Genomic DNA, 116,787 nt, shown 5'->3' with positions numbered 1-116,787 from the left:
GTTGTGTATACATTTGACTCTCTGTATTTATGTTTTGAAAAGTGCTATTTTCAGCCTGCATGCTGAAATTGTAGTTTATTGAAAATAGTTGTGAATTGTACGTTTAAATTTTTCACTTCTTAATGAAGTCCTTCGAAGGTTGTGTTCTAAAAATGGTTTCACCCAAAAATTAAAATCCATGGGGTGCTCGCTAATGCTGTTAGCCTAGCAGCTACAGTGAAGATTTTGGCGTACAAAAGGGTGTAAATAACATCTTTTAAAATCAATTTATGCTGTGTAAGCTGTATGGAGCCATTTTTACGTTTTTCTATGTTGGATTTTTTAGGTTATAAAACAAGTCCTCATCTACTTCAGTTCATCTTCATTCAGCCTCTGTCCAAAGCACCTCAAATACACAGCACGTGATTACAACTTTCACCTGGATCAACCCAGCTACCTTCTTAAAAGGAATCATCTCAGGCACTTGTGGGCTAGAAAAGAGGGTGCATTACCCTAACATCACAGTGGAGGGCGACTGTGACACACTGTGGCTGTTGGGCAGTATGGTGTGTCCACTGGCAGAAACATTATTATTATGTTGTCTGTGTGGATGAAGTTGTGTAGCTGAAACTGAGGAAGTCAACTCTGCACCCTGTTCCAACTCCCAATCTCATAAACAGTCATGTTGAGGGACTTACTGCACCACGTCTGAACCTGCTTCTCTACTTCTTCTCTGTTGTCCATCATTGAATTTATGACTTTGAATGTCAGTCAGTGCAGGGCTAGTAATTTCTGCACCAACTGCTGTTCAATTGTCAGTAATACACAGATAAACAGGGCTCTAGGGTGCGTTTACATTTTCATTAGTTGCACCAGTGCACCTGGTATTCAGCAGGTCAGATTAAAACAATCTATACATTTTTGTTTCTGAAATTTCCTTTCACATGTGCAGTGATTTAAAAGGATGAAAAACATCTGTCTGCACCTTTATTCATGTTTTCAACCACTCACATAATTTGTTAAATCAATATGCGTTGTTGGGTTCACCTAAATCATGTCCTGGTGCACCTAAATGAAAAAGGTAGGTTCACCAGTGCAATTGGCATAAAAAGTAAGCCTGGAGCCCTTGTTAATTTAAAGTTGAGTCAGACTTTTATCATCTTTAACTGCTTTTCTCACACTAAAAAGTTCACAGCATTCACACAAAAGTTCCAACAGAGCAGGGGGGACATGTTTTTCTTGTTAAATTATCAGCCCTCAGCTCACAAAGATTACCCAATTAGGGCATTTGTGCATGCATTATCTCTCTATTAATGACAGGGCAATTAAAGGCCACATCTTGAAAGTTAAGTGCTGCATATTCATTGGGGTGTAAAGATATTCAAATATCGCTATATCAGCTGATATTCATATAAACATTGAGTATGTACATAAATATGCTGATACTATCTGTGATAGGCCACATATTGGTCGATAATATTGGCCAACTGATATATCCATCGGGCTCTAAACCTCAGTATAAACCCATGCTTGGTCTTCATTTAGTTAATAGACAAAGAAGCTCCACGTCATTGTAAATCGACGCTTTAACAGATTTCCAGCTTACTACAGTATTTCTGGATTGTCTCAGCTGGATGCAAGATGCATGCTCGTGCACATGTGTGGAGAAAGAGATGGGGACATTAAATCAGTGCTCAAGAACGCCAGATGTTCCTTCAGAGTGTCAGCTCAAATCAGTGTGTGTGAGTTTGTGTGTGTGCGTGTCTGCAGTCGATTTATCCTCAATGACCTGGGAAACCTGTCCTTGAGAAACTCATAAAGGCCTCCTTGTGATCATACACACACCCTGGGCTTTATCTGTGATTTCTGCTCCATTCAATCATGGCGAAGGAAGTTAGTGACGTCTTTGGGAGAAGAGAAGTTTGATCTGAGACTCCTCATATTGCAGATTTAATATACAGCTCACACCTGCACATTGTCATGGGAGTGCAAAGCAATATCATGCAACCAAATGTCCTCAAACTCACCATTTAGGTGCAGACAAAAAGGAGGTACTTTAACTCTTTCCCCCTCATTCCTTCTCCCCACTGCTGTTACATGACGTCCCCCTACCTCCCTCCTCTCCCTCCTCCAGCCCCCCTCCGTCATAAATTTCCCGCTCTGTCTTTGCCATTGAATCATAAATCATAAATTCCCTTCCTGTACCTCTCTCTCTCCCTCGCCCTCCCTCTTTTTATTATTACACAATAGCCCAGACTTGATGTCAGAGGGCAGTCATGTTTAATATGTGTGTGTGTGTGTGTGTGTGTGTGTGTGTGTGTGTGTGTGTGTGTGTGTGTGTGTGTGTGTGAGTGTGTATCTTCTACCCCAGCCTTTCCTGTGGCCCTGGCTCCCCACCCCAGGCTTCACCGGTGAGTTAGTCCAGTGCTGCTTGCACACACACATGCACGCAAACACACACTGGAACATAAGACACACCCTAACACGCACATGGAACAGGAAGTGGCACGTTAGCACACGCTCAACGGTACAACATTGCCTTTATTATTTTCTGAACAAACTCAATACTCCTACAAGTGCTGATAGTCTGAGGGCCTGTTCACACTCACCACTGAGGGGCTTTTCGAACACTCCAATGAGCTACAGGCCGACAGTGTGTTCGATTTTAACAAGGACTTTGGTGAACATGGAAATATATTCCTGCTGTACATTTGTTCCAGAAACCCTACAGAAAACAAGGGGTCACACAGTATATGCAGATATTTCTACTTCACTCCTCCTCTAATGGTTCCCCTGTGTGCATGTTCAGGGTATGGGCCCCTTGTGTGTTTAATATGTTTGCTTGAAAAATGGTGCAAAAAGTCATGTAGTACTTGTGCCAGATGATTTATTTGTAGGCAAGGCTACATAATTATTACCACTTTCTAACCTACATTACAAATGCAAGTGGATCTGCGAATTCTTGACCATTATTCACCTTGATGAAAGAAAAGGGAAGAATAACATTTTTCCAAATGACGTGATTGTGCAGAACATTGATTATGGCTGTTTGAAAGGCCAAAAGATCACAAATCTCAAGCTTCATGATCATTCTTGACATTAGAAACAGCAGCTGACAAAACAACTTAGCCCAAGGTTGGAATTATTGAGGTCCTTGATGTCTTTTAATCTATGTTGACTTAAAACTCCACATGCAAATGAAGACCTTGTGATACGGTCAAAAGTTTCAGAACAAACAAGTAGGATGTCCTTGAGCTGAGATTGGTTTATCACAAAACACAGGTGATTTAAAATTCATTGCTGTATTTAGGCTGCCGATTCCTGCAGCAGTGCAGGCACCGGCCTGCACCACCCCTAAAGCTGACCAATTACATGTTATATCTATTATTTCTTGGTAAGGAATGGTTTGACATTTTTTGGAAATGCGCTCATTTGTTTTCTTGCCGATTTATATGAGAATATTGATTTCACTCTCATTATCGAGGGTAAATATGGCCATCGGCCGGTTAGCTTAGCTTTGCAAATATGTTTAGCCTGCTAATTGGTGAGCTTTTGAGGGGCTGGCAGGTTTTGAGCAGCACCATGCTAGCTGTTTCCCTAAGTTTCCACTCTTTGTGCTAAGGTAAGTGAGATGGCTGTTAGTTGTATTTACTGCACGATAAGATACGAGTGGTGCCGATGTTGGCATCTAACTCAGCAAGAAAGTATATTTTCCTGTTGCTTAAGATGCACTAACATAAATGTATGTTGTGGTCGACAGTGTGTAAAGCTAAAGCTATAAACAAGGTGTAGTAACTGCCCTTAGAAATATGAAATTCCTAAAATTTGTGTGGTGTCTGATGCTATCTGGAGGGGAAGTAACAGGTTCTCACTCAGACAGCGGTTGAGATTTTGGTCTATTTAGAGGAGCTGGAGGGAGAACAGTGTGTGTGTGTGTGTTTGCGTGCACGCTTGCATGTGTATGTTATGGGTGTGTTTCCGTCACTCGAGGACTTCCAGGGTCCCTGAGATAATGCGGGATTCATGAGAGGAATACCACACAGGGGTTCCTTCCTGTCACCTGACTCCATCACTTCCTGCGTTGGGCTTCCTGCGTCCTCCAAGGAGAAGGGTGAGGCTGTGCTCAGACGAAGACTTATGATCCTTTTCATAATTCTGTGTCCCTGAGGTGATCCTGAGGTGATGGAGGAGCTTGACCTCGGCCTCCCTGGTGTTTTTTAAGTAGGTCTAATGGAGGTTTGATTGCCAAACAGAGGTGTCAAGCAAATGCCCAAAACTATGAAAACCCCAGATTTGATAGCAAAGCTGTTGAAATTTTGCCACACAACAGCTAATGTAAGTCATTAGAAAATTAATTGGAGCAAATGACTGCGGGTGAGGGATCAAATAAAATGGATTCTACACAGAAAGATGCAAGAGAGGGGCCTATAAAAGAGAGAAAGGACAGATGTAGAAGAACAATAAAAGAGGCAATAAAGGGAAAGAAAGAAAGAGAGAGGTGATGGCAGGATCCATATGGGGCCTCTTGGTTTTTGGGCAGCGAGGGGAGACATGCCAGGTAATGGCTTCCAGACACACACACACACACACACACACACACACACACACACACACACACACACTCATGCACCCTAATTCGATTTAGAAATCTGACAAGGAGACTGAGTGTATGTGGATGTGTGTGTATATACCAGAGGCCTTTTCTTTCGCATACTCAAGAGGTCTGACTTCCTCTGCCCATGAGAGTGGGGCCAGCTAGTCTCAGTCCGTGTGTGTGTGTGTGAGGGAGAGAGAGAGAGAGAGAGAGAGAGAGAGAGAGAGAGAGAGAGAGAGCACTGGGGGTTAATGTATGCTTTCAATCACAGCTCTAGTGGGGAGAAATCAGATCCCTGCAGCAATGATGTGAACCTCCACAGATACAAGTCTACAGCCTCACAGCATACGAAAAGACATATATCATGCAGACAACAGGGTGACAAGTGCATTTATATACAGTCTAGTCAAATTCAATTTTCATTAAAGATATAGTTTGACATTTTGGAAAGTGTGTTTATTTTCTTTTCCAAGATTCCGACGAAAAGATTGATACCACTCTCATGTCTGTAGGATAAATAGGAAGCTACATTGAGTAGCCCGAAGGCAACAAATTGGGTCTAATCTGGACCGAGATCCATCCTCCATCCTCCATCCAAGTTTTGTGGAAATCCGTTCAGTAGTTTTTGTGTAATCCTGCTGAGAAAACCAACCAAGGGTGAAAGCGTAACGTCCTTGGCGGAGGTAAAGGTGGAGCATTGGAATGAAGTTTATCATTTGTTTTAGGCTGACTGAACACACCTGGCTGCTTCCTGCTTTTGTCCGCAAAGTTAGAAAGTTGGAGGTAATGTTATGGAAAGGTTAAGGGAGCAGCTACAGCAACAAGGAAAGGAAAGCGGTAAAGATAAAGAGGAGACGAAGAAAAACATTAAAAGAAAGCAGCAGCATGTGAAGAGAGATGAAGAGAAGATGAAACGAGGAAGACAGGAAGAGATAATTAAACAGAGGAAGGATACATATGGAGGAGTGGGAGGGGAAAGAGAGGGCGAGATGACTTAACTGGGATACACCGCCTGCTCAGGAATATTCCACCCTCAGTCTCCAACACACTCTGCAATTTCCCAGTGAGGTAAATCCCCCAGCATTCCCCCACTATGCGCTGTCACAGCCCTCCCACTCCTGCAACTTATGTGTGTGTGTCACTACTTTTCTCTGACATTCCTGTGCAGAACGGAGAGGCAGTGAGCTCTGCTGCAGAGAGACAGAAGTACAAATCCAACTCAGAACCTCATTAGGAAAAGCTGCGATTTACTCAGAAGAAGAAGAAGAAGAGGGTGCAGCTCTTTCTCCTTCCATCACATCTCACTGTAAACTTTTCTGATTAGGGAATTCCAATTTTGGGAAATCTGCATGCAAGTCAGCTGTGAAGTCTCACGTTTTAAACAAGGGATTTCTAGAAAAGCATCCTCTTGTGTCCACAGTTTCCTCCTGTTCTTCCTCTCCAATTCCCTCCCTGGAGGCGGATTCTAAACTTCGGACTGCCGAAACTTCAGTTTGGGAAATACTTGTGGAGAGAAGGACAAGGACATAGTGTTGCAACAGCAAACAAAGAGGTAAGTTAACATTCAAAGATGATAATTGCACTTTAAATTGGTGATGTTTCTCTGGAGATTAAATGCACTTTTTTAAGCTGCTTTGGCAAAATGTCATGTAACGTTTTGGCTTCATGTTTGTAGTATTTTGCATTAAAGGTGCACTATGTATTTTTGGGGACTATATTTGAATCTTCATTTTCCTAATTTCTTATGACTAAACAAACTAAATAAACAAACTCTTTTTGTTTTCATGACTGAATAAACTGATTAAACAAACTGACCTTAAAGGACAACACAATTTCTTTACTCAAAGTTTTATATTTGGCGGACCCTGCCACCTTTCTAGCTTCAAACAGTGTAGACCTTATTTTGCTCTGAGAACAGCTTGTTTGTTCAGTTATGGAGAAAATAAATATTTCTGGTTTTTGTATTATTACCTCATTAATATTATTATATTAAAATTCTGAGTTTGAATCTCTTCTCCAAAACTACATAGCGCTCCTTTAATGTTCTGTTAATAAGAAAAAGCTGCATGATAAGAAGCCCTACTAAAACCTGTCTTGCCAGTAAGTCTAACAGAAATATTTACAAAATTTCTCCATACTTCAAAGTGAGAGCTTGATCGTTAATGGTGCATAAAAGTGGAGTGTGTTGCACAATGTGCGCCGAATGTGAAGTCTCAGGGGAGTTAGAGTTGCTTGTTCTGCTGATCCCCTGCAAGATCTAAGTCGTGTGTCTGAGAATGAGAGAGAGAAGAAAAGGACGGAGGGGCAGAGGGGGAGTAAATTGTCCACTGCACATTGGGTTGAAAGAGATGACAGGATGAGATGGTAAAAGCTTGAAGAAGGAAAGGAAAATGTATGTGCAGTTTCATCCTGTCTCTGGTTTTATCATTAAATAGCAAGGACAGACGCAGGGTAAGAATGCCAGTGATGCACACACGCAAGCACACAAGATGTTTCGGGCACAAGCTGGAATAAATGCACACAGATGTGGCATGCATGTACGCAAAGAAAGGATGTCAAACTAACTTATGCTCGCACACTCGCTCACAGAAAGAGATTTAAACAAACACATCTTTGTTTCATTGCACTCATCTGTTTAGTTTGCTCCTGGCTCAGATCGCGGATCGACCCAGTGCTGAAATACAATGCACACAAACACACACAAGCCAATGAAAACAATACACACATGCACAAAAAGTAGATGCATGTGCTGAAGGACCTACAGGGAACTTTGAGACAGCTCACTAATCAGGACACTAAGAATAAAACAAATGAAATACACACTCTACTCTGACATTTCATGCACACACATCTTTCCATTCTCTCAACTCCTACTGGTAATTTCTCCTTGCACATCTGTGCTGTTTTATCATAAACTGTGAGTCATAAATGTGTATGAGTAATTTGAGGTGCACGTTTTCTTGTTTGTTTAACCAAGACAAAAAGTTGGCTGGTGTTATTGTCATATAGCATTAACATATATAGTATTTGACGGACATTCTCATTCTTAAACTTACACTTGAGCGCTTCTCCATGCAACCAGCAGTGTAACCAGTCATCGCTATAGTAGCTGGGAACTAGAAGTTCAAGTGCATGATGGGTGCTGTGAAAGATGGTGGTGGTTGGGGTGTGTCTTCACTTCACTTGTTATATATTTTGTTGAGTTGTGTAGTTACGTCATCCTAAGTGTTTCCAACAATGTTCAAACCCACAGAAATCCTAAATTTTTTTTAAGGTAACAGTGCATTTCACCTGTTGCTTTAACTTCCAGGGAAACACTTGAACGCTACTTCCAACCTCCAACATCATCAAACTACTAATGGGAGTTTAAAGCTGCACTTATTTACAGTTTTATAAACAGAAAATGATCACCAGACTCTGCGCTCCACTTCAGCTCTACAGAGCGTTTTAGTGCCTTTTAACCCATTGCTTCGATTTATGACCCACAACCAAACTTTTTCTGGCTCACTCTCATCAACCTCACTTTCAGCTGCAGCAGGCGGCCATTTTTAGCTTTAAAAACTCTGATAAATCCGTTGTGCACCACCTGTCTAGTGCCAAGCAGCAGATGGACAAAGCTAACAAAATCAAACAAACTAATGAACACTGTGGAGCATTTAGCAGCTAAAGAGTCAGATATTCCCCCAGGAGTTGGTGGAGAACAAAACAGAGCTAAAAGAGAGTGAATAATTGGACTTGTGTTTATCACAGATTAAATAACTTATGTTGCTTCTATTTGATAGATGTTTTGTTAGGCAATTGTTTATTAACTTTATGAAATAATACATCAATATTATGTTTACAGCTTATTGTGCTGCCCCCAAATGGCCCAAAATGAAATAACGCAAGTTCACCCTTAAAAAACCAGTTACTCAGAAATGTCATAACTTTTTAATTCTTCTAATTATTATTTTATTTAGACCTCTATGTCTGCACAATTTTATACCTCCATTTGAATTGCAACACTTCATCACACAGGAAGTCCTGAAAATCACACTGATGGTAGAGGACAGTGGAAGCCATTAATGATTCTACATGCATAATAGTGTTGCCGTGTTTCTCTGCAGACCCTGGCTCCTGTAAAGATGGTTGACGTGGTGCAGCCAGACCCCAACAGCCTTCAGATACCCGGTGAGACACGCATACAGTTTGTACACATGCTTCATTACTATGGCAACATGGGCAAAATGACTCATTTTTCCCTCTTTATCTTTTGGAGCGTGAACACGCTGACCTTTCCATGTCCCTCTCCCACTTGGGAATATTACTCACATCAGATTCCAGTGACACTCCAGTAATGCCGGTTCATTATAAATATTCAACCTCACATCTCGAGAGCTTCAGGTTAAGTGTGTTTACGCCCTATCCCACTTATCTCTGCAGGGAAAATAAGGTATTTTTGCACATGTTCATGTACGTTAGTATCAGCAGTTGACGACAGCCTAATGATGGCTCTTTCCTATTGATAAGAGAGGTTTCCCATGGCTGCATATTGCCTTAAACCAACAGGTTTTTTTGGTTATTCTTTTCATTTTTCAGTAGCGCATGTGTGACACTTTTCCAATGCTGAAACATTATAATTATGAGATTTTAATTGTTAGCACTGCATAGTGTTACACTTGTCTTTCTCTTCTCCATTAATCCCCAGATGATATATCAGCCGCTTCGTCAGTCCCTTCGTCGCCTGCCACAGCTAGAAATGACTGCAGCATCACACCCCTCACACCGTCACCCTCACCGGTAACCACACACACACACACACACACACACACACACACACACATACACACACACACACACACACACACACACACCAGACATTCCTACACACCCTTTCCTCTTTCTACTTATTTTCTTTATATAGAGCTCTTAAACACGACGTGTAAACCCACATCCACTTCTCACTGTTATTAGTGGTTTATAATAACACTTACACACAGTTTAAAGTGAAGTATAGGCTTAAAACAAGTGCCCGATAAAGACTACAGTTGGTGGTCAAGAATATGCACTTTGGCACTAACTCTCACAAGTGGGCTACTAAAGAAGGAAAAACAGCATCAGATCTCAAAGCCAAGCTGATAATTCTGCTCAGTTTCCTCTCATAGAAACTAGTTATTACAGAATTGTCAGAGGCATTGGTTTAAATCCCACCCATGCTTCATTTCCAGACAATGACAGCCCACATTACCTCATTCACTCTGTGGTAGGGATGCTTATATAGTGGCACTAAACAGCTGAGGATAAGGGTAATATCAGGTTTGATGATATTTAGTCATAAAGCAAAGTTTTAGACTGTAATTGTGACCTGATGAAAAGTTAAGTTATCAATTCAGATTGTAGTCAGTACTCAATTATGATTTTAAAAGTAACCAAGTAGATTGCATAGTGTAGTGCATTCTTAAGTATGAGTAAAATTACAGACTCAAAAGTAGAAGTACCCCAAAAATGACTTGATTACAGTGATTTGAGAAGTTGTAATTAGTTACTTGCACCCCTGAGTAAAATCTGCTAATTATTTTCTTTCTTAATAGGTTGATTGCTTGGTTTATAAAGATTAAGAAAATAATGAGAAATGCCATCAGAAAGTGACACCTTTATAACTTTGTCCAACCAACAGTCCAAACCTCATATTTACATTTGTGAAGCTGGAAATATGTATTGTTTTTATATGAAGAATCACTTAAACCATTAACAAAACGATTCCCAATTAATGTTATCAGTTTAAACAGTACTTTTATAAATGGGTGGGTATTTCAATTTATAACAAAACATGATATTTTACAAACTCTTCACATGTTATGAGTGTAGAAATCCTAATGTGTAAAGTAAGTCAATAAATTTGATGAAATAAAAAGTAGAATATTTCTCTCTGAGATGAAGTGGAGTGGAAGTATAAAGTGGCATTAAAAAAAGAAATCAAGTAAAGTACAAGCTCCTGAAAGTCATGGCAATCAATCTAATAGTTTTTGAGAAAAAATATACAAATACAAAAATATGAATCTCATGGTGGCATTAGAGGATAAGTTGAGGGATCACCAAAGTCAGTAGGCTTCATCCTGTGGGCCACAGAGCCACACAGCCAGCTCGGCTAATAAACACACAAAGGTGAGCACAGAGGTGATTATGAAGAGTTGTTATCCTATCAGTGTCAGCTACAACACACACAAATCTCCCTCTCCCTCGGGCCTTGTTCTCTCTCTCAGCGGGTGGAGGTCAGACCCAGGATGGCCTGTCCGTTCACGGTGGTCGTGGCGATAGACTTTGGGACGACCTCCAGCGGCTACGCGTTCAGCTTCACACAGGACGCAGAGGCCATACACATGATGAAGTAAGAGTCTGCTTATAATGTCTTCAGTTCTATTCTTTAAATGTTCTGTCGTTAACATCTTTTCCCTCCAAACCACACAGGCGCTGGGAGGGCGGCGACCCTGGGGTGGCCAATCAGAAGAGCCCGACGTGTCTGCTGCTGACTCCTGATTTGCGGTTCCACAGTTTTGGGTTCGCGGCCCGCGACTTCTACCACGACCTGGACCCAGAGGAGGCCCGGCATTGGCTCTACTTCGATAAGTTCAAGATGAAGATCCACAGCACGAGTGTAAGAGAGATCAGATGAGACAGATCTGAGATAATCATCCTGATGTTGTCACGAATTATACCTAAACATTTTTTTCAAAGCCTACTTTACAAACTGGTGGTGTTTGGTTTGAGTTATATGACTGTTACAAGGCAAGGAGGGTCCAATGAGTGAACACAATCAAGTTGCATCGTGGGAAATGTAGGATCCAGTGATTAAGAATCTTAAAACGTGCAAGGGAATAAAAATCTGTCTGTTTAAACTCTAAGTCTCCAAGTGCAACAATAAATTGCTGGAGTTTCCCTTTAAGGCTTAAGGCATCAGAAAGATGACTTGTTCCTGCAGCAGTTTTTCAGCAGTTGCGTTTGTGTTTGCTGCAGGACCTCACCATGGAGACGGAGCTGGAGGCAGTAAACGGTCGGAGGGTCAGGGCCATCGAGGTGTTTGCTCACGCCCTGCGATTCTTCAGGGAACATGCCCTAAAGGTGCAGTTACACATATATGTACTTTTTTAGATATGTCTTATATAAACAAGGTGTTGCTGTACTGTAGCTCACAAAGTACTTTCTTTTACGTGAGTATTTTTGTCTGATGGATGCTCATATCTCGAGTCCGATTTTAGGAAGTGTTATATCAATTCTTTATAGGAGGTGAAGGACCAGTCGTCATCTGTACTGGAGGGAGAGGAGATCAGATGGGTGATCACTGTCCCCGCTGTGTGGAGACAACCTGCCAAACAGTTCATGAGAGAGGCTTCATACCTGGTAGGAACACACAGACACATATTGACAGATGCACACTGACAGATAAATAAATCCATGCATTGGATATGACTGGCTGAAAGAAGAAAAACCAATACTTTAATACTTTCAATACATTGTACATGCTCTTAAGTCAGCCCAAACTATCAACCTGTCTGTTACAGAGGCCAAGGATGGTTTTTGTTTAAAACCTCCTGATACTTATTGTTTTTGTTGCTTTATGGGTTGAGAAAATTCCCTTTCTTATCTAATCATGCTACTATCACCTGAACCTGTCTACCTGTGGAATGTTCCAAACATTGGTGTATTTTCTTTTATAAAATGTTTTTTAAAGTCATTTTGTGTCTTTTATGCACCTCTATATCACAATTCCCCCCTTGTGAATCAAAAACTTTTTATTTTTTAATTTTAAAAAGACCCTCTAAAATGCAGCTGAATTACCAAATATACATTCTCACTGAGCTTAAATCCAGTCTGTGTTTCTTGTTCTTGTTGCATGAAAAGTTGAGATTTCAGACTTCAATGTTGTATGACTGACCCAGACCATTCAATCATCTGTACGTGTGTGTGTGTGTGTGTGTGTGTGTGTGTTAGTGTGTGTATGTGTGTGTGTGTGTGTGTGTGTGTGTGTGTGTGTGTGTGTGTGTGTGTGTGTGTGACAGAGAGAGTAAGAACAACAGAAAGATGGAAAGAAAGACAACATTTGAAGCATGAGATAAAGGTTGTCTGAGTAATGTTCCCATGAAAGATCACTTTCTATTTTTCTTTGACAGAACACACACACACACACGGACAGAGAGAGAGAGAGAGAGGGAACACTGCACTTTTGCCTCTCTCTTCCCTGTATATGTTCCCACCAACACACACACTCCTGCTCGATGCACTGTATGTGTCACAATGACTTGTAGGAAGTGTGCGTACATGGACAGGAATGCGGGGGGTCCTATCACAATACACATCAATCAGAGTGGCCCGACCTGTGAGTGTGTGTGTGTGTGTGTGTGTGTGTGTGTGTGTGTGTGTGTGTCTGACTGTACAACCTTTTACTTTTAATGTCATGCTTTCCTCATTCTCGTTCCCTCGCTGTTCAACCGTCTCATTTTAACACACACGCACACACATACACACACACACACACACACACACATGCACAGGATCAATTTGTTAACCTTTATCTCTCATCTGCCCTTCACTCACTCGGGTACCTACATAAATAGTCTAATGCATACACGCTTTCACATGCACACTGACATATACGCACGCACACACACCCACCCTGCGCTGGCTCCCAGCTTGAGGCCGTCGGGGTGTGTGTGCTTCCTGCTGGTGATGATGTCATCAGAAATGAACAATGAGGGAGACCGGCGTACAAACACAGGAAGTAGTGTCCAGACCACCGCCCTGCACACACACACATCATTCCAGACACTCAACTTTACTCCCAATACATCGAGACTAGAGCTTATATACCAGCTCTCCTCTCCTAATGGCACTTTGTTAGGCCTATAGTGTATATGCACCGAAGCAGAACCATGTATGAAAGCATGATGGAGTCGTGCTCGTTCAGCCCCTTAAGTCTGCTCAATAATACAATTCTGTTTCTGCCTCTCTCTCCTCCTCCAGGCTGGTCTTGTATCTCCCGACTGTCCCGAGCAGCTCCTCATCGCTCTGGAACCAGAAGCTGCATCCATTTACTGCCGCAAGCTCCGCCTCCACCAGGTGATTGACCTGAGCTTGCAGCCAGTCACAAATGGCCTCGATCTGGAGGGGTCACGGCCCTTTGACTCAAGCTTCAGACAAGGTAGTAAAAAGAGAGAGCGAGAGAGAGAAAGTGTGTGTGTGTGTGTGTGTGTGTGTGTGTGTGTGTCCTGTTGTAGACTTTGTCATGAGCATGAAACCACACTATGTTCCTGGAAATGTTGTTACTTGATTGCACTTGGGGATTGTGGTTTTTATTAAAGGACGAGCTCTGCGTGTGTGTGTGTGTGTGTGTGTGTAAAAGAAATAGAGAGCAATGAGGGTAAAGATCTGACTTCAGATACTGCTTGTGGTTTTGCCTCATGACTTTGCAGTTCTGTGTGTTGTGTGTACGTGAGGTTCTGCATCCTACCCATATTTTGCAGCAGTATGACCATGCTTTTCAGTTCGAGTTTTCTGCACAGACAATTCTTTACTTGCACAATGTAGTGTGACGTGATCCGCTTTACGATCTGCATGTCTTTTTGCTACCGGTGCCAACTCTACAGTATATTTAAATTCCTTATCAAGCAGAGAGGTCTGAGCTTTACTGCTTGCTTTCACAAGACGGTGTACATCAGTCACTTCCATTTTTAGCAGCTCTCCCAAGCATCGACTGTGAAAAAGAGCCATAGCGACCTAAAGTTAGTGTGTGGCAAGTTACCGTCGCTTGCGGTTCTTAAGAGTCTATAGGTATCTCAGTACTTTTTCATCTGTAACTTTACTTTTCACAGTCCCACGCTGTAGTTTGTCATTCGTCTGGTTACTTCCATTTTTGATCATTTACATGATCACATAGGTGTTTTTTACTAGGTTAAAGGTTGAAGGTTAGCCTGTCATCTTGCCTAGCTGGCTTCCTAAAAAGCTCTGCATATACACATAATAGTAGCGTGTGGCTAACTATTGTTGCTAACTGTTATCTATCTAAAGGATCAAAAGTGTTAAAAACACTGTATACAAAAACAAATGGGAAACTATTGACAATATATACAATGTGAACTGAAAAGCGAAGTAATTTAACTAAGTTACGGATGAAAGAGTACTGAGATAACTATAACCGTTAGCGCCCACCTGTAGTAGCTTCATGGCCCATCAGTGGGAATCACTGGTTTAAGGCATATAGCTATCATAGGAGCTTTGGACTGAGATGGGCCTGGGCTAGCTGATTAGCATGCTAACTTAAGATGGATGTCATAATGTCAAAACTGTTATTTCGTCACATTTTGTTGATCTTTTTTTAAAATAAATCATGTTTTCAACTAAAATTCTTACATAATGCACCTTTATCAATGTCAAATGTGTAATGTGAAAAAAGTCACATGAAATCCAAACCAAACAGATAGTTATCACCCAACTCTGCAGCCATCCACTGATCTTTGGACTGTTTTAGCATCTTTCAGCTCATTGTTTCCGTTTTCCTGCCCGCAGGCTCAATAGGCCACTATTTCAAAATAGAAACAGACAACTTTTAAACTTTTCCCCCTCAAGCTTTTCCAAGTGCTGTTATTGTTGGCTCCGCTATTGCAAAGACAACCAAATCGCTTTCTTTTTCCCTCAGAGCCTCGCTACTACCGACAACTCCACACACACTGCATTTGTTTTGAAGGTCCCTGAAGAAACTTTTGACACGACTTTGGAATTAAAGGGAAAAAGTAAGCACACCCACTGAAGGGGTGAAGTGAAATTGTCATCACTATGTATAGAGTAATAACATAGTTTGAGTATTGCTTTGCGCAAAAACGAAACTACAGCAGGGGTTGGTGTAAAAAAAAAACATTAGGAGAAAAAGCCTTCATTTTCCTGGGAGATTTCGTACCTGGTGGCAGACAGAATTGCATTGTGAAAGTGAGTTTTGAGAACCAATCCAAACACACATGGTGTCATTATTCTCTAGCGATTATACAGTGCAATCAAGTTAAAAGTATTCTATATTAAAGTTGCATTGAAAACATTTGTCTTTACAACAGTTAGTGGGAAAATGCTGCTAAATTGCAGCGAAGGAACAAAGAGCGATTTCAGGCTGGGAATAAAAAAAAGGAGCCTGATGCATAATTCAGCAAACGAACATGCCGTCCAAAATCCCCTGCACAGGCCCACTTATACATATCCAGTCAGTGACACACACACACAAAGAACATTCACACACACAAAGACACACACTAAACACAGGATATTGTAATTGGAACAAGGTGCAGTAAGACTATGATCTCACCCCCTCCTGGCCTGTCACTCTCCCTCGCCTTCACTTACATTCATTTTTCTTTCTTCCCCCTCCGTCTCTTTAGCATTCGCTCGCTCTCTGGCTTTCTTTTGCCAGGTCCATCACACACAAACACACATGCAGTATTTACATAAACACACACACTTTTTACTATCTTTAGCTTTTCTTCCACCTCATTTCGCCTCCAAAGATAGCACCGGGGAGCCATTAACACACACACACACACACACACACACATTTTCTTTTCTGCTGTTTCAAATAGTTGTAAATGGTTTCCAGACTTGCATTTTATTCATCGCCACACACACACAAAGACGCACATACATTACCTCCTGCGTCATCCACAACCGTATTACTTTTAAGACAAAGTGGTCATTGTTGCTCAATAAGTTTACAATCAAATGGTAAATCTTTCTTTCTTTCTTTCTTTCTTTCTTTCTTTCTTTCTTTCTTTCTTTCTTTCTTTCTTTTTTATTATTTTTTTTACCCTTTACTAATTTGTATGGTGTGCAGTACTCCTGGGGTTTGAGGGAACCTATAAAAACCACTATGAACCCTAAATTATACAAACACTTCACTTCAGACCATCAGACCTATAACTTACGACACACACTCACAGATTCCCCCACAACCCTGCCAAACCCTTACACCCCTCGTCTTTGATCTGTAATTTTTTTGCATATTAAAGCCATTATGTCTCATTTCATGGGTTCACTTGCATATATGGAGGCATATAAGTGTATCTGTTCTGTCAAACAGGCTGTCAGGTATTTAGTATTTTTGTCATCTGTGTTTGAGTGTGTGCTGTTTTCCTTGGCCTCCATCCACGCTCTTAACCTGCCAGTCAGGCGGTTTACATGTTGAGAACGCAGAGAAAGTTGAAATGTGAGAGTGCTCTGCATTTCCAACAAATTGCTCCTGTCATGCCCTGGCGTTATGACTGGTTTCAGTATGTTTTTCTTGTTTTTCTCATGGGGTAAATGTCATGAACTCCAGGGTTATGAAACAGATTGAAACCTTACTTTACAGTATGTAGTCTAAATTAAATACATTCCCCTTCATGAGGTTGAAAGCGGGGATGTGAATGTTTTAGCTTCAGCCAATTTGTATTTAGCATTAGTTGAACACAAACTAAAGTGTCTGGCGCTCCTGTATACTTATGCATAAAGACAAAAAACTTTTGAATGCAGGCCAAGCAGTGCGAGGTGGTGAAAGGTGATGATGCCTCTTGAGGCTGACAACTGGAGGGAGTCCATAAAACTCTTGTTGATATTTTTAATTGAGAAAAGGTTGGCACAGAGCAATATTTCAGGGGGACAACAACTCCTACTGGTGGCCCTGAGACCCAGAAATCCTTGTTTTGCCTCTGATGCAGTCCATGAACGATGGAGAACTGAAAAAGATGGACATGCTATTTCACTTAATATGACATTTTTTCAGTTTAAGTGGAAAATATTGCAGTTGAGACAATTAGCTTGAGTTAACATGTCAGCATTTTGGCAAACATGCTTATTCGCTTTCTTTCCCAAAGATGTCAAACTCATGTTGATGTGTTAAACCTGCAATAATATGTGTGCAGGAGCAAAGCACATTATGTTACATGTTCAAACATGCAGTCAGTGATTTCTTTGGCCACTTGGGGGCAGCAGAAACAAGTTGTAAACAACTTTGATATATTTTCACTCCTTAAATTGATACGGTGAACGCGTTGGCAATCTGTTGCTTATTCACAATGTTAGTGTTCATGTAAATTCCTGTGTTCATTTTCTGGCTCTTTAGCTGCTAAATGTTCCACTATGTTCACCAGCTAGTTGTTAACATGTCTGTTTGTCTGTTGTTTACCGCTGAGCATGCAGCGTTTGTCAGTTTTTAAAGTCCGACATGTTAATTATAGAACTTTGAGGTATTGCTAGTTTTAACTTGGCTAGCTCTCCTTCCAGTGTTTATGCTAGGCTAAGCTGTTGATTATAATGTCTTTTTTATGTTTTATATCATCCAACCTTAAGCTTGACTGTTAATTATCTTTTGCCTCATTGTGTATTTTTTGAACTGATTGAAATCCAAACATGAGAGGTGTAAAAACTGTAGTATGTTGTGTATTTGTGTGTATTCAGCTTTGTGTGTGTTTGTTGCAGCGAGGGAGCAGCTGAGGAGATCGAGACACAGCAGGACCTTCCTGGTGGAGAGTGGAACCGGAGAGCTGTGGTCAGAGCTGCAGACTGGTGAGACTGTGTGTGTGTGTGTGTGTGTGTGTGTGTGTGTGTGTGTGTGTGTGTGTGTGTGTTTGAGAGAGAGACACACAGACCCCACATGTCGAAGATATTGATGATTTTGACTTTTAACCCCAGCGGACTGACTATGAGAAGCAGACACACGTGCTTTCTAATTTCTACTAACCCTCAGATTTTGACCTCTCCTTCCTGCATATCATCACCTCCTTCTGACTTTTTATTTCAGTATGGCGGCTTTTTCCACACATTATTTGCCATGTCTACACTGTTAGCAAAACAATTTCTGGCTTCAAAAACATTTTGTTCTCGGTTTGGTTCTGACCAGGGATCCCAGTCTGAAAAAAGTCTAAATGTTATAAGAATAAAGTCACAATTATAATTTTACAATAACAGGATAATAATGTCTTAATTATAATCTTTTTGAAAGGAACAAGGATCAACCAGTTTGTACCGTGTCACTCTGCTATTCACAACTCATTGTGTCAAGTTTGGCCTGGGAGCTTTAAATCCTACCCAGGGACAATCAAACTCAGCCAGTTCTCCAGTTTAACACACAGCCTTTTCTTTCTGTTGAGCCATGACAACAATTTGAGGAGCCACGCGCCCCTGCTGACCCTTTCTGCTCCCTTTCCTGTCCACACACAGGAAGGACCCACCCCGTGGGACTCTCTGCCTCGGCACTGTACATAAACCAAAGGAGTAGAAAGAAACTCTGTCTTATCCTCCTCCTACGTTTTCTTCTCTTGTCCTTTCCAACATTTTTTCATCTTTGTTCATTTTTTTGTTGTTTGTGCTTTTTATTTGTCTCACTCATTCACTCATACTCGTGTTTGGGGTGTTGTCAGTTTAACTCAGGCTCTTATCGTCTAACATATCATAAATACACGCGAAAACACACTCGCAGATGGAGCGCAGCAATCACAGATGCCTGACGGTTGTTTATGTTTGGAGGTCCTCTGGTTGAAGAGTTTCAGGGGGAGCGTGCGTGCACACACACACACACACACATTCACACACACATTCACACACACACACTGAAAACATGACATTTGGATCTTCCACAAAAATGAAGACACATTATCATCCACCATTTCCTCCAAGCTAAAGAGGATCATCATGCTTAAAGTACTATGTGAAATATTTCCTGGCCCTGAAATCAAACTGATACGCAAGTTTTTTTCTCGTTTATCAAAAGTAACAGATTTCATGAAAGTGAAAATGTTTCCAGGGCACCGCAGGTATTAAAATAACGTTTGTTTGTGCAGGTGACAGGTATATCGTTGCAGACTGTGGGGGAGGAACAGTTGACCTGACAGTCCATCAGATCGAGCAGCCACAGGGAACACTTAAAGAACTCTACAAAGCTTCAGGTAAACATTCTCACAAACTGCTAAAACACACAAATGAACAAGCAGATTTCCTTCAGTTTCCAAAGCTGTAGTTGTTCTTCCAGGTGGTCCGTACGGTGCCGTCGGAGTAGACCTGGCCTTCGAGGCCATGCTGTGCCAGATTTTCGGTGACGACTTCATCCAGAGTTTCAAAGCCAAGCGGCCGGCAGCCTGGGTGGACCTCACCATCGCATTCGAGGCGAGGAAACGGACGGCGGCGCCAGGCAGGGCCAACGCCCTCAACATCTCCCTGCCCTTCTCTTTCATCGACTACTACAAGAGACACAGGGGCCAGAGTGTGGAGGCCGCCCTGAGGAGGAGCAAGTGAGTGTGTGAGTGTGTGTGAGCAGTTTGATTATGGATTGATTTGATGCGTCTCTAATACTAAAAATGCAAACTCTCTCCTGTGTGTGTGTGTGTGTGTGTGTGTGTGTGTGTGTGTGTGTGTCAGCATGAACATAGTGAAGTGGTCGTCCCAGGGGATGCTGCGGCTGACACAGGAAGCCATGAATGAGCTCTTCCAGCCCACCATCATCAATATTGTCAAACACATTGGTGAGAAACACACAAAGACAGATGTTCACGCTACAGACCACATTCTCATGGCGGCCATCTTTCCACAACGTCACAGTCAGGGTGGGAAGCTCAGCGTGATATTGGTCTGTATTTCAAGGTGCTTGATAACCCATTAGCTACCATTAGACAACAGCTAACATTAGCATTCAACCACTACCATTCGATAGGGTTACATTATCTGGTAGAAAATCCTTAAATTAATTAGCAATTATCGTCTTGGACTTATTTATTCAACATTAGCTAACATATAGTAATGTTAGCTGTTGTCTAACTATAGCTAATGAAGCTAATAAGTTGCCAAATGTGTTACCATCCTTTTGATAACAGCAAGTAGAGCTTCCCACCACGAGCGTGACTTCTGAGGAAAATGGCCGCCGTGTGACTATCTTCTCTAGGGTTGCACACATACACACAGTGACATGCATATTAAGTGTATTGTATATTGAGTGTATACATACACATACCACAGCAACTAGTAAAATATAAGTGGTTATGTTTGTGATAAAGTTGGCTAAAGTTGACTAAGCTAACTTTTTAGCAAACAGATGCTTATTTTCAGATCCGGTAAATATAGGACAACATTAGCATTCATCTAAAAGTCCAATATTCACTCTCGTTTTAGTCGGGTTTTTGCAGCTATCTGTGATGAGAGCAGTGAGAGTGAACCAAAACACAGATTTGCAGGCCATAAAAACAAAACAAGAACAGCTACAAGAGGCTAAAAGGCTGAGGGACACTGCAGTCGGGTGATAACTGTCAGATGATTCACTCCGAGCGACTCCTTTCACAGTCATTTGAACCATTGTTAATATAAAAATTTGGATAAGTGCAGCTTTAACTTACATAGATGGGAACTAAGTTTGTTTTGGCTCTCTCACACTGACCTCACAGTATGACAAGTTGCCAGAACAGTCCATTAAGTGAGCTACTTACTTTAGATAACACGTCCTAGTTTATTATAAATGGGCATTGTAAATCTAAATGATAAAAAAATAAAGGACACAAAAGAACAAAGTGCATTTTTCAACCACCCAGCTCTGACCAAACAAAACAAACGTTAGGCATAATGGCTCCCATAGTATCCTTATTCTAAATGACACTGACCTCATTGTTTGTTTTTTCAGCCCTGCTAAGTAAAACTTAAGGCAGAACAAATGGAGAATGCCTGTTTTAAATCAGTCACATTCCAGTGGTACATTCAACAACCAGGGGCCTTGTTTTGTAGCTTTTAGCTGCTGGCCTTTGTTGGATCACCATAAGACAACGAGGCAGGAATGGGTTTCACATGTATCAAATTGAAGAAATGTGGATGGTGTGTAGTTGATGGAGAAGAAGTAGAAATCAGCATGAAAAATCCATTGATGGAACATTTTATCCACTTATTTTCCTCCTTAACTTCTAACATGAACACAGAAACACGCACTTTGCTCTAACACTCCAATGAAGTGAAATCATTTTAAAGCTCTTGCTCCTTTTTTCTCCCCTGACAGAGGAGCTGATGGCAAAACCGGAGGTGTGTGGAGTGCGTTTCCTCTTCCTGGTTGGTGGTTTTGCAGAGTCGCCCATGCTGCAGAAAGCAGTTCAGAGATCACTGGGCCGGACGTGTCGCATCATCATCCCCCATGACGTCGGACTGACCATACTGAAGGGTGCCGTGCTCTTTGGCCTGGACCCCACTGTGGTGAGTGTTCAGGAGTCCCTGTTCGTCCTGGAGCTTCTCTTTGAAACACTTCCTAATGAGCTCTTTCTCATAGGTCAGAGTGCGTCGATGCCCCCTGACCTACGGCGTTGGAGTCTTGAACCGGTTCGTGGAGGGACGCCACCCTCGAGAAAAACTCCTCATCAAGGAAGGCCGCGAGTGGTGCACCGACATCCTCGACCGCTTCGTCTCCGTCGACCAGTCGGTGGCTCTGGGCGAGGTCGTGAGACGGAGCTACACGCCTGCTCGTCTGGGCCAGCGGAAGATCATCATCAACATCTACTGCAGCACGACGGACGACGTCACGTACATTTCCGACCCCGGAGTCAGGAAGTGCGGGACGGTAACTTTAGACCTTCCGGAACCGTTACCGCTACCGGGAGCAGTGGGAGGAGCAGGAGGAGGAGGAGGCCCAGAGAGGAGAGAGATCAGAGCGACCATGCAGTTTGGAGACACGGAGATCAAAGTCACAGCTGTTGACGTCATGTCTAATCGCTCTGTCCGGGCTTCCATAGACTTCCTGTCTAATTGAGGAGGAGCAGGAAGTGGAGATGAGGATTGGAAAACAGAAATAACTGATTCTAGGAATGATAATTTTAGAAAAAAGCGGTACTTTGGGAGTGGGTGACATGTTTTTTTGGAAAGAACAGGAACTCACATCCTGTAATTCCTATATTTAGGCTTAACAATTACTCCTTAGAGTAGAAAAAAAGACCATGAGAGGAACATTTTCTTCAGCCTTCATGGGTCTGTATCTCCTCGACTGAAGGGTAGGGTGTCCTTTCTGTGCAGAAACAAAGACTTTAATTTGTCTTCGACTTCTGGATTCAGTGGACAGTTCATCATGCCGCCCCATACGTTGCTGTTGCTGGCATTTCCCGGCCAGAAACTATTCAGAGGAACACTCCCGTTGCAACAAATACCTTCTAATAATTCAAGACAGTTTGATCATCACCTAGAAAGACTCTACATAATGATTTATACTACCTAGAGTTAAACTCACTCATCTTAATTGCTAATTATGAAGACTTTTGCCTCATTTAATGATGAAGACATAAATATTTCACAGGGATATCTCACAAGCTCTGCTCTGATACCTCATTTAAATCCTATTTCACCGTCCATATATGAGAAATTGATACAACTACCTGGACTGCAGCTTTGTTTCTCTAACGTGACTGTGATTGTGCCTCACCTAGTGGCGAAAGGACTGAACTACAAGCTGAAACTCATTTTGGAAGATGAAGGCACACGATGAAGGACTATGTCAACATTTACTGTCAGGTGAAGTGTTCTGTATTGGTAGTGTTTAATAGTACAGGACATTTCATCTCTCTGAAACACATGAAGAGATGTATCTTTATATTTCCCAGATTATTCACGTACAAAAATAGGAAAATCAAACCAGCCTGATCCAAAAGGAGCCTCTTAAAGGGGCAGTTCACCCCAGAAATCCAAAATATATATGAACTATATATATTTATATGTTTCCTCTAACCTGTGGTGCTGTTTATTCGTTGAGATTGTTTTTCAGTGCTAGTTGCCGAGTTTTGGACATACTGGCCATTGAGATGTCTGCTTCTCTGCTCTCTTAAATATAATTGAACCAGATGTGTTGTTGTGCTGAAGTACTAAAAAAAGCACCACAAGCTGAGTGCCATCTACTTTCTTTATATTCAACAGAAGGCAGACTTCTCCATGGCCGGTATCTCCAGAACTGGACACTCATAACAAAACAATCTAGTTGGATAAATAGCCCTACAAGTAAGAGGAAGAGCAATGTTTGATTTTGAGGTGAACTGTTCCTTTAAGTTGGCCACAAACCAAGTTCTCACATCTTACGTAAAAATCTTAACTCGTTGTCCACCTAGTCACCTTTCTCTGTGCTTTCAACTGCATCTCTCAAGTCTTTCTCAGCAGATGGAGTTTGCCAAGTGGTTCCATACAACTGAGCTGACACCATGAAGACTAGCTCCATCAGCTGAGGACGACAGGCTACATGGATTTGAAAGCACACGAGAAAGAAACTGCCTACGATTTTGTTTTATTATCTATTGAAGAAGTACCACATGCATTAATAAGGAAGGTTGCTTTGACCTTCAGACATCACTGTCACACCTAAGGCAGCCGTATGATGTGTATGCTGTAATAAACTGTATCATGTTTATGTTCACCTATGTTCTTGTGTTCTCTTCCAGCCCACATTAAAACTAATCTTGTACTGTTTTTCCAACATGAAGGATCACTTCTTTAATAGAGTAAACCTACCACTGATAGACTGATGCACTATCAGGAAATAATCTATTCCCCACTCTCCAGACAGTTAAAATAACACACATATGAACAGTCAACAGTATGATTTCAGCTGTGAATTTATTGATAAGAATGGTCCAATAAATAGTTTCACACAGCGTTGACAGGTGAATGGTTCAGAACTGCTCGGCATCCCATCAGTGCTTTACTTTCAATGTTACACATCCGTTTGTCACATAACACAAAACCAGATTAGAAATGATGGAACAGCTTGAGGTCGGAGGAGGAAGAGCCGACTTGGAGGGGACAGGAGTGTGTTTGTTTCAAAACAAAGGGGGAACAGCTTTCATTCTGCTTGTATTTCAGTATCACTTCTCAGTAAAAATGGCTACATGTAGAAAGACGCAGTGCTTCAAATGTTAAACAGACGTAACCAAGTCAACGCTTCAGTAAGAAAAAAAAACTACAGGTGACGAATAGAACACATGAAATGTCAGCCATCTTTGACAAAGTCTACAGAATGAATTCCTTTCCCTCTTGTCTTTGTTTCACTACATCTGTCATTTGCTATGTGTCTGTAACTGGTTACAACACCTCATTCTATCTGGAATTCAAATACGAATGCAGGTCAAACTTACAAGCCTACATTCAACACAATGCTTGCCTGCGTTTATGATTCAGAAGACTCAGTCTTCTGTCTGCATTTGCATTTTAATGCCAGTATAAAATGGGGTTTTGCTTTGCTTCCTCTTAGTGAGCGTGGGGTCTCCCGCGGCCTCTGCCCCTGCCACCGCCTGGAGGTCCATCCATAGAGCTGCGTGGGTTCTTGATTGTCTCATCGACTGACAGGATGAGACAGGCTGCCTCTGACGCCGCCGTCAGAGCATTGATCCGCACGATGGACGGCTCCCAAACGCAGGCGGCAAAGTTGTCTGCAATGTCCTCGTTGTTGATGTCCACACCGTACCACATACCGCCCTGCAGTGAGATGACAGTCAGAGTTGACTTCATTTCCTGTTCCACGCGTTAAAAATGCAGGCCATAAAAGCGCTCTTATGCCAAGTGCTTCGCTCAAAGTATTGTGCAGGATTAGGTGAGCGTGTGTTTCCTACCTGTGCGTGTTTGGCGCGCAGTTTGTTCAAGATGTTGGTGGCATCAAAGCCAGCGTTGTCACACAGCTGTCTGGGGATGATCTCCAGGGCCTTGGCGTAGGCTCCGATCAGCAGCTGCTGTTTTCCAGGGATGGTCCTGGAGTAATCCCGCAGGTACTTGGACAACTCCATCTCTATGGCTCCTCCGCCCGCTACAATGGAGTCGTTCTGGAAATGAGTAAAGTACAGTGAGCACAGAGGGACTGACGAATAAAGTTCTAGATTCAACATTGTAAAGATAAACCAATTCATTTTGCTCTTCCAAATTGTTCCTAATTGTTCACCATACACCGATACAAATTTGGGGCAACATTCAAGAAAGTGATCTCTGTTTCTATGTCTGAGGTTGATGTTAACAAAGTGAACAATGGCGAGCTTTAGTGACGAATGTTAACCCAACCAAAACTCTTAATCGCAAGAAACTGCACCCCTGTAGCATTGTTGAAAATGTTCAGCATTCTTTCTTATTTAACTATAGTCAATCAAAACTCATATGCTGCAAGTTTCCATTAATTTAGCATCAAGGTTAGACAGAATTACATAATGGAAAAACATGAATTTCCAACCAAATTGAAGAACCGTGTAGATCTTTTTCTTTGAGAGAAAATTCAACTACAGTCAGTTTAAATATGGGACTGTTATCTGAACACCATGGGTAAGAATGTACAGACTGCTGTGAAACTGAGAGATCTTTGTTTTTTTGACGTGATGTTTCTTTAATCTTGTGGACATGTTTGTGTTTATATTTTCTGGGCGAGACAAAAGACAGTTTTCCTGTTCCGGCTGGACAATAAAGTTATTCTATTCAATTCTATTCTGAGCCTACAGATCCCTACACACAAATTAAGTGGCTGATTATTCAGACTCCTGAATCCCCGTTAACAACTCAACACAATAAGTCACATAGGTGGAACGAACAGTAACGCAGTGCTGCTGATAAACAGAACGCTGTGCATCCTAACAGCTGCGTGAATGTGAATGTGTACACTCCGTGTGTCAGCTGACCTTGATGGCTCTGCGTACGATCATGATGGCATCGTGCAGTGACCGCTCCGTCTCCTCTGTGAACTGTTCTGCTCCGCCCCTCAGGATGATGGTGCACGTCTTTGCCTTTGGACAGCCCTTGAAGAAGTTATACCTGCAAACACACACGGTGGGTGTGAGTGGCCGTACAGCTTCATGACCCATAGTTTACTCTGAAGATGTTGTGATCTCCGAATCGTTCCTCTTACCTCTCTCCTCCAACCTGGACCTCCTCGAAGAGTTCACACTGTCCCAGGACGTCGTCTGTCATGGCACCAACTGAGGTCTGGATGGAGCCGCCGCAGGCCTGGAGGTCACATTACACACAATCAGTCAAGTCAAAGCTAATTTTGATTCTTTGACTCAATTTTACATTTAATTTAAATGATTTTACTGTTTGTTATACATTTTTGTTGGCTTTTCACAATACATTTTTTTTCACCTAGTCTGGTGTTAACAGATAAACAGCTTAAAGTCAAAACAGCCACGGCAGTCTAGCAGATAATCGAGTCATCTAACTTCTTCCTTTAAATGCATGTGTGAGGTGTTCATTGTCTGCGTGTCCTACCATCATGGTCCTCCTCAGATCCTCCTCCTGCACCCTGCCAGCGCAGAACAGGTCTCTGTCAGCAAAGTACTGAGTGGCCACATCACCGATGGGCAACTTGGACAACACCACTTTGGCTCCTGACTTATAGATCTTCTCCAGTTTGTCGTACAGGATGTTCCACTCTGCGTCCACAATTGCCTGGTAGTCCTGCAGAGAAGGGGAAAGAAGACAAAAATACGTTTGAGCAAAGAAGAGAGACTCATTTCAGGGCACTTATTTATTTCACATCCTCACGGCTGTGTCGTGGTCCTCATACCTCCACAGATTTCACGCGGACCTCAGCGTTATCCTTCTCAGCCTTCAGCTCCAGCTCCACGTTGAGCAAAGCAATCTTCGGATTCTCATAGCGTTTAGGCTGCATCTCAAACCCAGCGTAGGAGAAGGTTTTCTTAAATGCAACCCCAGAGATCAGCTGGGAGTCCTGGGAGATTAAAATATAGAAGGTATTACATCTAATTTCTTTAACCAAACCTTTCAGACTGTTTAAGTGGGAGTAAAAGTACTAAGATACAAACCTCAAGGGCTCCTCCCTGGACTTTCTTGATGCCGATCATCTTCAGAGACAGCAGCTCATCCAGAGACATGACAGCGTCCACCACCATTTTGGAGAAGAAGCCCTTCTGACCAGCGATTAGCTTGGAGTTCATGGCTGTGGCTGCACATTTCTCCAACAGCTGCCTCTGCTCTCTGAGAGGACAGAGAAGGGGACAAGTACATTAGAAAATGTACAACTACACTGATTTTAATTTTAATATGTTCAATATAACTAAAACCCCAGGGATACATATTAAAAGGATTAGGGATATTCATACCTTAAATGCTAAATAGCATAAGCAAATAACGTGTTGCAGTGAGCACTTACTGCTTGTCGTCTTTCTTCACCGAGACAGCAACGTCCTTGATTTTGTTGACGGCAAGGTTGGTGGCGGTGCGGAACGCTCTGATGATGGTCTGAGGGTGGAGACCCTCCTCCACGTACGACTTCAGCTGCTTCAGGAACTCAGCAGCCAGGAGAGTGACGGAGGTGGTGCCGTCCCCGACCTGAGGATGGGAAGAAAACATTTAGGAAAACCTGTTATGATGTTCTGACAGTGGAGATTATACTCTGTGTTGGGACCAGTTCAAGCATAAAACCTTCACATACACACACACACAAACTTCTCACCTCTGCATCCTGGGAGCGAGCAATGTCCACCAAGGTCTTGGCAGCAGGGTGGACTACATCCAGCAGTTTCAGGATGGTGGCTCCATCATTGGAGATTGTGGCCTTACCTGGAAAAAACAGTCGATCATACATTTTTTGTGAGGATGAATCCATCCTGTAATCCATTCCTTCATCAATCAATCAAATTTCTCCTCATTTGCTCGTCTCTCCTCACCTCTGCCATCCACCATCAGTTTGTCCATCCCCCTGGGCCCAAGGGTGGTCCTGACAGCCTCAGCAATCACCTGGAAAAGAAAATTAACATGTTAAGACAGATTTAAAGCATATTCAGTCTAACACATAACACATGGAAAAAAAAAAAACACACACACAACCAAGGAAAGACAAGCTGCTTTTCTGACCTGGCAGGCATTGATGTTACTGATGAGCTGAGGGATGCCCTGAGACGTGTCTGTCCCCTCCTTCAGCAGGATAACCGGTGTGGGCTGAAGAGAGAAAGAAAAAAAGATTGTGAGGGCAAAGGGGTGGCAGACAGAGGACGAGATATTCATCATGTTTCAGTTAGAGCTGTAACGATTAACTGATTAGTTGTCAACTTTTGAATTAAATGCCGACTATTTTGATAATCAATCAATATTCATGTGCAGTAAAAACTAAATTTATTTGATAAATTTAGTTACTTTGCAGATTCAGATAATTCAGCATTTATAGGGTATTAATTGTGACTTGTAGCCAATCAGATATTGTTGTGGGCGGAACATTTTGTGAGACGATGTTGTATTAAAGCCAATGAAGCACATTTATAAATCTGTTTATTTTATCGGCAATCTGAGAGAAAAATCACTGATACCTACAATTGAAAAACGCTCGATATTGGCCCTGATAATCAGCCAGGGCCGACAATCGGTCTACCCCTACTGCATATCTTTGATATGTGGGCAAAACAAGACATTTAGGACATCATCTTAGGATTTGGGAAACACTGATCCACGTTTTCTGACATTTTATTGATTAAACAACTAATTGAGAAAATATTCGACAATGAAGGCAATTATTAGTTACAGCACTACTTTCATCGAAATCCTGTTGTGACGACATATTTGTGACTTGCCATAATGCAAGACCTCAATATCTGAAAAATATCCTTCCATCTCACTCAGCTTCAGAACAACCAGTCTCCAAGTTAAAGTTACCATTAGTTTACCACTTGGGAGTGAAGTGAAGTGGTAAAAGACACAGGCAGTGTTTGATGTTGAGGCTGTAGGGTGTGATGCTTTTGTTACCCATCAGACATGCAGCTGTATGACGCTGTCAAAAGCCGGATGTCTAAGGCTGCTAATAGTACTGCTCATTGTAGCACACTACATGTCATGACACTACATCATAACCTTACAATACACCTTTTTTTGGTCAGTAGCTGCCAGATTTTAAGTAACGTTGATCAACTTTGTCTGGTCTTTGTCTGTTAGCTAGCTAGTTAGTTAGCTAGTTAACTTCAGTCAGACATGGCTACCAAATCTATGGACAAATATCAAAGCTGATGACCAATTATTTGAGCTATACATGTGAGGAAATTGGTTGTTAGAAATAGCTCTGGCTCTACAGGGAAGTTATCAATGTTCCCTTTGCAGGCACCCATACAGAAAGGCTAAACATACTGCAGCTAACTTGATAATAACCTGACTGGCTAAGCTACAATTACAGAAGCTAGAAAAGCTAATGACAGACAAATACATAAAACCCCGAATTACAAGATCAAACTGTAAGCAAGTCAGTAAAAGTATATCTTCATAACGGAAAACTGACGCTAACATGTTAGCTAGGATCATTGTTAGCATCGTATACGCCCATTGATGCTGTGTAATCCTGCGAGGCTAGCACAGTCTGGCTAACAATACGGTCATTTTTAAATCATTTCCATAAAATAATTGTTTCCAAACGTCGCCAAAAGAGGATCATCTAATCTGAGAGTAGTCAGGATGTAAATTTTCACTGATAAACTGAAGGATGGACGTGGATTTTACATTTGAGTGTGCGGAATGAATGCTAACTCACTCACCATCATCTTTGCAGTTCCTTCGAGAAGCTTTCGACCGGCATCCAATCCCACAATGCTTTTCGAAATCAGGGTGCGTTCAAGAACACGATGCAGCGTTTTGTCAACGATATTAATTGATATTTTACACATTTTTTGAAATACAACACAGACTTATGATAAACAAGCGTCTCTTGTGTTGGTGCAGATTCTTAGTATGGAGTCCCACAGTGTCCAAAATAAATAATTTAAAAGGACTTAAACAATAAACATATGAATAAATTGTGCACAACATCAAATTAACCAAGTGATTGTAACGTAAAGTAAGATATTTTCCAACATAACTCATTATAATGTTATATCATTGCTCTTATTTTCATAGAGAGTAGATTTTCTATTTTTATTTTATTTCATTACAGACTTTCTTATTTTGAAATGTCTGTTATTATTTCATTATGACTGTTTGTTTCATTTAATGTCACATTTCATTTATCTCCTTTTATATCTATATATCAGTTCATTTTTATGTTTACATATTTAATATATGTCTTATCTATTCATTTAACTTTGTATACTTTGGGTTTCTATACCAGGTGGTTACTCTAAAGAAAGTGTGGCTGATATAGCATATCATCAAGTATTGATATCGCGGTATGACATCATGGATGATGGGGCTGCAGCACCCCCCAAAATGCAGCTATAACATATGCCGAATTTACAAGGAGGCCCAAATAATTAAGAATTTGTCAGAGACAGTGTTTCACAAAGTTTATAAAGTTCCTCCTGACTCGACAACTCAAAAAGTTGAGCGATTTTTTCAGGGAGTCTGGGGAATTTCTCTCTCTCTTCATCTCCTTGCTGTTGTTGACTGTAGTTGATGTGGCTGCTTTGATCTGTAATATGTTGGTGTTCAGGTTTTGCCTTCTACTGTTGTGCCAAACACTGTCAAGTTGTAAATTATTTGTTAATATTGATCAGATACATGTTATCCTGCTGATCATCCAAATTAATACAAAAAACATGAATGTCGCGCACCATTTTGACGTCATAATATACACTGACCCCTCAGCACCTCCAGTGACAGACTTCCCGTGTCCCTGTATGATGATATGACTTCACATCAAAGGGATTCCACTTATTATAATATCATTATAATATTTTTAATATCCTCTTTTGCTTGCTTTAATTCTGCAAAGTGGTAAGGAGTTGCCATTTTCATATCAGACTGGTCAAGTCTACATGAAATGTACAATAAATGACTCCACCTCCTCTGTCATTATAACCACCAAACTTCTACTGTATGTAAATACCTCTTCAAAGCTCCTGCACATGTCCCAAAGTAATGTCACAATAATATTAGTTTTTTGTTAAACAAATTCATAGCAGGTTGTATGATGTTAGAAGGCCTTCTGAGGACAGCACTGCTGTATGGAAAGTTTTCATTAGCACACAATCATGCTCCAACGTGCATGACATTACGTGACATACTTTTTACCTCACAAGCTATTAGCAGAACATATTGAGCATGCTGTCTGTGACTTTGCATTCACTGACTGCTGGAAACCGAACAGAGCACACAACTCCGAGACATTTGCATTTCCTAAAAGTACAACAGTCCAGCTGTACTGTGTATCTGCAGAAGATGATATAATGTGTTTCATTCGACCGTACAGTTGTTTTGATTTGGTGCGTTTGCTTCGGATGATGTGGTAGTGAATTATTTTCCCGACATCACGAGCAGAAGAAAGTTAATGTTTTGCTTTTTCAGTAGGCCTGCTGCAGTCAGGGCAAGTTGGAGTTTAAAATGCCTGTAAAGCAACCAAACCACTATCAAGGTTATAGTTAACAAGAACAAAACTGAATAATAAAACTAGGTGGGACAAAACATTTTAGTTAACTGAAATAAAAATCAAAGCATTCAAAAAATAGGAATACCGCCTGAGACGATATTATGTACTTACAAAATTAACTAAAATTAAATTAAAATATGCAGGAAATGACTTTGAGTCCTTGTTAATTTGGTCTAATTTGTCAACACAACAAACACGAGGAGGCATTGATGCATACGTTTATTGAGAATGGATGTATACATGACAAGTTTTGTTATTATATTGTAACATGATCTGAACTTATGAAACATAAAACAAATCCTGAAACTAATAAAAAAAATAATGAGATATAAACATTTTCAAACAAGGAAAGCTGAACTGCAACAAGTGAACTATCTTCAGTCAGGCATGAACTCACTGAAACTACACTGAACTGAAAACAAAAATAAAAATACCAAAATACAGTCCAAGATTTATGCTGCAATAAAAACATCCAGAACTTTTCTGGACATATCTACATGGTCAGTAAATGAAACATAGGACTCCATATGTGTTTTATGAGGATAATATATCAATACATGGCTGTTACTTGATGAAGAAAGGTCAGAAGCAGACAAAAATTCATATGGAAGTATGGAAAACATTGAAGCACATGTTTTGAAATTAAAAACATACTATTTTAATGTCAATTCTCAAACAAAGCAAATGCAAAATTGTGACTTGAAATGAGCTGAACTGAAACTTGAGGTCCCCTTGAATCAAATGATGTGCGGCACTTGACTACTAGATCAGGGTAGGAAAGAAATAGACAAATACAGTAGAGTCAGGCACTAAAAAAATGTTCTAGGTCTTTGAGGGTTAACAGCAGTTTTCTGGCAATATACATATTTGAGTAATAAAAAGCACAAGTTGAAGTAAATTCTACATTTACATGTATGTATACACTGTATTCTGTGGGTTGATCGATTATTGGATCAGGTATTCAGCAATTTTCTGATTGAGTCCCTCTGATTGCAGATACAGTGAATTAACTTAAAAATGCACTGATGCAGCATGTAATCTAAAAAGTAACTAAAGTTATCAAATAAAAGTTTAAAAAAGACTCAAGTGAAGCATGAATAACTCCAAATTGCACTTAAGTACAATACTTGAGTAAATGTACTTGATTACATTGTACCACTGCCTACGTTGAACAAAGCATTTGAAAGAAAGCAGACTTTGTTACTGCAATGATGCTGCAGTCTGTAAATGACTGTGGCAAGGTTGCATTTAAAGGTCCAGTGTGTAGGGTTAAGTGGCATCTAGCTGTTTGATTGCATATCGCAACCAACTGAATACCCCTCGTCTCACCCCGAGGACTCACTCTGTAGATGTAAAAAGCTCATTCTAAGGTAACTACAGCACAAATATTCTTATTTTCAGGTGATTATAACGTAATTGTGATTCATCATTCCATGACATCCCCCTATATCCTACACACTGGACCTTTAATGATACAAGCTGAACTATCTGGTTCGTGGCCTCATGCACGGCAGCCTCCTCAGTCTGTGCAGGTAGAGCAGGGGCTGCAGGTAGCTGCAGGTCACAGCAGCAGCCATCGCGATGGCCATGTACTGACACAGTAGTCTTCGAGCTGGAACTCGTCCCTCCAGAGGGATGGTGATGACATAGGGGAGGTAGTTGAGCGTGAGGACAACCTGGATGATGGCAACGGTGGTGAAGGCCTTCCTCTTCATCGAATTCATCTCTCCTTTTCCCCCTCTCTCAACCTTCTTCACCTCCTTCTCCTTTCTTTCTCCTGGGCTCACGACTCGACTCCCCTTTCTTTTCTCCTCCCCTTTCTCCTTCTTCTTCTTCTTCTTCTCCACCATCTCTTTGTCCCCCGGCGGAGGTTTTTGTAACGTTTTCAGAATAGACAGGCAGCAGAAGGTGTCTATGACTAAAACAGGGAGGAAGAGCATACATACTGTCACAATAGAACGCCCCAAAAAAGCACCGGTTGCCAGGAGGATATAAATGCACCAAGAGACCCCCAAACATCCCCATTTGTACTGAGGAGACTTGAACCTGGAAGAGGAAGGAACAGAGAGGAGAAAGTCACACATTAGGTACCACATATTTTCACACACAACCACTTTAAATCTTCTACACGTCTAAGGACATAAACTTTGTGTGGCTTTACCGTAAATAGTCGAGGGGTCGCACCACAGCAATGTACCTCTCCACACACACCAGACAGAGGAGCAGTGGCTTCATAATGAGCCCCATCCCTGTCAGGTAGGTCGTCAGGGCCAATATCTTTACACTCCGCCACAGATAGTGATTCATGAACATCAGAGGTACGATCACGTAGAAGATCAGGTGGGTGAAGGCCAGGTTGAGGGGGAAGAAGTCTGCAGTAAGGACACAGGCATCCTTTGACCTTTGAATTTAAAGTAAAAGAGAGTTTGGAAAACTGGTAGTCTTTAAGTGGATCATTTAATACACCAACATGCTAGAAAATATCCACCTTTTCTTCAGGATGTGACAGATGAGCCAGAGGTTCAACGGGAAGCCAATGACCATTTCAAAGCAGGTGGTGATGAAGAGGATGAAGAGGCCTGCCGAAGGTACTCCTAATTTGCCAGCACCGTCGTTAGAAGTATCACACTTTGCCCAGATATACCCTGAAGCTGAGAAAGACGAGTTCACAGCCAAGTGGTTCATACTGCAGAGGAAGACTGAAGAGAAATGTTCATTATTGTTTGGCAAACCTGCAGGGAGATAATTTGTACATGACAGTGAAAATGAATCTATAAATTATGAAGTAGCTTTGACAAACCTTTCAGCGTGAGGTGTGAGTGACGCTCTGAAGGCAGCTGGGTCTGTTCACTGACTGTCTGCTCACTGTTGTGGGTTCATTTGATAGCTGTGAAACACGACAGATGTCATGTAGATTTGCATGAAAATTACATGAACCAGATGCAGACGGTGCACCTTACTGTGAGCCTACTGCGCACACTGTATTTATTATACGGTTTCAGGGCAATTTTGCTTTCTTTTTCACTTCAAACAGTGAGGACTGAACTGTTATTGTCATATACTGTGTGATGTACAGAATATAGCTATCGAAAATCATTTGTTGTGTACTAAGACAAGAAAAGTACAAAAAGAAAAGTCATGGTATTTGTACAAGTATTAGTATTTTATATATATATATATACATATATATATATATATATATATATATATATATATATATATATATATATATGTATAAATATTGGAAGCCCTGTCTGCTTTATGTGTAATTTACTCCATTGGAACAAATCAATGATATTGCTGTTTGATGAAGCTGTGGAAGATGTTTTGGCTTTTGTTGTCACTCACAAGTAAGGCAAATATCTTTATATAGCACACATCAACAACAAGGCAAAGTGCTTTTACTTCAAGAAAATATATAGAAGAAACATATATATTTTTTAAATGATAAAAAAATACATTTGAAATAATCTAAAGATAAATAAAATATATTGAAATAATAATAAAAATAGCAGTGCAGTAAATAGTGCAAAATATGAATACACATCACGCAGCGGTGACAAGTGTTCCTGAACGCACCTTTTTGTCACGTCTCTCAGCGGTGCTGAATGCAGGCCTCTGATTGGCTTGCGGCTTGTGAGTCGCAGCCTGCAAGTGCGCTCGATATAGTATCAGCGTGTACCGCTCTGGCGGAGGTGAGGTTCTGCTGTTTACTCAATAGCGCGGAGTGCAGACTCCACCCGCACAGGCACTTTCAACAACATAAACACGCGCTCACAATCTTTTACCGAGAACTCGCGCGGAGTTTGGATATTGTACACATATCTGTGGCGGGAGATGTTGGGCCGAGGAGGATAGAGACGATTTCGTTGTTTTTATACCTCAAATTGTGTCGAAACAAAGCAGGATATCAGGAAGAATAGACGTTTTTGCTGGAGGGAGACGCAAAGATGGAGGATTTCGGAATTTATGCGGTTTTCGGAGTAAACGGTCCGCCTCAGAGGCTGCTGAGGTACGATGAACGAGCAACATTATTAACAGAAACGTTAATGTTAGCGTGTTTTTCACCTTTAAACACCGTGCACGTGAGCCTTAACAGTAGCAAAAGCGTTGTTAAATAAACGTTTGTGTACGCAGCCCATGTCATAAATCTATAGCCTATCTGTCGCAGCTCATTGGCGCCTCTTTAAATGAACCGTGTTTATGGAGGGATATTCGTCGGCTAGCTCCTCCGTTATTGTGAAACACATGCCAGTAAATACCCTCCATCTCTAGCTTCGTGTTTCTTGATCGCTGAGAGACGAATATTCACTTATTTCTTTTGGGGTTTTTTCTGCGTCAGTGCTGAAGGTTCGTGCAGGGTGGCTGTTGCAGTTCCTCCGAGTGTCCGCCAGGTGGTGCTGTTCAGCAGCGGCCCGTGGGGGGAGAGGATCTGCGTCAACGCGGAGCTCAACGATGCTGACCGGATGCCCATCACCATCGGTAAACTGACTCCATATAACAAGTAGGTTCACTCTCGTGCTTTTTATCCCCATGATGAGATTTCCACTACTTATTTGTGTAGTAAAAATTGACTGTGTCTGGGCGATGTCTGGTGCATCTTCTGCATCCGGCTGTCATTAAATATGAATATCAGTTATCAGACTGAATGAGAAACCTTTCACTGATTGTAGCTCATGTCCTCCAGGTGCTTGTCATGGGAGCAGTGGGAAGAGGAGACCTGGACCGACGGCGTCACACTGAATGTCACTCTGGAGGGAGGAAACCTGGTAAGTATCACAAACTGTAACAATCAGGACTGGGAATAGTCAAAGGAAAGGTTGTCCTTTAACACACTGAAATAATCTTCCTGTAGAGAAATGAATGGGATATTGTTGTGATTTTAGCATTTAATTTATACAAATGCTGTAGTGAAAGAACAAGGAAGTAATGACAGGTGTAGGCCTATACGTTTCATCAAAGGTAAATAAGAGAAAAGTTGAAACTTTCCCATTTTAAACAACCTTTGTGGCCATTGGAGTTTGTGCGGGTGAAACTCTGATGCAGACAGACAGCAGACAGACAGAAGCAGTGCACTTCTAAATGACACCAAAATGCAGTAGAGACTCTCAGGGTAGTTTTTTAACCACACGACTGTTTTTGGGACAAACATTAATCCGCCAGTGTGGCAGAGAGCCTTAAGAGATTTACCAAACCACATTTGGCAGATGCTGATCTTGAACCCTGATCAAACATCCACAGGAAAAGATCAGTCTTCTGATTTTATGAATCATCACCGAGCGGTTCAAGTGAAGAAGGATTTTCTTTTTTTCTTTAAACCCAGCCCTATTGTAGACACATTTGCTGTTGTCATTCCTGGTTTTTTAAAAAAAGTGAGAAAACATCTCTTCCTCCACATGGATGAATCAATCTTGTACATATTTTCTGTCCTCAGGTAAAAGCAGACTGGGCAGAACCAGAGCTCATACTGGCTGTGAAGGAATACACGCCAAAGGTAATCTGTGTGAATGATACACTGTTACTCATACAAGTATCTAATGAGCCGTCTAGACAGCAAAATCCCATAACAAGAGCTATGTCCAACAGTCGTTGTTGCATTTGTCAATATAACATTTGATATTGTCTACTTACTTTTGTGTTTGCCTACATTTCCCATAATGCCACTCTAGAGGTTTATTTAGCTAAATGATAAATGACGCCGACTGTTCTGACCGTCCCAGGACACCGTGGCTCCCCTCACAGCCCGGGAGCTCAACGGCAAGCGGAAGAGAGAGCGAACATCAGAGGAGGGCGGTGACGAGAATAAGACGACGAAGAGAGGGGAAGAAGAGAACGTGTGTCCGAACGGTGGCGTGGAGAAGACCACACCTGTGCGTAAGGCCAGAGGTCAAAGCAAAGCAGGCCAGAAGCTGTTCAGCAGCGGAGGAGATGCAACAAAGATGAAGGGAGCAGGTGAGAGAGACGACTAAGTGTTGAGTGGTAATGATAATTAATCAGTGATCCTGTGGCTCAGTGTGGAGGAGTAAAGCATTTATTTGTGTGCTGTTTCTTCAATCAACTGTCCTTCCTTTTCTCCTTTCTGCAGCTAATGGAACAGGAGAAGCGCAAGGGATTGTGGGAAGGACGCCTCCTCAGAGCGCAGCCAGGACAAAGAGTAGGCAGGCCAAGACTCCCACACAGACGGGTGAGTTCGTGCATGCGCATTGCATTAGCTTTTATCTGTTTTTACCTTCACTTTTTTTGTCATATTTGCTCACTTTTCAGTCCCATAGCTGGTACGTTGATGCACATCGCCCACCTCAGGTCATAGAATGATGCTCTCTGTTTGTGTTCAGTGCAGGAATGTAACATAAAGTTGCCTTGGGTTTGGTGTAAACTTGGAGTTAGCTGTGTCTGGAATGTTTAGTTTATTTGTGAGACATTAACATTTTAAATACTAAGTCCCTGGTTTTCCTGCAGCCCCACTGGTCAGCCCGTCAGGTCGCTGGGGTCAGACTCTGTGTCCCATCGATGCTCAGACAGCTATTCTGATTGGAGGGCAGGGAGCCAGGATGCAGTTCTGCAAAGATCCAATGTGGAAGCTCTGCACAGGTCAGTCATGGACGACATTATGGACTCACACACATAAGGGGGATTTAGTTTCCAGTGGGTCCACATCAGAGCAAGTGTTTTTGTCTCCAGGGTTCCTATTGATCCAGGGTTCCGACTGAAGAAAAAAAAAGCATGAATAGAAACGGGTCATTGAAAGTGCTTGAATTTATATATTTTGTGCATGAATAGAAACTTTACTTAACATTAATAGATAGACTACATGTAATTGATGTTTCTGTAAACAACAGCTTCTGTAAAACCGGCTAGTTCTCATTACAAAAGTTCTTGTTGTAAGAATAATTATCCTTGATCCGTGTCTCAAACTAAGCTATGTTGGGTCCTTGAATTTGCTTGAATTGGGCTTGGAAAGTCCATCAAAAGTACTTAAATGTAAGGCTTCAGAAGGTGTGGTAACCCTTTGCCTCTGTCCAACAGAGGACATGTCCTGGGTTGCAGCAGAGACTCTGGCAGAGGGTCCAACACCCGAGGCCAGGATCGGCCACACAGCCGTCTACGACCCAGACTCGAGGAGGATCTTCGTGTTTGGAGGCTCTAAGAACAAGAAGTGGTTCAACGACGTTCACATCCTGGACACGCAGAGCTGGAAGTGGACCATGGTGGAGGTCTGTGTGTGTTTGTTTTGCTTGTTTTTTGTCCATTTTCCCGCTCGTCCCTTCCTCACGTCCTCCTCCCCATTTCTCTCGTCTCCTCCAGGCTCAAGGTAAGGTCCCTCCTCTGGCCTACCACAGCTGCAGCATGTTCCGTGGTGAACTGTTTGTGCTTGGAGGGGTGTTTCCTTGTCCGAACCCAGAGCCCGACGGCTGCAGCGACTCACTGTATATCTTCGACCCCCACCTCTCTATCTGGTACCAGCCTATTGTAACAGGCAACGCACCCTCCGCCCGCTCAGGGTAAGATGGTTGATCCATATCCTCTTTCCACACACATTTGTTCACTTCTTTTTCTCTTGGTCTCATCCTCCTTCTTTGTTTCCCTTGCAGTCACTCTGCGTGTGTGATGCAGGAGAGGAAGATCTATGTGTTTGGTGGATGGGACACTCCTGTCTGCTACAATGACATGTACATGTTGGACCTGGGTAAGCCGAGTTACATGCACACAGCCAAAAGGCACATAGACTCACTGGCCACTTCATTAGGTACACTATACCTAATACACACCAATACAGTCAGGTATTATTCTAACTACATGTTTCTCATTGAGGTTGTAGTTTGCAATATATCAAGAGGTGTTTCTAATATTTTGGCCAACTTATTTACCTACTTGAGAGGGGCAGAATATTACAAACACCTTTCAATATAATGTACTCCAGTCCAGTACAATACTACTGCCCTCTAGGACACTAACAAACAAAAAGTAAAATTATGACCTTTTTTATAGTGGCAACAAAACTGAAAAATATGTGTACACTAGGTACATATAGTGGCCGGTGAGTGTATATTTGATTAGAGGTGTGAATATGTAGCACTGCATGCATAATTGATATTTGAATATTTTTGTGTCTCTTAGGTCTGATGGAGTTTTCTGCTGTGAAAACAACCGGGAAAGCCCCCTCTCCTCGAAGGTACACAAATCAACACACATTGAGTTTCAGCTAGAGGTGGAATTTATTTATTTATTTATTTTTTATTATTATTTTTGGGGGTACCAAATATGTCAGAAGGTCAGGTAATCAAGAACTGTCAGTAATCATAGCTGTTGATTTACATAAGAAAAATTGCCGATTCTGTTTCCTACTCAGGCAAACGTCTTGTGTTTATTTAATATGTAGTTAAGCAGATTTTAGTGAATAACGTATATTTTTCTCAAAATAAGTTTCCGCCTTTTTTGTTATTTAATTTGTGTTTGTGTGTGTGTTCCAGCTGGCACGGCAGCGCTGTGCTCTCAGACACAAAGTTCCTGATCCATGGAGGTTACAACGGAAACAACGCTCTCAGTGACACCTTCATCTTTGACATAGGTGAGAGGCAGCTCACAGTTACACACCAGCTTTGTAGAAACTGCTGTTTTGTCATTTATTCGATCAATAATTTGATCTGACAGTGACTGACTTTTATACGTCTTGTTTTGTCAGACCAACAGTCCAACACCTAAATATATTCAGCTTACTGCAATAGAAGAAAACCAAAATGTAACATTATCATACTTGTTAATTTATGAAGTTTACATTATTAAACTCGTCACGATTGTCTTTGTTTCACTGGTTCAGACACCAACAGCTGGACGGAGGTGACGCTCCCTCAGCTGTCCGTCCCCAGGGCGGGACACTCCATCATCACGATGCAGACGGGCGGTCACCACCACTTCTCAGAGGTGGATGAAGTGGTGGACGCCGACTCCGGCAGCAGAACTCTGCTGGTGTTCGGAGGCGGAGACAACGAGGGTAACTTCTACTCCGACCTGACGACTGTCGCTGTGGAGGAACTGCTCGCTGCTATTTAAAGAGTGAGAGTGAGTCAGAGGTGAATCCTCACTGCCTGACTGGATGTGAAGCTATTTTAACACCCCCACAGACTCTTTATTATTTATATTTCTATAGGTTGTCTTTGTCTCCTTTGGTTGTTTCAGCCTTCTCTTCTTTCTTTTTTTTTTTTTTTTTAAAGGGTTAGAAAACTTTAGAAGCGGAGCAACATGGTGCATGTTGGATGTATAATTTGGGCATTTGAATACATAATACATCTTTTAAATACAAACTTTAAAGAAAAGAGATTCCTCTCCCCTTGTGGATCCATATTAACAGGAACAGTGGTTTAAAACCTCAAGGACAATACTTAAGTTTTAATGTACATAGTTCAAAGCTTTTCAAGTTTTTTCCTCAGGTCTAATATAGGGCTGCCCCAACTAAAGATTTTCTTAGTCAATCTTTTGTCGTTAGTTCAAGCCATTAGCTGACTCTCATCCCACTTTATGATTAATTTAATTTGAATATATATTTTTGACATCAAAAGCCGTGATAATTCTTAGCATGTCGAATTTACCAGCAAGCGGACTGAACACATTTTTAATTTATTTCAACACAGTTTAATATTACATGTCTCGTTGTTCAAAAGAAGGGAATACTGTAAATAACTTCCATCTTGCTCCTCTGCTGCTTCACACCTCTCCCATTCCACCTGTACCTGTCTTCTTCATCCCAGGAGTTAAAGTCCTGTAACTTATCCCCTGTCGTCAAACTGGCCTCTGTCGGTCTCGGAGGCTGTGTTTGGTCCCAGTCTGGATGCGTTCAGTCAGAGGCTGCTGAGCCCAGTTCCACCCCCCCACCCCCCCACCCCGGTTAGCTGTGCAGCTAACTAAGCTAAATAGCAGCTACAGTTAGCAGTGTTTAGGGGGTGGCCCTAATAAAATATCTATTTTTATTTTTCACATATCTATCTTGTTTCATGTTGCCTCTCGACGGCCGCGAGTGCATTAATTGTATTTCATAGTGGTCAAAATCACGACAGTTTGTTTTTGACATCGTCTCGAAAAGGTTTGCTATGCTTGAGTGAAAAACATCTCATTTCCTGTGCTGTTCTGTTTAGCACTTGGCTTCTGTCTTCACTTAATAAACATTTGATTTTACGCTGCTTTTTAAGCTAAGTGCTTCTTCAAATTTACTTCTTGCTTTCCTGTCTCTAAAAAGTGCAGAGATGTAGAGACAGTTAAACCCACTTAGACTCAGTTTAGACAACATTTTCCATTTGCAGAATAATTAACACAGCTCTTCAGTCTGACATAAAACACTGAGGTGTACTTGAAACTAAGTGGTGTCAAACTGATGCCATTTAGATGAGGTTTGATGCTTAACAACATCCCCTCTGTTCCAGTAACTCTACGCTAACATGAGCTAACGTCAGCCTAGCAGAGTAACACTGATGTCATCTTCAAAGAGGCCGAGCTAAGTGGAGACGTTTTAATAAAAGATTAGTGGAGCTCGAGAGGGATTATCTTTCTGCTGAACTGCTGATAATGGTGTCACGAATGTTTTGTAACTTTTACATTTTCATTGGATTATACTGTCAACCTCTTTAGTAACAGGAAGTTCATACAGGTCAGTTAATGCCTATTTATTTAATGCACAAACAAGCAGCAGATTAAATGTCACCACGTCTGTTCATCCAAGCAGAGCGGTAAGCGTATAATCATAAAACATGAGCTTCAATTACATTCTGAGATTATATAAACTTTATTGAGTTTGTGTCACAGAAACAAACGTACGACAACAGATACAGATGGATAAGTAGAAAAGTAGAATACATTAATAATGACTACAATACACAAAATTAAGCAGGAAAACAAAATAAAAGTGCTTAATATTATGTACACAAATGTTAACAATTACTATGAAGTGGATTGAGACATTAAAAGAGAAAAGAATCCTTTATTAGTCCCACAATGGGGAAATTTGCATTATTACAGCAGCAAAGGGGATAGCTAAAACAGCATCAATTAAAACCATTATAATAGATAAGGGAAAAAAATCTGAGTAAAAAAGCAGTAAGAACAATATAAACGCTATAAGAAACAAAACTACTAATATTTACACTATTGCACATTGAGATTGCACAGTCAGAAGTAAGTTTTGGCGTGTGTGTGTGTGTGTGTGTGTGTGTGTGTGTGTGTGTGGTCTACTGGGAGCAGTGCTGGTTGTACAGTCTAACAGCAGCTGGTAGGAAGGACCTGCAATATCGCTCCTTCACACACTTAAGGGTGAAGGAGCCTGTTGCTGAAGGAGCTCTCCAGGGCTGTTATAGTGTCCTGCATAGGGTGGGAGTCATTATCCATCAGCGAAGCTATCATCCTCCTTTATCCCACCACCTGCACTGAGTCGAGGGGTCATCCCAGGACAGAGCTGGCCTACTTAACCAGTTTATAAAGTCTCTCCCTGTCAGCAGCCGTGATGCAGCAGACCACTCGATAGAAAATGGCTGATGCTACAACAGAGTCAGCAGGTATAGTCTGCTTTGGCCTTGCTTGTAAAGTGCATTAGTATTGTCTGTCCAGTGCAGTTTATTGTTCAGGTGAACACCCAGGTGCTTTAACAAAAAACACAAATAATGTGAGGGGGTCAAGTAGCATAAATAATTTAGTACAAAAACTGCACTTGAGGGTTTGGGGGCTTAGTAAGTCTTCCTGCAGATATCCTCACATATTAGGGCTGGGCGATGTGGCTATTAAAATAATATATCAATATTTTCTGGCTATATTGTGATACATGATCTACTGTATTGATATTAATATTATGAAATCTCCTCAAAAGCACAAGTGCTAGGGCTGTGGGATAAAATCAAACATCCAGTGTTTCCCACTGACACTAGTTCATGGATCAAAAAAAAATAAAAGTATAAAATAAACTTGGGTGGCCTGAATTTGAGTCATTTGAGTTTTAGCCTAACGAGTGTTTAAAGTTTAAAGATTTGAGCAGCATGAATGCAGATTGAGTAACTCTGACCTCCTGACCTCTTTTACCTCAAAGGAGAAGCAGGAGAATCAGAATAAAGATGAAACCTGGAAAATACTGTAAAAGCAGGAGAAGACCAAAGCGAGAAACACTCACGTGCCCACAAAAAGGTTTTGTGCTGTTTTGGCATCTTACTGGAAAACAGAGCATGGAACTGGTTTCACCTACTCGGTGGCATTTCCTCTGGTGATGCAAAGGAAAGCCGGGCTTCCTCAAAATCTTTAATCAAAAACAAATCAATCTCCTCATTTCCCTGTAATACTTTTAGGTACATGGCCTTTCCCACTTCCACTGCAAACCATAAAATATGCAACATACTTAATGGGCTGTGAAGAAAGTCCTCATTACTTTGGTTGTAATTAAAGGGTATGTGGTTGAAGTCATTTATTTTTTTCATATTTCAGATTTCAGTAAAGTACATCATGTTGCACTAACTGTTATTGTAGCACAGTCTGTACAGATTGAGCCTATTTTTGGCCTAAGCTTCTTACTTCTTCACTAATTTTGCCCACGCTATGAGTCAGCACCTACTAAATTGCCAGGTTAAGGAAGGATAAGTCTGTTAGGCCATGAATTAGGCAAAAGAGAGATGATCCTTGTACTTTTCACTCAATAATTTTATGTTTGAGCATGTTCTCGTTCGTCTCTTCTTCTATAATCATGTTTGGTACATCTTGTCTCAAAAGGTTGCAGCGCAAATGTATATCTGCACCTGCTGTAATTATTCCAGTAGATTATTTTCAGTGCTCTGGTAATCACAGTATGTCTCTATGAATCATCAGCTGTCCAGGACCAGCTATATCAAGGCAAATTGCTCCTTCTTATAATCAATAAATCATGTACGAACTACGAACCACCAAACATTGTAACTATGTCTCTCATGTATTCACGCCAGTTTATCTGAAATCTCTGTGAATCACTTTGCGAATGGCATTTTGAACTTCTGTTGTTGCGACTCTCTACTCAAGTTCTCTGAACCTAACCAACTAGCAAAGTACTAGCCAATCACAAGCAGAGTAGGGCAGGTCACGCCTTTGCCATAGTCAAATTTATCATTTAGCAAGCACCGGGTACGCCACATTGGACTGACATGCTTCTACAGAAGCCTAGAACGGACAAACCAAGCACCGGCAATTTGAGTTTTTTATGTGTTTTTGGTAGCCACTGTAGGGAAGGTGAGGCGAGGGATATTTAGTTGGTTGCAACAATAGATGTCACTAAATCGTACACACTGGTCTTTTGAAGAATTACTTTGATTACTTCCAAACTTTGTTCAATAACCGGCTTGCTGAGAGGGAAGTCACTGGTAGCAGATGGGTGTTTCATGCTTCACTGCTTTTAGATCATACGTGTGACAACGTGGAACAGAAGGCTGCTTTAATCAGATGTCACAACAATCAAGATCCGCATATCACCACAGAGTTACCAACAGCAGGACTGAGTGTGAGCTCGATTCTTGTAGAGATGAACGGAAATGCAAAAAGACTGGGGCGATTTCCTGACAATAATGTATCAACAGTCTGATGAGGTGTATAAGGACGCCAGCCTCCACAGAGAAAATCACTGGCTTCATATTAAAAATAACTGTTATTACATCCTCAATCTGCCCGGATACATTTGGCAGACTGAAATGGGAGACTGGAGATAAAAAGGCTGGTATGCTTTTTAATGTCCGTCCAATGAGAGTTAAAATACCCCTAATAATCAGCTGCAATTAACAGTCTGCAGTTCAGCCTCCTACTCAGAGTGTCATTTCTTCTCCAAAGCAAAATAGGAGGACGGCTTCCAAGAAAACATGCGCTTTCATCCAAGTATTTATGGGACACAGCAGGAAATAGTGTCAGGATAGGATATAGGTTTTATTTATTTAGATAGATAGATAGATAGATAGATAGATAGATAGTACTGTGTAATATTTTCAGACATCCTGCAGATGGCGACACTTCAGCACATTTTTCCCCAGAAACTACCTTGACTGCCACTCAGTTTGTCATTTAAAACCTTTAAAATGTGTCATTGAGTTCATGTGGTCAAAAACACGACCCGTTGTGACATTTTCTGACGTTTTTCAACACTCGGTCACAAAAAAACTGTACAATACATGTGACATCCGCTCCCCTGTGATCCACCATCGACTTGGACACGCTCCAATATGCTGAAACTGAAAAAGAAGAGGACATATTCTGCCAAATTTTGAGAGCACACTGATGGATAAGTTGCAACAAAGACAGAGGGACACAGTAAGAAGGGTACTGATGATATGAATACACTTTTATACACTGAAAACAGGCATGTTTGTCTCCGTTCACAGTGTATATATCCCTGAGCACACTGAGTCCATCATCAGGGATGTGATTTTTCCCTTGATTCATCGGGAAATCCTGCCAGTTGGATGCTCTCCCAGTCATTACTAACAAGCCTCTCATACCCCTTCATTTCCTGATTTCTTTTTTATTTTCTCCATAACATCCTCGCATTGTGCGAATGCTGAATATTTGGTATGGTGAGCAGTCTCTGCGGACGTCCACATTGACAGAGTTCATACATCACCACTTCCAGTGGCAGCCATATTACCTTCTTCGTCAGTCTATGGCTGTTGCTAAGTAACTTGGGAATGTCTACGCCAGCTGTCAGCATCTCACAGTCACACTTATGGATACATATTTACAAATGCCGCTTTAACAGCTGCGATCGCACAGAGGACCCATAATTCAACCACACAACAGTGTAGTTTGACAATAGGGCATGGTCTCAGATAAAAACGATGGGGATATTTGGGAAGAAAATGATATTTCCCACCAAAATTCTGTGTAGTTAACAGAAGAAAGTGGTATTTTACAGAATAATCATTAAACTACCCTTCAACTACCCCATATGCCAGCAAAGATCACCCTGCCCTAAGACCCTTCTTATTATGCATATGCCTAATATGTTATTCAGTTTCACTTGAGTAAGAAGTGTGTTGTTTTTCTGGTAGTTTCATCTGTTACGTATAGAGCTGCAACGACTCGTCGATTAATCTATTATTTAATTCATCACCAACTATTTGGATAATCGATTAAGCAGTTTCTCTACAGAGAAAAACAACTACAAATGTAATATTCATCCACTCCATTTGTAATATCAGTCAGCTACACTATTAGACCTGACCTATTTTTTTAAAAAAAAAATCATACACATGGATGGATTTACTTGTTTGGGGTCCTGGGACAAAAAATAGTTTTGGACACAGGGATCTTAATTAACATTAATGGTACAAATTTGCAAGTAACTGAATTATAAAACAGTAGCAGACGCATATTTGGATCTAGGGCTTTTGGGGGTGTGTGGTTTCTATCTTCGGAGAGCTCGAGAACATCCCTGGGCTGGCAGGATGTGAGGAACACACACAATCCCCCTGCACCTGCCATCTACCAACCTGAAGGAATCGCGGTCACCAGCAAAGGTTCGGAAAAAGCCGAGTACAGCCGAACACAGGACGAACCCCCCTCCCTCTCCCGTCCTCCTCTTTCAGTCGTGGTGCAAGCAGCCATGTTGCCGCGAGCTTGTTCCGGTATCAGGGCAGGATCGTGCGCATAGACTGCATTCGGGCGCAGCTCCTCGCCTCTCTCCCCCTGCCGCCCGTGACACGCACCTCCTAACAAGAAAACCCCAGTTTGCCGATAATGGATTTTACAACTTGATGATTCCTGCTTCAGTCGGCTGGCGACGGGAATAATAGCAGTCGGTGTACCGACAGGACGAACTGGTATATCGCCACACTGCAGTGCAGCACTGGTGAACGACCTTATTCCAATCACGCAACACAAGGAAGAGCGCCGGTGATTTCCGTGGATTTTGAGTTTTGTGGGCTGCTCAGTGGCAGTCACCGCCACTGCGGCCGCAGGAGGATAAGCTAACTAGCTAGCTTTGCTTCGAAAGAAACACCGAATTAGCTAGCTACATGGTGCTAATATTTGGTCAGCCACTTAGCTAGCGCAACAAATTAATTCGTGTTTCTCACCTGCCATGTGACCATTTTACATGGTACTGCTTTTATTTTTCGGATACTCTAACCTGGATATCAACCTGGGAACATTTTGAATTGTTTTGTGTGAGTTGAGAAGGTCGAGACCTCGCCGGGAATAACTTTGGCCTGAAAGTTTGTAGACCCCGGACCTGGTCTCAGACCTGAAAGGAAACATATCTGCCACGAAAAGAGAAAAACAGGCGTCGACACAGCGTTATGAAAACGACGCTGGATAAACACTTGTTGTAGATTTTCGGCGACAGTTTTGGCTTCCTTAGACGTTAGTTAGCAGCCTACAGGTTAGCATGCTACCTACCTAATTGAACCTTGTCTTGTTCAATACAACCGTTGCCCAACTTTTCTTCAAGCTAGCCCAAGTAGCTAGCTGGCCAAAACGTCACCGCTTCAGGCTGGTAGCTGGCTGGTCTCCATCGACGCCGATAAATGCTAATTGGAAACTGAATGTTTTCACACTCAGACCGAAGCTAAAGAAGTCATTTGCTTTTTCCTGTTTTGTGCGTGTTGACAAACATGGGACGTGCGTTTGCCGCTAGCTAGTTTCCAGCTAGCTGGCTAACTCGGCTAGCCGCTGATGTGGGATTCAACTTGTTGATTCACGGGCTATCTGTCGTGCTGCTAGCTGGCTAGCACTGGACATCTGTTGGAAATTTCCCTCTACCATCAACGAGACAGGTTTTAAATGCACAATAGACACTGAAGAATCGTCCTTGTTTCACCGTTCCTTTTCCCCTTTTTGGCAACTTCAAGTCTTTCAAAAATGTCAACAAGGATCCCTCTGGTGCAAGTCATTGAAAATTCGACCGGGCAGGTAAGATGTACATCTAAAATAATTCTCCAGTAGTTGATATTTGCCTATAAATTAATCTATTTGTCTGTTATGGAGAGAGGGCCTAGATGGCCTTCCAGAGTCTCTGGTTGTCTTTTGCCTTTTCTCTGTCTCTGTTGTCTTTGCCACACAGCAGTGATTCACCAGCTTGCCTACGCACTCGCTGGATTTCCCACTCCTTGCAGAACAGAAGAACAAATTTAGGTTTCTGTTTAGTCTGTGTGTTGGGGCATGTCCTCCTACTTGACTTTTCATTACTTTGACCTGTTGCAGTACAGACAACCCTGTCAGGCAGTTCCACGTGAATTCTGCATAGTTGACAATACTGCAACCCAGCATCCACATATTAGCCAGATGCGTTGTTATTTCAGCACGGGTTTGTGTGCTTTACGCACCCTTGGCCATTAGAACAACTCATAATCCACTATTTAAAGTGTCAAAACAATCGAGTGGTGTTTGAGGTATTCTTTTCCAAAGAGAGAAGAAGGTTGACTTTTGTTGGAGACTTTATGTTTTGTGGATTTGTTTTTAATTTGTAGTACTGATGCACAACATCTGTAGCACAGGAATGGCTTCAAAATCCTCTGAATTTCAGTGTGTATATAGTGCAAATGCAAACTTTTAAGAAACAAAGTGCAATCATTCATTGATCAAGTACATTTTACAGAAAGGGGTTCCACAGCACTCCTGGGACAGATGTCAAGCATTGTGAAAATTGGCTTCCAGATGTTTAGCTGTCATTTCAGGCTTCAATACAAGCACAGAGGGGGACTGAAGGCGCTCACAAACAATACACATCCTCTACTGACCTAAAACGACTGACCCTTGACCCTTATCCAGAGGGCTTCCGAAACACACTATAAATAACATAAATACACGTGTCAAATTGCAAAGGACTTAGAGAGCTGTACATTCAAAGAGGTTTTATGTTTCCATTCAGTTGAGTTGAAAAACACTTTGGTAGTGTGCTTAAAAGTTTAAAAGACCAAGAAATCCTTTGGCCATGCTCTGTAAATCATTACTGGAGGGCTAGAACAAAGCTACTGCAGTATCTGTCTTATTATTGTAGGCAGTTTTATCTGTAGTCATTGAAATTCAGAAAAAAGCCATACGCTCCCATGAAAACCATTATAGTATGATAAAGACTATGACTTGCATTACTTGGACAGCTGTTGACAGGCATCATGTGATGCAAAATCTCTACTGAGCGTTGGATGGAAAAGTTTGTGTGTCTACATGTTGACTGAGTAGGCAGTGGATGATCTCAGCACGTGTGTGAAGCTAAACCTATTTCCATATTTGTGTTGTACGAGTGTCTAGGTATATGAATGTAGATGCTGTAAGAATTTGGTGTGGTGTTATTTTAAGAGTTGGTCAGTAGCTTTGATGAGTATAGCAGCACAATTAGAGCACATGTATACACATAAAACACCACACCGAGTTAACCACACCGACAGACATATAACATGATAAGTGAGGGGAGTGTTATTAAATGGTAATTCCCAAGAGCTGCACCCTCTGTCAAACAGTTTTGTACCTGAGACATTGAAAGCCCAACCCAGGTGTGTTTACTGTGGCTGCGCAGCCAACCAGACTGCAGATCTGCTCTCACAGGAAAACCTGTTGGTACTGAAGACTCAAAGGTTAAAAGATTTAGTCTGTCTTCACTTCTTGTACAAATAAAATGCTGACGGAAGTTGTCTGTTGATACCATGATCTCACTGTGAGCTCCAGTGTGTGTGCTGGCTTGTCTCACACGATGGATCGCTGCTTCCATTAGAGTTTACAGGAAAGCAGATCGACAGGTAGACTGGTATGTATGTATGTAGGTAGATAAGTTAGTGTAGGCACACACGCGGGGAGTGACACATACATATTCTTACATGGCTACACCCTTACCTGGAACAGAGGTCATAAACGATACAGTTGATTATATAAGTCTTTGACTGTAGCACCCACACACACACACTCACATGGCCTCTCTATATCCAGTGGGTTTTTTAAGGTTCATGTCATAGTTAAAGTTTAGTGTGTTTGGAACATATATGTACAACAAACACTTGCACAAAACATGAGAATGAACCTTCAATATAAGTGGACTTTCTCATGAAATTCAACGAGACTGCTTTGAAGAGGACCCTGGCAGAAAATGGATTAAAAAAACTGTCAAAACAGTTCGACCTGGCTGTGTGCAACATTATCCAACAACACACTGGTGATGGCCACTCATATACTTGCGAGCGTACATATTGGATTGAATACCCTGTAGTGTGCAGCGAGCAGTATTGTTCCACAGACCACAAGATGATCAGAGAGAGAGATAAACTGCTGCTGTGATAACTTTTAACAGTTGCACACTCAGGCTTGAAAGGGTATAAAACCAAAGTGCAGTATCTTAGTGATTAATAACCCTCAAGCTGAACTTCCTGGTATGCCTTGTTTGTGTACCCTTTAGCAACGTGCCTGTATCAATACAGGCCCTTGTGTGCTTTGCTGTAGTTCCGCTGATGGTCTGAATGGACCCTTACTCATCCTACAGCACCAAGTGAGGATTAAGGGGTGGAAGAAAAAGTTTGGGGTCATGGCAAGTCCTTAACTGGGTTTGTAGGGAAAAGGTCACAGATGGATACTCCCACATAAACGCAGTCTGTTTTAAAGGCCATGTATAGAAAGGCTTTGGTGTCGGGTCTCAAGATACAGGACAAAATGGCACCGTACATGAAGACGGGCTCAGTGTTGACATAACTGTCTCTGTTCCTGTCATACGCTTCAGTGTATATTTTCTGGTTAGTCAATGTGCTACTCTGTAAAAGCAGATATTCTGTAAATACCCTTACATTGTATCTGCAAAAAGTGTGCTTAACTGGAATGGAAAGGCTGTTTATTTGACTATTTTACATGATATTAGCCTAATGGTGATTTGCTGGACTTGGACAGAAGGTTTGAAAGCCTTTTCTTACATGTGTGAGACAAACTAAGCTGTAAAAAGTTAATGTAAAAGGTACTGACCAAGTCAGACTACCATGCTGTTATTATAAACAGACTGGGCACATACAAGAGAGCTATCAAGTGTAGAGAAGTGACTTGTGACATCTTTCTGACAGTGTGAAATGGCAGATATTTTGAGTGGCTTCGATCTGACATGTTTCAATGTTACACAAGGTTTGGTACTAGCTGTGAGTTTGAGGAACTTATTTGAATGCGACACTCTATCGGTGCGACACCAGTTCATTGTAGGTCGAGTGATAAAGCAGGTTTATTGAAAACACAAAGTATAACTTATGTTGTCTCAAAATATAATAAATTATATCAGTGAATTGGTCCAAAAATGGGGTTCTGCTTTACTTCTGGTGTTAATGTTTGCTGTAGGTTTGCACTCTTTGTCCACTTCCCCAGACACGATCTCTTGATTGTCTGATTTCCTGTTTTACAATGCTCCCTCTCTATTCATTGAGCCACATCTTCTGAAAAGACAGACTAATGCAGCCAGAAATACTGGTCTGCCTCTTCAATTGTTACTTCATCCTCCATTTCATTGTTTGGGTAGTTGCACACTGGCTGAGCGAGCTGGATCCTCCCCACATGGAGGTGTGAGATGGATTTGAGTCATTAATTTTTTCCAAATTAGACTTTTCCTCATTGTAGAAGTGACATAGAAAAAATGAGAAACTAACTAGGACTAATTTTGAGTGTTTAAAATGGGTTTACCCATAGTTTATTTATGCAAGACCGTCCCCAATGGAAATAAAACAAGGAACAAGGAAATGAGGCAGATATCACAAGATGGCCTATATGAAGGCATACAAGGCCTGCCTTACCTCTGTGGTGTATTCCAAATGGCACCACCAACCTTAGTGCTTCACAAAATGCTTGGAAAATGTCCCCCCAAAACTTTATCAAGCAGAGAAAGTGGGGATGGGCTGTGTGGGATTCTTGTGTAATGGTAGGACCATTACGTATTATTGGAGGGCTTGGTACCAGATGCAAATATGGAGAATCATCTGACAGTCTTTTCTTTCAAAAGCAAAAACATCCTTAACATCCTAATTAAATACTTAAGTGTTGCCCATCTTGTTAAGACTCATCTTAAAGTTGCCCTGTTATCTAAACACACAAAAGTTTAGACATTCAATGTAATCTCATCAGATGATTTGCAAGTTGAATTTTAAAGTTTTGAATAATCAATTATTATCAAAAATGAAATGGTACAAGTGAGGAATTGGAAATCAACTACAGTATGCTTAGGACTTGTGTACCTGAAAGAAATTAGGCTGTTGTGGTATGGTCTTTATTTTAATCAACTAGGTAAGGAAAAATACTTCTGATTTTTAATTGGGAATGTCATTATATTTAATTTTAATTGAAAATGATTGAAATGAGCTTTCTGTCATCGAATTCAAAGGCCATATCGATGAGTACCTACCCCTTGCGCACCGATTTAAGGCATCCGACGCATGTCCTAAGGAAAGAGAAAAACGCTTCAATAGCGGCAAAGCTAGCTAACCGGTAACCCTCAGCTGCACTTCCAGACACTTGTTCTGTTTGCATGAAGACAAAAAACCCACGGGTTTGAAGGTAACTGTCAGCGTCGGAGATGTTTCAAAGACCTTTAATTGATTTTCTTTCTCTTTTTTTTTGTTTGAGAAGAATGTGTTCTAGTGAGGAATGAACTGAATTGAACTGATAACATTGCCAGAAATCTTTTATTGATTTGCTTGGGAAGATGGTTTAGTCCGAAGAGATTTAAGAAACCGATCTTTGTAACAATGTTTTGTTGTTAATTGTTGAATCACTGAAGGGTGGTATTTTCTGTTGAACTCTGGTATCTTTATTTTTTGTGAAATGTTATTTGAACTTGCTTAACCCTAACCTGCAAAAGTCACCAGGTAAAGCTTTTGTTGCAAAATGCCCCCGTCATCCTAAAAACAAATTTGAAAATGTAAATGACAGTTGTCAGGGCCTCAAACCAATGATTTGTTTATCTGTACAAATCTGGATGTTATAGTCTAACATAAGGATAATGACATAATGATAGCCGTCAGTGGTGAATTTATTATTAATTTGTATGGAATTGTGACTGTAAAATCAAAAGTCAAATCGAAATGGGGATTTGCAGAACTGAGACACCGCTGTTTCTATTTTGTTTTCTGCATTTTCCCCAAGTTCCCCCCATGTTTTTGGAATGTTAAATTTGATTGTTGGCCAGGACAGATACTATACATCCACATATTATTTCACAAAAAGTCAAAATCACAATATGAAAATCGTCTGCACTTGGGTCCATTCTTCTCTACTTTGACCTTGGTAACCTTCACCTTGACCGAAACGGTGACAGTTCAAAAGGCACCAAGCACCACAGCAACGGAAGACAAAGCAAACACTGTGTTGGAAATATGAGGTTACCTGAACACAGTTTGATGTATTTCACCTGACACCTTGGGTGTGTGAACACCTCACAGAATCTCCCAGCAAGTGGTTGAGCTGGAAATTCAATATAAATGAGAGAGAGAGCAGAACCGAATGTGTGAGTGTGTTGACACCGGTATGCCACCAGAGATGTTTTTTTTTTTTAATATTCTGGTGTTCACCTTTTGGCTGTCATCAGTCATGCTCCCCTTGAATGAGTCATCGTGTAAGCAATCTATAGCACCCTCAAACGGGCGCGCACACATGCACACGTTGCTGTTACGCCCAGGAAACCATAAATTATGCCTCTCTCCTTACCAGACCAGTCACTAGGCAGATGAACAGAAAGACAAAGCTAGCCAGGGCCCTAGCAACAGAGAACCTGCCTCAAACACACACACACATACACTAGATCCTTTACTCCATCACGTTCACATTTGTTCTTGCCGGCTCACACATACACACTAGCAGTCCCTCATTTTCCCCACTCACACAGCACATGCAGTTACACGTTAATTGGATTGGAATGACGTTTGGATTCAATAAGTTCTGTTTGCCATATATACCTGCAGTTCTAGTGCACACATAAATATATGACAAGCAGCCGCTAGCTGTGTGTTTACCCGACAATGCAGTGAAGTTCAGAGCTTTGTGTGCGTACTGGATTGTCTTGGAGAGTAAGGTAAAACAGGCCTTTCTTGTTGAGCCGAGTGGTAGGTGTGGCAGCCAACGGTAGACCTGAGATTTGAAGGCCTTGACGTCATTCAGGTGAAGGCGTGTGGACGTCTCTCTCACTGCTGCGATGTAATTCAGTGTTTCTGTTTAGTCATCTGATGTCTGTCTGCCGTCAATATTTGGATCTCCTTCTGTGATCAGTTTTTTTTTTGATGACTTGGAAAGGTTAAATGAACATGTTATTTTGAGTTTCCAGCCTTTTTATTATCAAATAAAGAAAAAAAAATAGTGTGCTATACACCCGGCCTATATGCGCAAATATGTATTGGTCATTATCTAAGATAAAGGTACATTTCCAAGAAGTGGTTTATAGTATATAGTTTGTGGCAAACATTCAAGCCTCCACTGTGTACTTTATTTTTCACTCAAGTAATAGTAATGCAGCTTGTTCTCCAAAACATCTTTCCCAAGGCTAAGACTTTCCGTGTCAGAGGTGTTTGTTGTGGTGTTACTTACACGACAACAAGATTCACCTACTTAACTGTCTTTGAAACAAAGCTAGTTTGAAATGCTTTTACTAGCCCTCACTGTTGCCCAATTTGATTCTGAGGCTTTAATCTGAATCCCTTTACCACTCTTATCCTGCAGGATTAGCTGCGTCCACTGGAGGAAACTTTCTGATCTCTGCTGAGTCACACTGATTCAGAAACCCAGGCAGAGTGTTAACATTTGGTTAGTTGGAGTTCAAATCACGTAGTGGGAAACCAGAATAAGTAAGGCACCAAGATCAGGCTAATAATTCTCTATCTCTGATTAATGGAGTGTAAACCCTAATGTTATTACAATCTTGCTTCTTGAACCCAGTTGCTCAATCAAATGTATCCCCAAAGACAAAATGGGCTTTGTAATCATCAAACCTTATTTTTTATTTTTATTTTTTCTAAGGCCCATTATTCTACAAATTTTTGTGTTCATATTTTTATTTTGGTTGTCTAATAGAAAATGTTTTTATGCTTAAATGTCCAAAAAACACATTATTTTTCTCATACTGTCCATCGCTTCAACACTCGCTTCACTCTGTCTGAACGCTCCGTTTTAGCGCCTACCTCTTTAAGGCCACCTTCCTGAAAAGTCCAGTCTGCTCTGATTTGTCAGCTCTCACAGGCCTGAGCAGGCACCGAGAAATGCTTTTCCACATCAGCTCTAGTGTTGTTTTTGCAACCACAACTGTTTTTGGGCCATTGGTGAGGGCGGCGACTATATAGCTGTGACATCACAAACTAACAGAAGTCCTGATGGCTCGTTTAAAGGCACTTTCAGAGTATTTATATAGCACTAGACCTTCTTTATAATAAAAAAGACTCACTTTTTGTACATTATGGTTACCATGTGAAATTATGAAAGGATGTATTTTACTCAGATGCCGAAACAATAGCCAGACTGACATGTCAGCCTATATATGGCATTGGCTGAAAAAACACCAGGGCTGTTCTTTCCTTTGAGTTGTTTTATTGATGTTTAATGTTAAACTTTTAAAAAATCAAAGGAGGTGGCCCAAATCTGCCAAAACACATTGCGGGAAACCCTGCTCTCCATCTATGTATACATGTATTCATCAGCTTTTCAAATCAGCCACCCTGTGAAAGCTACACAGACCTGTTTACTCTGGTGGCTCGCACTCACTCACACACAGTTGCATAGCAGCAGAACAAGGGCACGCAAGGAAGTGCTGTGCAGTGTGTCCCAACTGTGACAGCAACAGAGCAAACAAGAGCTCTGAATTGATTTGACAGACACACACACACACACACACACACACACACACACACACGTGTGCGCACACACAGACACACACACACAAATATACACATACCTAGGGAGCTGGGGTAATCCAGTTCAAGAGAACAGGCACCCAACACTACATTCACAGCAAACTGAGACCCAGCGTGACACCACCTTGCCAAAGTAAGGGGCCTCTCACAAATTTACTTAGCCATATGTGTGTGGAGAGTGTGTAAGGCTAGTATGCATATATATTAGCTATACTGTATATGTGATAAAGCTCTGCAGAGTTTTAGAAAAGGCAACAAAGGAACATAAAAGCAAGAAATTGACTAAAGCACTACAGCTGGTGGCAGTTGAGCTGTAGTGTCATAGTTAAGGATAGACTAGGGTTTGATTCAGTTTGTCTACAGTGACCCCTGTCTGTAGGTTACATGATTAATAATGTATCACTGAAACACAGGCATGATGAAATAATGTTCTGTTTTGTTACCAAAAGACATGAGTCACAGATGCGTACTTTTTGCTCTGCTTCGAGGCTATAAATGTGCCTGATGACGGCCCCTGTTTTGTAAAAAATTGTCACCGTGAGAGCATATGAAATTATGCGTAACACAATTGTTAAAAAAAAAAAAGGAACTTGGACTGTTTTTAATATAGAAGAAGCTCATAAATGTTAAATAAAAAACAAAGACTGTGAAATGTAATGTTTTGATGTGGTGGAAATAGGCTAAGTACAGGTATTCATGCCAAAAGGTAATGGTGTGAAACGGAGTGAGAAAAGGTTTGACTGAAAAAACAATAAATTATAGACTGTATGTCATAAGATTTTCAGTCTTGTACCAGAACATTTTCACTTTGTCTGTCTTGAGCTCTTTTATAAATTGGTTCCCTGCTGACCTGAGGCAGCACATTCATCCCAATGTTCCTTTTATTTACTGTATGACTTCATTGTAAAAAGTGCTGCATTTGTTAATTGATTTCCTTCCCTTTTGTCAAAGATATATTTATGCAGAAGTGTTTACACCCCTGTCCTGTTCAACTGGCTTTCTGTTATGAGTAGGAACTGTCAAACAGGTGCAGTAGCATTTCTCCCTGGCATTTTTTCAGCTTTGTAACTTGTGTCCTTTTAATTTCTGCCTCATTAGAGTGGTTGTTCACATGAGTACTCCCAAAGTTGTTCCCTGTTGGGTTTTCCTTGTAATTAGCTAGTAGTTCAAGTCTGTAGATGTGGTTTCAGCCATAATGGATGTTTAAATGTAAGAGTTATTATAGAAAACAAAATGTGGTGATTAAGAAAAGAAAATTTTAACTTAATTGAGTGTGAAGTTGGCTTTTTTTGACCATCTCCTGATAGACTGATATGCTACCGTTTAACGACAGCATACTCTTTGTCACATATGTATTTTTCTGGAAATCCATCTTGGCATTAAATAGGAGTATAAATGGAAACATAAACATATGAATAGCAGGGTAGGAAGAAAAGAATGGTGGGGGAGGAGGAAGGGAGGAAGAGAAAATGAAGGAAGGATGAAATAGATACAAACCAACATCAAGATAGAGGGCAGGATTCAGCAAGTGACAAATCTCCATGGCAACACAGCCATCACGACCTAGAGTCGGGAGGTGTGTGTGTATATGTGTGTGTGTCCTCCCACCCACAAATTTCAGTATAAAGCAGCAGCTTTTGTTATGTGGTTCTTATGTTTACAATAAAGACCATGGCTGTTCTGCTTATTCCACATAAAGGTTTGATTAATTTAGTAGAAGTGATGGAGAAATGTCTCTTTTAAATATTGAATTGTGGTAAGTTAAGTTTGAGGATTGTAAATATCAAAAATGGTTTAAAATTGATCCAAGTATTCATCTTTTAAATCTCTATTTCAGGGTATATGAGTTAGTTATTTCACCCACATAGGCCCATCTATTTTATACTGTCTGTTTTACCGTGCCAACCACAGAAATATACATCATATAAATTCCATTATAAAAGCTTAAATTGATTCATAGAGCTACGACCAGTAGTGCCCAAGTGAAATAGCAGTGCTGCTGCAAGGATGTTGGTAAAGGGCAGCTTTATAAGGCAGAAAAGTTGCCCCCCTTGGAGTCAAGTTAAGCCCCTTTGGACAGACTTGATTAATAAACAAATTTAATTGAGACAAGTGTAGTTACCGAGTTCATGCTCATTAACTGCACTCATTTTTCAGCAAATTACAGCAGGTGGTTCGTTATAGACCACACATTCCCCAGATTACATGTCAAATTAGTTGTATAAAGGCCTGCAGGCCTTATTGTAAGTCTACATGTCGCTGACATTACAACAGCTCTTAATGAACTCATGTTTGTTCCAACAGCTTGTTTTTTTTCTCCTCCTCCCTGGGTGTACAGGCCTCCAATTAGGACTACATGTCAGTGTAAATGGGTAGCCAGTACCTTTTCAGTTTAGCCATTTGCCTCTACAAAATGTGTGGAGATTAGATTAAATTCAATAACAGCAGTTTGTCAAAAAAAAAAACAAACACATTAAAATACATGTTCACACATTTGATGACCAATCAAAAGATATCACTGCTATTTTGAAATCACCTAGCCTCCTGCACTCCAAACTTTTTTTACTTTATGACTTACAACATTACATTGATTATAAATGTATTCATAATGAATTTGTTAATTAATTGTCCCCCAATCCAGCCTTCCCCTCCATCCCCACAGAAGGCTTTCACACCTTTGCACATAAAGATGTCATATAAAATGGAGGGAAATAGTCTCTGTCATTGTGGAAGTATTAGGACCTCTAGTTTAACCTCATAAATTGGTTTCGCAGCTCGTTATTCCTAAATTTAATTAAATTTGATATAGCCCCCCCCACCCCCCCCCCGGCTATAAATGTCCGTCTTCAGTGGTCTCTTGATTTCTTCCTACAGTGACAAACTGCAGTGGTCTTTGGACAGGAAGGGACAAAGTACTTAATTTGTAGTTAAGTCTTCCAAATGAGCGGGAACCGTGTGATTACATTTAATTGTTAACAGCAGGTTGGGATGTGGTATTTAAAAAAGCAATCTGCATAAACAACTTGTAATAATAGCTGCCAATGAGCCATCAGTTTATTGTTTGCCAAAGTTGGCAGAAATGCTGCCATATTTTAATTGTGTATAACTGAAGTAATAATGGGTTTGTGTAATTATACTCCATATTTCAGAAATTAAAACGCATAAAAAATTGGTTTGACATATTTTGCACAACAGATTTATTTTGTCTCCCCCCCTCTGTCTCCCACTAGAAACAAGTGCCCCAGCTTCTCTAACAAAATCCAATAAAGTAAACAATGACATACACATGTGATTTTTAATTTTGACTCAAGAAAGAGGTAATGTAAGGTGAGCGAGTCTATTCAGCAGGGTGAAAAACTGGCAGAATAATAATCTGGGAGCCTGATAAGATTGTAGTTAATACTTGATTAACGTGATGTGGCGACGCAGTAAATTGGGTGGGAGAGAGAATTTTGTGTTTTACTATGTCGTAAATGTTGTCAAGTTTTTCCAGCATTGCCCAGTTTGTCATGTTCATTTTGCATTTGTTGGCTTATCCCTTTTTTTTATTGCCAGTACTTTGCCTCCCTACCGTTGATGACATGTTTGCCTATCTTGAGTGTGGGTTGAGCTGCCTCTTGATAGTTGTGTGCTGCACACACTTCATGTGCGACTCTCCTTTCAGGTTACTTTCTGAACCACGCTGTGTAAAATTCCATCTGGTTGTATCTGAGTGGCTTCCTCCCAGAACTCAGATTAGTAAAGGTCAGTGATAATGAGGCTTGAGTCAAAACACAACCAGGACTGCCTTGGATTAACATTAATGCTTTGTGTATGTGTGTGTGTTTTGGTCACGTGCACATGCTCGCATTTGCAGTGTGGCAGTAAATGGTTTTCAGCTGCAAACATCTTGTCAGTGAGTTTTTACGTGTGTGTGCGTGTGCGTGTGCGTGTGCGTGTGCGTGTGTGTGTGTGTGTGTGTGTGTGTTAGGAGGGTGCCTGAATTGTGAGGCCGGATATAAACACTATACTAATGATCTCTCCACACGGTAGGCAAAGAACATCAAAGACCCTCCTCCCACCCCTATCTGACAGGCTTGACACATGGTAGCCAATGAATTTGGGTTCAACTTGTGCTCTGAATGATAGTTGTAGGAACAGGAAATAAATCAGAGGCAAAAATGTAACACAGACATCATCCAAGTTGAAAGTACATTTAAACAGTCGGTTCAATAAACTGCAAAATTAGAGACATATCAGAAAAAGGATAACAGTGGAAGGACCAAAGCTTTAATGTGATATAAAACAATGATATTATAGTTGAAAATAAAAGTGAATTTACAGAGAAATGTGCATTTGCTTGGATGTCTCTATACAAACCCAGCAGCTGATTTATGTTGTCTACTCTCACGTGCCGACGCCATTACTGCGGTGGCATAACCAAGCTCGACCTCCGCTGTCTTAATATGAAAGTGCTGTTGAGTGATGGAGAAGCTAGTTAAACCTGGCAGGAATCACCTGTTAACTTATGATTTAAATCATTAAAGTCAATGATGCATATTTTTTGTAATCAGAAGAAATGCATGATCTATCTAGACTGGCACTCAGTAGTTTTTTTGTCGGCAAGTCGCTTGGGTTTTGAGATTTATGAGAGTAAATTTGATTTCATGGAGCAGAGGCTTTGTTCTTTCAATTCCTGTTTTTCCAACTTCAATTTCTTCAGTTTGTTACTGAAGCAGTAGATGATCTACAGTGTAGCCAACCATACAAGCTTCTAATACTTTATTGCGCGGCCATGCCCGCTGTCCCTTGTTCAGTGTTACCTGAAGCAGTTAACAATGTAATGTGACTGTTTACATTTATTGTTTCCTTGTGTTTGCAATTTTACTACCTCTAATCCTTCCTTGACATCTCCTTTCACAAGAAGTCCATTTATCTGGCATGAATTTCCTTAACAAGCCCTGAGCTTTAGTGAGTGTGCATTCAACTTGGTGTTCAACTGCAGTTTGTCAGCAATTGTGAATATGTCAAATTAGATTTTCTTTACTGGAGTACACTGGCATCTTAAGTCAGTAAGTTCTTTGCTAAACTGTGTATGTTAGCAGATTCAAGTTAGTATTCATGAGTCACACGCAACATCAAAGAGTAATGTGAGAACAAAACAATGATGTCACTTATTGTCCTCCAACACATCTATAATTATAACTGAGGGGAGAGAGGAGAGGTGGATATGTGCGTGCATGTTGGGGGAGGGGGGTTGCTTAGCCTGCAGCTGCCCAAAAATGAAGGAAGAATCAGAAGACAAAAATAGTCAGACATGAAAGAGGATAGGAGAGAAAGAAGACTAAAGAGTGGAGGACTGTGAAAGAAGGAAACACGCTTGAATTTTAACTTGCTGTACTTCGTACAATGTCTGTAGACTACATAATTAAAAGTCAAGCCTGCAGTCTACTGGGGGATGATCTATTTAAGCACCAGTCAAACAACGACTGACAGTTTGTCTCCGTCTGCTGACCTTCATGTCAGTTGTAATACAATTGTACCAAGGTTGTACATGTTGTACAGCTTTGGTTAGCTGGTTAAGTTTTGTTTCAGTCCTCTCTAAAACTAGAGGAAAGCCTGACATCGTTTTCTTAGTTTTTACTGGGGGGGAACAAAGGAAATTAAACTTGTACAGCCTAATCCAAAGCTAAATTGTCCTGTCTTAACCTCGTTATCTCCTACATTTTCCCCACTCAGACAGCTGGATAAAAGAGGAGTCTGCCTCAAAGTACTGAACTGTAAACTATTTTTAAAAACTTATATGCAGCTAATTGCTTTTTAAACAGCACATTTTCCTGAGTTGCCACTTGAAATGTCACTATGAACGTTTCATGCTGCCATCTTGGTTAGCACCAAGGAATTGACATTCATATTAATATTCATCACTTTGTTAGAGCGTTGAAGGACTCATGATAACAAACTTTGCAGGAAGCCAGCATCTGCTTTGTTACGGTATTGACTTTTTGATCCCCATTCATCTCTACCAAACAGCTCGGCAGCGTCAAAGATGGGGATTCCACTGCTGTAGATGCAGTTTACACTGCAGACATCCATTATACTATACCTCTTGTAATTTGTTGTGCTTGTGTTTTAGTTTCAGGTATGTATTAATGTAAATGCCCCTCTTATTTTGAGACATCTTTTTTTTAGTTGTGATCTGTTTTTAAACTACTGCTGCGGAAAGTCCCAGTTGGCAGTTGCTCCAACACTTTCCCCTTGATTGATCATGCATTGGTTCAGGAGCCTTGATTAGTTGATTCATTACACCTATGTGGCTTGAATGTGTTGTCAGAGTGATGGGCAGCTAGAGAAGTCCTTTGGAGGGTTGTTGTGTCTTTGAATGTTGTCAAGTTATATCTCTGGCTCAAGAGTAATGTATACATCTCAAGTTTGTCTTTATAGTGCCTCAGGCTGATCTTTGTTTGCCAATATCAGCACTTTACATTTTAAAGGCATGCATTAATGTTGTCTCTAGTCAGTGTTGTCAGTGACAGCTTTACCTGTGAGATAGAACATTAAAAAGCACACGTTTACATGCCTTGTGGTAACTTTTCAGCATAAATGTGCCAAAAGTTTTATATAGTCAATATCACAATATCACAGTTTTTTTTACTCCCCCATTATCAGCGTCAGACCCGAAAATCCAGTATTGGTCTTACATGAAAAGCTGCTAAATGTCTGTAAGGTGCTGTATTATGTTACTGCTCATGCAAACTGAACATTTCCTACTGCTTCACATTAAAAGCATATAACCGATGAAACACATGTTGACTTTTGATGTGAACTTCTTATGGTAAACACAAAGTTTTTTTGTCAGTGAGTTTAACACTTACTGCTATTGTTCATCCAGCTGCGACTCTGCTGCCACCGTTGTTGCTGCTGCTGTACGGAGCAGACACTTTGAGTTTGTAATAGTAAAACCAGAGGCAATGCTTCATGTAATGTTCGTTTTAGTTTTATCCACAACCTGTGCTTCTTTTCTTCAGACTTCTTACGTCATGCACATTTGTACATGTAAAAAGTAAGTGCCAAACCTAGTTAGGTGTATACATGACCAAGAAATCAGCAGTATCAGGAAGAAATTAAGCTGGGGAAATCCAGTTTCTTCAATCACCTACCACAATTACGAAAATTGTATGTTTTTTTTGTTTTGTTTTCTTTAAAATGATGTTCAAGTAATCACGTGACTGCAATTAACTGACTTTAACCTGGTTACTTAAGTGCATGTAAATGCAGCAATGGAAAAGGCCATGAGCGGATTGCATATGTACACATGACCCATGTATTAAAGCGTAGGAGTTCAGGCTGTACCCGAGAATCTTCAGTCAGGCCTGAAAATATTATGTTGGTACAAAAACAATTTTTCTGTGTATATAAAAGGAATTTTAACTTTTTTTATTTGAGCTCCTTTCATGTGTAATCTTTCTCTCTTTCACCTTTTTAAATTAGCATCAGAACAGACAAATTGTGGTACTCATTACCATCTGGAAGCATTTTGGAGAGGCACAATGTTTGCTGAGGTTAAAATTTGACTTCCAGGCGCTATTTAGGACAACAGTACTCTCTGACCAAGGGAGTTGGATCATATAACCTCTGTGAGGACAGCCCAGCTGATCGAGAAATCGCCTTTGTACGGTCAGATTGGGCCTCATTGTCACAAATAGTGTCCACATATGACATATGTCTGTTCTCCCTCTCCCCTCTCCCACATGTTCCAAAAATAAAAATCATTTGCTTCCCCCTCACTCAAGGCCTCATAAGGCTCTCCCCCCTGTCCTCAGGGTTTAATGCAACTGTCATTTGTTTTTAATCCCAATTCCTCCTCTTGTACTGAAGCTTAATCTAGCCTATTACACTTTATGCAGGTCTTCACAGTCAGTATGAGGATGTTAGGGGTGGGGGGGATGCAGACGTTAGATCATACCATCTGGAGCAACAAACACAATGAAGTAATCCTCGTTTCCCATGGCCCAAGATATGGTAACAGAGGGAGGAAGACGTTAGTCGAAAAGTGGTCTGTGGGTAATTTGCGAGCCTCTAATTTGTTCGAGCAAGAAAGAGATAATTTGGTGAATAAAATGACTAGTCGGCGTTGGAGGGATAGAACAAGGGAAAGAGAAGATTTGTGTGCAAACTGCTTCACTCCGCACCAACAGTGTGAATTTCACTGGACCGTCTCTCTCTTTGGTGTCAAGTCTCTGAGAGGTGTGTGCGATTTATGCCACCACGTATCCCTGTGCGCGCATGTCTCTGTACCCACACCAGTGTGTATTCTTGTGTCTGTGCGTGGGCGTTTGTGTCCCAGGCCCCGTGTGTGTTTGCGTCTCGTCACCCTGGAGCCAGTCGTCCTCTCCTCTGACCCTGATCCCTGTCACCTGTCCGCTCAGATCACACACACACACACACACACACACACACACACACACACACACACACACACACACACACACACACACACACACACACACACACACACAATTGCTGTGACCCTTTCCTGGAGTTGAAACCCAATCGCAGTTGCCAACCATGCAAAACTTGCCAGCACAGCAAGGTTTTGTTTTCTTTTTGTGGGTGTGTGTATGACTCGAAAGACCTACTGTCTGCTGTAAGATGAACTGAAGCATTTTTTTTTTACTCCATGTGGCCATATATAGAGGCTATTAAAATAACTTCATACACTACTGGCCTTGTGGGTTCAAATTAAAGTCACTCAGATACAGTCAAAGGAAGCGGGGGTAAAATATATCGTTTTTTCTCTGAAGCTGAATATCTCACTAAAAGATGAATATTGTGTGGGGGCTGTAACTGGCTACAGGGTGAAACATTAACCATAGTAAAACAGTGACAATAGAAAAATCCAGGCTAAGCTCACTGTCCGAGCACACTTACTTTGACTGTACAAAAGGGAACCAGTGTTATCAGACTGTGCATAGTTTCATTGTTTTGACATTGGCTCTTGGACATGTACTTAAATATTAAGTGATGTTATGTTACATCAAATATTACCAGGAAAACTATACATTTTAATGTTGTTAGGAAATCTAAGTGGTGGCTATGCGTTTAATATGACAAGAACATGGAAGAAAATTGCAGTGCTTTGCTAAAATTGCTCCGCAGTTATTCACAGCTTTCTGTATATAAAGCAGTGGACCTGCTTGTTCCTCAAAATTGTATTTGTGGCTGTGAAGAGTGTAGAGCGTAGCTTCCAATAACAGCTTTTGATTGCTTTAAAAACGTAGTATTTTGTATGTTTTTTTGAGTGACAAAATATTATTTTCTTTGACAAAGTCCAACTTGCTTTTGTGTTATTTTGCTGTTTAAGTCTCTCCACAGGCCTGGGAGATCCTGATCAATATTGGATGTCCATTTCATTTCTCTAATCTTAATCTTGCCATCAGATTTTGATGCAGATTTTATAACACCCTAATCGCCATGTGGAAGTACAGCTTTAGTTCTGTAGACCAATTTTCTGCTGACTGTTTCTAATCCTTGATAAAAACTGAAGGCATTTGAGCTGGTGTAATCTGGACAAGCCTACCTGAATACAAAAGGCTTGGACACTTAGTCAACTCAAATTGAATGGTTTTTAATTTTAAATGTTTTTTTGGTGCATTTAATGGAATATTAATGTATTTATTGTGCCATTTATTTATTTTTGATTTTGTCAGATTCAGGCTTCTTTATAAACCTAAATTAAATGTGTCTTCTCAAATATTTGTAATGTATTAGATGCATTTATTTCACTTTGATCATAGTTAAGACTGACCTGAATGCTTTGATTCAAGGTTCATTTTCAAAGCATCTTATGTTAAAAGCTCAATTTGAATGAGATTCTGTCTGTTGCTTTAAAAGCATTGTGGTCTCTCAAAGAGGCAGCCATGTTGACGAAGTGTGTATAGAGTTACCTAACCCAATTTTTTTTAATGCATATTAATAATGTGTTTTTTGTTACTTGTATCACTCAAGTGGATGAATGCAGCTCCACTATTCTAAGAGATGAATGAATCTCAGCCTTGAAATGAAGAAGTGGGCCAGTGGCACTAAACGGAGAATGAATATGAAATAAAATTATTGTTACAACCTGATCTGTCCTTTAAAAGCTTTGTATCTATGGGACATGTAATCACAGGATGCTCAAAGTGTTCAGGACAGCTTTTTCACATTCTGCCTAGAAGTCATCATGTCCTCTCTTGCTTACATTTTTGCTTCCTCTCTTCACAGGAGTCCAAGTCATCCGGCCGCTCCAGTATGCCGCGATGTCGGAACTCCGTCGCCACGACCACATCAGATGACCAGCCGCACATTGGTAACTATCGGTTGCTAAAAACCATCGGCAAAGGCAACTTCGCCAAGGTCAAACTGGCACGACACGTCCTCACCGGAAAAGAGGTAGGCATGCATGCAAACACACGCTAGATTGGACCGAAAGCTTTAATCCATCCTTTGGTTCCGCTGACAATGTGACTGATTTTCTAAACTTTTAGACTTTTATTTTTAGCCACTTTGGTCACATTCTGGAGAAATGCTTTTACTATTGAGTCTCTATTTAACTTAAAACCGCCTTGTCAACAACGAGGCTAAGAAAGCCTGTTTAAAAAGAAGAAATGTCAAGAGTTTTGTCTGAAAAAGTGAGTCAATCTAACATCAAACTGCTCTGACTGTTCTATTTCAGACAAAATAAAACTACCATAAGAAATTGTAAGCAGTTGAGGAAACCTTACTACTTACATTTTTTAGCCAGGTACTATTTTATCACCAAAAACTATTTAGAGTAGAAAAGAAACTTCAGATGTATGTAATTGGCCAAGGTGGTAAAAAGTATGAAAACACTATAAATGTTTAGCTGTTTTCCAAACATTAATCTTGCTTCCTGCTTGCTGAGGGTAGGGAAGGGCTCATGCTGTGAAACACAGTAGGTCTGGTCTGGTCCTGGGCTCGCATGGCTTTGGAGACGGTACATCTGCTGCAGGAGATTAGATCACCATTGTCAGCTTGAATAGAGAAGCCTAAATGTCTCCGGCTTACTGTGAATTCCAGATGTGATGTAACGTTGCGGCCTGTCCCTTTAAGGGAAAAGCTGCGTCTGCAGTGAGCCCATGCCGGGCTCTGTCTGAGGCCCAGTCAAGTCGACTCTCGCTCTGCGTTTGAGAGAGAGAGCTCGAGAGGGGTGGGCGGGCTCTGTCAATGTGTGACAGCTCTGTGCCTGACACCCTGATAACACTCCATGTGACTGGCTGACACACACACACACACACACACACACACACACACACACACACACACATACACATACACACACTTAGATACACACACACACACAAAGAAAACAAGGGAGAGTCAGAGGGCATGAAAGAGTTAGACAGACAAGCACAACCCGAAAGAGGAGTGGAAGAAAGGATTTAGTTGACAGTGGAAGACAGAAATGAGAGAGAGAAGTAGACCTCTCTTTTCCGTGTCCTTGTTAAGAGATCATTCTTTGTTTCCTTTTTCTTTGTGTCCTCTTTTCTCTTGTTCTGTTTCATCCCTTTTTTTCTACATCTCTCACTTTGAATCTCTCCCATCTGTCTGTTTCTCTATTTTTATTTCTCTCCCTCTTCACCTCTCTGTGTCGTATCCCTCTCCTGAACTGGTGTCCACTGTTGGATTATGAACTATAGACCTCATTATGGGTATAAACCATGCCTCAGCTGGGCCGCGTGTGTGTGTCCCTGTCTTTATACTTGCCCTATTATGTAACTGTCACCTGCTGTGATTGTGTGGTTATCACTTAATACTGTGAGATTGTGTGTGTGTGTGTGTGTGTGTGTGTGTGTGTGTGTGTGTGTGTGTGTGTGTGTGTGTGTGTGTGTGTGTGTGTCACATCTCCAAAAAGATAGCTGTGTGTCTGTGCCTGTGATGGCTGTAGCCACGCAGGTCTGTGTGAGGGAGATGCGTCAAACCCACTGCAGCAAGTGTCATTATTGAATAAAAGTGTAATAATAAATTAACATGTTCTTGTTTTGCTTCTAGGTGGCTGTAAAGATCATTGATAAGACACAGCTCAACTCCTCCAGTTTGCAGAAGGTGGGTCTCCCTCTCTCTTTCACACACACATGCACACAGACATACATTTACAGGCATATATCAGTCCCTCAGTCCCTCTTATCCCTTCTCTCAGAAGTCAAGTCTTCTGCCCCACGTGTCTTTCTCTTTTGGTCTCTCTCTCTCTCTCTGTCTCTCTCTCTCTCTCTCTGTCTTTCTGAAGTGGTCTAGTTTTCAGAGAGGGTTTTAATTACAGGAAACAAGCTGCAATTACTTCTTTTGATCGTGGCAGGGTGGGGTCTGTCCACTTACACGCACACTCTCTAACCATGTATGCTTGCGCACTCAACACACACGCATTTGCAGCCATACGCATAGAATACACACTTGTGCGAATGCAGACACACAGAACACATGACAAGAAAATGTTAAGGCGTAGCAATGACGCTGACAGAGCAAAGACATAAAAACAGTGATAAACGTTCACATACCCTTACATCGGATGTACAGATGCATTCAAATGCACATCCATGCAAACTAGGACCAGAATTGACAGAGAACCCCTGATATTATACTCTAATAAGACTTAAAGGATTCTTTATTTTTTTATTGTCAACAAATCCAATGTAACGATGTTTGTTTTTTTCTTGTTATGGGCATTTTTGACTTTAAGAAAAATTTAAAATATTTGCCATCTTCCCTTTTAGGATGGATTTGTAGTTGTGTGCTTAAGAGTTACTGTGTAGCTGCGTAACTGATGTATGTGGTCTCAAAGTCATGATAAACATAAAAATCAGCTTTAAAGCTTGATTTAATATACTGTTTTGCTCCTAAATATAAGATAGTTTTGAAGTTCTGTTGAAAAAGTGGCTTACAGATGTCTTTGAATGTAGTAAACACCTGTGACACTTTAATAGCTGTAGGCTAGCTCCTAGTTGTCTGTCTTCAGTGTGTCTTCCGGATATACTTCCAGTAAGCCTAGTCTGAGCTGCAGCCTCTGAGGAAATACATTTCTGACGATTGAAAGCGTCTCTTTACACCTTTGGATGACGTTGAGTTAGACTTGATTAAAATAGTACTTTGTACACAGTTGTTTAAGTTATCATGTCAGAGTTTACAAACAGGCATTGTTAATTTAACTTTAAAACATTGTGCCAGACCTTGGATTTGAACTAGTATTGCTTGTTTCCCTGACGGTAAGTCATAACTAACTATGTTTACTGGTGTTTTCCTTCCAGTAATTTGACCCACAATGCTCAAAAGCAGGAAGTGAATGTTTCCAGTGTCCCTTTACCCTCTACAAATATTGATTCTGAAGTCTTTCCAGTGACGCAAATAAGAAATTGCAAAGTCAATTGATATGAATTTGCACAAAATGTGTAAAATATAAATGTAACTCACAACACACATTCACACGGACCGAAACCTTTATCTGACAGTGCATTTGACACACAACTCTGTGTGGCTTGTTTCTTGCAGCTCTTCCGGGAGGTGAGGATCATGAAGATGTTGAATCACCCCAACATAGGTGAGTCACTCATATTTAATTAATGTTTCAGGGTTCTGTATTCAAGCCAAATCATATTAATCTCTTTTCTCTCTTATCTCTTATTTTTGCTTTCACTTTTGCTGCCCTGGCCTTGTCTGTCTAAACTCTCTTATTTCCCCTGCTCCTCCCTTTCCTTTCTCTCTCTCTTTCTCTCTCTTTCTGCCCTACCTCTCTGTAACCCCCTCCCCCCTGTCTTTGCCTTTCTCTCTCCACCTCCAGTCAAGCTCTTTGAGGTGATAGAGACAGAGAAGACTTTGTACCTGGTAATGGAGTACGCTAGTGGAGGTAAGTGCGTGTCACTGTGAAATCATTCCCCCTGAGGCTTGGCACTCTGAAACTTAGAATCCAAAGGTTCCCAAATAAAAACGCTACCTTCCCTCTGACTGTACAGGCTCGTCAATATTTTGACCAAGGTGTTGTTTATTTGCTTTGTTAAGTTTTATCATTGAAAAGTAATGAAACATATTAAAATTAAAATAAATAGCTTGTTTTTTACATGTTCATATTGTAATTAAATAGTTAAATGTTTAGCTCACTGTGCCCATACTTTGTTCTTAAAGGACATTACTTAGTTCAATGTCCGGTTGACCCAGTACTCTGGTTTTAAAGAGACAAGTATCAGGTTCCAGCACTAAATCTGTTCTCCTCCTCTTTCTCTCGTCTCCCAGGAGAGGTTTTTGATTACTTGGTGGCCCATGGCAGGATGAAGGAGAAAGAAGCCCGTGCCAAATTCAGACAGGTTTGTGTGTGTTAGAGCCTATTAGTGTGTGTGATTTGTGTATAAGCTGCTGTTGTTTTAAGGCATATTAGACTGATATTAAAGGGGTTTTCTCAATAATAGTAACATTCGCTTGATTTATAATTAAATAAAAATAAGCTATCAAATGTATAAAAAAGCATTTTGTATTTCAATGTTTTTAATGATTGATCCTTAGTTCTCCTTGTCATTGCTTTCTGAAGAAACCCTAATGAAGTGTCTTACTTCATTGTCTAACCATTTCAACATGTCCATCTTGTCATCTTTTCACTTCTTTCCATCTTTGTCTTTTTCTCAATCATTTTCTCACTCTCCAGATTGTGTCAGCGGTGCAGTATTGCCATCAGAAGTGTATAGTACACAGAGACCTCAAGGTGAGAACACACACACATTATTGAATTACATTGAGTGTCAAAGTACAAGCAAGAATGCATGCTGTCGCTCTCTTCCTCTCTCTCTCCCACTTTAATCTTCAAGCCAGGCTTTGACTTTTTGAGATGAAATCCTGCCCTCATGAACAGGCGCCCCAGAGGTTCATCACAAAGATGATATAATGTCCCTCAAGTGTTGAGGCTTAAACTAGCATACCCTTACATGTGAACATTCACGCATGTATTCCTATGCATTTGTCCTATTTTGTTCCAGACTAGATCCCTCTCCCCTGTCTTTGATGCACATAAGTTGGTGCCAAAAATGAAACACGCAAACAGGTCTAATGCTTCCAGGTCATTTTGGTTCGCAGTATTATGCAGAGTTGTAAATCCTCTTACTGCGCCAGCAGGCAGACCTGTAGACAAGACATTATCATGATTACTAACCTTACAGGAACCTCTAATCTCAAACTTGTTTTTCCCGCTCCTGGCTATTTTTGCCTTTTTAATAAACATTTTCAGTGCTTTGACCAAGGTCATAAGATACTTTGTACGCTTTAAGCAGGTAAAATGATCTGCATTTACAAAGAAGGCAGCATGGGAAATAAAACTTCTTAAGGACAGACAGTTTTCATTACTATAATGCGTACCGTCCTGCACATTATCCTAATCACTCTTGATCTGTGGGTTGTAATGTGTAATCTGGCACACGCTTCACTTTAGCAGGTCCTACACCGCTAGAGCACAGTGTGATGAGGCTGCATTTCATAGCGAGACTAAAATTTCTCTGTTTGGGTCCTAAGATGAGAAACACAGTATGGCTGCAATTCTGCTCTTGATATGGTTTATACTGCTGTATCCAGTGGTCTCCACTGGTGGCTCTTTCTTTTCTAAAACAAAGTAACGTCAAAGACTTTAAGGTAGACAAACAACTAAATTAAAGTGTTAATCAGCTTTAGATGTTCAAATCTGTCAGAAACTGATGTTCATTTATTGCTCAGGTCAATGCGTGGAGATGATGTCAGTGTTGTACTTAATGTGCGCGCACACGTCGAACATACAGAAGCAGCAGAGTATTCAGAGCAAGTGAAAAGGAGAGCGCACCTGTTGCTAGGCAACCCCAGCCTCCTTGCTCACTGGCTCACTTTAGGCTCAGGGATACAAACACACACACACAGGAATAAACTGTGGCAGCTCACTTTGCCCATTGTGAGCTACTTGTAGGCCCCAGACCATTACTCTGAAACCCTCCTCTTTCACCCAGCACAGTTTTGTTCCCCCTCCCCAGAGAAAGGTGTTTCTGTGAAATAGATTGTCGTTGCATGTCAGAGAAAATCTTTGTTACACTGACACTGGATGACGGGATGGCCTGTTAAACTCTAAACCTTTTAAACGTTTCTTGTAGCTTTGATTCTCCTGTTAGCAAGGGAAGTGGAAAAATAATTTCCATATGTTAAAAATAAAGTATCTCATTACCATATTGCACAAAGCAAATCTTAAGTATGTGTTTCTTTTCTTGGCGCATGTAGTATTCAGAAAAAAAAAATCCCTGCATATTAATAATCTTTCCTCCTCTCCATCTTGTTCTTCTTGTTTGCCTCTGCATCCTTCTGCTCACTACATCATAATTATGTTTTCCTCTCACCCCCACACTTTGTCTGTCCGCAGGCGGAGAACCTGCTGCTGGACGCAGACATGAACATCAAGATAGCAGACTTTGGCTTCAGTAATGAGTTCACTCTGGGGAACAAGTTGGACACATTCTGTGGCTCCCCACCCTACGCTGCCCCGGAGCTCTTTCAGGGCAAGAAGTACGACGGGCCTGAGGTGGACGTGTGGAGCCTGGGGGTGATCCTCTACACACTGGTCAGCGGTTCGCTGCCCTTCGATGGACAGAACCTCAAGGTCAGGAAGAGGAGAGAGTGTGTGTGTGTGTGTGTGTGTGTGTGTGTGTGTGTGTGTGTGTGTGTGTGTGTGTGTGTGTGTGTGTGTGTGTGTGTGTGTGTGTGTGTGTGTGTGTGTGTTACATAAGCGGATGTCTATATTCTGTGGGTGTTTGTAGTATTTGTCATGCTGGTTTCAGTTACTTCTGCCCTACAGAATGCAAAAATTAAACTCGAGAGAGAGTGAGTGTGTAAAAGTGCCAACCCAAGTAGTTTGTGTTCAAATGGGGCTTGGTGGTGTGATGCAACAAACAGGCACTGAAACCTGTTATTTGTTTTTTAAACAGAAAGAATCCAATACTTCCTGTGAACTATAGTTATTCACAATTATTCATACCACCTATCACACTGCATTCAGTCAGTACCCACATGACTCACTCTGGAAGTGCAGACACATTTTGGGTGGGCGATATGACATTGAATAAGATGATATTGATATTAACATGCCTGCTTTATCTAGGATGCCTTTGCACTACCTCCTGCTGTTTGGAGTTGTGTTTAACACCTACATATCTGATCTTACTGTTTTCTGATTTCATTTCACTCACTGTATTAAAATGCATTCTTCATTTTTATTGTGCTTTGACAAAAACAGTGCAAACAGTACAACTAAGATAGTTTCATGTGAATGTTTCAGCAATACAAAAGAGTAATCTTTCAGTTTAACACTCGGTTTTGCGGTGTGATAGATTTGTATGCAGATTCAGGGCCTCACGGTTTAGCTCCTTGAAAGCCATTTACATACATCATAGCAGTGTTAACAGCTGTCACTGCATGCATTGGCCTTTAGTGTCTCAATAAATGATAATTATGAAGACCCCTCTAGTGGGGAGAGTAATGTGGAAGAGGTTAATAAGTTTAGTGGCACATCATTAAAATGTAATTTGTTGATTAAAGACCACTAAAGAAATTACAATTCTTAGAATGTGATTTTGATTATTTGTGCCTGACTGACTGCAAGAACACATTTTGATTGTATGACAGATAAAGAAAAAGTGTATGAACGATATTTCTTTTGTTATACCACCCACATACTATGCTATAGGGCTGGGCGATATGGCCAAAACTGTTATCACGATATGTTTTCTTATATTGATCAATGTCGATAATTATCACAATATACAGTATATTTAACAATAATAATGTTGAATTGACAATTGATTATTTTCCTTCGGACAGAACCCAAAACAAACCAGAAGGTTAATTATGGTTTATAAAATACAATTATTTATTGTCAGAATGAATAGGTGACAAACATTCAACAGAACCAGCCAACCAAATGGCTTTATGTTAAACACTGAATAAATAAAATGATGAATATGTACAACAAATTGCTTGTTTCAAACGTGTCTCAAACATTTTAGAGGTAGTATACTGAACTGAACATGGATTAAAGAAAATAAAATAAAAAGGTAAAGTTGAGGATGATTATGCTGCTGTTTTCTTTGACTACTGCACATTCTTGAGCTTGCAGGTAGTTGTTCAGTTCAGCTTTAATGCTTCCTGTTCTGTAAGACCTGATGTGGTTCGGATGTGCGACCAGACCACATATCAATGGTGACATCTCTGAGCTGCTCCTCCAACTTTATCCTACACTCTGCGTAGAGACGATTTTTCAACCATGCTTATAGGCATCATATGTTTAGCGATACAGTACGTAATTGCACTGGTCATGACTTTGTGTCACTTCGGTTTCTTTTCATATGGGGTAATGGCTGAAAAAGCAGCAGCAACTATTGGTTGTCGAACTGAAGTTTGACTAATAGAAGCAGTGGGGCTGGGCTGTTGGCTACTTGAGGGGAGGCTGACAGCAACATGATAGCGCTAACTCACGCTCTCGGAGTACTGTTTGGGACGGTACCTTTCGAGATGATGGAAGAGGTTGGTGGTGGTCGCCGACACATTTTGCACATAATGCTGGTCTGTCCTTTGTCAGACTTCAGGTAGCCGAACTATTTCCAAATAACCGAAGTGGTATGACCTTTTTCGGTACAATTTCTTCGTCTTTCGCAGTTTCCTCGCTCTCTGTTTCGCTAGCTGGACCGCTCATTGTCTTGTGTCGGCACCGTCACTCTGAGTAGTTGTGAGTGGGAGGGGCCGGAAACATCTATCAACCACATGCATCTGTTTCTCTGCTGTGCGATTGGCTGTTGGCTTAGTGTTTTCTAGGTAGAGGAAAATGGACTGAAAAATAACTATATCGAAAATAAGTGTCATAACTTTATCATCGTTATCGTGGAAAATTTTATCATGAAAATTATCGAGATCGTTTTATCGCCCAGCCCTACTATGCTACCACTGTGTAAGAATCATAGCTTTTTAAAACGCTTATTAACTTGTGCTTAGGTGAACGCTGTACTTGATTAACAAAACTATTAATAATTTGTGGGTGTAACCGCAGCTTATGTTGCTGCTTGGCTAATTAAAAACACTGAGTCAAATCTTTGATCATGAAAACAATTTTTCATAGACCTTTCTTTTCAGTGCTGTCCAAATATTTGAGGGAGTTTGCTACCCTTTGACAGAATCTGTGGATGTGAGAGAAAAAGATTGTGTGCATGTTTTTGGAATCTGCTGTTGACTCTCCATGCCCTTGTCCGTCACCAGGAACTGAGAGAGCGTGTGCTGCGTGGCAAATACAGGATTCCTTTCTACATGTCCACGGACTGCGAGAATCTGCTCAAAAAGTTCCTCATCCTGAACCCCTCCAAAAGAGGCAGCCTCGAGGTACGCTGCACTGCATTAACACCCACACAAATGTAATTTTCAATCTGAACCAGATTTAAAATCCCTTATATTTAGCTTGATTAAACTTGCATACTAAAAAAAACAAAAAAAAAACAAAATCTCCTAATAACTAGGCCAGTGATTGTTTTATTCATCAATCTAATGGTGTATGTGGCTCACACACCTGGACCTGCTTCAGCAGCTATATGTGAGTTTGTTGCTTAAGTGTAAAGGGCTTTTTAAAGGCATAGTAAACACTTGTTAGTTTGGGATTTATCAGTAACTAAATGTAGATGAACTAAAGATAAATGGACAGTAAAGTTATAGCAACAAAAACATTTTTGATGAGTAGCAGGTGTCACTCACTATTTGTGATAACCCGATTCCCATGATCATTTTGTATTAAAAACAGACTCTAATTTTGTCTTCGGCTTGTCTCTGGTTGACCTGCTAAATGTTATGGCGGCCCAGTTAAAATACGCAAAGAGGACTCAAGCTTTAGTGTGAGAATTCAGTCCTGTGACTGGTTAATTTACACCTACCTTAAAGTTTGTGTATGATGAGTCTGCATTTCTAAGCAGCCAACAGGTCGATGTGGGTCACTTTTACTCTGTTGTGATTTGTAGCCTGTTTAAAGGTTATGGCTCTAATTCTTAACGTAGTCATTTGCATATTAAAGAAAAAATATACCTGGTTACTCCCATTAGAAACACCAATTAATTGCCAAGATTGGTTGATTAAATAGATTAATAATATAGAATTAATTCAGCTTTACTTTAGCTTAATTCTGCATTATTCTCCTTTATGTTGCCAACTTGTCTTGAGGAGATTCTTGTACTCATCTTTTTGCCCTCTCTTCTTTCTCCTCTCCTCTCTCATTCCTTAACCTTTCCTCCTTCCTCTGCTTTTTGCCCCTTGACATCTTATGTCTCCCTGTATCTGTACGTTTGCTTTGCTCCCAGCAGCAGATAATGAGGGACCGGTGGATGAATGTGGGCTACGAGGAGGAAGAACTCAAACCCTACATTGAACCCATGCCAGATTATAAGGACCCCAGGAGGACAGGTAGGCACAGAAACACCCTTAAAAAAAAAAGACAAATGTATTCCTTTATTTAGCCACACACAGACACACGCGAGTACAGATGTTCTTTTTCCTCCACTCTCGCACAAGGATAATTTATCCTGCAGGAAACTCAAGATTCTAATTATAAACTGGTTGTGTGTGCAGACATCATGCTACAGATGGGATTCTCTCAGGAGGAGATCCAGGACTCACTGGTGAACCAGAAGTACAATGATGTGATGGCTGCATATCTGCTACTGGATTATAGGAACTCTGAGGTATACCATTTCTTTCTCACACCTACACATGCATCCATTTACAGAGTAACATGCCAGTTATTATTGGGTTGTCAGAGCTCTCTTAGCTACAGTTATACTACTATCATTATATACAAGAAAATGTAGGGCTTCATTTTTATTTTGCCTTCAAGCCATCAGAACATACAATTTGCTGTCATCTCTGACTTTGAACACGTATATTTATCCTCAAAACACTTAAAATGCTATTTTTAGTCCCTTGTGTTTGTTGGAGCCACACCACAGTGTCTCTGCATCATACACACATATTCAGACCTGTGTTTGTTTTCTTTTTCCCCTCAGCTGGATGAAGGTGGCATCAAGCCCAGGCCAGGAAGTGATGTAAGCAACATAAACGCCCCCTCCCCGCCTCATAAGGTACAATGAGAACACATAATATCTTCTGCTAACACATAATGAGGCCTCCCAGCTCCAACCAGTGGCACAAGTACACTGACTTGACCTCTTTTTTTGTTTTGTTTTTTACCAAAAACACTCTGGGAATCTGTTCTGATGTAGGTAAATTTTAGGTTTTAGATTGCAGACCTACATACATGTGAACTACAGCAACCAATGTCCTCCCCAGATGCTTGAATTCACCATGTTGTAGGTTTGTTCTGCTAGCATTCTTACATCCCAGTGTGTCTGCGTAAACGCTGTCGCGTAAAGAATACCAAACTGACACTGTGTGCCCATCTCCCTCTCTCAGGTACAACGCAGTGTGTCGTCCAACCAGAAGCCTCAGAACCGCAGAGCCACTGACCAGGGTAAGATAGGTGTGTGTCGCAGGGGAAGGGGGCGAAGCTGGTGTGTGTTTAGCAGTTTAGTAGAAGGAAAAGTGGAAGCAGATGGGGGCATATTGAGATGGTCAACCAAAATTAGAATCCTCTAATTTCAATTCTGGTGCATGCTGGGATGGTCTCAAGTCGTGCCACCCTAAAGCAGGTGGAAATGATAATCGAATAACAGATTCAAGGCCTCAAAAGGCAGTGAATAGGTTTAAAAGGTCCTGTTTAGTCTGAAAATAGTTTTTGAACATGTTGCATATCTGTTGTTAAGAGACACAGACTTTTGTTAGAGCTGAGAGATGACAGCAAAATGACAAATGAGATAACGATGATGAAGATGATGCAGATGGTGAAAAAGCAAGACAAGTCACAGGAGTTGATAGCCTTTCTGATGCACTACCTCTCTGTCTTTCTCCAGGCTCCTCCTACTCTAAGAGAGGGGGTCAAGCAGACAACAGGACTGCAGCGGAGGATTCTGGGAGGAAAGGTTCGTCAGGCAGCTCCACCACCAAGGTGCCGGCCAGCCCTCTGGTCTCCACTGACCGCAAGACGAGTGCCACGCCCTCCACCGTGAGACCACACACACCCACATTGCTCACATGACATGTGCAACAAGGCTTTGGCTTGGCATAGTAAAGAAAAGCACAGGTGTTACTCATAACATTAACGATTATATGTGACAATGAGCAATACCAGGACCCTGAAAATGAAGCAACTAAATGAAAGTCAGCCATCATTGATTTCATTATTTACGCCTGTGCTTTTCTTTCTGTGACATGTCAACATCACCTAGCTCTGTCATCCACTCACTCAGTACCAGTTAAGAAACAGATTAACAAATGAACATGTTTCGTCAGACAGGATGTTGTATCTGTCTTCATTTTGTTAATCTTAAGCGTTGTCTGACACTTTCTATCTGACCAACTAACAAATGTGTTGGGGGTATAAAATGATCTCTCAGGTTTTAGAAATGATAGTAACTGTATTTGATGTAGTCCCTTGTCACTACAAACTCCTAGTTCACCTGCACTGCTGTTACATAACATTACAATAATAACTTTATAAATATAGTACCGTCCTACACTACTGTTACCAATAGTTTCGAATGTGCTTTACAAACAAGGACAAATAAAAAAGTCTGGAGAACAGTCATGTATTTGAATTACCGTCAACGAATACAATCATAAATAAAATAGCTTAAAAGTAAAGAGGAAATAATGGATTAAAGTAACAATAAGATAAGTTACAGATAAAATAAATTTTAAAAGGCAAAGCAGCAAAAGTGTTGAGAGACTATTTAAAACAGGGCAGTGAATTTGGTAGTTTCTCAGGTAAGCTTTTCTAAAGGGTAGTAGGGTTGTTTTCATTAAAGTTACCTGATATGGCCTCCTCAGGACCATGTGGCCGTGTACAGACCATTTTTGATTAACGTCTCTCTCGTCATTCTGTTCTGTCACACACTGTCAAAGTGAGATGGCTAAGACTTTTATCGTTTTATTAGCATGTGGACTTCCTGATGTTATTATAAGGTTTTCTCTTATCAGTATGGTGATTTGTGTACTACTAATATTTGTTGTCTTTGTTTTTATTTTAGGTTTTGTCTCATACTTGTCATATTTCTTGATGATTCTATCTCTGTTTTGTGCTTACGCACTCTGCAATTAAATAAATAGCATGTGGACATAGGTGATATCATGTAATTTCTAGTATAGCTCCGGCACGGCCTCCACCTGAGCAGATAGCTAATCTTTCAGGGTGGAAATGGAAAACACCGTTCACATTTTACCGCTCAGAGCACGTTGACAGCTGTTTCCAGTATTTGACTGACAAGGAAGAGCAAAGGAAACAATACAATGACTATACAATACATCACTTTGGTAAAAGGTTCTTATCATCAACCCAATGTTTACTTGTCCGCAATGTTTCAGCATCATATGACGACAACTCGTGTACCGACTCATGTTGTTCTGACATGATAATAATTCCGACAGCACATGAACACACATGAAAATGAAATGATTTTGTAATTGAAAGCAAAAATGAATTTGTTAAAGGGAATTCTCTTCAGTGATGAATCTTTGAAGATTGAATTTCTTTTCTTCCTCTTTCCCTTCAGAATAGCATCCTGTCCACTGGACGCAGTCGGAACTCTCCTCTGACTGAGAGAGCCACGCTGGGCCAGGGCATCCAGAACGGCAAGGACAGGTACACACATGCACACACGCACACATATACACACACACTTACATACATAGATATACACATGCAATCATTTCCACACACACTCTTTCTCTCTCGTCCCTGACACCTCAAGTAGAGGCAGCGGTGCTTCCTCACTAACACACACAGACACACATGTAATACAAACACACTCAGCATGGTTTGTGAATGAAGCAGTCCCACAGCTGTCTCAGTGACTGAATCCCAGACCTTGGCTGGTACTCTTCAGAGCTCTGCCAGCTGGCTCAGGGAGGCCCACAGCTTTCCCCCAGGGCGGGGTGAGCCCTCCTGGACAAGGAAATCAGGCTCCCTCGGGAATTTAGGCCAAACCTCCAGTAGATTACAGATTACCCATGATGGTCTGATTGAGGCCTGCCAGTCAGAGCCGATGGACACTCGTTCACATGTATGCAGGTTGACGTATGCTGACACAGGACCTTATTTAGTCTTTTTTTGTTCTTTTCCTTTGGTAAATTGTTCCTTTTCTGAAGAACCTCCCCAAACCTGGAGTTGACTCAAACAAGTTTTTGCCCAAAATCAAACCAGGGATAGCCTGGTAGAGACGGTAATAAACTAGGGTAATAAAAAACAGGATTTCTGGGGTTTTGGGAGAAAAAAAAAAAAAACATGAAGTCCATTGGTACGGCCACAAGTCAAGCTCCCTCTTTTTCCATTATTCCTTCATTGAATCTGGATATTGCGGAGTGTGACATCCCCTCCCGTTTCCCCTGTCTCATTTCATCCTTCTAAATATAATCCATCCTTCCAACTCCCTCTTCCTCTTCCAATATGGACAAGACAACATTTTGTTCATATAGGAGTTACTTTGTTTTGGATTTTTCGCCCTGGGAGTGTACGTCTAAATACACCTCTTGCCCGTCCACACATACAACTATGCGCACATCACTCATGCTTAACCAGCTTTTTTTGCTTTTTCATGAGCATTAAACATAAAGCCAAACCATAATCCATACTGTGATGCAGTGTTCATTGTCATTACTGCTTTATTACTTGTTACATCAGTCTCAATTGACCCCTTCGTTCCCAACATAGTCTGCTACATGCAACATAATGGAAATGATTACACTGAATCCATGTTCAGGCTGTAAATTCTGAAAAAATTCTGGGGTTTTTTTCTACGCTAAATGGTGATGATGTGGTCATTTGAGACAGCATTTTTTTTTCTTTAAGTACTATGGGTCTATTTGCCATGGTAGCTTTGCTAACTTAGTAGTTGTCATCTGCTTTGATTTTAAAGTGACTTTTTGATCATCGTTAATGCTTTGAAGTTTGGGCTTTTATACTTGTTACCACTCCCTCCCCAATTCCTCGTTTTCCCTTTCTGTCCTTTTCTAATTTCCTCCGTTTGGTGTTCTTTTATCTGCGTCTGAGCTCTTGTCCCTCTGGATCTTAAGTCACTCAAATTTTCTTGGCACCTCCTTTCTCTTCCTTTCTCCAGCTTCCTTTTTCCCCTTTCTTGTCTTTTATATTAATCTTTCTTCTCCTTCTTTTTCTCCTCCCTCTCTCCCTTTCTCTAAGGAGATTAGGAAGACTTGTGATGGAATATTAACTCTTAGTGGCACTATATGGTCCCTGCGCTTGCCTCTTAATAGGCTTACACATACACAAAAATACCTACACTCACACAAGCTTAAACATACATGTCACACATGCTGAAACTCTTGCCACACACTGGGTTGTCCAGTGAATGCAGTTCTTTTTCCATCACTAGCCAAACTAATCCCTGTCAAAAAGAGTGTGTGTGTTTCTCTCAGCTCTGTGTTTGTTTTTCTGTGCAATTAGCAGCTGTTTGGTTGACCTCCATAAATGTCCGTCTCTCTCTCTCTCTCTCTCTCATTGCTCATTCCTCTGCTCTCTCTTCAGCCATTTCTCTCCCTCTGGTACCACTCTCCCCTGTCTCTTACTGTGTTTGTTTCTGTGTGTGGATAAAGTCAAGTCAGAGCTGTCCGTAATGTGCAGAGCTTTGTTGCTCGTAGGATGCTTGCTGATTAAGCGAGGGTTCAGGAAATACTCAGTATTGTTTGTTTAAGTAATTCAACAAAATACTCTTTGTCACAGATAGTTATTTTACGGTAGTAAAGGAAGGAATTTGACCGTAAGGTCACATCTATAAAACTGCAAGCTTGGAGTCAAAGTGATTGTCCAATAACAGGACAGTGAAAACAGCTTTATTTCCTGCTAAACATCTAAGAAACACTTAACCTGTCTATTAGTAATTTAAAAAGTGCATAATCTAATTGGTTAATGTAGATTTAAACTGTTGTCTTGTAGTGTTGCAAAATTCCTTTTATTGTTGATAGATCCGCAGATCATTTTCTCAAGTTATTGATTATTATTATTATTGGAATGTGTATGACAATTCAGATTTCTGTTGCCCAAGGTGACATCATTAGATTTCTTATTTTGTTTGACCAGTCCATATCTCAAAGCTATTCAATTTACTATCATTGGAGACACAGAAAACAAGCAGATATTCTCTTTTGAGAACCTGAAATCAATGGACTTTTGGCATTTCTGCTTAAAACAGACAAGAACAATTATCATCAAAATTAATGTAAAATAAGTGTTTTTCTATTAATTAAGCAACTAATCATTAGACCTCAAAAATCCTATTTTTATCAATAAAAATCCACACCAAATTGTACAGACGCAGGAGCCATTAAGAATCATGAGATAGTATTTTAGGCACAGGCGTAATTTAAAAAGTACTATTAATAATAGTAACAATAATAATACTTTTGTAAAATTGTAAACTTAACATAATAAAACTTCATTTCTTTTGCCCAATTCTCAAAAATGATATGATTTGCTTTACAAAAGATGAAAAATAGACAAAAATCTTTTATTAAAATATAAAACAAAGAGACATTTAAGTCTGAAGGGGGATTTGTAAGAAATGATTAATTTTACTTCTTACTCCAGTACCTCAAACTGTGTTGATGATACATTCTTCCAATATGTAGCCCTGCTGGGGGGGAGGCAAATGAGCTGACCAGTGAAATACTGGGATGTCTTCACTTATTAGGATGTGGTTTCATTGTTGAGTTTTTTTGCTTTGCACATTTTTGTAATGTTGGTAACCTGACTTTGTCCACTTGATTCGTCTTCAGTGTGTTTTCAGTCTTTCGAGCTGTTACTGTTAAAAGTTGGTCTTTTGTGCTTTACTTGCTATGTCGGGAAGATTTTAAATGAAACACTGAATCAAACGAACACGCTGAACCTTTGATTGTAGTTTTTTCCTCCCTTTAAACTACAATGAAGCAATGTTAGCAACAAAAAGACCAACTTTTCTTTGTTCAAGTCTTTTTGCTCTGTGTTTTCTGTCTCTTTATGTCTGTACTTCCTCTGTTCTTCCACTTGTGTCTGTTCTCTTTGCTCTTCTCTCCCTCCTTCCTCCCCCCTCCCACCTTACCTTGTTTGATAAGTGCTGCTTCTAACCATGCTCCACCTCACCTCCCCGCCCACCCACACACAAACCCTGCCCGGTGTGTGTGACTGTGTGTATGTGTCATGCTCGTATGTATGTTTGATTGTGTGCCTCTTTGGGGGATTTGTCGTTTGTCTGTGTGTGTCTGTTTGTGTGTGTGCATTGGGCGGGGCACTCCTCCTCTTCCCTCCCCCCTCCTCCCAGCCTAAACACCCCGGGCTCCCGCGCCTCTACTGCCTCGGCTGCTGCCGTCCTCTCCTCCTCCTCCTCGCGTATCCGCCACCACAAGTCCCTGTCCTCCTCCAATCATCCATGCCCCTCTGACCTGCACGCACCACGACCCAGGCAAGTCTCTCTCACACTCTCTCACACACTCACACAGACAGACACTCAGAGCTCCCTCAGCCCCTTTTCAGCTCGTACCACAGATCATCATCCTTCCCCAAGAACGCGATGGACAAAAATGAAAAAGGAGAGATGAAATGATTTGTTGGCTCTGAAACCTTCCACCACTGCTAGATCAAAGGGATGGCACCAACTTTTTGAGTAGCTTTTATTCACTCAGTGACAAACCCTGGCACACAGCAGTGATCTGGTTGCCAATATATATATAAAATTGTGAAAACGATCAAAGAGGGGGAGTTTTCTCTCAGAAGAGTGTTTTATTTAACACAAACTGCTGTGCTTACTAACACGTTAACATGTGCAAAAATGACGTTTCCCTAAAATTGTCTAATTTTCAACTAAAATCACCTCCTACAGTACTTAATATAGATATTAGGAAAGATGAATACAGCAAAATTGTTGAACCAATGTGAAAATTACACACTCCAATTTGCAGTCAAAATCAATTTTTGGACTGAAATTTTTTTTTTTCCTCATGTGAAGCCTCAACCAGGAAGTAAAGTTAGCATTAATGTAGCTGCAAAGGGACTGCATGACACTATCTCGTCTGAACACAAGAAATAGTTTGTAAAGTTACCGTCATGGTATCAGTTTCTCTAAATATCTACCCATATACTGTATATTCACCACTATAATAGCACCATAGGGAGATGTCCAACATTTCTAACACCAGTTTTTATAGACTCACCAGTTACTTAGCAACAGCCAGGAAGTAGATTGTGGAGCTCAGAAAGCTGTGCAAGCTAAACTCAGTGTGGAGATACAGTGTGTTGACATATCTTGTCTTTGGCCGAACATTCACTCTCAAAGCTTACATTTACTCAGTGGACCATAATTGAAAAGTGAGAGGTTTGAGAACAAGATGGGCAGGTTTTTCACTGAAGTGCCCCTCATCCAGAACAGAGAGGGTTTTTTTTTAACTTGTTTTGTTTGCTTTCAGCAAAATAAGCAGACAAAGTCAGAGAAGAGACAGTTCTGGATCAGCAGATCGGTTACTACATTGTGCAAATAAGAACCTAAAACGTAATGTCTTAAATACCTGTATGCAAAGATTGATTCCTTCCGCGTAGATGGATAGTCAACAGTTATTAAGCTTGACAGAATCAGAAATCACAATCATTGAAGGACCCCAAAATTAATCATCTTCAATAAATGATGAAGACATGAACCAAAATATTAAATCTAGTTTTGTTTGGGCCACATACATACGGTTTCATAAAGTACCATAAATCTATAAACACTACAGTTTTTATCATCAGATTGTCTCTGCTAACTGTCCCATTAATAACTTGCCTCTCTAAGCCTCGCTTACCTGCTTAGTCTACCTGTACTGGTAGGCTCTGCAGGTAAGTTGGTGAAAAACCACCTGTTAAATGTTCATTTACTTTGTATTACATTACATCTGTTAAAAAATATATTTTAAAAAAGGTGCTCTGAGGAGAACCAGACAAATGCAGATGTAACAGTTGTGTTGATGCATGTTTCTGTTAAAATATAAGATAATAATATAAGTATAAACTTTATCATTGTCTCCTATTTGTTTGTGGACAGAAGGATTTCCCTGCCTTGTCCTTTACAGCCTCTGTTTTTGCTCTCAAAGGTTGTTAAGTGCTCTCTCATCCAGTCTCAATCTGCTATGTAAACTCTCCTCAGTTATGAAGTTGCCTGGGAAAACTTTGTCTTCATCTATTTAGCATTACGTGCACTGTGACGTTGAGTGAATGAAATTAAGTGATGACCTGACTGTCTTATTGGTCATCTGCGTGAACTGTGTGTGTGTGTGTGTGTGTGTTTGCTGTCTGTGTGCTTTGTCGTCTAGATCGCCTGCTTATGTCTGTTTCAAGGGCTTCTTTGATAATTTGAGTTTAAATCCTTTTTGTTTTACCCTGCCAGCCATGTGTCACAATACAGGGTGGAAGGTCTGTGAATATGCTTCTCAGCTACCTTAAATACTGTCTGAGGCAGAACTGATGCCATTTGCACAGACAGAGACTCCCACCCTTTTTGTGACAGTTGTTTAGTAAAAAAATAAAAGCCCCCCCTCAAATGTCAGATTAAATTTCCAGCTGAGCAAATGTCAAGGTGGCCCTCTGGCTGTATGTGCTTTTGTCTGCTCTATGTTGAAGTCTCGTTCTGTTGCATGCGTCGTTCAGCAGTGAGCTTGGGCTGTTCAGAACCTGGTTGGGAACGCTGGAGAGAAGGTACCGCTCCAACACTGTAATAAGACTGTACCCTGAGTGAGGAATAGGCACCTTTTCTCAGAACATAGTCTGTTTCCCGAAGTCCCACCCATTCCTATTTTTATCCAGCTGTCCCCAAATACCCTTCTGAAAAACAACCTATTTTACTGCATGTGTATTTATGTACAGTAATAAGGCAAGTGATGCAGCACACAGGCAGCTAAATATTTGTGTAAAGTAGAGGTGCCGTCTACTATATGCAAATCAAGTATGCCTAGAATGAAAATCATTTAGCTGCTGCACCATGACGACCGGCCACCTGCCTTCATCTCATGTAACACCACCTTATAACTAAGGATGTTCTTAACAACTAATTTCAGATGTGTTTTAAACAGAAGTTCAAACTTAGATTAATCAACTAGTAGGTTAACACTCAGAAAACACTCGAAATTGAGCACAATTTAATCTATATGGTTTAACATTATCAGAAAAAAAAAATATTGTGCTTTAGAGCCATTTAAAAAAAGCATTATTCAGTAAAATAAATCGTATATAAAACTCCATGCGCCATACATTATGAACATTGCACATTATCCTACAAAACATGACAACAACTCACCAAAGAAAAGTTATTTATATACATATATATAAATAATATCACACACATTCTTACTTATTACTTACCCTCTTTAGATATACTTACAGTCTGTCACTACTCTTTCGACAATGGAAATGCTTTCATATGTTGAAACAAATTGGAAAAATATTACAGCAGTTTTCCTCTCAGCAATATGTGGTAGCAATATGTAATAGGTAGCCCCTTCCAATCTATAGTCATCTTCATATCAACAGTAATATGTTGCTCTTGTCCCCACTACTCTGCCTGATCCAGCCTTTCTTTCCTTGCATCTGTATCCACAGAAGAGCTGTGTGTTTGTGTTTTAGGTATTTTCCGTACTCAGTGCACAACTTGAACACATTCACATCAAATTAAAGGATGTGTTGAAGCTGTTCGTCACACAGCTAGACTGTAAACTTGACTCTTTATATTTGAGTGTTTAGTGCATTAGAGGCTCTGCATGGGACTGTTAGTTGCCAACCCCTCGACAACACATGTAGTCCTCTAAAACTGACAAACACAGTTATTTAGCTACTCATCTGTAAAATATGAAAATCAGCCTTGTATAATAAGCATTTAATAATGGCAATAAAACAGCTTTAGCTTGAAGCAGTGGGAATGTTCTTGGTGGGTAATGTTATTTCACATAGCAACAGATTCAAAACAGATGCTGTGATTTTAGATTACAGATGGCAGTGATACAGAGAGACCAACAGGGAATTTGTGGGATATAGAATGAACTGAACTTTATTTGGTTGCTAGTTTGATGGCGGGCAAAACATTTATATGGATGCTGTGGTAAATACAGCCTCTCCTGTCTGTATTGAACTTTGCCTCAGGATGATGATGTTGAATACCTACATTAGAGTAATCATTTCCTGCATCTGCAACATTTGTGTTGTTAAGTGGTATCTCAGTCCTATCGCAGCCCTCTACAGTGGATTGTCCATCTGTATTAACTTCTCTATTTATTCTACTAACCTTATTTCTTACACTCTATATTTGTCTGTCTTGTCTTGTCTTTGAGTGTGTGTGTTTTGTGTTTGTACTTTTGCCACTTCTGTTTGTTGTGTTTGCAATGTACTGCAGGTGCACCAGTGCCACACGCTGGCATTGAGGATGCGCGCACACTAATGCAAGCGTTTAGTTCAGTGAATAGTTAGTGTATGTGTTTGTGTGTGCGTGGCTGTGAGAGAGAGCGAGAGAGATAGAGGTTGGTGATACTTTGCCCTATGGCAGAGGTAAAGAGGATTAAGTGTGTATTTGCATGTGTGTGTCTGTGCCATTGACCTAATGTGGTCCTAAATATTGACTTTATTGATTTATGGGATTATGTGAAACATCAGGGCGAGCAGACGTTGATCAGACATAGATACTTGTACGACCTTATGCTGAGGTAAGTAGCTCATCAGGAAGTGATTTTCTTCTATTAGTGTATGTCTAACTATTTGTTCCTCTCCCGCTCCCCCTCTTCTTCACTCCCATCCCCTCTTTTATGCCTTTCTTTCTACTTCTCTCCTTCTGCATCACCTCCTACGCCTCACTTTGTTTATATACCGCTCCTTTCATACTACATATCATACTTTCTTTTTCCTTCTTTCTCTTCTCTTGTCTCTGTCACCCTGAATTCTTCATTTGCACCTCCTCTTCTCTGCCTCTTCTCTCATCACACATTCCAACCTCTTATCCTTCTCCCATCTTTTCGCACCTCTTTCTTCTTCTCCATCACCCTGCCCGTCTGCTCCCGTCCTTCCTCTGTATCGCCTTTTTTTTTTTACTGTACCTCCTTCCATTTTCTTCCTCTTTCTTCCCACTCTTCCCCCTTTAGCGCCCCAAGTCAGCGGGCGCCCGGCGCCTCCCCATCTGCCCACAACATCAGCAGCGCTGCCGTGTCAGACCGTCCCAACTTCTCCCGAGGGGTGGGCATCCGCAGCACATTCCACGCAGGCCAGCAGCGGGGTGCTCGGGACCAGCAGGGCTCCGCCTACCCCGGCGGGCCCGCATCCCCGTCACTGTCACATGGCAATAGCCAGGCCCGGAGGACGCACGGTGCCACGGGGATTTTCAGCAAGTTCACATCCAAGTTTGTACGCAGGTGAGTGAAAAGAGAGGCAGGAGCATGGGAAAACGGGAAGGCCGAAAAAATTCAGATCATACTCTGTGGTTGGGGTTGTAAAAGAAAGTAAGCAGCGAGACAGGACAGGAGAGGTTGTGTAGCTGAAGAAGAAACTTGGTAAATGCAAAGAAACTGTGGTAGCAACTCTTCTGCTTATTCCCAAGCTACTTTACAACACAAGTACAGTTTAGAGCTTTTCCTGAGTATTGAGGTTTTAGCCAGAAACAGAAAATGACTAGGTTTACGTTACAAGCCATTTCATGTGCTCATTTCCTGTGAGAAACAACATACTGTACGTCCATGTCATCACTGGTTTTCAGAGTATTCCTTTAATGGGGCTGGTCTAATCTCATCCCTATCACTAGACTTGTGCTGATCTGTAACTCTGAAAGGGAGAGGAAAGGGAACAGCTGTGTCTTGTCTATAATTTTGTTTGCAGCAGTGGTGACTGAGGAGTAATTTTGGTTTAGGTTCCACGTCTGGGCCAGTTTTCATCTCAGTCCTTTAGTGCAGGTTGCAGCACTAAAACTGCTCTTGTGGGTACCTGGTTGTAATGAAAGCTAAACTTGTTTTATTTATTTATTTATTTTTGTAATTTTCTCTGGAAGTGAAGTCTAGCTTTGATCCCACTCTGTAAATACAGTGAGGTGAAGACAGCATTTTGTGATTATGAAAGTGGTCTGTACTGTCTGTGACACTGTAGGGGACACTGTTGCAAGCCCATTGGGTTCTACTGAACCTATATGCTCCTATATACATACATAATGTATAGTTTCAGCTACACAGACGGTGGATTTATTGTTGGTTTTGGTCTTTGACAAATAGAAGAATATAAATATTCCCTCAAGTTACATTGCACAACCTCTAATGTAATTCACTAGACCATTTGTAGGAAGATTCTTATTAAGGAAAATTATGAACTATGTGAAGTAACAAAATGAGAAAAATATATTCAAATATTCACCAAATTGTTGATGCTTGATCTAAATCATGCATGAAGGGCAGTGAAACCTTTATGTGGCTGAGTCAGAAAGAGAGAGAAGTAAAAAAGGAGACGAGAGGAGGCTGTAATCAGAGGCTGTCGCCATCTGAACGGTAGATGTGGAGGACAGGAAGTGAAGGTTTAAAGGTGACTCAAAGAGGAAGGTCCGAGTGAGCAAAGAGAGAGCAGGTAAGGTTAAGATTTTTCATCATCGCAAGTCAAGACAGTTCATTATGAACAGAGTGTTGAAATGAGTGTGAGGAAGAGAAAGACAGACAGAAATTGAGAATGATCAAGTGTCTTGCCCGCATGAGTGGGTGTCGGTGTAGAGTTTGTGTGTGTGCGTGTGTAAGAGCCACACTCTCGGCCTCCCACTCAGAGATACTGTAGCTCCGTGGCGACAGTATCCATGGTTACACCGGAGATATCACTTTCCCTCAACTATAAATACCGCTAGTGGGGACACCTTGACACACATGCACACACACACACACACACACACACCCACACACAAATTGGCGTGCTGGTAGGAAGTAGAGGCGGTGGAGACAGAGAGATTGTGTTGCATTTATACAGTTTGACCACACACACACACACAAACATATACGCTGAAGCTGTGTGTTTTATTAACAGATCACATAACATCACGTCTGCACTTTCCTGCTTGGTCTGGAGAGTGATATTTCTCGGTCCTTCAAACACATCAGTCTGTGTGTGTGTGTGTGTGTGTGTGAGGCAGATTAAGTTTCTCAATGTGTGTTAAAGATTAAGTTGTTGCTTAACTTGTGCTTTTTCATTTCAAATGTGTCTTTGTGTGTGTGTGTGTGTGTAAGAAGTGTTTTTCTCTTTTTTTCTGTCATGTTTGAACTTTTCACCTCACAAACACTTCTTTCCAGGATCACCCAGGACTGCTCTATATGTGGAGGAGCGCCTCATTTCATGTTGTGTTCATGCGTGTGTGTGTGTGTGTGTGACTGTGTTCAAACAGGGTCTCTTAATGGAATTTTCCCAGTGAGCTCATTAAATCCCTTTAAGGTGCCCTGGTGTACATTTAATAATGTCTGTTCACACATTCACACCACATTTAATCACGTTCAAATTGAAAGTCGACATCAGTAACACTGATTTTCTTTTTCTTTTTTAATGTTTATTTTTTGGTTGTTTAATGTTGGTTGTGCTTGCTGCTTCAATCCCAAGTGAGCGTGGTTCATGTTGGACTTTTGTTTGTGTGCTACTCAGAGGGCAGTGTGTCTTTTGCAGGAAAGTCATAAATCTATACGTTTTTATACATACGTTTGTTTCTCTTTCTTTCTTTATCCCTCTTTTGTTTTTGTAGAAATCTCTCGTTCAGGTTTCCGAGAAGGTAGGCAACATCCCCAACGTTAAATATATAACCCCTTGATATATATACGTATATTCTCTCCTTCATATATATTTTACATATATATATTTCCTCCCCTTTTGGTGTTTCGTGCAGCTTTTTGTTGAAATCTTCCTTTTGTGCCTTGAGCCTTCTCTTTTCTCCTCCTATTTTTTCTGTGGTTGGCCCCTTTTTTGAGCCTTCTGGTTTTGAGTGCCGTGTTTTGGCCCATTTTTTATTTATTTATTTATTCATTTATTTATTTATTTATTCATTCTCACTAACTTCCCCTTCACCCAGCCACCCACTCACTTAACTCACTCACTCCATCATCACGCGGCACAATAACACCTCACCCAACTTCCTCTTCGTCCCTCCATCGTCCCTCCCACCCACCTCATCCTCATCCTCATCTCCCCCTTTTCCATTTATTTACCAGGTAGAGATTGTGAGCTTGTTTGCCCCCATAGCATCCCAGATTTAGGTCGAGTCTTAATGGTGTGATAGATCAAACTCCCTTCCTACGCTTAACCCCTTGTGAGCTTCAGACGCAGGTAATGTTGTCCTCTTTTTGAGCTTTAAGGAAATTTTCCTCCTCCTCTTAATCTGTTGAGGTAATTGTCTCATTTCAAGGTGTTCTGTTTTTAGTCTTACTTTGCCCAGGATTGTTTAATATTGCTAACCATTATCCAAGCTAACGCCACCTACCAAACCATTACCCATCTCACCTCTCTTCTTTCATCTGTTTGGTCCCAAAAGTCAGGTTTTTTATTAGCCATAGAGGGCTGCAGTTGTGTTTTTAGTGTTTTGGTGTAAGTTTCAGATGGACCCGCATGGGAAGTAATTTATTATTAGTCCCCGGCTGTAGTTGGTAGTTGTAGAAGGAGGTAGAGAGGAGGAGAGGACCCAGGAGGGACGGGGCTGCAGTGTTTCTCAGGCTGCACTCTTTTCTGGAGGCTGCACTCTTCCTTTCTTTCATCGCTCTGTTCTCACTCTGGCACTGGCTCTCTAACAGCAGCAGCAACAGAACTGGATGGCTTTGACCTATTCTGGCTGGAAAAGACCTTTATGTTGTGGACACACATACACACACTTCACACTTCATTCACATACAGTGCATACATGTATACTCATACTGACACACCCAACATTTACACGGAAGACACATTTTTTTCTCTCTGCTCATGTAGATATTTATAGTTAATGCCGATGCAAATCACACAAGGACACATTTTACAGTTAAATATTTTATGTAAATGCTGAGCACACATTTCACAACCACATTTGTCACACACACACACACACACTTTTAAGTGTGTTGGCAGCTTTTTACCAGCAGGTAGAGCAATTTTTCTTAAATCTGGACCATTGCTCCACCTGGTGGTTAGAAGTTGTAATTCAGTTTTTTATCACTGTTGAGATGAACGACCTTTCTATACAAGTAGCACAGCCTTCAGGCTATTTAAGGATTTTCATAAATCTTTTCATGAGAAATAACAGAGGGGAAATAATTAATCTGCCTTTAAAATATATTTATAAATATGTGGCAAATGTTTTATGTTTGAGTGTATGAATAGAGTGTAGTTGTATGTATTTACAGTACACTTTATGAAGTGTTGTGAAAGTTCTTTATGAACAGGCAAGTGGGATATATTCAAGTAATCATCATATCAATCCGTTGTTTTCCCCCGATGTCACAGTGCCCCTCCTGGGAGCCATATTGCATCCCTTCATCTTGCTAAATCATACAAGGGCATGCAAAATGTCACAACAAAATGCTACATTGTTCACCAGTTTACCTCCTATTATTTAAAAAATCCTTGTGCAACTTGTCTCCACTGCTCCCACTTGTCACTTCCCATGTGCTGTGTTTTTAATCATGTTTCTGTTTCAGGAGGTATTTTACATGATGTTTTTGGTTATTATTTTAATGGGGTAAAACAGGAATGCTGTCTTTTCATACAACAGAATGATTTTAAGAGCATAAGCTGTTGGATTTGTCATGTCATGTGTGTGTCACCTTCCTTCCATTGTCTGCATGTGTTTTGCTGTTGTCTTTCTTTGTGTTTCTTTGTTGTTGTCTGTTTTTCAGACTGTTTTTTCAGTCTTGTCTGTTGATATGAGAGAGACTGTGTGTGTGTATGTCGCGTATGTGTTATGTATATAAATATATAGGCTGTAGTTACAGCGTTGTTTTCAGGGAATATGTATGTGTGTTAATTTTAAACGCTGTATAGGTCCAATGTTACTAATAACGGTTTTAATGCAGTGCTGGGATCCTATCCTAACCTTCCTTAGTCGCACAACTCGCCCTCACCATGCCGACCATTCTGTTCCAAACCATTCCATCCTGGTCCAAGTTGAACCATTTCACATTTTGGTTCTCACTTTCCATTTTGTCGGGACCTATTCCATTCCAAGACTTTCCTTTCTGTTCCAAGAGGTTCCATTTTATGTTACGTTTCTTACATTTCATTTTGTTGGGACCCATTCCATTCCAAGCCTTTCTATTCTGTCCCAAACAATTCTGTCATGTTCAAAATCGTTCTGTTTTACATTTAATTCCAGATATTTCATTTTGTTGCCATCCAATCCACTATAAGCCATTCAATTTAGTTCCACCTCGTTGGAAACACTTAATTTCTGAACTGAAAATGAAATATGAAATTTTGAGCCATCTACTTTTTGTCCAGGCTCTCCATTTATTTTAGACCCTTTGTTTTGATCCATCCTGAACCTGGTTGCGCTCAGATTTTTGCAAGGTCAAACTTAAGCCTCATTATACCGTTGTAATTGTTTACTAAATTGGATTTTGCTCAATTAAACGAGGTTGCACCTGACAAACTAGAGTTCAGTTGTTACAAAATATTTAAACCTTTTAACTGGCAGGTGAAGTTATGTTAAATCTTGTGCTGCCACTGTGACCTTCTGTTCACGCTTTCTGTTGACTTGATTCCTTTACTCCAATTACAACCAATTTACTCATGACTGAGACATTTCTTTACTTTTCAATGGCAAAACCAAATTTAATAATTGTAAACTGAAACTAGTAGCTACTAAGAACATATGAAGGATTTTACACATGAACTTTGTAAAGGATTTATGACTAGCAGGTACAACTCAGTCCTTTACTTCACTCACTCTCTTCAACCCATTGAACACCCATGACGCCTCCTCATTGAGGAGCTGTGATAAAGCAGTGGCACAGAGTGGAAAGGCATTGGGACGTTCATTGTAGGATGTGGAGCCCTCAGGTGGCTCTGGACTTGAATCTGAGCAGTTTGGAGTGGAGATTAAATTTTGGCATCGATACTTGAAGTGGTTGGATTGGAACATTGAGACAGGCGTGGCGAGCAGCGTGACTGTGTTCAGCCAGCTCATTTACTTAATGTTTAAGAGTCCAATTGTTGCCCCTAGCCCTCAAAAGACTAAACTTGTGTTGATTTTTCTCGAGGAGTCCGTATGAGGGAGAGGGTCGGGATGAGGGGAGCAGGTGAGATACAGAACAGCCCGAAAAACTGAAAAACCCTACAAACCCCCAGACTCTACCAAAACCGCCTGCCAATCAGTAGACTGGAGCCAATCAGTAGATGATCTCTGAGCTTGTTGTGAATGGCTGGGAGAGGGGGGGGGAAGCGGGCGAGCTGGGATTTAATTGGTTGGTGATGGTGATAACGGGTCAACCAATCAGGGGGCGGGAGTTTAGCAGTGAATGGTAGCATCCCAGAGAGTGAGAGTGCTGGTGTGGAGGTTGACCTGCATGGAGGTGTGTGATGGGCAATCAGAATCAAAGTACCCAAATGTGTGTTTGTGCGCAAATATACTTAAAATTTACTGTCAAACAGATATAAATCTACACACGTTTAATAACCTGAGAGACGTGCACACACAAACACACACAGGGGTACTTAAAAGAGATTTTGCTTTTTGTCTTCATTCATATCCACAACCTCATCATCTCCCTCTTCCTCTCAACCATTCCTCCATTTCTCCCTCCTCCTTCCCTCCTTTTTTGTCTCTACTTTTTAATTAACTCCCTCAATTCTCACACTTACCTTCTTTTTCTCTCTTTGCTTCTCTCACCCTCCTCTTTCCTGTCTTCTTCCACCCTTCTCCCTTCCTCTCCTGTCCCTCGCTTTAACTCTTCCTACCCTCATCTCTGTATCTGTCCTTTCTTTGTTCTCTTCTCTGTCTTCCTCCACCTCTCTCCTTCTCCTCCTTCTCCACCCTCCCATCCCTCACCCAGGTCTATGCTGAGCAGTACAGTGGACAAGTCGGAGAAGACGTCTGGTGGTGTTCTCTCCTCCTCTTCCAACAACGACGAGAACAACTCCTCACCAGGATCTGGCAACACTGGTATGTTTGGTTTTATTGCTATTTTTTATATATGTATGCTATTATATCTATATGGTTTTTTTTTTTTCGATAAACTGAAATTTGATCTTCAAAAGTTTGCATTAATATTGTCATACCATTTGCTGGACCTAGCTTCTGAAACCTGGATTTGAGATTTGCTTCCTCTGTTTTACATTAGGCATAGACCTATTATCAGTGTGGCCAATTATTGTTAGCAGTGTCTTTTGTGTCCAATTGCAGACAAAATTTAAAAATGCACTACTGCAGCTTCGATGCAGCATCATCTCCGTCTGTAGTCACCAGTCTGTGGTCTCCCTTAATGTACTGCCCACATCAATATGTGATTAGTCACATACACGTCACAAGTCTATCAACACTGAACAATCTGAATCTGCAAAATAAATAGTAACTAGAGTTATCAAATATATGTAAAAACCATCAGTGGTGATTCTAAATTTTAGAATAACCAAGATGTTTATTTGTTCCAAATATCTACCTGGGTGATATTACTATTGATCAGTTGGTACTGAAGCTGTAAATATTATCGGTCGATCCCTATTATACATCATAGTATATTGGCTTCACACAGTGGATTTTCCCTATTTTTCCCTATTTTCTGACATTACTGATTGTGGAAAGCTTGTTTTATAACTAGAGGTTCACAGATTACTTTGAACTCTGATGAGCCCTGCCCTCATTATGCCGATCAGTCCTATCTATGTTAGATACAGTGTCTTATTCAGTATCATGATTACATTCACTGTTGCTGCTAAGACTCAAACTCAAATACCCTATTAATGTATCTATCACAATGAGTTCCTCGCAGGTAGCTGTTGAACAGACTGAAGTAAAAAGCTGCAGTTATGTCGGATCTTTTTCTGTATTGGTTATCTTTTTATATCACTGCAGCATTTGGAATAAGATGTCCTGAAGACTGATTCAGTTATACTTCATCCAGCTGTAACACCAGTCAGGTTATGGTGGTAAATTCTTATTCAGACAATTGTCTTAATGGGTTTTATGTTAGAGAATATTGCAATCATTATGTGTTAATCCTCATTTTTCATTCTCCACTCGATTGTCTAGTCCCACACTTGTTAATGTTTCTAATTCTTCCTTTTCTGCTTTCTTTTGCGCTCCCATCTTTGTCGTCTGGACTTTGTATTTTATTTTCTTGTCACATTCTCTCATAAATCTTGGGCCCTCATGTCGGATCACTTTGCCGGACTTAATCTCACTTGTTTGTCATTCATCAACTTCTATCTGCTATTCTTCCCTCTTGTCTCTTACCCTAATCGATCACCCTCTCACCACTCTTTTCCTCCTCTCTCAGGTGGCACCGGCACACCTCCGGCCATTGCCAGCCAAAAGGACTCGGCCAAGCCGCGCTCACTTCGCTTCACCTGGTCCATGAAGACCACGTCGTCCATGGAGCCCATGGAGATGATGCGCGAGATCCGCAAGGTGCTCGACTCCAACAGCTGCGAGTACGAGCTGCGCGAGCGCTACATGCTGCTGTGCGTGTCGGGCAACCCGGCCCGCGACGACTTCGTCCAGTGGGAGATGGAGGTTTGCAAGCTCCCGCGGCTCTCCCTCAACGGCGTGCGCTTCAAACGGATCTCGGGCACGTCCATCGCCTTCAAGAACATTGCCTCAAAGATTGCCAACGAGCTCAAACTGTGAGTGCGGAGGAGCAGCAAGGAGAGATGAGATTAAAGGGTGGAGGTGGAGGTGGGTGGGTGAAGGGGGTGATAGCGAGGAGGAAGATGATGCTGTAAGTGGGGTGGGGTCACTGTGGAGGTCAGGAGGTAAGCTAAAGGGTGGGATCACTTTAAAAATAACCTGATTGTTATGGACAAAGGTCTGAAGTAGGGCTATCGGTTCTCTGAGACTAGAAAACGTTTCTTTTCTAGAAGTTTTGTTCCTTAAGTTCCCGAGGCCCTGCGATTAGAAACCGAGTTGATGTCCTCTGAGTTGTGAAGTACTTATAGACCGAGGTCTTCTCTTCCCTGCTGGGTTTTATTTTTTTGTCACGTTCTACTTAGACGTTCCACTCTTCTGCATGTCCGACCTGCTCTCTCTCTGTTTTTTAGAAGTCACACTTTGATCACTTTGACCACTCCTGTCACTTCTTCCTGCTATTTATTCAGTTTTTATGCACGGTTCTGCTGCCAGGTCTTTTTGGGTAGGGGGAAACCGGGTAGAAACGGGGGTTGGATGGAGAGCAAGGAGAGCGGAGGGACTGCTGATTTAAAAAAAAAAGAAAAAGAAAAAAAAACAACTTTCTACTTTCTCTCTGAATCTCTAACAAGTGGTGATGAATGACCGAAAGCTCGGAGCCTTATTTTGCTGGAAAACTCAAAAAGAGTTTTGATTGAATTTGTTCTGATTCTCCTCCAAAACTGAATGGACTCCAACTGAGCCAGGACTTTGGTCGCTGAAGCCAACTGTCACACACATGCACACACACACACAGACACACACGCACACACAGATGGACTCTGGATGGACGAACTCTGCTGTTGTTGGTTTAAGGACCCTCTCCACCCTCCACCTGCCCGCACAAATCCCCCCTCCTGCCCCAAAACGAACTTTTTAGAAATCCACCTGATCCATCCTTCCACCACATCCCTCCTCATCTCTCACACACACACACACACACACACGCACGCACGCACACACTTCACCACCCTCTCCCTCTTATTTCAAACTGAACTCGGCACAAACACATCCATCTTTTTTGCCTCTTCACTCCTTTTTCTTCCTCATTTTTTAAAATTTCTCTCATGCCATCAAGTCTCGAGGAGGCCAGTTAAACTTGATGTCGTCGTCGATTGTTCGGGCTTCAACCCTTCAAGTCCACACTTTTTCTTTTGTTTTAGTTTCTTCTTTTATGGCTTTTAAAAAAGAGTTGTGCACTGGAAAAGAGAGGCATACGGGAAACTGGGGAGGGAAGGACAGTTGACGGACGGGGTTGTTGATGGATTTTATGTTGCCTTTCTTTATAGAATTAAATTTTGGGTTTGTTTTTGTTGCATACGTCAGCACATGAATGCTCGAATGACTTATTTGTACTTTTTTTTTTTTTTGTTGATGTTGGTATCGCTTCGGTTGGCATCACGCCTTCATATCCAGAATGTCAACCCTGAACCGACGCATTTCTTGTCTTCTCCCCCTCCCCCCCACATTTTGATTTATGGTCCCTTCCCCATCTCCTCTCTGCTACAAGTGTTCCCAAAGAGCAAACACACAAGAAAGGTGTCTTTGGAGTATGTAACAAACAGTATGTGTGTGTGTGTGAGTGAATTATTAAAGATCACTGGAAGAAAAAACAAAAAAAAAATACAAGAAGAATCGGCAATGACGACGACGACGAATGGTGAATTATTTTCTTCTTCTTTTGATTTGATAATATATTTTTGTGTCGTTGAAGATTTTTGGTTTGTACAGATTTGGATTTTACGGGGGGTTGGACGGGGTGTGAAGGGTCACATCGGATCATATCATTGCTGCCTTTTCGGTGTAGTGCACCTTTAACACACACACATTTAACACACAGCTCATAATGTATCAGATTAACCACAAAGCCCCCCCAAGTTCAGACAGGAGTTATCGATGTATCTAATGATGTTGACGGAGGCGGTGAGAACTACTGCTCGTTCATCTTCGGCCATTTTCTTTTATTTCATCCGTTTGTTTTTATTTAAAGGCCTTATTGGTCCAGAAGAGAGAAGGCAGGAAAGACTTCTTCGTTGAAACGTTTCTCATATCAGAGTACATGTTCACGTTCCAAACCGCAAACCAGAAGAAGCCACTTCCTGTCTGTCTCTCTCTTTGCTCCAGTTTGTCGAAGCAGAAGAAAAACACACACACAGACACACACTCGGGGGTTAGAGAAAGGGGGCGATGGGGACGATGCTGGGTCCCGTCAGCTGGTTGTACCTAACTTAACACTTTTCTTTCTTTCTATCACGATGACACACTGTCGTTTTATTATTTCTTTCAGTTTTTAATACGTCAGATTTTTTCTTTAAAAGTTGATCATTGTATTAAGGTGCTGGGTATTGGATTCTAATTATTATTCTGGCTGTTGCTGTTATATTATCTCTTTCAGGGTTGATTTTATTTTACATTATTTCGTTTTACATTGCTGTAATTTACATTGATTTTAAATGTGTTTTGAGCAAACTGTAACTGTAGTGGTGGGTTTGGGGTTGGGAGGGGTGATCAACTCCTGAAAAATGTATTATTTGTTTGTTTTTTTTGTGCAAAGACAAAATGATGAAAAATTACAATGATAGTAATAAAAACAATGATATAATGATAGTCTGCCTCTGAAATCCATTATATTGACAACAAGAGAAATGTGTAAAGTCAGATGATCTCCTCTCTGGTCTTGTATTTCTGCTCTCAGCAGCTCTGGGTCCCTTTAGTAGCTGTTGCACAGCTGTCAGTGAAATATGGACATTGAAGTGTGTTGAGGAGTACCACTGCATGTGTGGAAAAAGTAGTATAAAGCTTTTTGTGGCTGCATGTAGTCTGATAAATTACCTCCATTGATGGTGGTTGTGTTGCATTGTGGGTAATGTAGGTACCATGTTTTGAAGAGGTTCACTGGTCTGGTATCGCACTCCTTTAACACTGTGGGACTCATTATGGACAGTTTACAAACAAATGATGTATCACCTTTTTTATTCCATGCATTCTTCTTCCTTTTTTAAAACTACATTACCCGAAATGCAACTCAGCCACTGAGTGACATCGATGGAGTCAGTTTATCTGATTCAAGACTATTTTGTATCAGGATTCCAAAGGGTGCATACATGACAGTCGGGTTTCAGATTCAGCAATAAAATGAAAATGAAAACTTGCTGCTAGTTCCACTCTTTGGTATGTGTGAGACACATGTTGGTGCTCCACGTCAGCAGAAGGGGGCGCTGTGAGAGAAAAATCATTTAACTGACAGCTTCCTGTGCAGATGTGTACAGCTGAAACTGGAAATGACAACTGGATCACTTTTATTGTGGATATAGAGGTTGCTGCACGAGTTAAAGTTATACATGTAGAATGTTTGTTTTTTTATATTTTCATGCCACCCACTGTGTAGGACAATCTTCAGTTATTCTGAATATAGTGAGTGTCAGCATTAATCATGGCTGTACTCACTTATAGAGGGCCAGCAGATCAAAAACTTTGTTATCAAACAAAAGGCTCCTGCATTTTGGATCACTCATTCTCTCAAATTTTGTAATTTACCTGATGAATATCTGAGGACTTAAACGCATCACCACCTACTGTTGCCTTTACTTTGTGTATACACATATACCAAATCAACACCAGCGTGCTCTCTGTGCGCTTGTTCTTTAGGTCTTTAAACAGTATTCATCTTGGAAGAGGGGGGCACACCTTGATTTTTACTGGATAAGGGTCGCAAATTCCCAAACAAATTTGCAGTTAGTCTAATTACTGGGAGTAACTGGGATGTTTTGGGGCCCCCAGGGGTCAGAGGCCACAGGCTTTGTTGGTACTCAAACCTTGTGAACAATCAAATCTTCATGATAAATCTGTAAATGTACTGAAGACGGGATCCTTCAAGTGGACTTAACTGGAGTAGGCTCTACTGGATCAGTCTCTTTCCTGGCATAGTTTGTTTTTAAATGTCTTCGATTTGATTGGTTATTGGTTGTGTTTATTCTCACTGTAGACCGGCTTCCTCTAATTCGCTCATTGGTCGCAGCCCTGCTCAGGAATGTGGGAGCTGCAGGTGGCCCAAGCTGATGGGAGTCAACAGATGGTGTTATGATAAGACTTGGCTTTTGGGAACTGATGATATGCACATGAAGCTCATACCCAACAGTTGTAGGTGTAAATAAGGTTAATAGTTAAGATTTTTTTGTGTGTTCTATTACAGAACAGGTCATTGTCAATGTTAAGGATAAAATGAAGGACAAACACTACAATTTGGTCATTTCTTTATTCTAAAAAAAACATTTCTCAAACACAAACAGTTCAGTTTCCACAATGTAAACAACTTCTCACATACAGTAACACACAAGCAGTTTTTTGGAGGAAGGAACAAATGTAAGAAAAGGAGTCCAAGCAAAGTCAAAAGGCAAGCCACTTTAAAGCCAAACATAGTGATGGGCCGCTTTCATTCCTGCTCAGTGCCTAAAAGGCCTCTGCTAACAAAACTAAGTGATGTGACATGTATGTAGTGAAGAAGCACTGGACACAGTTTGAGGAAAGGTTTATACATAACGTGTGATCCCAGATCTGCTTGAAAAGGCATCGGTACACAGGAAACTAGACTATGAAGAGGGGGAGATTCAGCAGGGGACCGGCAGATGAAGTTCAAAAGAAAACTACAGAGCAGGAGATCATTCAGTCGTACATTTGTTCTTGAGGTCGCCTGATATCCTTGAACACGAGCTAGAGGAACATTACAGACATGACGCAGCATTTCCTGACAGTTTGAGGGGCTAAACAAAACCTTTCAGACACCCTTTGACCTCTCACAGCTCTGAACTACCAGACAGAAAGCTGCCTTTACCAGACTTGGAGTGCTTCACACAGGTGTCATCACGTCTTTATAAATTCACTTTTGTAATTCGGACATTAACAAAACACTGAACTGAATCACCTCAACATTTTGGTAAATAGACTTATTCAGGTTTTCTTCCACTCATGTCTGTACCGTCAATATGAAGCTAACTGCAGCTAACGACTACAGGGAACAGGGAAACAAGCTTTTTCTCATTTCTTTTTCAGTGTCTGTAGGAGGTCAGGAAAGGTCATCCGTTTCCTTCAGATCAGCCCTCTACACACACTCTCTAAAGAGCCTAATGTTTCGTGTTCGCGGGTGAAAATATAATGGACAGTAAGCAGTGGGACCTCAACACTGAGCCAGTGAGAAACAAACTGTGGCAAACATCTTCAGTCACTTGTGTTAAAGGCTCTTTTTCTCCTTAGTGCTCAGTCAGTCATCATCATAAGAATAAAGTATGCACTATCTAAACTACTTACAATAGCTAGTTGCCGACCTAGGGCTCACTTTAAAAGTCTAGTCAAAACAAAAAAAGGAAAACATCACTCCAGTTAATACTAGTAATACATGGCTATGACAGAAGAGTGAGAGGAGGGACCCTCTACTACTTCTTTTTCCATTTTTGAACCAACAATACACTCACAGCCTGATTTCTTTGCAAAAGTACCTTTTTAACTCCTCTGAGGGTCAAATTTTAAAGCAGAGCTCAACAGGAAAAGGCAAGTTTCTCCACATCCTCTCCAGAATGATTTTATCATCTACACAACCTCTCAGGTTTGGCTCAGATGTGAGAAACTCTTCCTCCATCTTTCCTTTCCCTCATTTACTCATCGTTTCATTTTCCTGAAGGTTGTTTGGATGACTTGATACCTGCCCAGTGGAACCTACACTAGAGATATATATATAGTTTGTGTGTGTGTGTGTTAGTGTGTGTGTTCAGCAACACTCCTCCTCTTTCCAGATGTTCAGCAGTTGCCATGGAAACAGGCAGGTGGTTTAGCTGTGTGGTCATGGCTTTCTTCGACAGCTTGACGATCCAGTGTCTCTTTTTTGTTTTCTCTGGGGAGGTGTGTGCAGATAGTGTTTGTTTTAAGTTCCTAGCTTGTTTGTAGTGTGGGTGTGTGTGTTTATGCTAGAGAACGCTGGTCTGGAGGTAGGTGTTTGTTAGTACAGTAAAGGGCCTTACAAAGTGGACCTGTGGGGGGTCCCCTCACACTCTTCCTGCCACATTTTAAGAGCTGTGATGTCACCTGATGGACCTGAGTGTCATGTGATGTGTGATGGTCCCGGGAACGATTGGGCGATGGAGTCTGCATGCTAATTTGCAGATGTGTGTGTGTGTGTTTGCGTGTTTCTATTCCTATTATCTGTGTGAGTGTGTGAGTGTGTGTGTGTGTGTGTTTGTATATCAGTGCGAATTGGGCTGCTCCACTTTGAGCCCGACCAGCGACGGAGGCATCTGCCCTGCAGCGGAGGAATTGGGAGGTGAAGCCCTGAGGTTGGAGCTCCCGGTGGAGGAGGAGGAGGTGGTCACAGCGGGCCGGATGAGTGGAGGCGGAGGGTGGTTGTGGGGCGCTCGGTTCTGGAGCGGGCGCGTCTGCAGCGGTGGAGGCTGGCGGAGGAGGCTGGGTGGAGCTGAGGGAGGGGCGGGGCGCAGCAGCGGAGGGGGCTGCGAGAGGTTGGAGGGAGTCTGGGTGGAGGAGGGGGGAGAGGAGCCACCGGCGGCATCTGAGGGAGAGTCTTCCATTTTGACCTGAGGGGGGGGAGGAGGATGAAGATGAGGTGTGATAGGAAGACAGGTGGAGAAGAGAGAGATGGAGAGACACATCATATTAGCTGCATGATGAAGAGGAGGCGCAGCAAACTACACCAGAGAAAACCACCTGCTCCTTCTCTTCAACACTCAGGAGCTCTGATGCACCACAGTCACCATTAGATCCAATATGTCTTTTCTTATTTAAGTTAGCTTAGCATCAAGACTGGACAGAGCCCCTGTTTTCCTCTGCTTCACACCTGTCGACACATCTAAAGCTCACTAATCAACACGCTGGTGCTTGTTTAATTGATACACAAAAAATACAAAATACACGTATAACAATTTCTTCACAAACAAATTCATTTCTGTTCAGTTTCCGTTTCCAGATGTGGCAGGCGAGCACGATGGCACCAAACCTGACACAATCACTGTGCAGGGTAAAGAGGTTAAAGCATGTAACTCCCTGTAATCCGATAACTTGTTTCTGTTTGAGTACAGATTAAGCAAACAGGATACAACTTGTTTATTTGAGCTTCAGACATGTTTGTGGTTGTAGCTTTCAACCTATGACACAGGCAGGCTCTTTTCCCCCGCCTCATGTCTTTATGCTCCAAAATGTTGAACTATCCCTTCATTATAAAATTCAAGCTTTCCAGAAGTGTTTTGAGATAATAGAGATTTGAATTTTGGAAAATATAATGGCAAGTTGTGTGTATTGTTGCATTTATGGTCATTTATATTTTTCTCATCAACCTTTTTAATCCATTAGGGGAAATATTCTGTAAAAACTAACATGGTATATTGTTTCATTGGGTTGAGGTCCTTCCTTGATTGAACTGTTATGTATGTTGCTTCTCAATGTAAAGAAAAATGGTGTGTATCCTCACCTCGTCCTCCTCAGCCGCTCCATCTGTAGCCGCTGCCATCTCCTCGCCGCTCCTCCTCATGTCTCTCTGGTCTCGGTTGGTGGCCACCTGCTCGGCCGCCCACTCCCTCAGCACCTCGTCCAGGTTGAACCTGCGTCGGTAGCTCACGAAGAACGAACTCACCTGGGCGGACAGGCAGAGACAGAGTCAGAAAAAGAAATAGCCAAAGAGTTTGTGCTGCGCTCAAGGACACAGGCAGTGACTGGAGGTCAGGAGACAAATGAAAGGAGGGATAATGGAGATTATAGTTATTCTATAAAGAGAAATGCGCATCTAGACAGAGGGATGAGGAGGGAAATGGAAAGGAGATGAAAAGCTGATAGGCAGCTCACAGAAAGTAAACGGCTGGATGGATGGAGGGTTACAGAGAGGTGATATTCACAAGATTTTTCCCCCAGTTTAACCCTTGAGAGAGAGGATGCTCACCTGAGCTGGTGTCTTGGTCCCGATCACCTCTGCGATGGCTGCAAAGTCCTTACCATAGCGACGGATAGCTGGTCAAGAGACGGAAGAAAAAACGTAAGGTTAATGCTGCGTCTATATACATCACTCACAACCAATTTGTTGCCATCACAAGGCTACAAAAACACTCTGCTTTCTTTCACCCTGTCAGAGAAATGTGGCGGTGCGTGTGTGAGAGGAGAGAGTTAGAGTGAGTGTAGCGTGAGCGGGTTTGTTGATGCGTGCGGCAGCTGACCTTCATCTGAGGTCGGCCGCCTGAGTGCACCTGCTCTTTTCCAGGCCTGTCCCGCTTCACACTCGTATGACTACACATATTCTTGTCTTTCAGCTTCTGATTTCTCCTGTCCTGTTTGCACTACGCAGCTGCAGCTGATGGGGGCTTTACTCAAAGGCACACTGACTGACTGCAGCTGCGTCGCAAACACTGCACTTGTCTTTCTGACTTTAGCTGCAATTTATGGATTAGAACTGCAGGGATTGAAGTCCTGTGTTCCTTTCGATATTTACTATCTAGGATCGAGGCCTAAATAAACTCCAATTATGCGCTTGTCGGATCATCTAACAGCACCTGAACTTTCCTCACAATCTTGAGGGGGTTGGTCAGATCATTTTTGTAACGGTCGAATGCAACCACCCTGAATGCCTTTGAGGATTTTTTCAGGCTGAGATCAGGGAAGTGGTATGATGATTTTTTTTCATCAAGATCCATGCATTATTCCCTGAGGAATTTACAGAAACACCCTCCTTTGCAGTGTTAAAGAAAGTGAGAAAAAAATCCTGGATCCGTCCCTTTATCCAGATCTGCACTAAAAGTTAATGGGTTCTATTCTGGGCCGAGCCCCATCCTCCATCCTAGCTTGGTGGAAATCTGTTCAGTAGATTGTGTGTAATCCTGCTGACAAACCAACCAACAAACAAACGGACAGGATTGAAAACAGAACCTTGTTAGAGGTAATAATTACCATCTTACTTCTATTTGAGTAAACAATGTTTGTACTTTTGCCACCTCCGTTTTTTTTATATATAGCAAAGCTTCCCTACATTAATACAACCTAAGCAGGGAGGGACTTATAATAATAATAATATTATTGAGTAATATTTCTCCTGCACAGCATGTGTCAGTGCTGTGCTTTGCAGTACTGACTGACACAGGCAGTTTCAGTGGATAATATGAATATGAATATGAATATGTCTGACTTCTGCCTGTGAATGTGAGGTGGGAAGAGGTGAGCCAGCAGCACGAGGTGACTCTGCAGCCTTTACTCACCCTGCACAGCCAGGAGCTGCTCCTCTGTGGTCCAACGGGAGTTCATCTTAGGGGCAGGCTGAGAGAGAGAGAGAGAGAGAGAGAGAGAGAGAGAGAGAGAGGTGGTAAGGAAGAAGAAGAGAGAGGGATGAAAATGGCTGCATGAGAGCAAAGAGCAGATTAAGACTAATCTCAGTCCCACATGGGGGTGAAATAATATCTGGAGGGAGTTGGGGAAGGGCAGAGGGAAGAAATGAAAGAGGAGGGGGTAAAAACTGAAGAAAGATCTGAGATGAGTACAGGCAGAAAACACAAATCAAAGAAGGGATAGATGAACTATGTAAAAGGGGGGAAAATGTAGCAAGAAAGGAAAAGACTTACGTCAGCAGGTTTGAACGTGTCGACTCCTTCATTTAAGCTCTGTTTCATAATACTGTTGTTCTGTTTAATCGACTGAACCTGAGAGGAAAAGTGGAGGGAGGAAGAGGAAGAGAGTACGGCGTTTATTTTTTGGCTTGTTGCACTGATGCCATCAACCAAAAATTAATACAGACAAGAAGCAATTTCTGTGACTTTAACTGTGCAGTTAGCACCCAGTCTTGCTTTTCTACTCGAGTCGGAAGTTGAAGTTTAAACTTCTGAAATTTGAAATTCATTTTTTTTCCACCAGATGTTCGCACTCTGTGTGAAAATCTGGGGGTGAGCTCAACATCTGTGAGCATTTTCTATTGTTGGAACCTGCTTGTAAAATGTTCATACTGTAAAAAACAAAGCAGCCCCTCACTGAGACCGAATTCATTACAGTTGTCACATAAAATGGCCATTTATTTATTGTGTGAAATAGTCACCTTTACTAACAACTATAGTTTAAGACACATTAAAATCCTGTTGATGATCCTTGAAATACCTCTAAAAGTACATTGGTACCTGTCTCTTGAGTGACACCAGCTGTGTGTCCAGCTGCCGTACAGTGAGAACCCCGGCATCGTGGGAGGCTGACACGGACGTGATGTCTGACTGCTCCAGGTACATGCCTTTGGGTGGCCTGCGGCGGGCTCTGAGCGGGTGGTGGCGGTACTGAGCCCCGATGCTCTCCTTCTTCACCGGCCCAGAGCGGCTGGGGGTGGCTTTGTCAGAGGTGGCGTTGTTGGGGTTCTGTTTCACTGCCTGTGAGGACGAAGAAATCACACAAATATTAGACACTTTAGATTCTATCAGTGATACATTTCACAACAACAGCGACTCAAGGAGGCAGCATTTCATTTATGTATAATAAATGAAGTAGAAATTGAAGGATACAGAAGGCATCAATTTGGCTAGGCTGATGTCTTCAGGCCAGTCATGACTAATTAAACACAAAAACTAGTTTACATAAACACTCACTCTCTCTGTCAGTCAAACAACAACTATTAAGTTTTGTATCACTCACCTCTTTTTTGGCATCAATCTCAAAGTCACTGTCACTGCCGGGGTCACCTTCCTCCAAATCATCATTACTACAAGAGAAAGAAAGTTCGTCCGTGATCCCAAGACAATTGTCTATTCCTAAAATGCTGCAGAATGTCAACTGAAAAAGACAAGAAATAATATCAAAGTATCTCATTCATATTCATGAGATTCTTGTTCCCCACGATGATATGATGCTTATCGAGTGTCATTTAACAAAGGAGTTTTGTAAATGTCAGATCTCAAATGAATCGTTTAATGTGTCCTTCCTCCAATATTCTTTTTTTCTCCCCTCCACTCACGCCCAGTTTTCCCTGGGGATCAGGAGAGTTTCATGGCATCTGATACCTGTCGTCCTTCTCTCTCTTGCTGACCAGCCTCCTGGCCTGCCGGTCCATGACAGAAGTCCTGGTCCTGGTCTTCTTCCAGCTGTAGTAGTACTTCACCAGGCTGGAGATCAGCTTGTCTGGAAGCTATGCACAAACGGAGATCAATAAATTGAGCATTAAATATTGAAAATTACACTCAGCTTTGTTCAACATATTTTGTTAAGAGTGCGTATGTGTAGTGCGTTTTTTCTTTTCAGTCTCTCACCATCTGCTGGATTCGGTGGAAGCTCTTGCCGTGGAAGCTGAAGGCCTGTTCGAACAGCACTTTATCCTCCACAGTCCACTCGTCTGGGAAGGGGGTGAAGTTGGCCAGGTCGGCCAGCGAGCGCTCGACATCGTGTTTGTGCCATAATAACATACCGAGAGCCTGAAGGAATAAAGGGGACGGGGACAGGGTCAGGCTTCCAGGGACGGTGACAAGTCAGAAGAAAGAAAAAGAGAAAGACTTCATTTTGGTCTGGCATACCTGCTCCATGTTGTATCCATGTTTCTCTTTAGCCATCAGGATGTACTCGTCCACTGGGAAAAGGAGAGTGAATGAATGAAAGAAATACAATGGAAAGGAAATACAAGATGAGGGAAAGAGATGATGGCAGAGATGGCAGGAGAGTGAAAGAGAAGCAGTGCACAGGACAAAAACAGAGAGAGTGAAAGGTTTAATTGGTATTCTTCAGCCAGCATATAGCCATTAAATTGAAGGTTATGTTATTAAGCCTGTGCCAGTGAATGTAGGGTAAGGCAGCTAGGTCTGTTTAAGTGTGTGTGTGTGTGTGTGTGTGTGTGTGTGTGTGTGTGTGTGTGTGTGTGTGGCTTACACATTGCATCAGAAAGCAGACTGTTGGGACACCACACCAACATGCTCCTCTGGTCCTTCTCATTGTAGCGGGTTGGACTGTCTGGTAATTAAAACAAACAGGGACATTTATCACACATTTAGCATTAAATTCACATATTGTTTGAGCTTTTAGATTTATTTGAATCCCTCTTTTACTTCTTCGCATCTTCATCATGCCTCCTCTCCTCCCTCCTCCCCAATTGTCTGTTTATCAAACCTCATATTAACCCTTACTTTCTTCCTCCCTAACCTTTGCAGCCTTTCTCCTGTCTACGCTCCATGTTTGGAGTCCTCTTCATTAGCAAGAAAAATGGGGAGGTGGTGGACTACAACGCCTGTGCACTGACAGTATAGGAAAGGTAGATTTGCCAGCTTCTCTCCTCCTCTGGTGAAATCTCATGGTTGTGAAACTACTTCATCTACGGTGATTCTCTTTCCAGTGTTCAGGCAGTTTACTACTACTCATAAAATCTAACAGGGCATTTCACTGAGCCAGATTTCATGATCTTTAAACCTTTTTTTCCCTTATGAAAGTATTCAAACAAAATAGGCTTGCAAATTAGCTTTAAAGCAGCTACAAGGAAGTTATTTTTTGTTGATTATGGTGGCCCCTGTGGACAAAATCCTGTTGTGAAGATCTTGACCTAGCATGTGCATTTATTATGGAAGCAAGTGAAAGAATGATACAACATATTTTAATACTATTCTTCTTTTTTACACCATTTGCAGGATGCATAGTAATGAGGTACTGAACTCTGAAACAGTCCCGTTCATAAACCTAGCTTAGCCTACATCTAGCTTACAGCTAAAGTTATCAACATTCTGTAGTAATGTTATAATTTCACAGGGAATCTGACCTGAGGACAAGGTAAAGAATAACTATATAGAAATAACAGCTGATGGTTATGTACATCATATAAAGGCATTAGCATTTAATTGAGATTGTTTCCTTGTAGTTTGTTTAATCTGATTAAACATAGCAACACACTGTTCTGACACATCACACAAAGGCCCCTTTGTATTATCTTAAGATGATATGAGAAATAAATTAAAGGGTTTGAATATTGTATAAATAACTCTTTTAATTTAATGCCCAAAGACTTGACACCAACCATAAAGAAGCCTTTCACTGCAAGATGTCACTAGTCATATTATGTAACACATTTTCTCACTTTTGACACTTCATTAAGGTGTTAACCTTAATAAGGTTCATTTAAAGTCTCTCAATATGCCACAGATGCATTCTTAGCAGTGTCCTTTATTCCACCAATAAACTGTTAACTATGATTTAGTACTTTAACAGGTAGGGTAAAACATCTGGAAGAAAAATGTTAATTATTTCGGTTTAGTTAAAACTGTCCGTCTCCTGGATTTTCACACAACACTGGTCATTTGACCTTCATTTCTAACGTCATCTGCATTCCTCTCCTTCCTCCGTTTCAATGTCGTCCACATCTCTCCTCACCTCTGTCTCCTTCTCGGCCCTGATTTCACCCCTCCCTCTCTCTATTCATCTCCCTTTCTGTTGAGCTTGCCTCTCTGCCAACTCACCTGGTTTGAACTCGGGGATCTGCGCCTGGTAGTCTCCTCCCACTCTGATCATACTGTCTGTGGAAAGAAAGAGGAACAGGACAAATATGAGTTTCTATTTCCCAAAAGGATGGGTAGAGCTGTACAGACTAGATGGACTGGATCATGAGAAGAGTTACATCCAGGTGACTTAACTTCATTTCTAATGAGAAAATCCTCTATCAGCTTGATCTTTTTCCAGCAGAGATGTTCAGACAATTTTTTTTAGCACCAATCCCCATCCAAATACTTGAATATGGTGTATCTGCAGACAGTTACAGCCTGATCTGATACTTATATTTACCAAAATGTTGATTAAATATGTAAAACAGTGTAATAACAGCTGAAACCTAATTAATCTACTTGCTCCAAATACTGGAGGTCCTGGTTCAAAAACATTACTTTTTTAAGCTTTAAGCAAATTATTAATGTAATATTTAAAAAAATTAAATAACTTCTGAAAGTAATCTGAATCAATCCACTAGAGAGAACAGCTATCACTCAGTTGGTGTTGTTGGATCTGCACAAACAGCCAGCCAACTTGTATTTGTGTAGTGGTGTTACAGAGTGGGGTTTCTTTCCATCTTCAGACAAGTTTAATTTTGGCCTGTCATCAAGGTACTCGTGGAGTTAACGTTAACTGGCAACAGCTGATATGACCTGCAGCCGCCGCAGCTGTTTGTCATTTTTTAAAGGGTAACTCCACCAGTTTTACACATTAAAGTATGTATACTACTGCATATGTGAAAAAGTAGGATAAAGCTTTTTATGGCTCCAGAGGAAGCTGCATGTAATCTGATCAATTGCCTCAAGTGATGTCACTCAGTGACTCACTTGCATTATGGGCAATATATGTAGCAGGATTTTGAAAAGAATGAAGAAAGCATGGAATGAAAAGGCAATATGACTGGTTCTGCTGTCTGAGTTCAACAGTAATATAGGAGGGCAATGCTACATCAGTGGACTGCTTCTCAAAACCTGGTGCCTACATTACCCACAGTGCAACTTAGCCACTGAGTGACAACAATGGAGGATATTCATCAGATTACATGCAGCTTCATCTGGAGCCACAAAAGGGTTTTGAGGCTTTTTTCCATATATGCAGCACATGTCAAGACCTGTAAACACTCTTTAATGTTTAAAATTGGTGGAGTTACCCTTTAACTAGAGAGAGTGACAGTGTCCACCACCGCTACGTAAAAGTTTTGTACAAACACTGCCCTGTGCTAATGATAATTATTGAATCTGTGTTTTTTGCTAACCTCTCTGTCAGTTTCTTGTCAAAGAAAAATATTACAACACAGGCAGATAATGGCATACGGTTGTTCAATGGTTAACATGGCCCAAAACCCTGTAACAAGTCTGAATGTTTTCTACTGTCAGCATGGACAACAAGTTCTCAGAAACAGAGCTCTGGCTTTCAAAGGTGCAACAAAATTTAACAACCAGGTTCTTACACATCAGAACTGGATCTTGACTGATTGGGCTGTTTGTATCTACTTTTTCCAACTTGAAAGAAAAATGATGCATGTTTCCTTTTTTCCCCCCACTACTGATCAATAAATGAATCACCTGCAAAGCTCAATGAGGCAGATTCTGACACCTTATTTCACTATCAGTGTAGTTACTAGTCGATGGTTTAAACAATCGCCTTGATCATTAAATACATTGTCATAACTTTGTCAAGTAGTGCCACTGCTTGTTTTTCATAAAACTTTATAATAGGCATTACTGACTGCTTCAGTCTTCACTTGTTCCATTTACTTAGTCACAGTATATAATGTGTATCTTCTAATAACACAACCATTCAAATTCAACAGTCATAGCATATATCATGATACATATCTTATGATTTTTATCCTGATAACATTTTCAGCATATCCCCATCACTGAGTGACAGATATTCATACAGACACAGATAGCGGGAAGAGAGAGCGAAGAGCAACAGTGGAATAATGGCAGACATTAAGTAATTAGTGCTGTGGCAAAGAGCGGGGAAGGCAATGAGTGAAGAGAGAAGCAGACCATGAGGAGGAAGAGACATATTACTGTTTCCTCAGGGACAGAGGACAGGAAGGGAGGAGACGGGGATGATAGAAACTGGAGTAAATGGCAGGAGAGAGGCAGGAAGGGGATAAAGAAGAAAGAAAATTGGATGGAAGGAAAGAAGGGGAATGAAAGGAGGCAAAAATAAAAGATGGATGAAAAAGATAGAGAGGTGACTGGAAAGACTAAAAAGGGATGAGGGAGGTGGAAGCGAGGACGGAAGCAGTGGTTGCAGTAATGTTAGGAATGGTGGCTTGTGATGTTAAATCTCAGAACTAAATTAACTGGGGAAATCTGGGTAGTTAAGTGCCTTCTCAGCCTTTTAAGTTAAACTGTTGCGTTTGATCTCATGATATAGCTCAGTCCATGTGCCTGGTGAGATAACAGCTAAAAAATGAAGATCAACAGCAAGTCAGTGGGTGAAGGAGAGAGAATGGAGGAAGGAAAGATGTATGTGGGCAGAGGATAACGAGGATGGAAGAGTGTGGGAAGGGGGTGGAGGAGGGAAGGAGGAGATGACAGAGGAGAGTAAGTGCACAAGGGACTGAAGAAGCACTGCAGCAATGCAATGAATGCAACCAGAACAGCTGGCAAGATGTACTGTGTGGCTACTGCAAGAACCCTTCACGCATGCTTCATGTTAGAAGTGCAAACCCAGACAGTAAGTGGATAGATCAACCTCTGACTTAGTAGGGAATTAAATTCAGATGAAGTCAGTAGATAATATGTCAGTTAAGTGTGTGTGTGTGTGTGTCTGTGTGTGTCTGTGTGTCTACCATGGGCATGCTCTTCATCGCTGCTCTCCTCTTCAGAGTGCGGTTGGCTGTTGCCGTTGGTTACGGTCTTGGCTCTGCTCCTGGACAGGACCCCGGCCCCCGAGCGCTCCATCACTGAGGGCATGGCTGCAACAAGCACAGAGACCCTAAAAATACAATTTCACCACTGAAACACAACCATTCATCAGCAACACTCACTTTCTGTCTGAAGTATGATTCAGTCTCCAATAAAACTTTCATCTTTTTCCCTATTAGCAAGATGGCTGCAATTTGCTTTCACTTGAAACCCTATAAAACCTTATCCACTCTTGTAAAGTAGAAAGGCACCATATGCTGCCACCTTTGAAGCACTCTTCTGTCTTTCTTTGAGCTGAATTTAACACTGGTTTACTGCATGAGAACTTCTTCACACTCTCATATCGCTCCACGACCCCCATTATCACTCAGTAGCTCACAGTGACAGCTAATAACTTGGTATCTCTCTAATCAAAATAATCTATAATACGCTTTCATCAGTTCAGTGGGATGTACGGGAATGAAGATGCCATAACATGGCCTCTATTTGTTGGCTAACATTTTATTAATTGCAAGCTTCAGGCTCAAGATAAAGTTATGATCTTCTTCCGCCAAGTATTGACCTCAAAAGCACCTCTGCACAAGATACAATCCACAGCCGTTTCTTCATCTTGTTCATCACAAGACCCAAACAGATTAACTGAAGTCTTCCATTTTAACTCAGGCTAATTAAGGACATGCTCCTGTCATGGGGGCAACACACATAAACACACTAGAGGGCTATTTACCGTCTCAGACCACTGTCTAAGAAGCCCTAGAGCTCAAACAACTATGTATTCATAAATTAATAACCATTTCTAAAAAATATTTTAGATTTTTTTCTCTCCCAATACTGATTATGATACCTCAATGTGGAAAAGGTGACTGAAAGAAAATCTGCAACAATTTTGATAACAGATTCATCATTTAAGCAATTCTTAAATTAAAGATGTCTCCCCAAAAAACTCTACTTCAAGCCTGTCAGATGTGAACATTTGCTTTGTTTACTTAAATATGAAACTGAATATATTTTTTGACTATTTGTAGGACAAAACAAGTTGAAAATGGTAACTTGGGCTAACTTGGATAGACATTTTTAACTTTTTCACCATTTTGTAGACCAATAGATTCATTGAAAATTTCATCATCATTAGATTAGTCCATGATAAAAATAAATATTAGTTGCAGCTTTTAAAGGAAAAGGTCACCTAAAAATAAAAATTCAGCCATTATCTTCTCTTCCTCATGCAGATTGAAAGTCGGGTGAAGGTTCGTAGTCCAAAAAACATTTCTGGAGCTTCACAGCAAAACAGTGTTGCAGCGCCGCAGTAGCTGGGGATTTGTTTTAAAACTAAAACCCTGATTTCTGGAGGCTGCTGCTGATACCAATATTGAAGAAAAAAAAAAATCAGTATCGATATATCAGCTGATATTCACACATTTTTTGCAACGATCCCTCAAATGTGGTTCTCAAACTCTTGTGATATTTTACAACTTAACAATAAACTTTATTGTCTAAAGTAACACCAGTGCACTGAAACTGTAGACTTACTGGGGATTCAATAATTATTAATTATCCCAAGCATCTTTTTCTGCATCATATTCTCTGAACAAAAAGTATTCATATTGAGCAACATATACGCCGATACTGATACATATGTGATAGGCCAATACCGGCCACCTGATATATTGGTCTGGCTCTATTTAAAACACTGAGGAAATAATAATCCAAGTCTCCTAAAGCCCCGATGATAAATTGATTTGAAAGGATGCCGTTTTGCTGTGAAGCTCCAGATATATTTTGCGGACTACGAAACTTCACCTGCCTTCCTATCAGAATGAGGGTGTAGTCAGTTTTATTTATTTATTTATTTTTTGCATGGGTGAACTGGTCCTTTAATATATAAAGGTGATGTTGCTTTACCTTGGCCTGACCTCATACGTTACTCTGTCTATGCATATTCAATGTCACTATAAAGATGTCCGAAGTCCTATTTTTAGCCTGACATCATTTCCAGCCTGCAGCATGAAAACCTATGCATCACAAAAATCAAATCACAGTCTCTGGGACACCATACAGAAACATTATATATATTTAAACACACATACGCCTCTTCATACAAGAAAAGGAAATCAATCACACCAGCACAACTAACAAGTGGCAGCATCTGAAAAACAACATGGGGGTGGGGGGGCGTGCCATGGATTACATGAGGGCCCTCCTGCATGAAGGGGGCTCTCATTTTAAGTATCATCCACAGTCAGAGCTATATCATTACGTGGCCATGCCTCTTCTTCCTCCTCTCCCTCTCCCTCTCTCTGTGAGTGTAGCACAAAAGCCTAGACGGTCAGCTCAGGACACAGCAGAAAGTAACCCAGCTAAAGCTCCCTGCTCTTACACAAACAGCGCGGTTACAAACGACAGGTGATCACAAACAAACACCGACATCCCCCACCGATCAGATCACAAACACCATTCATATGCGACGACTAAAAAAAACGCTTGCACTTGCTGGCTTTTCAGCATCGCATCAGCAACTTCATCTGCGGTGTCCTAACTTGAACTTACAGGCAGAACAAAGCAGGACGCGGAGTTATATGACTGACGTACATTAACTTATTCCCCCTCGTTCTCCAGATTTAACATCGGACAGATATGCTTCTGGAAAGGATCTCTACAAACCGAGAGATTATAGTCACGTCTACCAAACTCCGCTAGACAATACAAGTGTCTGAGGCTCTCTGGGGGTCTTTGTCTAACATCGCAGTGGCCCCCACAACTACAACAGCTGTTCCCTCTAACTTCACTG

General features: G+C 41.2%; 5 protein-coding genes across 25 annotated transcripts in view; 3 read left to right on the top strand and 2 right to left on the bottom strand.

The window, feature by feature from the left end:
- The first annotated feature begins 2,384 nt into the window (after nucleotides 1-2,384).
- Nucleotides 2,385-24,025, top strand: hspa12b (heat shock protein 12B). 3 transcript variants are annotated; one of them, XM_073474572.1, is made up of 16 exons: nucleotides 5,309-5,641; nucleotides 5,742-5,879; nucleotides 5,994-6,125; nucleotides 8,680-8,743; nucleotides 9,261-9,352; nucleotides 10,816-10,940; nucleotides 11,021-11,207; nucleotides 11,567-11,671; nucleotides 11,834-11,950; nucleotides 13,571-13,748; nucleotides 18,041-18,127; nucleotides 19,402-19,506; nucleotides 19,590-19,848; nucleotides 19,976-20,079; nucleotides 21,591-21,781; nucleotides 21,855-24,025. In XM_073474572.1, exons 4-16 carry the CDS (start codon nucleotides 8,698-8,700, stop codon nucleotides 22,329-22,331), a joined length of 2,073 nt encoding a protein of 690 aa, XP_073330673.1. In that variant the 5' UTR covers nucleotides 5,309-5,641; nucleotides 5,742-5,879; nucleotides 5,994-6,125; nucleotides 8,680-8,697; the 3' UTR covers nucleotides 22,332-24,025. The 3 variants fall into 3 exon arrangements, with proteins under 3 accessions (XP_073330674.1, XP_073330673.1, XP_073330672.1); XM_073474573.1 differs by lacking the exons at nucleotides 5,309-5,641; nucleotides 5,742-5,879 and adding an exon at nucleotides 2,385-2,390; XM_073474571.1 differs by having other exon boundaries at nucleotides 5,309-5,879.
- A 128-nt stretch (nucleotides 24,026-24,153) lies between these two features.
- Nucleotides 24,154-30,135, bottom strand: cct7 (chaperonin containing TCP1, subunit 7 (eta)). Its single transcript, XM_073474807.1, has 12 exons — nucleotides 30,061-30,135; nucleotides 28,403-28,486; nucleotides 28,216-28,285; nucleotides 28,002-28,108; nucleotides 27,699-27,877; nucleotides 27,352-27,523; nucleotides 27,093-27,257; nucleotides 26,795-26,983; nucleotides 26,436-26,533; nucleotides 26,209-26,341; nucleotides 25,165-25,371; nucleotides 24,154-25,030 (listed from the first exon to the last, which is right to left on the bottom strand). Exons 1-12 carry the CDS (start codon nucleotides 30,064-30,066, stop codon nucleotides 24,803-24,805), a joined length of 1,638 nt encoding a protein of 545 aa, XP_073330908.1. The 5' UTR covers nucleotides 30,067-30,135; the 3' UTR covers nucleotides 24,154-24,802.
- A 5,575-nt stretch (nucleotides 30,136-35,710) lies between these two features.
- On the top strand, nucleotides 35,711-42,056 carry krcp (kelch repeat-containing protein). The gene is made up of 13 exons (XM_073475172.1): nucleotides 35,711-35,898; nucleotides 36,229-36,390; nucleotides 36,574-36,655; nucleotides 37,321-37,380; nucleotides 37,607-37,838; nucleotides 37,972-38,070; nucleotides 38,346-38,477; nucleotides 38,913-39,100; nucleotides 39,192-39,388; nucleotides 39,479-39,573; nucleotides 40,005-40,059; nucleotides 40,358-40,455; nucleotides 40,705-42,056. The coding sequence occupies exons 1-13, from the start codon at nucleotides 35,837-35,839 to the stop codon at nucleotides 40,935-40,937; spliced, it is 1,695 nt and encodes a 564-aa protein (XP_073331273.1). The 5' UTR covers nucleotides 35,711-35,836; the 3' UTR covers nucleotides 40,938-42,056.
- Nucleotides 42,057-47,448: 5,392 nt separating this feature from the next.
- mark2b (MAP/microtubule affinity-regulating kinase 2b) lies at nucleotides 47,449-98,179 on the top strand. 18 transcript variants are annotated; one of them, XM_073475218.1, is made up of 21 exons: nucleotides 48,625-48,773; nucleotides 66,947-67,114; nucleotides 68,735-68,788; nucleotides 70,226-70,274; nucleotides 70,515-70,580; nucleotides 70,964-71,034; nucleotides 71,370-71,426; nucleotides 73,092-73,328; nucleotides 75,974-76,093; nucleotides 77,059-77,158; nucleotides 77,324-77,436; nucleotides 77,758-77,832; nucleotides 78,164-78,230; nucleotides 78,661-78,812; nucleotides 80,359-80,447; nucleotides 84,115-84,255; nucleotides 88,943-89,209; nucleotides 91,549-91,575; nucleotides 95,027-95,065; nucleotides 95,819-95,928; nucleotides 97,262-97,681. In XM_073475218.1, the coding sequence occupies exons 1-21, from the start codon at nucleotides 48,723-48,725 to the stop codon at nucleotides 97,609-97,611; spliced, it is 2,403 nt and encodes an 800-aa protein (XP_073331319.1). In that variant the 5' UTR covers nucleotides 48,625-48,722; the 3' UTR covers nucleotides 97,612-97,681. The 18 variants fall into 18 exon arrangements, with proteins under 18 accessions (XP_073331332.1, XP_073331335.1, XP_073331336.1 ...); XM_073475227.1 differs by having other exon boundaries at nucleotides 77,056-77,158; nucleotides 77,758-77,796; nucleotides 78,164-78,221; XM_073475225.1 differs by having other exon boundaries at nucleotides 77,056-77,158; nucleotides 77,758-77,796.
- A 3,689-nt stretch (nucleotides 98,180-101,868) lies between these two features.
- The window catches only part of rcor2 (REST corepressor 2), a 16,350-nt gene continuing 1,431 nt past the window's right edge, over nucleotides 101,869-116,787 (bottom strand). The window contains exons 2-14 of one of the 2 annotated variants that reach the window (XM_073474473.1): nucleotides 113,924-114,069; nucleotides 111,084-111,140; nucleotides 109,513-109,593; nucleotides 109,164-109,216; nucleotides 108,903-109,064; nucleotides 108,657-108,781; nucleotides 108,292-108,358; nucleotides 107,790-108,029; nucleotides 107,244-107,321; nucleotides 106,884-106,941; nucleotides 105,581-105,648; nucleotides 105,116-105,277; nucleotides 101,869-104,225 (exon numbers count right to left, since the gene is read on the bottom strand). In XM_073474473.1, the coding sequence (XP_073330574.1) occupies nucleotides 103,881-104,225; nucleotides 105,116-105,277; nucleotides 105,581-105,648; nucleotides 106,884-106,941; nucleotides 107,244-107,321; nucleotides 107,790-108,029; nucleotides 108,292-108,358; nucleotides 108,657-108,781; nucleotides 108,903-109,064; nucleotides 109,164-109,216; nucleotides 109,513-109,593; nucleotides 111,084-111,140; nucleotides 113,924-114,047 (1,620 nt within the window). In that variant the 5' untranslated portion in view covers nucleotides 114,048-114,069 and the 3' untranslated portion in view covers nucleotides 101,869-103,880. The remainder of the gene's footprint in view (nucleotides 104,226-105,115; nucleotides 105,278-105,580; nucleotides 105,649-106,883; nucleotides 106,942-107,243; nucleotides 107,322-107,789; nucleotides 108,030-108,291; nucleotides 108,359-108,656; nucleotides 108,782-108,902; nucleotides 109,065-109,163; nucleotides 109,217-109,512; nucleotides 109,594-111,083; nucleotides 111,141-113,923; nucleotides 114,070-116,787) is intronic. The other variant, XM_073474471.1, reaches the window with a different exon arrangement.

Source organism: Pagrus major, chromosome 10 (assembly GCF_040436345.1).
Source record: "Pagrus major chromosome 10, Pma_NU_1.0".
Classification (NCBI taxonomy): domain Eukaryota; kingdom Metazoa; phylum Chordata; class Actinopteri; order Spariformes; family Sparidae; genus Pagrus; species Pagrus major.
This window is presented reverse-complemented; position numbering and strand designations above follow the sequence as displayed.

What these genes read in the sequence shown, in the direction of transcription:
- hspa12b (XM_073474573.1), top strand. Translation starts at nt 8,698, where the DNA reads ATGGTTGACGTGGTGCAGCCAGACCCCAACAGCCTTCAGATACCCG. An exon ending in GAGGCCATACACATGATGAA is followed by an intron (nt 10,941 to 11,020) that starts GTAAGAGTCTGC and finishes CAAACCACACAG; the next exon opens with GCGCTGGGAGGGCGGCGACC. An exon ending in TGACTCAAGCTTCAGACAAG is followed by an intron (nt 13,749 to 18,040) that starts GTAGTAAAAAGA and finishes TGTTTGTTGCAG; the next exon opens with CGAGGGAGCAGCTGAGGAGA.
- cct7 (XM_073474807.1), bottom strand. An exon ending in GTGAAGAAAGACGACAAGCA is followed by an intron (nt 27,524 to 27,698) that starts GTAAGTGCTCAC and finishes CTGTCCTCTCAG; the next exon opens with AGAGCAGAGGCAGCTGTTGG. An exon ending in TGCGCGCCAAACACGCACAG is followed by an intron (nt 25,031 to 25,164) that starts GTAGGAAACACA and finishes ATCTCACTGCAG; the next exon opens with GGCGGTATGTGGTACGGTGT.
- krcp (XM_073475172.1), top strand. Translation starts at nt 35,837, where the DNA reads ATGGAGGATTTCGGAATTTATGCGGTTTTCGGAGTAAACGGTCCGCCT. An exon ending in AAACTGACTCCATATAACAA is followed by an intron (nt 36,391 to 36,573) that starts GTAGGTTCACTC and finishes CATGTCCTCCAG; the next exon opens with GTGCTTGTCATGGGAGCAGT. An exon ending in AAAGCCCCCTCTCCTCGAAG is followed by an intron (nt 40,060 to 40,357) that starts GTACACAAATCA and finishes TGTGTGTTCCAG; the next exon opens with CTGGCACGGCAGCGCTGTGC.
- mark2b (XM_073475217.1), top strand. Translation starts at nt 48,723, where the DNA reads ATGTCAACAAGGATCCCTCTGGTGCAAGTCATTGAAAATTCGACCGGG. An exon ending in TTGAAAATTCGACCGGGCAG is followed by an intron (nt 48,774 to 66,946) that starts GTAAGATGTACA and finishes CTCTCTTCACAG; the next exon opens with GAGTCCAAGTCATCCGGCCG. An exon ending in TAAGGACCCCAGGAGGACAG is followed by an intron (nt 77,159 to 77,323) that starts GTAGGCACAGAA and finishes TTGTGTGTGCAG; the next exon opens with ACATCATGCTACAGATGGGA.